The sequence below is a fragment of the Phyllobates terribilis genome, unplaced genomic scaffold, assembly GCF_046119375.1.
Source record: "Phyllobates terribilis strain yellow unplaced genomic scaffold, ASM4611937v1 Scaffold_2__4_contigs__length_985480577, whole genome shotgun sequence".
NCBI lineage: Eukaryota > Metazoa > Chordata > Amphibia > Anura > Dendrobatidae > Phyllobates > Phyllobates terribilis.
The window spans coordinates 928,416,340-928,560,518 of record NW_027362762.1 but is presented as its reverse complement, the minus strand read 5'-3'; the positions used below and the strand labels follow the sequence as shown (position 1 = coordinate 928,560,518).

At 43.0% G+C, this 144,179-nt stretch overlaps 1 protein-coding gene across 1 annotated transcript; it reads left to right on the top strand.

Moving 5' to 3' along the window:
- Positions 1–55,002: 55,002 nt before the first annotated feature.
- HUNK (hormonally up-regulated Neu-associated kinase) lies at positions 55,003–129,940 on the top strand. The gene is made up of 11 exons (XM_073668313.1): positions 55,003–55,270; positions 82,869–83,109; positions 105,696–105,988; positions 110,950–111,005; positions 111,995–112,130; positions 113,891–114,018; positions 115,295–115,424; positions 118,740–118,908; positions 119,081–119,164; positions 123,998–124,160; positions 125,757–129,940. Exons 1-11 carry the CDS (start codon positions 55,173–55,175, stop codon positions 126,422–126,424), a joined length of 2,166 nt encoding a protein of 721 aa, XP_073524414.1. The 5' UTR covers positions 55,003–55,172; the 3' UTR covers positions 126,425–129,940.
- The last annotated feature ends 14,239 nt before the right edge of the window (positions 129,941–144,179 follow it).

Genomic DNA, 144,179 nt, shown 5'->3' with positions numbered 1-144,179 from the left:
AAAGAACACAAGGAATGGACATTAGACCAGTGGAAATCTGTGCTTTGGTCTGATGAGTCCAAATTTGAGATCTTTGGTTCCAACCACCGTGTCTTTGTGCGATGCAGAAATGTGAACGGATGGACTCTACATGCCTGGTTCCCACCGTAAAGCATGGAGGGGGAGGTGTGATGGTATGGGGGTGCTTTGCTGGTGACACTGTTGGGGATTTATTCAAAATTGAAGGCATACTGAACCAGCATGGCTACCACAGCATCTTGCAGCGGCATGCTATTCCATCCGGTTTGCATTTAGTTGGACCATCATTTATTTTTCAACAGGACAATGACCCCAAACACGCCTACAGGGTGTTTAAGGGCTATTTGACCAAGAAAGAGAGTGATGGGGTGCTACGCCAGATGACCTGGCCTCCACAGTCACCAGACCTGAACCCAATCGAGATGGTTTGGGGTGAGCTGGACCGCAGAGTGAAGGCAAAAGGGCCAACAAGTGCTAAGCATCTCTGGGAACTCCTTCAAGATTGTTGGAAGACCATTTCCGGTGACTACCTCTTGAAGCTCATCAAGAGAATGCCAAGAGTGTGCAAAGCAGTCATCAAAGCAAAAGGTGGCTACTTTGAAGAACCTAGAATATAAGGCATATTTTCAGTTGTTTCACACTTTTTTGTTAAGTATATAATTCCACATGTGTTAATTCATAGTTTTGATGCCTTCAGTGTGAATGTACAATTTTCATAGTCATGAAAATACAGAAAAATATTTAAATGAGAAGGTGTGTCCAAACTTTTGGCCTGTACTGTGTGTGTGTGTGTGTGTATGTATGTATGTATGTATGTATATATATATATATATATATATATATATATATACAGTAGAGACCAAAAGTGGGGTCCTCTTTCTCCTGTAGAGTGTAAGCACTTATGATCAGTGAGGTCCTCCCCCTCTATCTCTCTATCTCTTTCTCTACTGTAGAGTGTAAGCGCTCATGATCAGCAATATCCTGTTTCTCTCTGTCCTGTAATGTGTAAGCTCTTGTGGTCAGTGAGGTCCTCTCTCTCTGTCCTTTCACCTATGTGTATTTCACGAGCACTTACAAGCTTTCCAGTATTGAGATTTACGCAAATGTATTTGCCGCAAATCAGATGTTTTGAAATTCAAATTCACCGACTTTGCCAAATTTGCTCATCTCTATTTAACCGAAATCTAGAGTCATCAGACCATGTGATTCTTAGGCTGTGTGCCTCTGTGCGTCTTTTAAGCGTTTCTGCAGCGGCAATTCCGCTGCGGAAGCACTTAAAAAACGCTTGCTAGAAGGACTGCCATGTTCCCCAATGATAATCCGCATGTGCTGTGCACATGCTGCAGAAATTTCCGCTGCGGATTATCATTGCGGAAAAATCCGCAGCGCTACCATTAATTTTGCGTAATTGCAGCATTTTCGCCGTCATTGACTTGCATTGAATCGCATAATATCCGCATCACTACATGTGCACATGCGGATATTAAGCGATTCATTGTGCTTATGGTACCCGGGTCTGGAGAAGAGGAGACTGTTCTCCAGACCCGGGTACCATAGTACCTGTAAAAAAAAAAAAAAAAAAATTGAAAATAAAAAATAAACTTTTTATACTCACCTTTCGATGGCCCCCAGTCTCCTTAGCGATGCGTCCTGGCTCCCCTTCGGCTCGCGATGGTCTAAAAGGAACTTTCATGACGTCATTTAGTAATGTGACCAGTCACGCGACCGCTGACGTCGGCAGTCGTGTGACCTGTCACATGAGTAAATTATGTCATGGAAGGTCCTTTTAGACCACCGCGAGCCGCCCAACGCATCGGGGGCCATCAGAAGGTGAGTATAATGTTTATTTTTTACCATTCTTTTTAACTATTAACTTGGTCACGCTATATAAATCCTTGCCGGTTGCATGGACTTATATAGTGTGACCAAGTTGTCAAGCACTTTTGCAAGTGATGCTAAAATCGCTTGGAAATGCGCTTGACAACCCGCATGCGAAATTGCATGTGAAAAAAGCGGGACATACGCTTGTCCCTGGCAGAAAAACGCATGTAAAATCCGCATGCGTTTTTTTTTTGCCAGGGAGATGCAGAAACGCTCAGGAAAAAATCCGGAGCATTTCTGCATTGTGGGCACATAGCCTAACGCTGCTTATTGATACAATTTTTGGATTCTTTTACGAACTTTGTCTTGTCTTTGCTTTGGACATGAATTGTTCATGAGCTGTTTGTCTGCTAGATGCAACATCTGAGTTGGGTTTGCTAACGGTTGGAGAATCTGCTTTGTACTCCGTGTAGCGCTTTCTGTCAGTGTACTATATGTAATTATGTATGATTAGGTGCCTAGACAAAACAAATGTGATTTGCCAATTAAAGAATTCGAAAACAGATTTCTAAATCCATTTTTTTAAATATATTAACTTTATTTTTGTCCATGGAGAACCCCTTTAAATCAATGTTCATATCTCGACAATAAAAGAGATTTGGCTACAAATGGATACTTTGTAAAACAGAAACCATTGCTGCAAGAGTAACTTTCTTGACAGATTAATCAAAATTGGTACTCCCTAAAATTTTCTAGAAGAAATCCACCTTTACAGATGTTGTTGGGTTATGTCGTGTTACCTCTGAGCCAGGACAACTTGCAATTATTTAAGGCATTATGAATGTTGCATTTTAACTTAAGCGTCTGTCCCATGAATAATACTACGTTTCTCTGTTTAATCGTACAAAACAGAACATTTTTCAGTTGGAAGAATGATTACTGTTACCTGCTTGTTATGGCACCCCCTGGTGTTCTTTTGATTCCTTCTCCATTCTTTAGAAATGGCTGGAAAGAATCCAAGACAGAGAATAACAAGATTTATTCAGTTTCCATATTTTGAAACCTTTTGAAGGGCATATAACACTGGCTTAGGATAAGTTTACATTTTAGGCATGTATTTAATTTATCATGCTTGAACTTACCTGTTAAAGGGAACCTGACAGGACCCCCATGCCCTCCAACCCACCAGCATTTGTGTATTTGTTGCTAAATACCCTGCCTAACCTGCCCTCTATAGTGTTTAATACTTAAATACATGTTTTAAAAAAGTGTTTATAGTCACGATTCCTTCACTCAGTGAGTGAATGTTTTGCTACCCTATGGAATCTGTGACGTGCTGAGCTGTCAGTACTTTGACAGCTCGGCTGTCCAATCTGCGGCTGGGAAGTGCTGGCCTTTCTCCAGGTGTTCTGTGTACCCATTTAATGAGTTGACAAACCCCCTTTAAGCATAATAATTGAGGACTTACAAGTACAACCGTTCTATGTACATGTTCAACTGCTCTTCAATTTATCATATGATGTGAGTATTTCTTGTGCATCTACAATATATACTGTGTACAGCATTACCTGCCTTCATAGTCTGAATGGAATTAACCTTTGAACTAGCATTTTGTCATATATCTAGCATAATTTTTAGCACTCCCGCCCCCAAAACCAGAAATATGAACTCAAAAAAGGAACACAACATTGGATAATGAAATGTAATTATTGATTTACTGTTCAGAGTGTGATAATTCTTCTTGCTTTCACCAGATGGATGACAAGTATTTATAAAAAAGCGGAGACTGTGTTCCTCTACAATAGGGAAAGACACCATCTGCTAGAAAGCACATCTTGTTGCCTAGAAAATAAAAAGTTAACACCATAATAACTGAAGTTTGGGCAGGAAAAAACATTTTAAACTGTCAGTAATTACATGTCTCACACTGGTAATGCCCCCTTAATTTAAAATGAGCTTTGGGAGCAAATAATCGGAGAGATCGATATCCAGCCCATAGATCTTAACAGCTCATTTACATATTAAGAAAAATGTGGTTTTCTCTGATCTCAGATATCTAATTTTCATTTTATTCAACTTTCTGTGATCTGTATAGTCTGTTTAGGAGAGTTGATCCTGCTGACATTCCTTTTAATAAACTCACCCCTAATGTGATGGCGGGAACTGCTTCTCTTTGGTGCGGCTGTGATGGTAGGTGATATTGTTGATGTTGCTACTCCCAATTGCTTTTCCAGATTTGGTTTGGTCTGCAGCAGTAAGTTGTTCTGAATCCAGATGCATATTTCACATACTGTATATACATCGCATAGGAGACACTGCGACTGCTGTATATGCACCACATAGGATGCACTAAGATTGTAGTATATACATTGCATAGGATATACTGAGGCAGCTGTATATATCACGTAGGAGATACTGAAGCTTCTGTATACATCGCATAGGATGCACTGAGACTGCTATATACATCCTAGGAAGGACTGGGACGGGAGTGCAGAGCATGTTAACTCTGCCCAGAAAGAACATTCTGACCTTGGCCACTAGCATCAGGCCACAATCCACCGTTGAGTGCACTGCAATGGTCAGTAGTTAATGCTGCACACAGTCTGGGGAAGAATTAAAGCATCAGCTGCCAGAAAAACAGTGTGGTCCACGGGAATCTGCCTAAGTGCTGGAGCAATAGGCACTGTTGGAACCCAACATGGACAATATCTATAGTACGTGTAATATTTATGACTGAACTCACAATTTGATCCACAATCTCTGTGTAGCACTACAGGTCATCAAAGGACTACATCAAAGAGATTAAACCAGGGGAGGAGTCCTGAGGAGATAATTTGCATATTCCCACTGCATTTTGGGGTAAGTGAAGAGTCTCCGCGAGCTCAAAGAACACTGGATTTTGGCTGTTGGAGCTGAAAAGAGGACATCGGTAAACCGCATTTTGAAGCTTTTTTTTAAGCTTTTTTCACTGTTTTCAGAACATTAACAATAAGAACATGGAAGAGTCCAGGAGCCATTTGGTGAGCTGCATGTCCTGCTACATGTTCACAGACTTGCCAGTGGAAAAGCCAAACTTCACATGCCAGAAATGCAAGCTTGTGTCCCTGTTGGAGGAAAAGTTGCGAAATCTAGAAGAGAGGTTAACTACCTTGAAAATCATTAAGGAAGGTGAAGAGTTCTTAGACCAGGGGTCTCAAACACGCGGCCCGCGGGCCGCATGCGGCCCCTGAGGCTGCTTTATGCGGCCCGCAGGCACAGACCCCTTGATGATCCCGACCAGGTCCAGGAGGAGCCGCCGACAGCAGCGCTGCATTGCCGCACAGAGACTGTCTCCCAGCACTGCATTTCCAATGCCAGCCGCCGGCCAATCAGAGGCCAGCAGCTGATATCTGCGTGTCGGCGCAGCGAGTATGACGTCATTGCCATATGCAGATGTCAGCTGCTGGCCTCTGATTGGCCGACGGCTAACATTGAAAATGCTGTGCTGGGAGACAGTCTCTGTGCGGCAATGCAGCGCTGCTGTCGGCGGCTCCTCCTGGACCAGGTCGGGATCGTCAAGGGGTCGGACTCTGTGGTGCCGGCGGGCCACATCTGCAGGAAGGCCGCCGAGGGAACGGAGGACAGGTGAGAATCATCTTTTTTTTTTTTTTATGTGTGTGAAGAACAGCACAGGGGGCACATAGCCACAACATGGGGACCGGGATGGGGCACATAGCCACAAGAGGGGACCTGGATGGGGCACATAGCCACAAGATGGGGACCTGGATGGGGCACATAGCCACAGGATGGGGACCTGGATGGGGCACATAGCCACAAGAGGGGACCTGGAAGGGGCACATAGCCACAAGATGGGGACCTGGATGGGGCACATAGCCACAAGATGGGGACCTGGATGGGGCACATAGCCACAGGATGGGGACCTGGATGGGGCACATTAGTACAAGATGGGGACTTGGATGGGGAACATTACTACAAGATGTTTGCCATTATTACTATATGATGCTAATTGTAAGACAATATTACTGAATGTGGCCAATTGGGGGAAACAAAATTGTAAAAATCAAAAAAATAAAAATAAAGCATGAAAAATATTGTGCACTAAAAATGCTGTTTTATATGTAAACTAAAGTAAACACAAAAAAGTGCACGTTTATTATCGCCACATCCATAACGACCCAAGCCATAAAAAAATAAACACGGAAAAAATGTTCAAAAGGTGTATACAAAAAAAAATGGTATCACTAAAAATGTCACATTGAACAAAGAATGCGGCCCCCCAAATTCAAATTTTTTCCATGTGCGGCCCATATACCCAGCCGAGTTTGAGACCCCTGTCTTAGACAGAGCAGAATTATCTCTTCATGATTCAGAAAGAGAAGAAATTCGAACTGCACCTGACGAAACAGAGGAATGGAAGCATGTGACCCACAGAAGCAGGAGGATCGAGAGGCAGTCAGCACCCATACTGCTCAGGAACCAGTACCAGGCTCTCACGCAGGAGAACCATGAAGAAATACAGCAAAATAAGACTTTGCCAGCAATGAATAACCTTGTAAGCCCTCAGAATCCTCCTGGATGGAGAAAGAAGAATGTTGTGAAGAAAAAACGGAGAGTGGTGGTCATGGGGGATTCCCTGTTAAGAGGAACAGAGGCCGCTATCTGCAGACCAGACATAACCTCAAGAGAAATGTGCTGTCTTCCAGGAGCAAAAATTAAAGATGTGTCTGACAGGATATCAAGACTCTTCAGACCTACAGATCACTACCCATTCCTGCTAATACATGTGGGGACAAATGACACCGCAAGAAAGGACCTGGAAACCATCTGCAGTGACTTTGAAGACTTAGGCAAGAAAGTGAAAGAATTGGGAGCGCAGGTGGTCTTCTCATCCATCCTCCCAGTGGATGGCCATGAAACAATGAGGTGGAATAAGATTCTACAGGTGAACAACTGGCTACGTCGATGCTGCCGTCAACAAGGATTTGGATTTCTGGATCACGGAATGAATTACCTATACGATGGACTACTTGCTAGAGATGGGGTGCACCTTACGAAGACTGGAAAACATGTATTTGGAAGTCGCCTTGCTACACTCATCAGAAGAGCTTTAAACTAGAACAATGTGGGAAGGGAAGCAAAAGGCCAGAAAAAGCCATACAGCTGACAAATACTATTGAGATCTCTGCTACTGGAAGTGGAAAAGAAGAACAAAGACAAAACAATTTAAATAATAAAAATATGGGAGGAAGAGAAACCAATCACAAACTAAAATGTTTTTATACAAATGCACAAAGCATGGGCAACAAAGAAGGAGAATTGGAACTACTAATGCAGGAAAAGGAATATGATGTCATTGGAATCACTGAAACTTGGTGGGACGATACACATGATTGGAATAAAAGGCTAAAAGGATACAACTTATTTGCAAGAAACAGACTTGATAAACGAGGAGGAGGTGTTGCATTGTATGTTAGAAAAGCGTATATCTGCACAGAGATTGAAGCTTCAGAGACTGGGAGTTCTGTGGAAACTGTTTGGGTAAGAATACAAGGAGAGAACAACGGAAAGGACACCATTGTAGGCATTTACTACAGGCCACCTGGGCAAGCTGAAGATATGGATGAACTCTTTATGTATCAAATGACCAAGTTCTCCAAAAAATATAACGTAGTGGTCATGGGAGATTTCAACTATCCAGACATTTGTTGGGAATCTCTCTCAAGTAAAACTAACAGGTCAAGCAAATTCTTATCCTCTCTTGCTGACAACTTTATCTTCCAAAAGGTAGGGGAGAAAACAAGGGGATCTGCTACTTTGGATCTAATCCTTATAAACAGGGAGGAAATGGTTGAGGAGGTAAAGGTGGCTGGGACCCTAGGAGGCAGCGATCATGCTATTATAGAATTTTGGATAACTAGAGGAGGAAGACATGTGAAGACTCAAACTTCAAGGTTAGATTTTAGAAAGGCAGATTTTAAGAGACTCAGAAAGAGAATAGGAGGGATCCAATGGCTGGATGTCCTTAAGGACAAAAATGTCCAGGAAGCATGGGAAATTTTTAAAAATGAGATTCTCAAAGCACAATCGTTAACAATCCCGAAAAGTAGGAAGAATGGGAAGCATTTAAGGAAACCAGGATGGATGAACACAGAACTTAAACACATGCTAAAAAGAAAGAAAGAAATGTTTATTAAATGGAAAGAGGGAGGCATATCTAAAGAAGATTATAATGCAGTCTACAGATCCTGCAGGGCACGTATCAGTTTAGCTAAAGCTGACAATGAATTAAGGCTTGCAAGAGATGTCAAAAGCAATAAAAAGGGATTTTGGGGGTATGTCAGAAGTAAAAGAAAAGTCAAAGATGCTATAGGATTTTTACAGGATGAAAATGGAGAAATGGTAAGAGAGGATGTTGAGAAGGCCGAACTTTTTAATTCCTATTTTGCATCTGTTTTCTCTCCGAAAGAAAATGTAACATCAACTGATCTTCACTGTCCTTTTAAAGGAATAGAGGAATCCAAGTTATCTGTAAACAGAAAGATTGTGAGGGAATATTTAGCTAACATAAATGAGTTCAAGTCTCCAGGTCCAGATGAATTACACCCCAGAGTACTGAAGGAGATCGTAGAAGAAATTTTAGAACCACTCTCCATAATCTTTGAAAATTCTTGGAGAACAGAAGAAGTCCCAGAAGACTGGAGAAGAGCAAATGTTGTTCCTATCTTCAAAAAGGGGAAGAAGGTGGACCCAGGGAACTATAGGCCGGTGAGTCTGACTTCTATACCAGGAAAGATCTTTGAACAAATTATTAAACAACATGTATGTAAGTACATGGATAAGAATGAAGTGATTAACCAGAGTCAGCATGGGTTTGTAACTAACAAGTCATGTCAGACTAACTTAATTTCCTTCTATGACAGAATCACTGACTGGGTGGATCAGGGAAATGCTGTAGATATAGTATATCTTGACTTCAGCAAAGCATTTGACAAAGTATCTCACACCATCCTTATTGAAAAAATGACCAAGTATGCAATGAACCAGGCAACTGTTAGGTGGATTCATAACTGGCTTAGTGATCGGACTCAAAGGGTGGTTGTAAATGGCTTCACATCCAGCTGGATGAATGTCTCAAGTGGGGTACCACAGGGCTCCGTCCTGGGACCTGTATTGTTCAACATCTTTATCAATGATTTAGATGAAGGAATTGAGGGTAAACTGATTAAATTTGCTGATGACACAAAGCTAGGAGGGATAGCTAATACTAGAGAAGAGAGAGAGAGGATTCAAAAAGACCTAAATAAACTGGAGCAGTGGGCAGCAACCAACAGAATGGTTTTTAACAGGGAAAAATGCAAAGTACTACATCTGGGCAATAAAAATGAAAAAAACATATACAGAATGGGAGAAATACAGCTAAGCAACAGTACATGTGAAAAAGACTTAGGTATACTAATAGATCATAGACTGAACATGAGTCAACAGTGTGATGCAGCAGCAAAAAAGGCAAATACAATTCTGGGATGTATTAACAGAAGCATACAGTCTAGATCACGTGAAGTCATTATCGGTCTTTACTCCTCTTTGGTCAGACCTCATCTGGAATACTGTGTACAGTTTTGGGCACCACATTTTAAAAAAGACATAGACAAACTGGAGCAAGTTCAGAGAAGAGCGACCAGAATGGTGACTGGTCTGCAAACTATGTCCTATGAGGAACGGTTTCAGGATTTGGGAATGTTTAGCTTGCAAAAAAGAAGACTGAGAGGAGACTTAATAGCTGTCTACAAATATGTCAAGGGCTGTCACATTGTAGAAGGATCATCTTTATTCTCATTTGCACAAGGAAAGACTAGAAGCAATGGGATGAAACTAAATGGGAGGAGACACAGATTAGATATTAGAAAAAACTTTTTGACAGTTAGGGTGATTAATGAGTGGAACAGGCTGCCACGAGAGGTGGTGAGTTCCCCTTCAATGGACGTCTTCAAACAGAGGCTGGACCGACATCTGTCTGAGATGATCTAGTGAATCCTGCTTTGAGCAGGGGGTTGGACCAGATGACCCAGGAGGTCCCTTCCAACTCTACCATTCTATGATTCTATGATTCTATGATTCTATGACCATGTGCTGTGGAGTCATAAAACCTGTGAGGTGGGAAGGCAATTGTGTGTCCTGTGGTGTGGTGCCTTTTGTTCTGTTGATAGAGTAAAGAGAGCACCTACATGGGAGATGGACATCTTGTCTGGCCTCTTGAAAGGTACATAACCCCTGTGGTGTTTGGATTACAAACCATTGTTCTTCAAATTGACTTCTTATCTCCAACCAAAATGCAGTTGAACCTGTCCTCAGGCCACTTGATAAAAATACTTTTTGGCTATATACCAGATGCCATCTGCAGGAAGATGAAGACCACTGCAATCACGTATTCCCCGACCCTCTTATCCATTCTGGAACTAAGAGTGCCACCTTCAGGAGAGTGTTTGCATCAGCAGCCATGTGCATGTACCTGGAGAACTCCAAAGACTGTGACCTGATTGGATGGTATCATTATGTGGAGGTGTTACAGGGATGGTCAATGTATGGGCCATGTCCGACTGTGTAACTGATATAAAGGTAGCCCATCAAACTATTTAGGCATTCTTCTTCTTCTCCCTTCCCATCTTCTACCACCCTCTCCTTTTCCCTTTTCCCTTACATTGTTCCCTTGTCCCTTAGTTAGGTTTCCCTTATGTATGTTATTGTAAATATCCTATTTGTAATAAATCCCCTTTTAAAGATCCAGTAGCTCTTGTTAATTAATATTAACTGGTACCCCAAAACTCAGCAGATTCTACAGGCACTAATGCAATTTCATACCATCAGAGATGCAGGCTTTTGAACGGTCTGCTGATAACAAACTGGGTGGCCCCTCTTCTTTTTAGTCTGTGGACACAAAGTCCATGGTTTTAATAAAAAAAAATCACATTGTGATTCATCTGACCACAGAACAGTGGGGAACCTCAGGCCTGCGAGCCATTTACGGCCCTCGATGACCTTTTATCTGGTCCCGGGCAGATTCCCGTGGACCACAGTGCTTGGGCCGGCAGCTGTATTTTGACAGCCGCCAGCCTATTAATTTCTTCTTGCTCCATGAGCATGCGCATGCAGTGTTCACTACAGAACACTGAGGCGCATGCAATGAAAGATTACGTCCTGACACCAGTGCCAGCATCAGGACATGCTTTGTGGGCGGAGTTGGCGCACAATTTGTATGGCCCCTGATGGATGGTATAAATATCCAAATGACCCTTGGCAGAAAAAAGATTCCCTACCCCTGCTATATGGCTTCCCCTTTGCATGATAGTGATGTAACTTGCTTTTGTGTTCACAGACAATGATTATTGGAAGTATTCCTGAGCCCATGCTGTGAATTTTTTATGTTATAATCATGCCTGTTTTTAATGCAGTCTGTAACGCTGCTGCTGGAGTCCCCGCATGGCTCTCCTTCCCCCACCACGTATTGCCCCGCCGCGAGGCATGGTTCCACGGTGTGCTCCCTACTTCCTCCCTCTTCCGAGTCCTGGCAGCACATCCGCTTCTCTACTCTTACCGAGGTAGCGCACATAGTAAAATGCCCTCAGCTATAGAATAAGTGTTCACCTGCAAGATGGCTCCCAGTCAACAGCTGGGAGGCATCTTGTTGAAAAGGCAGCATCGGTGATTGCCTAGGAGTGGTATCTGGCGGCTACCTGCAGCTCAAACCTGACTCCACCATCAGGAGCTCCAGTGAACATCAGGTAGCCGCTTAGCTACTCCCCTCCTAGCCAAGCCCGGCCCCATGGCACAGTGGGTCCACAAACCACGTGTGCCACCTGCGGGCGTGACAGTTTTGCTTGGCCAAGGGCTTCGCTGATCCCCAGTCCTCTCTGCGCTCGGAGCTGTGTTGGCTGTTAAGTTACCTGCGAGAAAGCCAGGAAAAAATTTGTTCCGTCTGGAAGCCCTGACATCAGTGGCGCCAGCCCAAGTCGCAGTACCTACGCAACCCGAAACTTATGCCTCTGGAGTGGAACCCATCATGTCTGATCCACCACATTACTTTGGGGATCTGAAGCAGTGCCTTGGTTCCTAGAGCAGTGCATGCGGCACTATGAATTTTCAGGCCATCAGTTTTCTTCTGATCAGGTCAAGGTGGGATTCCTAATGTCCTACCTAGCAGGAGATGCCCTAGCATGGTTGAACTCCCTATGGGAAAAAGGGGCTCCTATCACCTCGAACCTGGTGGCCTTCCAAAAGGTCTTCAATGAGCCGAATCTGGAATCTTCTGCAACATCTTCCCTTCCCAGCTTCCAGGAGCAGCCCAGAGTGGTGACATGTGTGTGGAAACCGTCACGTCTACCTCTGTCCTTCCCAAGCCTGTTGAGGCAGCTACCCGTGCAGAATCCATGAAGGTGGACTGTGTTTGGAAGGCTGAGAAGAAACTGGAACTCAGTCGTGAGAAGGGATTGCCTTATTGCTGTGGTTGTGTGGAACATCCTGATGATCTTTGTCCTGAGAAGTCTAAAAAACTCCAAAGCCTTGGGACAGTAGGCTGTCCTTGGCGGGAGTATTCCCTCTCCACCAATGACTGTGACTCTATCCGTGGCAAGTGGAGGCTTCAGTTCGGCGGGAAAGTTCGTGCTGCAAGCCGTGAAGAGTCTGTGTCAGATTCCTGTCCGACACCTCCAGAATCCGGGAAGGATGTTGTCAGGTGATGGACGAAGTTTACCAAAAGACATTCAAGTTGTTTCTGTTAGAACCCTCCTGTTTGTTTTTTCCATCTTGTGTTTTGCGGTCACGTGACCATCTGCCTTTATATTCCAGCTCCGCCTTTTTGGCTGTGCTGGACTTCAGTGTTGTTCGACTGTTTTGCTAGCCAGGTGCTTCGGTGCCTATCTCTCAGTTCGCTTGGTCCTTTGGGACCTCTAGTACCTTTTTGTCAGTTTGTCTTTTGTTTTCTGCAACAACTTTCTCTGTTCAGGAGGTGTCCCTTTTTGTTCCAATCCTTAGTTCTTTTAGGGATCCCTTCCCTTTACTCTATAAGTCTTCGTTCAGACTAGCCTAGGACTAAGGCGGGTATGTTCGCTAGGAACAGGCAGCCCGCTACATTGTAGGGATTCAGCTTAGTCTTACTGTAGGGAAAGCTTTCCCCTTCTTTCCTAAGTTCTTGTTGCAGATCATAACAGTAAGTCCAGCCCAAAAAAAAAGAAAATTAAGGAAATATTAATACGGGGATCAGTATGGCTTCCGTCCAGGATTTGGCTCAACGCTTGCAGGGGTTGACTCTGGAGGTGGCCGAGCTCCAGCAACACGTGAGTAGCTGTTCCAGAGTGCATTTTGTGGAACCCAAGGTAGGACTGCCGGATGTTTTTTTTATGGTAAACAGCAAGATTTATTTTCCTTTAAAAATGCTTGTTATATTTTCCTTTGAGACCAAGGTCCTCTGGGAATGGATCACAGCGCATTGGTTTTATTATGTCACTTTTGCGCAGTGAACCACAAGGGTGGGCCTTTTCTCTTCAACCTAATGATCCATGTTTGAAGTCGGTAGAAGAGTTTTTTTCTGCTATGGGTCTATTATATGACGATCCTGATCGAATCTCATCTGCTGAGACAGAACTCAGGCGATTGAATCAGGGGTCAGATGATGCTGAGATTTATTGCACACACTTTAGAAGGTGGGCTTCTGAAGTCAGATGGAATGATCCTGCTCTGAAATATCTATTTCTTGTTGGTCTGAGTGAAAGGGTTAAGGATTTGCTAATTGCATTCCCTGCACCTGAGACTCTGCAGGGTGCCATGCAATTAGCTGTTCCTGTGAATAGGAGGCTGAGATCTAGGCAGAATAAGGTAAAGACTCCTGTAATGCCAGGTCCTAATCCCCAGAAAATCTGCTCAGACGGCGGAGAACCGACGGAGGTTGGGGCGATGTCGCTCCGCTCTCAGGAAAGAGACCGGAGGTTCACCGAGGGATTGTGTCTTTATTGTGGTAAAGCTGACCATTTGATTAAGTATTGTGAGCTTCGTTTAAGTAAAGAAAAAAAAAAGTTAGGTACGCCCGTATAGCATGTTTACGCGCTGCAGGAGTATTTCTTTCAGGGAGTACTACTTTGCAGGAAAATTTGATTGAATTTCAGGTATTTGTGGATTGTGGTTCAACACTTAATGTGATTGATAAAGGGTTTTTGGAAAAACTTAAATTGAAATCCAACCCTTTGTCATCACCTATTTCTGTGATTGCAATTGAGAACACTCCCTTGAAATGTATTACTCACATGGTTGCTGCATTTCCCCTTACTATCAATGGTCTTCATCAAGAAATTTTCGACTTGGTTGTATTAGATAATTTACCCTCTCCGGTCGTTCTAGGATTGCCTTGGTTAAAACTGCACAATCCTTTGCTGGACTGGTCTACTAATATGATTAAGTCTTGGAGTCCGAAATGCTATGATATATGTTGTAATGGTTGCATTGTGGCTGTGGGAAAAGGGGAATTACCTGTACTTATTCAAGATTTTTGGAGTTTTCTTTCGGAGGAGTCGCCGCAAGTTTTACCTCCTCATAGAGATTATGATTGGAGCTATTGAGTTTATTCCGGGAGCTACTTTTCCCAAGAGTCGCTTGTTTAATCTAACTATCCTTGAAAGAAAGGCCTTGGAGGAGTACATACAGACTAGCCTGGTTGCTGGTCACATTAGACCTTCTAAGTCGCCTGTGGCAGTTGGATTTTTCTTTGTTAAAAAAAAAGGACGGGGATTTGCGCCCGTGTCTGGATTTTCATGAAATTAATAAGATTAGCATACGCAATTCCTACACATTGCCGTTAATTCCTGACTTGTTTAACCAGTTAGTGGGGGCCAAGTGGTTCTCTAAGATTGATCTCCGGGGGCATACAATTTGTTACAAGTGAAGGAGGGTGATGAGTGGAAAACTGCTTTTAACACTCCGGTAGGTCATTTTGAGAATCTGGTGATGCCTTTCGGTCTTACCAATGCACCTGCATTTTTCAGAACCTTATTAATGACATCTTGAGACCTTTGGTAAGAATGTGGTTGTGTATTTGGATGACATTTTGATTTATTTGCCAAATCTGGAGTCCCATTGGCAGAGTGTATGTGAAGTTTTGCAGTTATTGAGTGATAATTCACTCTTTGCTAAGCTGGAGAAATGTGAGTTCGCTGTGCCGAAAATTTGTTTTTTGGGCTACATTGTCTCCAGCGAGGGCTTTGAGATGGACCCGGTGAAGGTTCAGGCTGTGCAGGAATGGCCTAGGCCTATTGGTTTGAAATCTATACAGAGATTTTTGGGTTTTGTCAGTTATTACAGGAAATTCATTAAGAATTTTTCTGTAATTGTTAAGCCTCTAACCAATCTCGCCAGGAAAGGTGCGAATACGGTCCAATGGACTACTGAGGCCATTGAAGCGTTTAAGTATCTCAAAGAGAGGTTCAGTTCAGCCCCTATCCTTATGCAGCCTGATGAGACCAAGCCTTTTTTGGTCGAGGTCGATGCTTCATCGGTGGGGATCGGAGCAGTTTTGTCTCAGGAGAACAGGGATGGAGTACATCCTTGTGCCTTCTTCTTGAAAAAAAATTCGGAAACCGAATTGAATTATGATGTTGGAAATTGGGATTTGCTGGCTATTAAACTCGCATTTCAACATTGGCGTCATTTTTTGGAGGGTGCTAGATTTCATATTCAGGTTTTCACAGATCATAAGACTTTGATCTATCTGGACGCTGCCAAGTCCTTGAATGCCCGTCAAGCTAGGTGGGCACTTTTTTTTTCTCGGTTTCATTTTTCTGTTGCCTATAACCCTGGTACGAAGAATGTTAAAGCCGATGCTTTATCTCGCAGCTTCTCTCCTGCGGTTGGTGCCGAGGAGGAGGAGAACATTTTACAGAAAGGAGTTGTGGTGGCGGCATTGGACTCCGTTTTAGAGAATGGGATTCTAAAAGCTCAAGATGATGCTCCATCTAACACTCCCCATGGGAGGTTGTTCGTGCCTAGAACCTTTAGGAGAGACTTGTTTGTGGAGTGTCATGAGTCTCGGTTGGCAGATCATCCTGGAATTTCAGAGAGTAAGAGACTTATCAGTCTCAGTTTTTGGTAGCCTGGATGGCAGAAGGAAGTTATCAAGTGGGTGCGTCAATGTACGGTGTGTGCTAGGTCAAAGGCGTCACATACACCTGCTGCGGGGTTGCTTTCTTTGCCCTCTGGAGCTTCCTAGTGCGCCTTGGATGCATCTCACAATGGATTTTATTACTGATCTGCCCGTGTCTGAGGGTTTTACTGTCATCTGGGTGGTCGTGGACCGTTTTAGTAAGATGTGTCATTTGGTTCCATTCATTAAGTTGCCCTGCGCCAAGACACTTGCTAAGGCGTTTGTTAAGGAGATTGTCAAGCTTCATGGCGTTCCCACGGATATTGTCTCTGATAGAGGACCTCAGTTTGTGGCTCACTTTTGGCGTGCTTTTTGTGACAGGTTGGGAGTCCATTTGTCATTTTCGTCTGGGTATCGTCCTGAGTCTAATGGACAGACTGAAAGAAAGAAAGAAAGAGAACCAGGATGTAAAACAGTTTTTGCAATGTTTTGTGGCGGACAATCAAGAGGTGTGGTCTGAGTTTCTGCCTCTCGCAGAATTTGCTCTTAACAATCATACATCCTCCTCAGCTGGGTGTTCTCCTTTTTTTTGTTGTACTGGGAGACATCCGTCTTTTGGCTCGTTCTCCAAATTGGGGTCGGCGGTGCCGGAGGAGGAGAATTTTTCCGGTGATTTGGAGAGAGTTTGGACTAATGTACGTTGCAACCTTCATGAGGCTAATAAGAAGTCCAAGAAGTATTTTGACAGGAAACGAAAGGAGGTTTTTTTTACTGTGGGTGACATGGTTTGGTTGTCCTCAAGGAACCTGCGGTTGAGGATTCCCTCTAAAAAACTGGGTCCTAAGTTTGTGGGTCCATTTAAAGTGCTTCAGGTTGTTAAACCGTCTGCGGTTAGGTTGGATGTTCCTACTTCCTGGAAGATTAATCCTGTGTTTCATGTTTCCTTGTTGAAAAAGGCGGATGTATGTGATAGGGATGCCACTGTCTCAGTTCCTCCTGTGGTGGAAGACGGCGAATATGAGATGGCATAGAGGGAGAGTACAGTATCTCGTCTCCTGGAAGGGTTTCGGTCCCGAAGATAACTCCTGGGTGAGGGCGGATGATGTCTCTGCTCCTAGGCTTGTTAGAGCTTTCCACAAGAGGTTTCCGGATAGGCCTGGGCCTGGAGGATCCTCTTAAAAGAGAGGGTACTCTTAGAACCCTCCTGTTTGTTTTTTCCATCTTGTGTTTTGCGGTCACGTGACCATCTGCCTTTATATTCCAGCTCCGCCTTTTTGGCTGTGCTGGACTTCAGTGTTGTTCGACTGTTTTGCTAGCCAGGTGCTTCGGTGCCTATCTCTCAGTTCGCTTGGTCCTTTTGGGACCTCTAGTACCTTTTTGTCAGTTTGTCTTTTGTTTTCTGCAGCAACTTTCTCTGTTCAGAAGGTGTCCCTTTTTTGTTCCAGTCCTTAGTTCTTTTAGGGATCCCTTCCCTTTACTCTATAGGTCTTCGTTCAGACTAGCCTAAGACTAAGGCGGGTCTGTTCTCTAGGAACCGGCAGCCCGCTACATCGTAGGGATTCATCTTAGTCTTACTGTAGGGAAAGCTTTCCCCTTCTTTCCTTAGTTCTTGTTGCAGACCATAACAGTTTCCAAGCAACTAGAGCTCCTGATTGGAGCAGAGTATATGGAACAGATCGCTTTCCATGTGCTGTCTGGTTTTCCCATAGGTCGTCCAGAACTGAGAAGTCAAGTGCCCGTTCTCGTATGGAGACCCTGTGTGGTACTTCATTGGGGACAGTGGAGTCACAAGAGGTGTCTGGACCCTATACGGAAATTCCGCGGCAAAAATGCTTGAAAAACGCATAGTGGGCACGCAGCCTTAGAGTTATATTTTATTTTCTGCATCCCTTCAACAATTTGTGACAACTGATAATGATATCACAGAATGTCTAGGTCTTAAGATCCTCACTGATCTCCAGAAGCGCCTCCCTGAGCACTGAGCCCATTCGGTTATTGTCCCCCATTCCTGGGGGACGTGACGTGCTGTCACATGACCGCCTACTCCTAGAATCAGAGCACTGTGAGGATTCACAAGTCTGCAGTCACATAGAGTGAGCCCCAAGTTTGGACAACCCCTTTCTGACATAGTATGTAATAATAAGACGTCCCTGTGCTATAGGCCTTATGGACAAGGTACGTAATATTACATCTGTGCGATCGCACCCGCACAGAGGCTGTGCAGGCAAGATCGCCGCCGGATGTCAGCTGATTCTGACAGCTGACAACCGGCACTTTAACCTCCTAAATGCTGCGATTGTAGCATTTAGCGAGCGAGCACAGGGACAGAAGCCCCTCTGCTCTTGGATCGGAGACCCTGCGACGTCATTGAGGGGTTCCAATCATTGCCATGGTGACCTGATGTCATAATGAGTCATGACAACATCCGGGTCACCAGGCACTAGCAAGCTAGTTTGATCATGCGCTGTGCATGATCAAACTAGCTTGTGTCTGCATCACTGACAGTTATGACGTAAAGGAGTGATCCTGCACTGCTATACCTTATAGCTGCGATCAGACTGCAGAAAGTGAAAGTCCCATAGTGGGACTAAGTAAAAAAGTGAAAAAAAAACAAGTTGTAAAAATATGTTTTTAAACAAATAGTCCTACTGAATATTATGTATTATCAGCTGTGTATCCACCAGACTTCTGCACAACACAACTGATGGTCCCAACCCCATTTATAAGGCAAGAAATCCCACTTATTAAACCTGACAGGGCACACCTGTGAAGTGAAAACCATTTCCGGTGACTAGCTCTTGAAGCTCATCAAGAGAATGCCAAGAGTGTGCAAAGCAGTCATCAAAGCAAAAGGTGGCTACTTTGAAGAACCAAGAATAGAAGACATATTTTCAGATGTTTCACACTTTTTTGTTAAGTATATAATTCCACATGTGTTAATTCATAGTTTTGATGCGTTCAGTGTGAATGTACAATTTTCATAGTCATGAAAATACAGAAAAATCTTTAAATGAGAAGGTGTGTCCAAACTTTTCGTCTGTACTGTATATTGTACTCATAAATGAATATTATTATGAAAAAAAAAGAATAAAAGTACACATATTTGGTATCGCCGCATCCGGAATTACCTGACCTATAAAACGGTCCCACTAGTTAACCCCTTTAGTGAACACAGTAAAAAAGAAGAAGCAAAAAACGGTGTTTTAGCATCATACCGCCGAACAAAAAGTGGAATAACACCTGATCAAAAAGATGAATGTAAATAAAAATGGTACCGCTGAAAACGTCATCTTGTCCCGCAAAAAATCAAGCCACAATACAGCTCCATCAGCAGAAAAATAGTTATAGCTCTCAGAATAAAGTGATGCAAAAATTTTTTTTCTATAAAATCGTTTTTGTGTAAAAGCGCCAAAACATAAAAAAAACTATATAAATGTAGTATCGCTGTAAACGTACTGACCCGAAAAATAAAGCTGCCTTATCAATTTTACCACACGCTGAAGAAGAATACCCCAAAAAACAATTCTGCCTCCCAAAAATTGGAATTGAAATTTATCAAAATATGTCACGTGCCTGACATATTGTCAATGTCAACTTGTCCCGCAAAAAACAAGCCATTTGTCACGGGTGTGTCAGGGTTGACAAACCGTCATAGGGTGTCTGGCTCTAGAGGGTCACTGTGTTTGGCCTTACAAACAACTCCTTGATCTTTTTAAGATTCCTCTCCTTTCCCTTTATGACACTGAGGTGTCCTTTCTGCTGTTAATGAGCACTTCTTTCCTGTGTCCTTAAATACCCTCAGATAGAGATGAGCGGTGTTGGACTCAAACTGTTCGCCAATCTCAAATTCGAGTTGTTTTGGACGGTGTTCGAGCCGTTCGGCGAACACGAACAATTTGAAAAAAATTCGCCTGTTCGAGGTTATGTACATAGTTTTCCCTGTCCTGCATTTCTGTATAAAATGTCATGATGTGATGTAAGTACCCATGGCCTTTCCCAGATCTTTGTTCCTCAACCATAATTTAACTTGGGCTTGTGTCAACACCGCTAGAGGACTCCCCATTGTTCTCTTAAGCAGGGGGAGAACTCACAGTACACATCTTTATAGACACATCGGAGCCATGCCATGGACTAAACCATCGACTAGGAGGGGGGAAACCTCTCCTCCCCTACCCTTGGGCTGTTCCCGGTAGCCCAAGACAATGGACTTATGCGTGACCAGTGTTGTGTTGGGAGATCTCTGGAGGAAGAAGAGTGGGGGCTCTTAGCTGCGGCAAGACCTCACGCCCGTCGGTGATTGTGGACTTATTATGGACCTTAGGAATAACATGGATTTTTGATTTGGTATGCTGCCTGCCTTAATAAACCCCTTTGGATCGTTTTTAGTCCGGTGGTCTCTTCTTGCTCTGCCGCATACCCCGTCACAAACTGGTTGGCAGCGGTGGGATCAGAGCAGAAGGAATGGAGGACAACGGCCCATCAACTGCTGGAACCAGAGCCTCAGAGTACAAGAACTGGACTGTGGTGAGCTTACAAACAAAGGCCCGTGAACTGGGGGTCAGCTACAAGGGACTCTCAAAGGAGCAGCTAACTGAGGCTTTGGAAGGAGTTCGCCTGCAAGAGGACGCTGAGGAAGCACCTCCACGGCCAATGGAGGAAAGGCGACAGGCAGAGGTAAATACCCAAAAAAGTCAGTGGGCTGTGTGGTATGAGGAGGAGATGGCAATGATGGGAGAGGAAGTCTCCATAGACTATAAGATGGAGGTCATGCGAGGAGCTAAGGAGATGGCATTGCTGGAGAGGCAGATAGCTTTGGAAGCAGCTAGAAGCGCCAGACAGACTGTAACCCCAGCACCCACCATGAGGGAACTCCCCAGTGTGTCCCGCAAAGATTTCAAGCCGTTCCAGTAGGCTGCAGGTGACATTGAGGGCTTCTTCCAGGACTTTAAGCATCAGTGTCGATTAATGGAAGTCCCAGAAAGGGAGCGAATCCGACATCTGGTGGGGCTCTTAGAGGGTGGAGCTGCCGCAGCCTATAGAGCTATGAACCCATGGGGGGACTGTGAGTATGCAGACATTAAATGGACTATTCTGGAACACTACGCTGTGACCCCAGACACTTATAGGACCCAGTTTCGTACTTTGGCCTGTGATGAGGAGGTGTCCTTCAAGATGTATGCCCACAGACTCAAACAAATATGTCATCGCTGGCTGGAGGGAGAGGAGGCCTTAACTTGGGGGGCCTTCCTCCAGGTCATCCTGAAAGAGCAGTTTTACTTCAAGTGTCCCGCTGAGATCCAAGAATGGGTGCGTGAAAGGAGACCAGCCACTTTGGAGGAAGCTGCAGCTCTAGCGGATGAGGCTCTCACCATCAAGCCTCAATGGAAAAAACTACTACTCAGTGAGAAAAGAACTACCAGCCCCCCGACGATGGCGGCCCCTGGTCCTTCGGCCTCCCATACTCCCCATCCCAATAGACCATCCACTCATGGTGACCTTCGTGTGACTGTGCCTCGCATTACTCCTGCTCCGCCTTCGGGACTACGACGTGGAGGAAGAGTCCCAGAGCGCAGATGTTATAGATGTGGGCAGCCTGGGCATCTGCAATTCCAATGTCCAGGTGTTCGGAGGCAGGACAGCTACAGACTGCCTTTGCCGGTTCATTATCTACAGACACCCTCACCAGGAGAAGAGCTGGATTCAGTCCCTGACGACTTGCCAAGTGACTCCGATACCCTGGCTCCCATACCAGGAGTCTATGGGGTGCAAGCCCCAGCCACCTATTCTTCTGACCGTCGGCACAAACATCTACAGGAGGTCGTGCTGGATGGCCAAAAGGTTGTCGGCTTCCGTGACACTGGGGCTTTTCTCACCATAGCCGATCCCCGCGTACTTCAGCCAGAAGCAATTCAAAAGGGACCAGGAATTGACATTGAATTGGCTGGAGGCAACCAGAGATATATTCCAAGAGCGAGGGTGACCCTGGATTATGGCTTTGGGGCCAAACAATGCGTGGTCGGTGTGATGAGCGGCCTCCCCGCAGACGTTCTTTTAGGAAATGATGTGGGACATCTGCATTGCCACTTCATCGGTGCGGTAACCAGAAGTCAAGCCAAGAGAGCAGCAGATGGGGACACATACAACTCATCCATGGAAATGAGGCCACCAGAACCGCCGACACCGCCGGTGAGTGATTCTTCTTGTGGGGACAATGTGAGTGATACCTGGGATAGAGTTCAGTTTCGACAAGAGGTCGATACTGACCCCACCCTAGCTAGTTTTAGAGCACGAGCTGAGACAGGGCAGTTAGGGGAGAACAGGGAAAGGATTATCCGAGAAAATGGACTTTTGTATAGGGTTACCGATGCTGCCTCCCCAGATAAGCCCTGGACTTGTAACAAACAGATGATTGTTCCTCAGAAATACAGGATTCCCCTACTACACCTTGCTCATGATATCTCTACTGCTGGCCATCAAGGCAAAACCCGCACCGAGAGACGATTGACTCAAACCTTCTATTGGCCAGGGATTTCTCAGGCAGTGGCGCATTTCTGCCGAACTTGCGATATATGTCAGCATAAAGGGCGACCCGGAGATCACCCAAAGGCCCCTCTGCAACCACTCCCAATCATAGAAGAGCCATTTCAAAGAGTAGCTGTCGATATCATTGGGCCTCTAGTTAAGCCAAGTAGATCAGGAAAGCAGTACATTCTCACTGTTGTGGACTACGCCACCCGATATCTGGAAGCTGTGGCCTTGTCCAGTATTTCTGCAGCCAAGGTGGCCGAGGCCCTGGTTACCATTTTCACCAGAGTAGGATTTCCCAGTGAGATCTTGTCGGACCAAGGCTCCCAGTTCATGTCAGAACTAGTCCAGTGTCTGTGGCGCACCTGTGGAGTACGAGCGATTCGAACGACACCGTATCATCCACAAACAAATGGACTTTGTGAACGATTTAACGGCACTCTGAAGAATATGCTGAGGGCCTTCACGGACAGAGTTTCAGACTGGGAGAAGTACCTGCCCCATCTCTTGTTTGCCTATCGGGAAGTTCCTCAGGAGTCCACCGGGTTTTCCCCCTTTGAACTCCTCTATGGAAGAAAGGTCCGAAGACCCTTAACTCTGCTCAATGAATACTGGGCGGGGCAAGTTGAAGATACAGGAGCCCCTGTTGTCCCTTATGTCCTAAAGCTGCGAGAAACCCTGGCTCAACTTGCTAGTTTCGCCCAGAGTCATGTGCATATGGCTCAAACCCGACAGAAGACCTGGTATGACCGTAAAGCACGCTATAGGGAGTTTGTAGAAGGACAACCGGTCTTAATGATTATTCCCCATCCACAAAATAAACTGCAGACCACGTGGGAGGGTCCCTTCCGGGTTCTCAAGAAACTAAATGACACCAATTACCTTCTTGCTCTAGATGATCAGGGACTAAGACAAAAGACTGTCCATGTGAATATGATTAAGGAATACCACGACCGGAACCTTCCAATGATAGCAAGCTGTCGGCTAGCTTCAGAAGACGGTCCCGAGGAAGAGGACTCCCTACCGGATCTTGTGGAAGCCACAAGAGCCCCGTCCACTGTGGAACAGGTTCCTCTGGGAGATCACCTGGACCCCTTACAGAATGACCAGATGCTGGGAGTGCTTCAACAGAGACGGGCTGCTTTCTCATCTCAACTTGGTCGAACCACCGTCACCCAACATCATGTAGACACTCAGGGTATCCGTCCCATACAACAGGCTCCTTACCGGGTACCTGAATCAGTTCAAAACACCATGCAGCACGAACTAGAGGAGATGTTACAGCTGGGGGTAATCCAGGCCTCTCATAGCCCTTGGGCCTCTCCTGTGGTGTTAGTACCAAAGAAGGATGGGAGTACTCGATTTTGTGTGGACTACAGACGACTTAATGACCATACTGTCAGTGATCCTTACCCAATGCCCCATATTGACGAACTTCTAGACCGAATGGCTGGATCCCGATATGTCACTACCTTAGATCTCAGTAAGGGATACTGGCAAATTCCTCTGACGGAGGAAGGGAGAGGACGGTCCGCTTTTATAACCCCCTTTGGTCTGTATGAATTTCTAAGCATGCCTTTTGGAATGAAAAATGCCCCGGCAACCTTCCAGAGAATGGTAGATCAGATCCTACGGGGATGTGGGGACTTTGCTTGTGCCTACTTAGATGATAACGCCGTCTTCAGCCAGACGTGGGAGGAACATCTGAATCAAGTAGCCGTTATTCTTGACCTGATTCTTGCAGCCGGCCTAACCATTCGACCCGATAAATGTCAATTGGGGATGGGTGAAGTCCAGTAGCTAGGGCATAGAGTAGGGGGAGGGAAGCTCCGTCCAGAACCTGCAAAAATCCAAGCTATTAGAGACTGGCCTGTACCCCAAACTAAGAAACAAGTTATGGCTTTTTTGGGCACTGCTAGCTACTACCGAAAATTTGTTTCTCATTTTAGCACTGTGGCCAAGCCTCTTACCGACCTGACCAAGAAAATGATGCCCAGGCTGGTAATCTGGACTCCAGCCTGTGAGGAGGCTTTTAACCAGCTGAAGGACGCCCTGGTCTGTGACCCTGTTCTGGCTGCTCCGGACTACAAGAGGCGATTCATTGTGCAGACGGACTCTTCTGCTTATGGATTGGGAGCTGTACTCAGCCAGGTGAATGCAGCGGGGGACGAGCACCCCGTCTCCTACCTCAGCAGGAAACTGCTGGACCGAGAAGTGGCCTATGCAACTGTGGAAAAAGAATGTCTGGCTATAGTGTGGGCCCTCCGGAAACTAAAGCCGTATCTGTATGGACGAGAATTCACTGTGGTTACTGATCACAATCCCCTCACTTGGCTGAACAGAGCCTCTGGGGACAATGGACGCTTACTACGATGGAGCCTGGCTCTGCAGCCCTATAACTTTACAGTACAGTATAGAAGAGGCAGCCAACACCAAAATGCAGATGGACTGTCCAGGCAGGAGGAGCCCTGAGTCCGGTCAGCCCTGCCTGTGTGTACTTAACAAGCGACCTGTAGAGGTCCCTCGTACGTACACAAAATTGGAGGGGAAGGAATTGTCATGGTACATAGTTTTCCCTGTCCTGCATTTCTGTATAAAATGTCATGATGTGATGTAAGTATTTACATAGTTACATAGTTTATAAGGCCGAAAAAAGACAAGCGTCCATCCAGTTCAGCCTATTTCTTGTGCACTGCAGCTATTCCGCAGCGTTGATCCAGGGGAAGGCAACAAAAAACCATGCGGTATAGGCCAATTTACATCATTGAGGAAAAATTCACTTCTTGACACCAATCTGGCAGTCAGATTAAATCCCTGGATTAATTAACTAAGCATAAGATGTAATTTTATTGTTCTCAAGAAAGGCGTCCAGGCCTCTCTTGAACTCTAAGTGAGTTGGACATCACCACTTCCTCTCCCAGAGAGTTCCAGAGTCTCACGGCTCTGACCGTAAAGAATCCCCTTCTATGCTGGTGCAGGAACCTCCTTTCCTCCAGACGCATAGTGTGCCCCCTCGTCATTGTCACCATCCTTGGTATAAACAGGTCATGGGAGAGATCTCTGTACTGCCCCCTGATGTATTTATACATGTTTATGAGGTCTCCCCTAAGCCTTCTCTTTTCCAACGTAAATAGGCCTAATTTTGACAACCTCTCTGGGTATTCTAGTCCCTCCATTCCCTTTATTACCTTAGTCGCCCTCCTTTGTACCCTCTCTAGCTCCAATATGTCTTTCCTGAGCACCGGAGCCCATAACTGTGCACAATATTCTAAGTGCGGCCTTACCAGCGCTTTATACAGAGGAAGAACAATGTTCTCATCATATGCCCCTATTCCTCTTCTGATGCATGCCATGACTCTATTTGCCTTTGCAGCTGCTGCCTGACACTGGGCACTCCTCCAATTTAATTTGCTATTAACCAAGACGCCCAGGTCCTTCTCCATGTCAGATTTCCCCAACAGTTTCCCATTTAATATGTATGGGTGACTGCTGTTTTTCTTTCCCATGTGCATGACCTTACATTTATCGGCATTGAACCCCATTTGCCATTTTTTGGCCCAACTCCCCAATTTATCTAAATCCTCCTGTAGCTGTGCCCTATCCTCATCTGTATTAACTACTTTACAAAGTTTAGTATCATCTGCAAATATTGCTATTTTACTATGCAACCCTTCCACTAGATCATTAATAAATATATTAAATAATATAGGGCCCAAGACAGACCCTTGAGGCACCCGCTAGTAACCCTGACACACCCTGAGCTTACTCCATTGATAACCACCCTTTGCTTTCTATCACTCAGCCAGTTATTTACTCACTTGCACACATTGTCCCCCAGACCAAGCATTCTCATTTTATAGACCAACCTTTTGTGTGGCACGGTATCAAACGCTTTGGAGAAGTCAAGGTATACAACATCCACTGACTCTCCCCGGTCCAGCTGTGAGCTCACCTCCTCGTAGAAGGTGATCAGGTTTGTTTGGCAGGAGCGATCCCTCATGAATCCATGTTGATATGGAGTTAGTCAGTTATTATCATTAAGATATTCTACAATAGCATCTCTAAGAAATCCTTCAAACAATTTACCCACAACAGACGTTAAGCTGACTGGTCTATAGTTCCCAGGGTCACTTTTAGACCCCTTTTTGAATATTGGTACCACATTTGCTTGGCGCCAGTCTAGTGGGACAGTCCCTGTCCATAAAGAGTGCTTGAATATAAGATACAGTGGCCTGTCTATCACATTACTTAATTCTTTTAGTACCCGGGGGTGTATGTCATCTGGGCCTGGTGACTTGTCTATTTTGATATTATTTAGGCGTTTCTGAACTTCCTCCTGGGTTAGGTGGGTGATATTTAGCGAAGGGTTTACTTTATCACTCTGCATTTCCTCCGATAAATTGTTTTCTTTTGTGAAAACAGTGGAGAAGAAGCTATTGAGTAGGTTTGCTTTACCCTCATCGCCCTCTATGATTTTACCCAGGTTATTTTTCAATGGGCCAACTCCATCAGTTTTAATCCTTTTACTGTTTATATAGTTAAAGAACAGTTTGGGATTTGTTTTACTTTCCTTGGCAATTAGTCTCTCTGTCTCCTCTTTTGCTATTCTTATTTGTTTCTTACAGATTTTGTTTTTTTCCCTATAAGATATTAGCGTTTCCTCGCTGCCTTCTTGTTTAAGTTTACCGAAAGCCCTTTTTTTGTTTTACATTGCCCTCTTGACTTCCTTATTTAGCCACATTGGCTTCCTCCTATTCCTAGCCCTTTTATTCCCATAAGGTATGTACCTTCTACAGTGACTATGTAGGACTGTTTTGAAAATTTCCCATTTTCTATCCGTGCTCCTATTACTAAAGATACTATCCCAGTCTATAAGGTGAAGGGCATCTCTTAGCTGATCAAACTTTGCCCTCCTGAAGTTCAGTGTTTTTGTGACTCCCTTGCTGGGCACCCTACTGAATCACATGTGGAATTGTATAATGGCCTTTCCCAGATCTTTGTTCCTCAACCATAATTTAACTTGGGCTTGTGTCAACACCGCTAGAGGACTCCCCATTGTTCTCTTAAGCAGGGGGAGAACTCACAGTACACATCTTTATAGACACATCGGAGCCATGCCATGGACTAAACCATCGACTAGGAGGGGGAAACCTCTCCTCCCCTACCCTTGGGCTGTTCCCGGTAGCCCAAGACAATGGACTTATGCGTGACCAGTGTTGTGTTGGGAGATCTCTGGAGGAAGAAGAGTGGGGGCTCTTAGCTGTGGCAAGACCTCACGCCCGTCGGTGATTGTGGACTTATTATGGACCTTAGGAATAACATGGATTTTTGATTTGGTATGCTGCCTGCCTTAATAAACCCCGTTGGATCGTTTTTAATCCGGTGGTCTCTTCTTGCTCTGCCGCATACCGCGTCACACATCTCCTTGATCTTTTTATGATTCCTCTCTTTAGGACTCAGTGACGATCCTCACCTTGCTTGGGGATTATACCTTTCCCTTTATGACACTGAGGTGTCCTTTCTGCTGTTAATGAGCACTTCCTTCCTGCATCCTTAAATACCCTCAGATAGAGATGAGCGGTGTTGGACTCGAACTGTTCGCCAATCTCAAATTTGAGCTGTTTTGGGCGGTGTTCGAGCCGTTCGGCGAACACGAACAATTTGAAAAAAATTTGCCTGTTCAAGGTTATGTTTGATAACTGTTCGTGCACCAAAATCATAACTGGATTTTTTCTCAGTAATGCTGAAAATTAATGTTAATACGCAGTTTGAGTGTACAGGGGGGTGGGGGGAGGGGCAGGGGATGGATCTCTGCAAAAATAATGAAGATCTCCATTTTTTTTTCTCTTTCCCGCATTTACAGTGGGGAGGTGCAATCTGTCAGCCTATCAGCAGCGCACACACGGAGCGAACTGCTTTTTTCACACAAGCAAGGGCATGTGTCATTGGCAGTGTATGTCACATGTCCTTGCCCTATAAGACCCAGCCATTTTCCCCGTCGCCACCATTTTCTCACTGCTGCAGCTGCGTGTTAGACGGCACCGCTGTTGCTGTGTGCGCTATACTTTGTTAATTTCAAGTCAATTTTCGCACAAATCTACAGATAGCTTTGGAGTAGGGAATAGTTGTGATTGCAGTCCTTTTAAGGACTAGGTTACATCATTTCCTACGACTTTTATCAGGCAGGTCTGTGCTCTTAAATAGATAGGTTGGGAGTAAAGACTAATTGTAATTGCAGTCCTTTTGAGGGCTAGGTTACATCAGTTCCTATCACTTTTTGCCAGGCTGGTCTGTTTTAGTGCTGTGCAAGTTTTTTTCACACCATTTGGCTAAATCTAGCAAAGCAAATCATTTTTGGCCTCTTGCAGTGTGTGTTAGTCAGTGGAGTAGCCTATCTGTGTTGCAAGCTACACCACCTGTGTATAGAATACAATTTTTTTTACTGCACCCAGTGAAGTAAAACCTTTTGGGCATAGCATCATTCTATTAGTCCATCTATACTAACCTCCACCAGGTTGCAAATTCAATATAATTTTTATCTGCATCTAGCTCTGAAAAAATATTTCGGCTTGTAGCAGTGTGTGGGACTTGTTCTATTAGTCCATCTATACTAACCTCCACCAGGTTGCAAATTCAAAATAATTTTTATCTGCATCTAGCTCTGAAAAAATATTTGGGCTTCAGCTTGTAGCATTGTGTGGGACTTGTTCTATTAGTCCATCTATACTAACCTCCACCAGGTTGCAAATTCAATATAATTTTTATCTGCATCTTGCTCTGAAAAAATATTTGGGCTTCGGCTTGTAGCAGTGTGTGGGACTTGTTCTATTAGTCCATCTATACTAACCTCCACCAGGTTGCAAATTCAATATAATTTTTATCTGCATCTAGCTCTGAAAAAATATTTGGGCTTCGGCTTGTAGCATTGTGTGGGACTTGTTCTATTAGTCCATCTATACTAATCTCCACCAGGTTGCAAATTCAATATAATTTTTATCTGCATCTTGCTCTGAAAAAAATATTTGGGCTTCGGCTTGTAGCAGTGTGTGGGACTTGTTCTATTAGTCCATTTATACTAACCTCCACCAGGTTGCAAATTCAATATAATTTTTATCTGCATCTAGCTCTGAAAAAATATTTGGGCTTGGGGTTGTAGCAGTGTGTGGGACTTGTTCTATTAGTCCATCTATACTAACCTCCACCAGGTTGCAAATTCAATATAATTTTTATCTGCATCTAGCTCTGAAAAAATATTTGGGCTTCGGCTTGTAGCAGTGTGTGGGACTTGTTCTATTAGTCCATCTATACTAACCTCCACCAGGTTGCAAATTCAATATAATTTTTATCTGCATCTAGCTCTGAAAAAATATTTGAGCTTCGACTTGTAGCAGTGTGTGGGACTTGTTCTATTAGTCCATCTATACTAACCTCCTCCAGGTTGCAAATTCAATATAATTTTTATCTGCATCTAGCTCTGAAAAAATATTTGGGCTTCGGCTTGTAGCAGTGTGTGGGACTTGTTCTATTAGTCCATCTATACTAACCTCCACCAGGTTGCAAATTCAATATAATTTTTATCTGCATCTAGCTCTGAAAAAATATTTCGGCTTGTAGCAGTGTGTGGGACTTGTTCTATTAGTCCATCTATACTAACCTCCACCAGGTTGCAAATTCAAAATAATTTTTAGCTGCATCTAGCCCGGAAAATAATTTTGGGCTTAGTAGCAGTGTGTGGTACTCATTGTATTAGGCCATCTATACCAAGCTCCACCAGCTTTGAAATTTATAATAATTTTTAGCTGCATCTAGCCCGGAAATTTTTTTTTCTTCCCAATAGTGGTAGCAATAGAAATATGGGGCGCGCTCCTGGCTAACAAAAATATACGCTTCATAACGAAAAACACCAGCCTAGCGCACTGCATTAATAAGATGGCATCATCGTCTCTCCCGTCTACGCCGGCTAGCATTCCTGTGCCTAAAACACAATGCATGGGTCCGCGCTAGCCACGATGCTGAGGGGTCTAAAGCTGCTGCTGCTAACGCTTTATCACAATTCAATTGGCAGATTTTCACAGAGCTCCTCCCCAACGCCCACCCATCGGGCAACAGTTGCCCACCCTCCCTATGGGATCTAGTGGCGAATAGTTGATGCCATTAATCAGAGCGTCAGTTGCCCCGTCGATGTGGCAAGCATACGGTAAGGCATGGGAAGAGTGGACACGACTAGTAGCAGGCAGATGGGTTGACCAATGTGAACAAGCCAGATTACAAGTCACCATAGAATTTCTCCACAAGCTAATGATGAGGGGCATATCAGGGGCGTCAGCGCAGCGGTGTCTGATCGGAGTATCATTTCACTTCCAACTACTGAATTGGGGAGATGTGACAAAGAGATTCATCATCAGACAATCCATAAAAGGGTGGAAAAGGGGTCCGCCAAGTCAGGAGTGTAGACGTCCTGTCCCGTGTCACTAAAACTGATTTCTCACATCATATCCCTAACACCATTAACATGACACTCACAATTTGAAGCAACACTACTGTCTACTGCATTTGCGATCGCCTTCTTCGGGGCGCTATGCATAAGCGAATTAGTCCCTCAATCCAAAATTACCACCAGTGGAGGCTTATTACACCAGGACGTAGTCATAGCCAATAATGCAATACGTCTACGCATACGCCAATTGAAAACTTCTCCAGCGGGCAGGGGCACTTGGGTACTTCTACAACCCACAAACGGTACACTGAGTCGGGTAACAATAGTAAAAACATATATAACCATCAGATCACAAAGTAATTTCTTCATATCACACATTGATGGAACACCATTATCAAGATACCAGTTCCAAGCTATATTTAATAAATGCATAACATCGGCAGGGAACCACCCCAAAGATTATGGGACACACTCATTCCGCATAGGCGCGGCCACGGAAGCAGCAAGAGCAGGACTGTCAGAAACGGAAGTTCAGAGGATAGGGAGATGACGATCCACGTGTTTGGCGAGATACATAAGACCGGACTTGTTATCCTGGTTTGTTTCTTTTACAGGTGACGCTAAGCCAACAGTGTGGGTGATAGGCCACTTGTATATATATTGGGCAGAAAAAAGGGCGAAAGTCCGCCCAGGCGGGAGGAAATTAGAGTTTCATAACACATATTTCAACTAGAGAGGTATTAGAGGCCTGCTATGGCCACAGGTACTAATGGAGGTAATCAAGCTAGGGAGAGAGGCAAGAGGTCTGGTCATCTTAGTTATACAGGCCCGGGGAAATGACCTAGGTCATCACAAGAGCGCATAACTAATGGCAATAATGAAACTAGACACTGAGCGCTTCAGAGAATTTTTCACAAAACTAACTATAGTATGGTCAGAGATTGTGCCGATAGCGGTATGGCAAGGTGCGCGAGAAATCACGGCCATCGAACGGACAAGGCGGGTAATAAATATTCGGATGGCAAAATTTAGAAGAGACAGAGGCGGTGTAGTGATACAACACCGACAACTGGAAGGAGATAAAGCAGGCCTCATACGGCCCGACGGTGTTCACTTAATGGATATTGGACTGGACATATTCCTGTCAGGACTCCAGGACGGAGTGGAACAAGCGTTAAGAGTGATGGATGGGGGTCAGAGTCCTGCATACGAGTACGCAGGATCCTCCGTGGCCTGGAAATAGAAAGGACATGTTGGAGAGTTACACTGTTGGCCAACTTGCCGGTGTGGAGACCCAGGGCATGCTGAATTATTTTAGAAATAAAATGCCTTTCTAATGGAATGAGTATAAAGAGTTAATAAAGCTGTGACTGATCCTCACCCATCCAGTTGTAAGAGTTACATTATTGTATTGTCAAGGAAAGGGGGGCAGTAGGGGGGCTGAGCGTCTGGGTTTGGTTGGGGGTCCCCACAGTCTGCCTAGGCTAGATGCATTTAAAAATTCTTATTAGATACACAGGCGGTGCAGCTTGCTTCGCAGCTGGGCTACTACACCCAAAGTATTGCCTAGGCTAGATGCAGTTAAAAATTCTACGCTGACTAGCAGATACTGAAGCTTTGGAGCAGACCTCTGAGTAAACAGCTCTTCAGACTCAACCATCTGTGTTACCCCGAGCCATAGTGTATGTAGTTTCTTACAGTTAAAAGGGGGGGAGCGACCCAACCCACCTGGAATTGACGATGCCAACGTCACGTAAAACACAGCAAGGGGACTCCAAAAAGAGTCTCCATTTTTTCCAAAAATTGTGGCACAGACACCACTTAAGTGGCATCAATTGCCCCAGAGTTGCTTAAAACGCTTGGTGAGGTGATTTTACCAAATCCTCAAGCTTTTAGTCTCCCCAGGATGACACAGCGGTAGAAAAGTCGTTTCGGATCCATGATTTGTTCATCTTTATGAACGTGAGTCTGTCTACATTCTCAGTGGATAGCCGCGTGCTCTTATCTGTCAGCACACCACCAGCAGCGCTGAACACACGTTCAGAGAGAACGCTGGCTGCAGGGCATGACAAGATCTCCAAGGCGTGAGTGGCGAGCTCCGGCCATTTTTCCAGATTGGAAGCCCAAAATGAGCAAGGGTCCAGTGACAGTCATAGCTTCGATGTTCACTTGGAGATACTCCTGTACCATCCTCTCTAGGCGTTGACTAGGTGTCAGACTTCTTGTCTCCTGTGGCCTTGCAAAGGATGGTCTAAAAAAGTGGTGAAACGATTCGACAAAATTGCTGTTACCAGCAGATACTGTGTTACTGTTACGGTTTGAGTGATGAAGACTCGGCAGTCCCACGGTTAGCAAGTTAGAACTGTGAGATTCACTACGTGCACCACTGGTGTTTTGTGGAAAAGCACATGTAAGATTCTGCAACAGCCTCTGCTGATACTCCTGCATGCGTGAATCCCTTTCTATGGCAGGAATTATTTCGGAAAATTTACTTTTGTACCGGGGATCTAAGAGTGTGGCAACCCAGTAGTCAGGATTACTTCGAATTCTGACAATCCGAGGGTCATGTTGCAGGTAGTGCAGCAAGAAGGCACTCGTGTGTCTTGCGCATCCAGGAGGACCAAGTCCTTGTTGTGTTGGTAGCGAGGTAAGAATCTTGCTTCCTTCCTCTGCCCTCTCCCCCCAACCTCGCAGAACAGAAATGTGATCAAGGTCTCCCTCATCTGATGAGTCTTCCATGCCCATCGCCAGTTTGTCCTCCACTTCTTCCTCGGCTCCTGCACCTTCCTCAACAGTTTGGCTGCTACCATGCGCCCTGGTTAATCCCTCTCTCCCACCCTCCCATGCCTGCCGCCTTGGTGCTGCCGACCGTCTGGACCTTGGAGATGTTATCCCTTCTGCATACGACTCCTCCTCTACTTCCTCCACCTCCTCTTGTCCCACCACCTGACTCTGAATTCTGTTTAACGTGTGCTCCAGCATGTAAATCACCGGAATAGTCATGCTGATAATGGCATCGTCGTCAGCACTAAACATCTTCGTCGCCATTTCAAAACTGTGCAGAAGGGTGTGTGGCGCCCCTGAGGGTTCAGTCGCCACAGAGGTACTGCATCTCACCCAGAGGTGTGGTGTCTCACCCTCAGGTAAGGAAGGAGTATGGCTTGGGACCCTAACACCTGCATCCAACACATACCCGCAGTGGGGGTAGGACGAGATTGCTCCTAAGGGAGAGCACAGTCCCAGGTCCCTAGCTGGTGGGAGGGTCCTATGTATTGGGTGTGGGTGGAGAAAGCAGCTTAGGGGAGCACATGACAGGGAGAGTATAAATAGAAAGCCATCTTAGAAAGAGCAAGTCAGTCAGAGGATAAGAAGTGACAGGAGCAGAGGCTCTGCATGAGCTCTGCTCCGGAGGCGGGCCTAGCCTGGGAGGTCCAGGACTGAAGGAGAGAAGAGAAGAGTGGGAGCAGGAAGGCTCCAGGAACCGAAGGGACCCTAGGGGTACGGGCTGTGCAGGAGGTAGAGGGGTCAGGCCAGATAAGGGGAACCGGTCCCTCAACTAGCGGAGAAACAGCAAGGCTCAACTAGAAACCGGAGGCTGCAGCATTTCATGTATTGCAGGCCAAAGTCCACACCAGTCTCACTAAGAAGGTAGCCACATAAGACCCAGGGGACGGAACACACGTCGCCCGCCAAGGCCCGAGGATACCGGATAGAAGTGTCACTGGGTGTGAGGTGCAGGGAGAAGGCCAGAGAAAGGACACACAGAAGGGGGTCCTGCTAAGTACTCCGGAGCTATCTGGGGGTGGACTGAGCCCCTCACTGAGTACGCACAGCACGACGGGGGAGATTGCTCTGGTACCTGTAATCTGGACTGCAACAACTGTGAGTAAAGATCTTGGGACTGCATCACACGGACTCTGTGTTCATTACTGACTCCCTGCACTACAACCACCATCATCCACCCACACTGCCCTGAAGCTACACTCTTCCTGTGGGGAGTAATAATACCATTGCTGCAAAACCACCAGCTTCAGAGGACTGTTCCGCAGCGGCGGCCCCTTTGGCCGCACTCCACAGGTGGCATAGTCGGACATTATAAAACCCATATATACAAATTACCTTTGGATTGACCGCCCTGGGTCACGGACCGGGTCGCCGCCACAGTAACTACAACCCCCAGCGTCTACCGGCCCGGCTCCGGGTACCCCACGGCCCAGGGGGCGCGTCAACTTCATAGGTCCCTGATCTGAGACCACTCCTGCAGCGTGATTTGCCCCACCTCTGGATCTCGTTGGCCCAGGCTATACGTCAGAACGTATTGCACCAGGGCTTGTCGGTGCTGCCACAGTCGCTGCAATATGTGCAGAGTTGAATTCCACCATGTCGGCACATCGCATTTCAGCCAGTGAACTGGCAGGCCCAATGACTTCTGTAGAGATGTAAGTCGTTGAGCTGCGGGATGCGAATGGCGGAAGTGAGCACACAGCGACCGTGCCCTCTGCAGAAGGCCATCTAGTCTGGGATAGTGGGCTAAAAATTGCTGGACAACCAGGTTCAACACGTGAGCCATACAAGGCACGTGTGTGACATTGCCCCGGCTAAGGGCCGCACCCAGGTTTGCAGCATTGTCGCACATGGCCTTCCCTGGTTGCAGGTCCAGTGGAGACAACCATTCATGAAACTGGGTCTCCAGAGCTGACCACAACTTCTCAGCTGTGTGACTCACATTTCCCAGACATTTCAAAGTAAACACCGCCTGATGCCGTTGAGCCCTGCTGCCAGCATAGTAAGGAGGTGTGCAGGATTCCTTCTGCGCAGTTAGAAAGCAGGTGGCATTACCAGACAGGCTTTGGGTGCAGGTGGAGGACCGAGAGGAGGTTGAGGAGGCAGAAGCAGTGGAGGAACTTCTAGATAAAGAGGATTGACGTACAACTCGTGGGGACGGCAAGACTTGGACAGCAGCCCCTTGTCCTGCTGTCACCATAGTTAGCCAGTGCCCAGTCAGCGACATGTAACGCCCCTGTCCATGCCTACTCGCCCAAGTGTCTGTGGTGAAATGCACCCTGTCACACACAGAGTTTCTCAAAGAAGCGGTGATGTTGTGTGCGACATGCTGGTGTAGCGCAGGCACACCTTTCTTTGAGAAGTAGTGCCGGCTGGGCATCTGGTACTGGGGCACTGCGATGGACATAAGGTCTCGAAAATCCTCTGTGTCCACCAGGCGGAAAGGCAGCATTTCTGTAGCCAAGAGCTTGCAGATGGTGAAATTCAACCTCTTAGCTTTCTCATGGCTAGGAGGAAATGGTCTTTTACTTGTCCACATCTGAGGGACCGAGGGCTGGCTGTTATGCTTAGACGGGGTTGAGTAGGGTGTCCCCAGTAAAAACTTGCCGGTCTGTGAGGAAGATGCAGGCGGAAAAGTTAGGTTGCCTTGATCCAAAGGTGGTGCTCTCGATATCGGAGAGCGCTCAACACCAGCTGGTGTTTCCACTTCCAAATGAAATGATGACCTGCCAATCACACTGGCTGTTGCGGGTAAAGAGGTGGCAGGTCTGCGTCCAAAAACATGTGACTGCTGTCTCCCCAGTCACAGAGGATGAAGAGGCCGTGGATGCACAAGATGGGGCAGACGGTGGTTGGCCCGGCCCGCTAGGCCGCATTGTAGCACAGTGAGCTTCCCACTGCAACTTATGCTTCATATCCATGTGACGGTTCATGCATGAAGTACTCAAACTATGGATTTTTTGGCCTCTACTTAGCTTTTGGTGACAACTTTTGGTGATAACACGAGTTGGATCATCCTTATCGATCTGAAAAAATGCCCAGGCTATGCAAGGCTTAGAGCCCATGCGACCTGAAGAGCCACTACGACTTGTGGTCAGAGGCAGAGTTGTGGTTGAGGATTCAGTTGTTGACGTGCTTCCAGTACTCCGTCTCGGTCCAGGAAGGCGCAACCTAACCTCGTCGTCAATAGCATCTGTGACACCCAGCTGCGCTTGGCATCACAGATCCTAGAAGAGTGCATTGATGGAATTCTCCACAAGAGGCCCCCATAAACATTCACACATCTCCACCTTCCACCTCAGACCAGCAGAGGGAGCCCGTTAGGGATATAAATAGGGAAGGTGGAGCTAGGCAGTTCAGTTCCTCTGAAGAGTTCCTGCAGTAGAGAAGCCTAAGAGAGGTCAGTCTGCAGTGGAGCTCAGTCTAGTCTAGAGAATTCAGTTAATAGTTCAGCAGTGGAGCATGAGGCTCCTGTTAGCTAGATTCAGGGAGCCCAGTTAGAGCTTAAGGTGTGCCGGCGCCATAAGATCGGTGAAGCACGGCAAGTTGCCGTTAGTGTGTATAGCCTAGTGAGGGCCCGAGTAGGCCGAAGGCGAGTGGAGAGTTAGTACATAGGGGGAAGATGAGCTTAACCAGCTCACCCCGAAGCATTTACTGGACACCGGATCCGAGCTTACCGGGATCTCTATGACCCAGTAAGGCATAACCGGAATCCCTGGAGAACTACAAGTCCCAGGATCGCTAAGGTGCTGATACATAACACAGCCAGGAGATGCTTAGGCCCCGCATACTGGGAGCGTGAACTCCAAGACAAGGCCCTACCACAAGGTCAGCCAGCAGAGACAAAGTTAGGCCTAGCTCCAGGCAGGTCAGAAACTTACTACGCAGAGGCAAGAAACAGGAGGCCCCACACCTGCTCATTGGGGAGGATCCTGATATGCACCCTTCACCCTACAGTGCTCCGGGATGTGCCTGAATTTCCACCAGTAAAAGGTACTGAAGTGACTACCGTGTCCGTTCCCGTTCTTGCTCTGACCCAGCTGGGTCTCGCCTGTCCTGCATTCCCCCTGCATACGCTTTTCTGAGGTCTAGCTCCACCTGTGGGGAGCTATACCATCGAGCTGCCTTATCACCGGCCTCAGTGGACTACTGCAGCGCTGGTGCTTCTCACCAGATACCACAGGTGGCGTCACGAACTCTTATAAAATTAACAATTATCCACCCTTTTAAAGACTGACCCCAGGGTACAGGCCCGGGAGCCGACCACCGCGACCTCCCAAAGGCCAGGCAAAGGCCCGGGTACCGAGTCATCCCCATCCCCTGGGCTAGTCACATCCTCCTCCACCTCCTCTGCTGACCTCATCGACTGGCTGACTGTGGGTTGACAGTAAGTGGGATCTCCAACCTCGTCATCATCACCCTGTGTGTTCTCACACCCGTCGTCCTCAGAGCCAACCTCTTCCTGCCCTGACCGAAAAGTCAAGTTGTCGCTCCAATCGGGTATTTGAGTCTCATCATCGTCTTCATCATTGTCTCCACCAACAGGAGTTACAGTTTGGGAACAAGGGTCTACATTATGCTCAGAACCTTCTCATCTGGTCCTGGATTCGACTCATAAAGATTCTGGGCATCAGTGCAGATCATTTCCTCGTCTGGATTAACAGAAGCTCTGGAGCAGACCTCCGTTTCCCAGGCTATAGTATGAGTAAACAGCTGTGCAGACTCAACCATCTGTATTACCCCATACTCAGACGGGCAGCTGGAGACTTGGGAGCTGTGAGGAAGCAAGTGCGTTTGGGGTGACACCTCTGAGGACTGGAGTATTTGTGATGTTGAAGTTGAGGTGGAGGAGAGCCCACTTGAAGGAGCACTTGATATACTTTGAAGCACCTGCTGTTTTTGTGCCTCATCTGGAATTTGTAGCGATTGGCATGTCCGTAAGAAAGGGATCAAATCACATTGTCCACGAAAAGAAGTAGACATCTTAGTTTGGCTGGAAGATGGTCTTTCTTCTGCAGATGTTACTCCCCCCCCCCCCCCCCCCACCGCAGGCGGGCTCGACCCACCAGCGGACAGGCACCAGTATTGAGAGAGGGGGGCTGGCCGTCAGGGTCCACCGCAGCTCTGGCACAAACCTGGCGACACGGAGGTCGCACGGGCAGGGACGGACTGGCCGTGTCGGCTTCGCACTTTTTTGGTTTTTAGAAGGGCATGACATGCCTATATCTGTGTCTCCCCCTCCTTTTACTCCTCCACCTCTTTTCTTTTCGCATGACTATATGTACTTGTCACTTTTCCATGCATTAGTTGTGTCTTCTGAGCAGTTTGTCAGCTTTTGGACACCTTTCAAGGTGTTTTCTATGTGTTTCTATGTGTTTTAGTTTGCCTGCCATTTGGTTTTAACGGTGATCGAAGGTGTTCGACGAACAGTTCGGCGAACATACGGGTGTTTGACGAACCAAACTCGAACACTACGGGGGTGGCTCAACACTACCCTCAGATCCTCAGAGAGTTGCTGGTGATACAGTGTATACCTATTCAGGCCTGGGATTCTAGTAGTCAACTAGAATTACCTTGGAGTTCCTTCGTGGATTGTTGCTGTGCTTTCTCCGGTGTCATCTTGGAACTAAGTGTATTCCCCTGTTTGTTTCCCCTGTGTGTACTTTAGCTTGTAGTGGGGCTGACTTAGTGCTCACTCCTCCCGCTCCGTACCTAGGGCCTAGCCTTAGGTTTTGCACCTATCGCTGAGCAGGAAACTGGCCCTAGCTGACCCTATTTAGGGTCTATAGGGGAGTCGGGGCTTGCCGGAGAGGCAATGGGAGATTAGGGAGATAAATAACTGGCTCAAGAACTGGTGTAGGAAGGAGGGATTTGGGTTCCTGGAGAACCGGGCCGACTTCTCAGTTGGCTACAGACTCTACGCTAGGGACCGGCTGCACCTTAATGGGGAGGGTGCAGCTGTGCTGGGAGAGAAAATGGCTAGAAGGTTGGAGGAGTGTTTAAACTAGGGATTGGGGGGGAGGGTATTCATTTTATAGGTCGGGAAGATAGTGCAGATTGTGACCTGGGCACAAATAAAGAAATTGGGGGTGGGGTTAGAACAGTCAATAAAGTAAGAAGGAATAGAGGTACAGAGAGATACATAAAATGCATGTACACTAATGCCAGAAGCCTCACCAACAAAATGGAGGAATTAGAATTAATTTTGTTGGAAAATAATTATGACATGGTAGGGATATCTGAGACGTGGCTGGACGAGAGCCATGACTGGGCAGTTAATTTACAGGGCTATAGTCTGTTCAGTGTGTGTTTATATGTAAAATCATCCTTAAAACCTGTCTTGCGGGAGGATATATGTGAATCTAATGAAAATGTAGACTCCTTGTGGGTGGAGATAAGGGGAGGGGGAAAAAATAATAAATTACTGATAGGTGTTTGTTATAAGTCTCCAAAAATAATGGAAGTAGCGGAGAATATCCTCGTAAAGCAAATAGATGAAGCAGCGACTCAAGGAGAAGTCATTATTATGGGAGACTTCAACTACCCTGAAATACATTGGGGGACAGAAACATGTAGTTCAAGCAAAGGTAATAGGTTTTTGACAACTATGAGAGACAATTACCTTTCACAACTGGTTCAGGACCCAACAAGAAGGGGGACACTGCTAGACTTAATATTAACCAATAGGCCAGACCGCATATCAAATATACGAGTTGGGGGTCGCTTGGGTAATAGTAATCACAAAATAATACGTTTTCATGTAACCTTTGATAAGATGTGTAGTAGAGGGGTTACAAGGACACTAAACTTCAGGAAGGCTAATTTCCAACAGTTGAGAGATGATCTTAGTGCAATAAACTTGGACGATATCCTGAGAGATAAAGCTACACAAAGCAAATGGGAGACATTTATTAACATCCTGAATAGTACCTGTGCACAATATATACCCTTTGGGAATAAACATGCTAGAAATAGGAGGAAACCACTGTGGCTAAATAGAGCTGTAAGGGGCGCAATAAGTGACAAAAAGAAAGCATTTAGAGAACTAAAGCAAGTAGGTAGTGATGAGGCATTAAATAAATATAGAAAATTAAATAAATTATGTAAAAAACAAATCAAGGCAGCAAAGATTGAGGCAGAGAGAATCATTGCCAGAGAAAGTAAAAATAACCCCAAAATATTCTTTAACTACATAAATAGTAAAAAACTAAAAAAATGATAGTGTTGGCCCCCTTAAAAATAGTTTGGGTGAAATGGTGGATGAGGATGAGGAAAAAGCAAATATGCTAAATGATTTTTTTTCAACCGTATTTACACAAGAAAATCGCATGACAGAAAACATGATTAGTGATAACAAAAATGTCACTTGCTTAACCCAGCAGGAAGTACGGCGGCGTCTAAAAATCACTAAAGTTGACAAATCCCCGGGCCCAGATGGGATACACCCGCTAGTACTGCAGGAATTAAGTAACGTCATAGATAGACCATTATTTTTAATCTTTAAAGATTCCATAATAACAGGGTCTGTACCACAGGACTGGCGTATAGCAAATGTGGTGCCAATATTCAAAAAGGGGACAAAAACCGAACTTGGAAATTATAGGCCGGTAAGCTTAACCTCTACTGTGGGTAAAATCCTGGAGGGTTTCCTAACAGATGCTATACTAGAGTATCTGAAGAAGAATAACCTCATGACCCAATATCAACCTGGGTTTACGAGGGACCGTTCCTGTCAAACTAATCTGATCAGTTTTTCTGAGGAGGTAAGTTCGGGACTGGACCAAGGAAATGCAGTGGATGTTGTGTATATGGACTTTTCAAAAGCTTTTGATACGGTTCCACACAAAAGGTTAATACATAAAATGAGAACAATGGGGATAGGGGAAAATATATATATGTGGGTTAAGAATTGGCTCAGTGATAGGAAACAAAGGGTGGTTATTAATGGAAAACACTCAGACTGGGTCTCAGTTAACAGTGGGGTACCACAGGGGTCAGTATTGGGCCCCCTTCTTTTTAACATATTTATTAATGACCTTGTAGGGGGCATACCGAGTAATATTTCAATATTTGCAGATGACACTAAACTCTGCAGGGTAATCAATACAGAGGAGGACAAATTTTTATTACAGGAGGATCTATGTAAACTAGAAGCTTGGGCTGATAAATGGCAAATGAGCTTTAATGGGGATAAATGTAAGGTAATGCACTTGGGCAGAGGAAATAAAATGTATAATTATATGCTTAATTGTAAAACACTGGGCAAAACTGAAAAAGACCTGGGTGTATTGGTGGACGACAAGCTCACATTTAGTGGCCAGTGTCAGGCAGCTGCTGCAAAGGCAAATAAAATAATGGGATGCATTAAAAGAGGCATAGATGCTCATGATGAGAACATAATTTTACCTCTATACAAGTCATTAGTGCGACCTCACTTAGAATACTGTGTACAGTTCTGGTCTCCGGTGTATAAGAAAGACATAGCTGAACTAGAGCGGGTGCAGAGAAGAGCGACCAAGGTTATTAGAGGACTGGGGGGTCTGCAATACCAAGACAGGTTATTACACTTGTGGTTATTTACTTTGGAAAAAAAGAAGGCTTAGGGGTGATCTTATTACTATGTACAAGTATATGAGGGGACAGTACAAAGACTTTTCTACTGATCTTTTTACTCTGAGGCCTGAGACGTGGACAAGGGGGCATCTTCTGCGTCTGGAGGAAAGAAGATTTAATCATAATCACAGACGCGGATTCTTTACTGTAAGAGCAGTGAGACTATGGAACTCTCTGCCGCATGATGTTGTAATGAGTGATTCACTGTTAAAATTTAAGAAGGGCATGGATGCCTTTCTTGAAAAGTATAATATTACAGGTTATATATACTAGATTCCTTGATAGGGTGTTGATCCAGGGAACTAGTCTGATTGTCGTATGGAGTCGGGAAGGAGTTTTTTTCCCCAATGTGGAGCTTAGTGTTAGCCACATGGTTTTTTTTTGCCTTCCTCTGGATCAACATGTTAGGCTATGGGTTGAACTAGATGGACTTAGTCTTCCTTCAACCTTAAAAACTATGTTACTATGTTAGATCTGCTTAGGGGTCTCCACTCCCCTTTTCTCATCATTATACGTTGGGTTCTCTCCATACCTAGCATGACATTATCACCAGCCGTTAAAAACAAAATTGTTATTTTTTTTGTGGTGTTATGGCTCCCGTTTTGATGCTGGCGGAGCAGCTTCGGGGTTTGTCACTGGAGGTGGCTGACCTTCGATCAGCTGTTCATAGCAACAGCAGCGGCCGCAGACTCCTAATGTTGAGGACTCTGCGGGTAGACCGATCCAGCTTGAGCCCAAAATTGTCCTCCCAGACAGGATTTCAGGAGGTAGAGACAAGTTTTTTGTGTTTAAAGAAGCTTGTAAATTATACTTTAAGCTTCAACCCTACTCTTCTGGAGATGAGGAACAGCGAGTGGGAATTTTGATCTCACTGTTGCAAGGAGATCCTCATTCCTGGGCTTTCTTTGCCACAGGGCTCTGCTTGCCTTCGATTGGCTGTAGGATTTTTCAGGGCTCTGGCCCTCATCTATGATGATCCTGACCGAATCTCCTTGGCTGAATCCAGGCTGCGTCGCCTTCAGCAGGGGGATCGGTCAGCAGAGACTTATAGTTCTGAATTTCGTAGATGGTCAACTGATACCAAGTGGAATGACCCGGTTCTTAGAAGCCAATTTTGTGAGGGTCTTTCAGAAAGGTTGAAGGATGCCTTCGCAGTTTACTAAACCCCTGGGTCCTTGGAGGCTGCTATGTCAATGGCTATACGCATAGATAGACTCCTTCGGGATAGGAGGGCGAGACCACCTTCTCCTTTTTCGGGGCAACACTCCATTGCCGGAGGGATGGCATGGGGGTGAACCTGTACTCATGGATATGGAGGAGCCCATGCACTTAGGTGGAGCTCCTGCGTCGCATATTTCCCATGAAATCCGCAAGAGAAAGGGGGGGTGTTTTTATTCTGGTAAAAAGAGACATTTTATTGGGGTCTGTCCCTTGGTTCCAAAGCAAAAAGGAACATCTGGAACTCTATTGACCTTTGGCAGTGTGGGGTTGGATAATCGGGGGGTGTGTTTGTCTTCTATATGCAGCTTTTGGTTTGTCCTGACGGCAGAAGTGGTGCTAGAGAGCATGAGACTGAGAAAATCTCTGTGTTTTTGGACAGTTTAGATTTCCAGTAATTTTAATCAAATTACCGTTCGAGATCCTCTTCCTCTGATTCCGGATTTATTCAACCAGTTTGTGGGAGCTAAATTGTTCTCCAAATTGGATTTAAGGGGAGCCTACAATCTGGTTAGAATAAGAAAGGGGGATGAATGGAAAACGTCTTTCAATACCCCTGAGGGGCATTTCGAGAGTCTGGTTATGCCTTTTGGTCTCACCAATGCACCTGCGGTTTTCCGGCATTTCGTAAACTGTTTTCCACCATTTAGTGGGCAGGTTTGTGGTGGTCTATTTGGATGATATTTTGATTTACTGATTTAGAGACACATCAGGATCATGTTAAACAGGTACTGTACTATGGATTTTAAGAGATAACAAACTTTATGCCAAACTGGAGTAATGTGTTTTCGCTGTCCATGAGGTGAAATCTTTTGGGTATCTGTTGTCACCATCGGGTTTTCAGATGGATCCGGAGAATATCAGTGCTGTATTTGATTGGGATCGTCCTGAGAACTTGAAGGCATTGCATCGCTTTCTGGGGTTTACTAATTTTTACTGGGAATTTATCCAAAATTATTCAGTAATAGTGAAACCCCTCACTGACATGACAAGAAAGGGGTCAAATTTTTCTAATTGGTCAAATGTCGCCCAGCAGGCTTTTTCCTCTTTAAAGAGCTGTTTTACCACAGCACCTATACTCAATCAACACAATGTTTCTCAACCCTTCGTGGTTGAAGTTGATGCGTTGGGGGTGGCAGTTAGGGCTGTGTTATCTCAGGGTCCATCCCCTGGTAAATGGCGTCCATGCGCTTTCTTTTACAAGAAGCTGTATTCGGCCGAGAGAAATTATGATGTGGGTAATAGGGAGCTTTTGGCGATTAAATTAGCTTTCCAAGAATGGCGATATTGGTTGGAGGGGGCAGTCCATCCTGATACTGTTATCACGGAACATAAGAACCTGTCATATCTCCAGTCTGCTAAGCATCTCAATCCTAGGCAGTCTTGATGGTCTTTGTTTTTTACTAGGTTCAATTTTGTTGTCACTTTCCATCCAGGGGTTAAAAACATCAAGGCTGATGCGTTATCTCAGAACTTCCCTGGTGGTGGTGACCATGAGAACCCTGTACCTATTTTGCAGAAGGGTGTGGTCATTTCAGTCTTGTACCCTGACCTGAAAGGAGAGGTGTTGAAGGCTCAGGGGGATGCCCCTGTCTCCTGTCTTTCGGGGAGGTTGTTTATGCCATCTAATCTGCGCCGTAAAGTAATTAGGGAACATCACAATTCTGTGCTTGCTGGTCATCCAGATAGTAAGGCAACTGTGGACCTCCTTTCCCGTCGTTTTTGGTGGTCGGGATGGCGTCAGGATGTGGTTGACCTTGTGTCTGCGCGCATTCTAAAGTATCGCATACTCATCTGTCTGGTTCTCTTCTGCCGCTGCCTATTTCTAGTAGACCATGGACACACTTGTCCATGGATTTTATTACTGACCTACCGGTATCTGCAGGTAAGACTGTGGTTTTGGTGGTTGTGGAAAGGTTCAGTAAGATGGTACATTTCTAGAAATCCCATGTCCACTATGCGTCTCTGTGCACCTGTGGGTCACCCGCGGAAACTGACATGCGGCGCGTCTTTCAGACCTCCAGCATGTCAATTTCTCTAGCGGATCCGCATGTGGACTTTCCCCATAGACTAACATCAATGAGAAAAGTCTGCATTTGAAAAAAAAAAAAAAAATTGTGCCCCTCATTTGCATAAGTGAGGGCGGAAGCCGAACGACTGTTCTGCACCATCGGGACCACAAGCAGCTTCGGATCATGGGACTGTACCCTAAGGGGTACTAGCTGCAGAGTCTTCCCTTAGCTCTCATCTAGTCAAGCTGATAATCGGACAATTGTTTCCAACTATCAACCTGTCCAAACAACCACCTGACAAACCAGTAAAAGGCTCATTTGTCGGGTGCGATGATTTTTACCCTTGATTTAAAAGCATTGTTCTCAGCAGCAGATAATTTGTAGAAACAAAACAAGTGCTGCCGAGAACAATGATAGTCTATGCGCACAGAAAGATTGTATGAACTAGATACATGGTACATACACACCAGCCACACACTAGACACATGATACACACCAGTCACACACTAGACACATGATACATACACACCAGTCACACACTAGACGCATGGTACATACACACCAGTCACACACTAGACGCATGGTACATACACACCAGTCACACATTAGACGCATGGCACATACGCACCAGTCACACATTAGACGCATGGCACATACGCACCAGTCACACATTAGACACATGGCACATACGCACCAGTCACCCACTAGACGCATGGCACATACGCACCAGTCACCCACTAGACGCATGGCACATACGCACCAGTCACCCACTAGACACGTACACAATGACGGCAAGAACAGAATCCCCCATGACAGACTGGGGGCACTTACAGACAGTGTTAAGGCTGGTCTACTCATTTCACCTCTTATTACCTGAGGGCCCCCTGTCCCCAGTGTGCCATCTCTAATTTCTTGTGGGCCCTCTTCCCCACTGAAGGGCCCATAGGAAAGTAAAGGTGACACAGTGGGGGAAATCTTCTGTGGGACATCTCCCCCTGTGTCAGCTTTAAATTCCATGAGGGCCCCTTCCCCTAGCAGTGGCTGGAGAGCTAGTAAGGCATAAATTTATTTACTCAGATGCTGCAGCTCTCAGTGTTCCATCAATCTCCCACTGTTCCTCTGTACACTGTTCAGACTGTGCTGCTAGGGCAGGTGCTTGGCCAATAACAGCACAGCTCCTTGCAAGGAGCTGTGCTGTGAGGTCACACAAATAAAGCTAACACAGATTGGCTGCTCAGCAGCCAGTGTTAGGCTATACCACCACGGTCCAGGACTGTAAAACCCTGTGGAGAGGAGCTGGAGGTCTGTCTGAGACCAGGGCACAGGTGATGTCGAGTCAGCTGTGTGTGTTCAATCACACAGTCTGGTGTGGCTGTGGTGGCTGTGCGGTGCCTGTTATTCTATACCCTGCACCTGCGGTCCGGCTGCACTGCTCATCAAGTGACGTGAAGTGAGTGCCTCCTCATCACCTGCTGCTGCTGACGGCTTCTATTGATCTCATCACGGGCCCCGCAGCTGAGCGAGTGTGGCGCCCCTGAGGGTTCGATCGCCACAGGGATACTGCACCTCTTTAATGGGGTGTGGTATCTCTCCTTCGAGGTAAGGATGGTGCAACTGTCAGGACCACACCTCTACATCCAACACTACACTTCTCCCACCTGCAGAGGGGGCTAATAGGCACTAGAGTGCTGCCCCTTCCAGGATAAGTGGAGATGGGGGAACCAAAAGATAGAGGGAACCATGTAGTGGGTGAGGGTGGAGGACGCACATGTAGGTTACACTTAATAATTCATATTTAATAAACAGCCATCTTGGGCTTATGGTCTTTTGATTGTGATCTTCATCACTGAACGTGGCTTTCTGTGTGAACCTGCAGTTGATGGGGACACGGTCCTCGTACTCTGGCCTTGATTCGAGGAGCGGGCAAGAGTTAACGGTTGTCTCTACCCGGTCAAGGTCCCTACCCAAGAAGGCCTGGAGCAGAGGAGTCTAGCTCCACCGCAAAAGGATCCCAGGGGGATGCAGACGGAGCGGTATACGCCACCTGTCCTCGCTATTCTGGCCTAGTCAGAGGGATTCCTGCTGCAAGAGGGGTACCGGCCCCCGATATCTGACTTTGTTTCTCAGTCTCAGTCGGAGAAGCCCGGAGGCTCAGTGGATCCCACCGGGTAACGGAGCGGAGTCCCCACACGTGCCCTTGTTCTGTGCATAGTCCAGAGGGAGACCCGGCCTTTCTACACACACGGATAGGAGAGGACTTAGTTTGAAATCTAGGAACACTTTGGTGCTGGGTCCTGATTAAAGCACCTGAATTACTCGGAGGTTGTCGGACCCCCGGTCCTGGTGGCCGCAGAGCCCCGCGAGGAGCAGGGAGAAGCCTTGCAGCTGCATGCTCTACCGTGAGTAAAACCCCTGGAGGTCTACCCCTATGGCCTCCGGTTTCTTTATTTCTGCACCGCACAGCACCAGAATTCCTCCACTACAACTCCCTCCTTCTGTCTCTCTGCCCTGAGGCCCTGCTCCGCCTGTGGGGAGTAGCACCATCTCCTGCTGCCACTACATCCCGCCTCAGAGGACTGCCGTGGCACTGGTGGCCATCACCAGACACCACAGGTGGCGTAGTCAATTTCACCACTCGATGAACACTAACCCGGTCAGCCCATTACATCCTTTTAATGTGACGGCCCTGGGCACGGAATGGGTCCAGGCCACGGCTACAACCCACCAAACATCTGACCCGGCTCCGAGTATCCCCATCTCCCAGGGTAGGGCTGTGAGCGTCACACGAGCAGTGCGCACTATGAGATCAATTGGAGTCCGAAGCAGCAAGTGATGAGGAGGCACTCACTTCACGTCACTTGATGAGCAGTGCAGGCGCTGCATGCGCAGGGAGGCGCACCGCTAGGTGCAAGTGATCAGGATACAGGGCAGGCCAGACTAATTTGATGAAGGCAAGAGCTGCGGTGCTGGGCAGGGTGCGGGCCCACCGGAGGATTCTCTGATTTTCCCCTCACCCATGACAGCACACCTGGAGAGAGGGATCCGCCCCACCAAGGACAGGAAATCGTCTGAAATAAAAGGGCGGTATCTCTCCCTCACTTCAGTTGGTTTCCTGTCCTTGATGGGGAACCTGTCTGGAAGAAAGAAGACTTACCTGGGGCTGTTCCGGTGTGGAAGAGCGGGCACTAGCCTGTGCACCGGGTTCCAGTCTCCAGAAGCGCCATCCGCAGCTCCCCTGGAGTCCTGCGTCCGAGCGGGTGCACGCGGTGAGGCAGGCTCTGTCCTCCCGTAGACCGCTGCGCCGCCCTCCCCCTGCCGCTTCTGCCGGCCGCGCAGTAACTTCCGGGTATGACGCGCCTGACGTCACGGCGCGGGGCATGCTGGGAGAGGCGTGCCAGATGACGTCAGGAGGTGGCGCCCGATCCAAGATGGCGGCGCCCTGTGAAGCAATCCAGGCCGTTTTTTTTTCGATGGAGCTCTGGCCTGGGAAGGGGGGAGGGCCCATGAACCGGAGGAGGTGCTGGATGGCCCTATTTTAGGAGGGGGGGGATATCCTGAAAGCGTGGTACGCTTCTGAAGCATGGCTGACCAGGATAGCCAAGAGCAGCAGCTAACCCCCCCCCTTCCTCAGCAACGGAAAAAGCAGAGGGATGCCTCTCACACCGATAGCCGCTCGAGCAATCGTAGTGGCAGCCGCAGGAGCAAGGTGTCAAGCACCTCTGGTCCATCCAGAAAGGAATCATCGGTTCCGCTACAGCCTCCGAATCCGGTACCCGTTTGTGACTTCCAGGGGTGAGTGATCTTCGTGAATGTCACCTTTTAGTAATGGGAAGTCTCCTATGTGCTTCCTTTTATAGGAGCCTAAGAAGAGTAGCGCCAAGCAAAAGCACAGAATGTGTGCCCTATGCCAAACTTCCCTTCCCATAGATTGGCAAAAGCCGCTTTGGCCGAACTGCGTTGCTAAAACTATAGCGGAAAACTCCCTGGATTTCGCATCTAATTTAAAGTCTATAGTCCACGCAGAGGTTCAGGGCTCCCTGAAGGGGTTGCTTAGAGGGAAGAAAAGATCCCATAGAGATGTCTCCTCCAACTCTGATTCCTCCCAGTCTGAGGATCTGTGGCTGAGTGATTCATCATCCTCTTCCTCATCGGATAACGGTAGACTCTGTTTCGTCATTGAGCGTACGGACAGACTGGTTAGAGCAGTCAGATCAACCTTGGGTCTGGGGGAGGAGAAAGCATCCAAATCCCGGGAAGACGTTATGTTTGCGGGCCTTGGAGAAAAAAAGAGACGCTCCTTTCCGGTAAACACTAAAATTCAGTGCCTCATTGACCGAGAGTGGAAGAGACCAGAAAGATCAGGGACCTTACCCTCCTTCTCTAAAAGAAGGTACCCCTTCGAAGAGAAGGACTCTGAGCCTTGGGATAAGATCCCCAAAGTTGACGGGACTGTAGCCAGGTCGTCCAAAAAATCTTCCCTGCCCTTGGAGGACTCAGGCGTCCTAAAAGATGCCCTTGATAAAAAGGCTGACTCCTTTCTGCGTCATACTTGGGAAGCTGCAGCAGGAGGCCTGAAGCCAGCGGTAGCGGGCACCTGTGTGGCAAGATCCCTAATGGTGTGGCTCCAACAGTTGGAGGACTAGCTTAAGGATAAAAAGGTCTCTAGGGATAGAATCCTTTCAAATCTGCCCCTAATGCAGTCAGCATCGGCCTTCCTGGCGGACTCTTCAGCAGACTCTGTCAGGCTTTCGGCTAGAGCAGCAGGTCTATCTAATGCTGCCAGACGGCCCTTGTGGCTCAAAGGTTGCCCAGGCAACCTACAGTCAAAGCATAAATTGTGTTCCCTCCCGTGTGATGGTAGACTCCTGTTTGGCCAAAAGTTGGAAGACCTTTAGCAAAGGCGGGCGATAAAAACAAAGGGTTCCCAGGATTTTCAGGGGACTCAAAAAGGTTTGGTTTTCGGAGGAGGAAATTTAATCGGGGTCGCCCTCCAGGAGACAGGAGAAAATGGGAGACCAAGTCCAAAAAGGAGTCGGGCTATATGTTTGGGACCGTCCTCAAATACAAAGAGATCCTCCCAATGACGCCATGCCGGAGGTTGGGGGGAGGCTTTCCCACTTTTTTCCAGCTTGGAAAGCAATTACAGCAAACCCCTGGATTTTGAACATTATAAGTGGTGGCCTGAAGATACGGTTCAGCCAGATCCCTTGTCGGACCTTTGTGGTTACCCCCAAAAGGAAGTTCCAGGAAGAACAGATAACACTGGAAGCAGAGACATTGGAGCTCGTAAGGAAAAGAGTCCTTCTCGAAGTGCCGACACCACAAAGAGGGAAGGGATTCTATTCCCCTCTGTTCATGATAAAAAAAAAAACAACGGGTCCCTAAGGACCATCATCAACCTCAGGAGTCTGAACCAGTTAATAGAAAATCAGACCTTCAAGATGGAGTCAGTGAGTTCGGCAGTGAAGCTCTTACACCACAATTGCTTTATGGCAGTAATAGACTTGAAGGACGCATATTATCACGTCCCAATTCATCCAGACTACCAGAAGTATCTGAGAGTAGCCCTGTTCATTCAGGAAGAGCTGAGGCATTTTCAGTTTGCTGCCCTACCCTTCGGCCACTCCATAGCCCCGAGAATATTTACAAAACTAATAGCGGAAGTAACAGCCTTTCTACGAATAAAGAACGTAGTGATCGTGCCCTATTTAGACTATTTCTTAATAGTAGGGAAATCAGAAGTCCACTGCTCCAGTCAACTTCTAGAAGTCATGACAATATTGCATCAGCAAGGGTGGTTGGTAAATTCCCAAAGTCAAAACTAACCTCCTCAAGGATTCAGACCTTCCTAGGTCTAATCCTAGACTCTCGTCTCCAAGCCTGCTTCTTCCCAGAAGACAAGGTCCGCAAATTGCTCGTTTTAGTCTTGAAAGCCATGCGATCTCCAGTGATGTCCCTAAGAGAGGCAATGTCCCTCCTGGGCTCTAGGACGGCCTGTCTCCCAGCAGTCAAATGGGCTCAGGGGCATATGAGACTTCTTCAGTGGGAGGTCCTGTCAGCGAAGAGGTCCTTCAATGGGCATTTAGAAAGCAAGTTCTCTCTCTCCCCAGAAGCTGTAGATTCCCTTTCGTGGTGGACAGACAGGGGAAATCTGACCTCAGGCGTACAGTGGTCCAGACCAGTCGATCGGGTGATTATGTCCGATGCGAGCAGTTCCGGATGGGGGGGGGGTCATCTGGCAGAGATCTCAATACAGGGTCACTGGACATACCACGAGATGGGGGCATCCTCAAACATAAAGGAGCTTTGGGCAGTAGAAAGATGCCTCATAGGCTTCCTTCCTCACATTCAGGGTCACCACGTCCAGGTCAGGTCCGGCAACCGGACATCAGTAGCCTATGTGAATCATCAGGGGGGAACAAGATCACGCTTTCTGATGGCTGTGGCAGACAGAATCCTTCATCTGGCAGAGCGACACCTCCCATCCCTCAGTGCCCTTCACATAAAGGGGGTAGAAAACATAAAGGCAGATTTTCTCAGCCGCCATACCCTAAGACAGGGGGAATGGAGTTTAAACCCGGAGGTCTTCCAACAGATTGTCCAGTTATGGGGGCAGCCAGGCATAGACCTGTTCGCCACAAGAGCAAACAGGAAGGTAGACAGATTCTGTTCCTTAAATCCCGCAGAAAGTCCCTATGCCGTGGATGCCCTCCAGATCCCTTGGAAGTTCAGGAAGGCCTATGCCTTTCCCCGTTAGTAATGGTTCCAGTAGTGGTGAGGAAGACTCGGGAGGAAGGCGCAAGGGTAACTCTTATAGCCCCTTTTTGGCCCAAGAGGCCTTGGTTTTCCCTGCTCCGACTAATGTCGGTTTCAGATCCCTGGGTTCTACCAGAGAGGCCGGACCTTCTCATTCAGGGACCAGAATTCCACGCCCAAGCCAGAGGTTTCCATCTTGTGGCATGGAATTTGAGAGGTCACTACTAAGTAGCAAGGGGTTTTCACCAGGGTTAGTCTCTACCTTGCTGGGTAGTAGGAAACCAATAACGACAATAATTTATAACCGAGTCTGGAGTAAATTCCTAGAATTTATAGATACCCCATTATCAGACAAGCCTCCAATCAGGGGAATCCTGGAGTTTCTGCAAAAGGGGCGCGACCTAGGTCTAGCCACGGGGACTGTTAAAGTTCAGGTGTCGGCATTGGGGGCGCTCTATAATTGTAACTTGGCGGGGAACAGGTGGGTCTCTAGGTTTATCAAGTCCTGTGCCAGAGCCAGACCAGTTCGGTCCCTAAGAGTTCCTTCCTGGGACCTGAATTTGGTCTTGAACGCACTTACCAGTGACCCGTTTGAACCCCTACAGGATGTCTCGCCAAAGAAGTTAGATTCCATAACCTAGATGTTAGAAGATCACTACTACAGTACATTAACATGACTAGTGTATGGAGCAAGGACCATTCCTTGTTCCTGGTCACGGGGTGTCCAAGGGTACCATTTCTAGGTGGCTTAGGGAGGCCATTTGTCTAGCATATACGTCCACAGGACTTCCGGCCCCGGACAATGTCAGGGCTCATTCCACCAGAGCCGTCGCAACCCCCTGGGCGGAAAGGGCAGACGTCTCAATCGATCAGATATGTAGAGCTGCTACTTGGTCTACACCATCCACCTTCTTTAAACACGATCGGTTGGATCTGTCCTCCTCTGACCTTACCTTTGGGAGAAGGGTACTTCAGGCTGTGGTCCCTCCCTAGGGTGCTCATAATTCTCCAAAATTCTCTCCAGGTGTGCTGTCATGGGTGAGGGGAAAACACCAAGGTTACTTACCGGTAGCCGTTTTTTCCTGAGCCCATGACAGCACCCGTAGTTTTCCCTCCCTATTTTTATGTTTCTCACACCCTGGTGTGCACTGTTTTGGGTGTTATATATATGTATATATATTGTAGTTGTTGGTTATATGCCTAACCTCTTTGGGAGGTCCTCTCAATGCTCTGTAAACAACTGAAGCGAGGGAGAGGTACCGCCCTTTTATTTCAGACGGTTTCCTGTCCTTGGTGGGGCGGATCCCTCTCTCCAGGTGTGCTGTCATGGGCTCAGGAAAAACCGGCTACCGGTAAGTAACCTTGGTGTTTCCCGGTGGGCCAGTCCGACACTGGATGCAGCTGTAGGAAATGCAAAGCATTCGCAACTAGGTCCTTCTAAAACAGTGCTCCCCAACTCCAGTCCTCAAGAGCCACCAACAGATCATGTTTTCAGGATCTCCTTAGTATCAGCCATGTGATAATTCCATCACCTTTGCAATACTAAGGAAATAATGGAAACATGATCTGTTGGTGGCTCTTGAGGACTGGAGTTGGGGAACACTGTTCTAAGGGGTCTGTAGCACTAGAGGAGGAGTGGAAACACAATAGAGAAGATTTGTCAAAACTGTATTAAAGGATTTATGCAAATTATATAAGTTTTCCTCTATCTCTGATTGTTGGCACCCCCTCTGATCCCAAGTACGGGGCTCTGAATATCCTTGTTTGTCTAAATGGAACTATGGTCGATCATGTGGTCCTCCCTTCTATTCATTCTCTACAGGACTGATGGACATAGCCGAGCACTGTGCTTGGCTATCTTTGGCAGCCCCTTAGAGACCCCTGTTCTCAGGATCAGAAAAGTTCCCAGCAGTTGGACCACCAGCAATCAGGAAGTTATCCCCTATCCTATCGATTGGGAGTAACCCATCAAAGGACCAATCACAGAGCATCTTTTATTTTACCAGAACAGTTTAAGAAATGAAAGCTGCGCTCTCATTGCTTGCTATGGACAACAAAGACAGTTTTTCTTTTTGGACACTTTTGATAAATGAAGCCCTCACCCCCTTCTGCTTGCACAGTGATGTGATCCCACTTGTCAATGTTCATGGATCTTGTGCATCAGAATCTGAAGCTGCAGCACCCCGATAATCTATTTGTGTCAGTAGATGAGATCCTCACGCTCCATTTCTGCCACTTATCATGTGAAATCAGCGTCTTCTGTGCTTCAGTGCACAAACTCTCAGCTATCGTAGACCCTTTGGTCCTGTTGCGGGCAAACAAAACACAAGATATCCATTTTTTTTTACATACTTCTGCAATGCTTTGTGCAAAATGTAATATAGGAATCTCTTAAGACACAATGGTTTTGTGTCTGATACATATTATTGCATTAAATCAAAGCACCCCTTGTCTGCTGGGAGCCATTATGACATTCAGACCAATATCCCCCCCCCAATTTAATGAACAGTCAAGCCGTTATATTTTATCGTGACGGGCTTTGTGTTTGCTCGGAGCTTTTATTGTCCCCGGCTGTGCATGATCACGATGTACATCATCTCGCCACTATTTTGTTGTCTGCGTCCTGTGTTCCTATTCAGCCGTCGCTAAGCAACAAGAAACCGATGTCTGTTTCCCTGATCTATAACATGGTCCGTGTTAATCGTGCAAGTCTATGTAGATAATGTGACTGTTCTTAACCAACCAGAAGCCGATCAGCGGTTGTGTGTATCGCTGGCTAGATCTGATTTTCTTATATCTGAAGCAGCCTGGATACAGGGGCTGAGCAGTATCTGATGCAGCTCGGCTTAGACACATCGGAGAAACCATGGTTGTATTAACTACCCTGAGATCACCCTGTATCAATGAGAATAATGGGAAAGAACACGAGGAATGGAGCTTCAAAGAGGATGATCATGGCAACAAGTAAAGTTTTGTTATATCTACGCTACACTTTGCAAAATCCAATTTTGAGATATATATATATATATATATATATATATATATATATTTGCACACAAATATACAAGTACATAAATATACTGTATGCAATATATTACACATTGCAATTATCATTTTTTATATATATATTTACACACATACTTGCAAATGTAATTGCAAGCCTGCGAACACATACATGTCATACTGTAACTTACAATATACTGTACCTACCCAGCTACACATACATATACATGTTTATGCTTATATATATATATATATATTACACACATGCATGCATTATATGCACTACTTATCTAGCACTTCAGTGTGTGTGTGTGTGTATATATATATATATATATATATATATATATATATATATATATATATATATATATATATATATATATATATATACTTACATATTGCAAATGTAACAAGATAACTTGCAGATGTTTCTGCAAACAACCCTGTGAATGCATTGCATGTTATACGGTAAATCACAATATACTGTATCTAGCTACATACATATACATGATTATGATACATTTCTGTTACATTATATATGCACATGGGTGTATTATGTGCATATATATATATATATATATATATATATATATATATATATATATCACACTTGTAAGTGCTTTTGCAAACAACTCCGTGAATACACAGCTACACTGTACCACCGTGTATATATATTTTTCTCTATTTATCTACACATATACTCACAAATATACATGCATTATGCAGTCGCATATATACATACATAAACTGTATATACATACATACATGCAATTTTAATGTCTATACATTCATTCTATCTTCAAATCTTTGCAACAACTCTGACTACACAATGTCATGCTATATGGTAACATATATATGTTACCATACAACATGCCATTGTGTAGTGTATATGTGTGTGTGTGTGGGTGTGTGTGTGTATATATATATATATATATATATATATATATATATATATATATATATAATGTATGCACGCACACATACAGTATGTTGAGTTGTTGCATTGTTTGCAAAAACATTTACATTTGCAAGATTTCATCGTTTTCCCACTGATGAAGATTTCTTATACTGTACCCTCCTGATGTTATTGCTTTGCATAGTAAACTATTACTGTTATCACTGCACATAATCACTTACTATTGTTCTCTGTTTTCATTTAACTTGCTTCTTTTAAGAACATATTTGCATTAAAATGTTTGAAAATTTGCAAAACAATGTTATAATTATCTTTTTTTTTTTTTTGGACACCAATAAATGATCACTTTACATTCATCTAATATCCAGTTTGTCAATTAGATCGTGTAAAGAAAGGGAACAGTAGCATCTGTTTACTAGACAAAGGGATTGGCCTGAGCCTGTAGCTTTACTACAGTGTGATAGTACTATGGCCTCAATGTGCCACGTTGCCAGCCTTGTGTTAGGAATGTTTATCATTGTGACAGCTTGGCATGATCCCCTGTGTACTGAATGAGACACTGTGCTTCATCCTTTAAGACACTATGACCTGATTTGTATTCTCGCTGCTTTTTTTTTTCCTTCTATTTCAAAAGTGATAATTATCAACCATTATAGTAATAATGGAAGCAGCAAGAAATGTGAGCTGTGCAGACACCGCTGTAATTTCAGCTGGCTTTACTGTTAGCTGGCAGAACTCTATTGTATGTATGTATACGATATATAGGTATATATGTTATGCTTATATTTGCATCTTATGCATAATGACAAAATATGCTTTAATTAACGGAGGAATAACTCTAATATGAGCATGGAAACTAAGCTTCTTTGCACTGGAGATATGAGATAAAGTAGAGATCATGGGGGCAGGGATTACACTAGACTTACCTTTAGCTATACCACTTACCGGCCTGAGAGGGATGATACCAGGAATCAATAAATTGAATAAATAGACTAAACCTGTTTCATCTTTATTTCATAAAAGGACTATTTTTATTTATTTAAACTATATCGTTAGGGATTGTTTAAAAAAAAAAATAATATATATCTTATAGTAAAAGACTATGTACATTATTGCTTAATTGCTCATTGCAAAATAATCAATCATGCAAGTGATCAGTGAAGGTATATAGGTAATCGTGTTCATTCTGTTGGCTGCTATGATCATTACCACTTCTGCATTTTATAAGCTGTGGTCTTTGAGGTTAGTTCTCTTACTACAGAGTCAGCCGGCCATAGATATTCATTGTATGTCAGCAGACTTCACGATATTGGATGGGATCTGTTGCTGATGTCTCTAGCTGCCATCAGGGGGCAGCATAGAGCCTACAGGACTGGCTCATTCTGTCCGTTTCCCTTTGTGTTGTCCCCCTGCTTTGGCGAATGTTAGAGGAGAGGAGGATCAGGCTCATGAACAAAAGTCGGACAAGCAATATTCGCATGTACTATTTTAATATGCATTTGTTGTCGATAAGATAGAAGTTGGACCGAACACTGGTCCGCTAAAGTCAGGGGCAGACATACAGTATCATTGGTGCAACCTGGCCCAAATGGTTAGGGGGCTCATTTCCACCTCGAAAGCAGGTGTCATTGTATACTATGATGAGCTACTGTGCTGTAAAGGGCCCATATATTGTGCTTGCACAGCGGCCTCATCTGTCTGTGTCCACCATTTGCTAAAGTCAATGAGACAATTCACATGAGCGATTTTCTGCAGAGAACCTCAGGAGAGAAAATGTACTGCTTTGCCTTGGATACAGTATCAGAAAATTCTCTGAAGCTCCAAGTCCAAGGGTCATTGAAAAAGGATAGGGCAAGACAGATTACTGATTCATCTCAGATGTAAAATTCATTGATTAAACACTGATGGGTCTGAATTCTGCCTTAGCTTTAGGGTTAAGTGAACCCTTTGCTATGAGATAGTTGTGAGAGCTATCTGCCCGCATTATGTTATTTTTATGGTAGGTGATAAGTAGGAAATGGACTCTCCTTAGGAGGAAAAAAGGTGCAAAATTATTAGTGGATCCCACAAAAAGTGACCAGATTTGTTATTAATAATCCCATATCGACCAACCGTGAACAGAAGAGGAACAGCAAGAGCATTGAGAGCACATTTTGCTTTTGCGCAGCTTTGTCCTGACTTTCCGCGGTTCCAGACACGTTGCAGTGCACGGCAGTACAGCTATCTCCTATAAGACTTGCTACATGCCTGCGGCTGTTACTAAAGCAACAAGCTTCTGTACTCCCTCTATGTGGTGTATGGAATAAACCTAATGACTCCAGCAATAAGTGATTATGTAACATACAGTAATCAGAGCGCACCAGCTTAGCCCGGTTTCACACGTCTGATATTCACGCTTCGGTCACGTTCACACGTTCAGTATTTCACATCAGTACTTGTAAGCCAAAACCAGGAGAGGGTGATAAATACAGAAGTGGTGCACCTTTCTATTATACTTTTGCTCTGATTGTTCCACTCCTGGTTTTTGGCCTCCAAATACTGAATGTGTAAACGGGATCTTCAAGTGAGGACTATGATTTCTCGACTGGCTGCAGTTCCCTTGACCTGAAACTCAATAGCCCACGTTCCGTGGTCCAGTCGGGGCTTACGCCCAAACCCCCAGCAAAATGGAATTCTGGCATACGCGCCGACGAGGCCATAAACTATAATGGTGCAGACAGTCAACGTGTTCTCTGCTGTGCATCATTTTAGGCGCATACGCCTACTGGAGGTGGACACCCAGATTCAGTCTACTACATCCAAGTGTCCGCTTCCAGTAGGCGTATACGCCGAAAATGAAATGGGTCAGGACACGTTGACTCTGCCGGCAACATTATAGTTTATGTCCCTGTCGGAGCAGATGCCCGAATCCCGTTTTGCGAGGGCGTTTGGACTTAAGCCCCGACTAGACCACTGAACGTGGGCAAGAACGCAATGTGAAAGAGGCCTAAATAATGTTATTAAATGATGGAAAGACTATTTTAAGGGAGAGTAAATGATTTAAAAAACATGTATTTTTTTCTAACTAAAGCAGCTCCTCTCCTGTCTACAGTTTGTGTAGTTTACATGTTAGCCCACGGCCCCACTGTCAGTATTTGGTCAGTATTTTTTCTCAGGAGTGGGTGATAAGTTCAGAATTGGTGACTTGTTTCTATTATACCTTTTCTCTGATTGTTCCTCACCTGGTTCTGGCTCCCACTCCTGAGAAAAAATACTGACTGAATACTGATCAAATACTGATAGTGGGGCCGTGGCCTTACATGTAGTATTGCAGCTCAACCCCACTCACTTCAATAGGGCTTTTACTTAAAGACATCAGCCATCTTTTTCTGAACTAGAACAATCCCTTTAATGTGTACGAGAATTTGAAACAACCTTGGTTCTTTGGTGACTTTTATATTGGTCATTTTTATTGCAAAAAGTAACCATATGGCCCCATAACAAAACATGGAAAACACTCCAAAATATAAACCATTACCAAGTAGTGAGTCCGGGTCTTCATTCTGACCTTACTTCTTTTTCAACTTGCGATCTACAAATAGTTTCCTTCTGGCCTGTTTTATGCTTCTCTTCCACTATCCATAGTGATCACTGCCTGCACTTCACCTCTGAGCAGAGAGGGGCGCCCTACTCTGCTGCATAACAGCTTCTATACCCAACACCCCAGTATTTATACCCATAATTACAGCTCTTACTAAGCATGACCGAAGCATTGTCAGCCATAACCATTCCTTGGCAAAATGTCCATTGGGAGATCAATGCAGGTCAAAGAAATTGGCAGCAAATTCCCATTTCCATGTCCAACTTGTGTCAGACAACGTGTGAACCATTCTTTGTAAGCCACAACCTCTTCATCTTGAGCCCTTTTGTCCCTTTTACCAGTTTATTATAATCTGCATGGTGCCATATGTCTAATAATAGTAATTATTTTGCTTTTTTTTAGGGAACGAGTGGCATTAAAATCTCATTAGATTTTGTTGTTATGTTACTAGCAGGAAATACATTTTTCTCAATAAATAATTTTTATTCCTCGTGCAAGACAAATGTAATCTGTTGCATTACTCAAAATTGCTATATTTTTCAAAAGCATAAAAATGTACAATATAATATATAACGACCACTAGGTGGCGCAATAAAAAAAAAAGTGAGAACAGGTGCTCCAAGAGTGCGGGCATTGCATTCTAAGAAGTAGAAGAACACAATGGCAAGGAAACAACCAGAAGGATTAGAAAGATTGTTCCTCACTCTGCCAGGATGTCTTGGAAATCAATCTGTTGCATTTTTTATCCAGATTTTCTGATAATGGAACTGCGTGAAAATAACATATTTTCCTGCAAACACATATCAGGGCTCATGAGCATTATACTTCTGTGAATATCTCTATATGATATAATGTCAAGGAGATATTTGAGTTTTCCTTATAAGTGAGGAACAATTCTTAATCTATCCTTAGAAGTATGAGAACAGATAATGACTTGTTCTCCAGGGTTCATAGAAGTTGGTGATAATGCCCAACAGGATGAAGAAAACAGCACCACACCTGTCCACAGGTTGTCTATGGTATTGCAGCTCAGCTCCATTCATAACAATGGTCGATCGAACCTTGAGAAACCTTAATTGTTCCTTTATGGAACATAATTCTTGGATCCAATTTGTCCTAAACTTCAATGGAAAGAAAAATTCAGGTCTACAAGAAGTGACACTTGTCATTTACCAGTTTTCCAGTGATATCCAGGCACGGAGTCCAGAGACATAGCTTTACAGTATACATATCGGCACCATGTAAATGTTGCAGTGGGCCCACTGTTCAGTCCAAAATTACAATAAAAGATTGTGGTTGCACATATCCAGCGTTTGTTTTTTCTTTTGTTCCCATGCCTCTCAATTCCTGAGCTATGGCCTCCTCTTCCCCATACAGAAAGCTAGTCTTTTTATCAAAATGGGCATGGTCATAAATTATATTATATGTCAGTCTTCTTTTGAACCACACCCAGTTGGTCAAAAAAGACTAGAATATAGGGAATAGAGGGGCATATCTCAGGAAGAGAACTGGGCCCAAAGGCCCAATTCCTTATTACCTTTGCAAATTTTTTTTGGGCTAGTTTTTCATGTTTTGATTTTCACCAATTTCTTTTCATTTTTTTTATTCTATATGTCTTCACGTGTGATTTTTTTTTTTATGTTTGCCAATGTAGTCATACTTTTTTGTGTTCCAGATGTTTGCGGCCGATTCATCAATTACATCTTTTTAAAAAGTTGTGAAATTTTTGAGCATAACGTACCCCAGTCCTCTTCTTGGAGTGATTTTCTGAATGTTTGAAATTAATTTTGTGACACTTTAGCAGAACATGTGACCTTTTGATCTAGAAAGGTGCAAAAAAAACGGTAAATGACAAAAAAAAAAAGTTTAACTTTTCCTCAAAATTTGTGAACCGCATGCACCATTTTGGAAAATTTGGCACAAACAACATCAACTATTGCAACAAGACTAAAGAAAAGGGACCCTTACATGATAAATCAGACCCTATGTGTGCAGACTCATGCTAATTGCTGCTGTGGAGTACCCTAAACCTCTGATTTTCACATACAAGTGCTATCCGTTTTTTTCACGGATAGCACTCATACCTGTGACAGTCTATTGGGCCATTCACATGTCCATGATTTTTCAGTGGTCAATGAGTTTGTGAAAAAAATCAGACCGCACTCAGGTGATATCCAACTTCGGTCCAATTTTCACGGACTGTCAGAATAGAGAAGGTGGAGACATTTTTTTTATTTGTCCTCGTACGAGAAAAACAGACACTTACACCAGACTCTGATCAAACACTGATCAGAGTCTGATGAAAATAATAGGTCAGTTTTTCTCATAGGTGGAAAAATTGGCCATGTGAATGTGCCCTTACCATGCAGACCTATATAATTCTACAAATGATACTAATATAGATAGTTTTTGTATAGCTAGAGACCATTCCAGAATACAAAACTTTCAGGTAGAACCTTTGACATATTTGGTTAATAAGGCATGTCCCTGTACCTTGCAGACCCTACTAAGGAGGTGACGCATAGTAGACGACCCTTGTTATTTCAGAATCAGTTGGATCAATGGCTGATCAGCTCACATGTGATGTCAGGGTGCAGGTTTGATGATGTCATTAGTTTTAAATATGCATCCCAGAGCACCCATACTCTACATGTGCCTACAGCTGGAGATCTAGCTATTTATCACAAATACCCACAATTTTGGATAAACTATAGTCAGAAGTGGGCAAAGTTAATTTTTTACCACCCAAAATAATCTAATAACTCAAAGATTAATTTCTACAGACTTCTGGCAGCCAGCTAGGTTATCTGCAGACATTTGATCAGTTCTGTTCTTAATACTTCATGTGAGTCATCCACATTGGTACAGCTCGTTCCAGAACACCGGCTATCTCAATATATGCGGCAGAATATTTTTTAGACATGAAAGGGCCATTGTCTTCAGCAATTCAACCACTTTCCCAGGGATTCCCTCCTCTCATAATCACCGGTGGGTGACTCACCATGTACACTACCATTTCGGAGTAGAAATACGTCAAGGGTTGGACAAAATACCCACAATAGCCATGTAATTTAACGTTGCCCAGTACGAAAGTGACTATAATTTGCGCACGGTACGCCCAGTAATACTAACTTACATTTTCCAAACTCCATTTCGGCGCTCCGTGCGCATACAGCTGTGTATTATTCATCTGCTGTAAATAGGAAATCATTGCACTCTGGGTAGCAGAACATAAACAGATCCCCTTTGTGTCTTCTGTATTGTACGTGCTCCTGTGTTCTTTACTTAACAGGCTTTTTATTCTTCTCCTAAAATGCTCTAGGATTTGAAGCGACAAGAGGCTTGCCTGCAGTTTTCTACTGAAATTAACAAACATAACAGATTTGCTGTGTTTGTAAGAACATAAAAAGCAAGAAGAACAAAGGATATTCTTTTTTCACAGATTATCTGTAGTGCACTCATTGCACCTCTAGATGGCAGTGTAGTTGAAGAGCGGTGTAAAGGCTTCTAAAATAATCAACCTCTGCAAGGAAATCAGCCCTACCTCCGAAACCTTTCACTGGATTGTCATGGTTCCTTGTCTGAGTAACTAATGTACAAAAAAACAATGTACAGTAGAAAACTATAAGGATTTCTTCAACCCACCAATGAATTGATTACTAGCCAGCAATTATGACAGCATGGTTTTTAAAGAAGACCTCTCACTTGCCATAATATATTTTTTTTTAATGCTGCTGTTCTCCTGAATCCGGAGATGTTTTTCTTTTGTTCCTGTGCCTCTCTATTCCTGAGATATGGCCTCCTCTTCCCCTTACAGAAATCTAGTCTTTATCAAAATTGGGCGTAGTCATCAATTCTTTTATGTGGGAGTCTTCTTTTGAACCACACCCAGTTAGTAAAAAAAAAAAGACAAAATTTACATATAGGGAAAAGGGGGGCATATCTCAGGAATAGAGAGGCCTAGCAACAAAAGAAAAGCAATATCCGATTCAAGAGAACAGCGCCATTTGCACATTTTTAATGCAAGTGATGAATCTTCTTTAAAGGTGAACAGTTTAAATAATTTGTGTATTTCCCATCAATATAACAAAATTTGAATTTTAGCATTAAAGCAACCTGTGACATTGCACTAGCTGGCTAATCTGTAGACGTCATGGTATATAGAACAGAAGGAGCTAAGCAAAAAATATATATATTTCGGGGAAAATTCAGTATAACTTGTATTTTATTAAGTTATATCCCTGGTCAGTCTGGGCTTAGGAGTCCAATGGGCAGTCTCAACCATCTAAATAAGTGATTTCGGAGATTTCTGATAATAAATGTGTGGCGCCGTTCATTATACTTTTGAGTCTAGAATTAGCAAGGATTTAAGTCTATAGAATATCAGTTATACTGAAAGGGGTTGTCCAGGACATTAACAGTGATGACCTATCCTTAGGATAGGTCATCAATGTCTGATTTGTCGGAGTGCGACACCCTGTTCCCGGTGTTGGCGGTAGCCGGAACTACAATAACAAGAGAAAAGAAGTAGCTATATATAGCCCATGACCATTGTTTAAATGTAAAAATATATAAATCTTTATTAAATATATCTGTTAAAAACCAATTACATAACATAAGGAGTATGAAACACAAATGACCATGTGCAGAAGAGAGAAAAAGACGGACGTATCACACATCCAGTCCTACTGGCCAAACAGTCTTAGATATTGCACAAGTATTAGGCTCCAATTCAATTATCGTTCAAATTTCCCCATCCATCAATGATGGCCTGTAAGTCATGACTCAATGTATAAACAAAGTGTGTAGCTACCTTATATACAGGAGGCCAGGAGCGTACCAGCGGCTGGATGGTGTGCGTCCACCCCAACGCGTGTTTCGGCGAACCTTCATCAGGGAGTAGCTGGAACTGCTAAGTTACAGAGCTGCACAGCATAGTGGACGCGGCCGGGTACTGCACATCCGCCTCCTATTCAAATCAATAGGGGGCAGATGTGCAGTACCCAGCCGCGGCCACTAGTTCATTGACAGAGCAGCTCTGTAACTGAGTACTTCCCACCGCCGCTGACACTGGGAACAGCTGATTGGCAAGGCTGCTGGGTGTCACACCATGACAGACCAGACATTGAGGACCTATCCTAAGGATGAGCCATAAATGTTAACGTCCCGGACAACCCCTTGAATCATTGCCCATAAAACTATATATCAATCTGACCAGCTTCACCTGCTCTACAGCGTGCTGCTGGAAAATCAGACTTCATGCACAATGTTCCCTTTGTATAACAGCACCTCTGTGCCCAAATAATAAAATTAATAATAAACAAATTGAAAACATGAAGGTTTCAGTTTTTTTTTATTTAGTGTGAATGTGGTTGTATTATTGCTCAGCAACAGTTCATCAGAAACAGATGATGTCAAGGGGAGATAAGGTTACGGCATGTCTGATTTTGGACTTTTGTTCTTGGCAAGATAAGCCGCCGCCAAAGGAGTCTGGCAGCGGCTCTCTCGTAGAGAACACAGGAGTGCCTTGTTATTTAGTGCTGGGATTTATGATCTTTTACAGTTGGGCGTGATTCACACAATTCTGCATTATTATCCTGTGAGCTTCCACCCCCTTGGAAATTACCATAATAATTTGCACTGAATAAAAAGTCCCATATCTCTGGCACCATATGGTGAATTTAAAAAGAAAAACAACAAAAGACAGAATAGTCAAGAGAGAAAATACTGAACACTTTTGACCTAATGACAGTTCTTATAACTGAAAGTCTCATAAGATGTACCCTCTGCTTGCCGGCGTCCCTAGTTGTAACAGCTGGTAACAGTTCAGTAATGATCCTGAATCAGATTACAGCCGTCCACCGCAGGTTATTATGGTTTGCTTCCTGAAATTAGCTTATAAGTGTAATTAAGACGGCTTCGCTTTCCACTTTTAGAAACTGACAAATAAACTTAAATTAAGAACTCATCCACGTTCATTAGTCTTTTTCACATAGATAGGCAATTAAGAAATGCAGGAAAGTATGGGCTGCCCATCACCCTCATACATACAGACAGTGGGCTGCGAGCTCCACGCAGCTGTAATACTGCGCCCATACAACTTTGTAGGACCGGACTGTACCTCCTCATGCCTCTGGGTTTGTAGAAGTCTTTTTTTTTTCGGTGGATATTGTATTAATCTAATGGAGTATATGCCCATAAAGTGGTGCTACGGAGAGGCACAGTTAACAGTGATTACACATTGCGTTTACCCATTGCATTTCCAACGCGTTTTTGGACATGATTTTCCAAAAATGTGTTACCTTGTTTTGGAAAATCGTCACAAAGAAAAAGCATCAGAAATAAACTTAAGGGTATTCTCCTGGGCTACAATGCTGATGACCTACCCTTAGGGCTCGTACAGACGACCATATTTTCGGTCCGAGTGCGATCCAACAAAACATCGGATCGCACTCGGACCAATGTTAGTCTATGGGGCCGTGCACATGTCCAATATTTTCCTCAGACAGAGCCGGTCCGAGGAAAAAAAAATGTCCAAGTTTGATCCAATTATAAGATCACACTCAGTCATACAAGTCATTGAGTTGGTGGAAATCATCGAACTGCTCTTGGTAGACAAATGAGTGCAGTCCAATTTTCACGGACTGGCAGAATGGAAAAGATGGAGAATTTTTTTTTTCTATCGTCTCCTCATTCGAGAAAATCAGCAAACTATGATCAGAATATAATTAGTATTATCGGCTCGATTCTCTCGAATGAAAGAAGATACTATGTTGTGACTCTCGGCTTAAGATAGACCATCAATATAAACTCTTGGCACCCCCCACTAGTCACCTGAGCCCTTTCATTTGCACTCGGCACCAGTCTGTATTTTCAAAACTACTATTGCTATGGGCAGCAGCTCTTTTTTTGGGGCACCATTTTGATTTCCTCCTTTGACTGATGCAGCCATAGAGGAGATACTTGCCCTTAGCAACCATTCTGATACCCAGCTTTGAGGTTAAAAAGTGAATATAATGGTTGCGCCGGGCAACTGCTCTACTCTAGTTTTAATACAAGTCCTTCTAGCATAAAAACTGTCTTTGTAATTCATGGTAACCAATCAGAGCTCAGCTTTCATCTTTCAAACAGCTCTGCTAATATGAAAGCTGCACTGTGATTGGTTGCTGTGGACAACAGAGACAGTTTTGATAAATCTTGTGTAGACATGTTGTTTACGACACTAGTAAAATTCTCCTTATATTCACGGGGGATTTCAGTGTAATAATCCCATTGAGCCATCGTGTCATCCCATTGAGCACGTTAAAGAGTTTATATCGTCTCAGGATTTATAATTTAGATTACTTTTGTGTGAGATGTGGGGGAGTATTTTTATGAAATGTTGTGTAATCCTTTGCGCTTCAGGATATGTCTTGGCACTTAATGTAGGATTATTGTGTCATAAGGAACGAATTGGTTTATGAAGTAAAAGCTAGGGAGGGGCAGACGAGATACGACCATGGTCTTTTGAGCCGAGACTGGTGATACTGATAACACATGATTTTGGGTGCAAAAACCCATCATGCACACGACTCTAAGGAGTTGTACTCAGGGCCCTGGAGGCCCAAAATGATCCCTTTGACCCATATGGGAAGACCAATACTATTAAAGACTAATCATAAATGAGCCCATGAGCTGGTGGAGGTGGTCTCCTGATGCCGGTGTCCTCATAGATGTCAAAAGGTCCACCACACGTACACACGACACCAGAAAGACCATTGGACAGTACCTAAACTCGACATTATATACTCCCCTCGAAGCAGAGGTGCAACTTCAAGCTCCTGGGCCCCAATGTTAAATCTGTAACAGGATCCCTTATCTAAAGGGACGTCACTATAGTGGATGCATGGGTTGCAGTTGTTTTTGGGGCCCTGAAGCTCCGGAGGCCAAAAATGATCCCTTTGCCCTATATGTCAAGACCAATATTATTAAAGACCAATCATAGTTGGACCCCTGAGCTTCAAGTTACACCACTGCCTGCCTACCTACCATAAGATAAGATAAGATATACTTTATTTATCCCGGAGGAAATTGCGGTATCACAGCAGCAGAACACAGATCTCGAACATGACACATATGATAACATAACATTTGGAATGCTTTAGACATTGCTTTTCAGACATTTGTTAAACACCCCCATAGCTGTTGGAACAAACGATCTCCTGTATTTTTCCTTTTTACACCTTAGTTGTATTAGGCGATTGCTGAATGTGCTCTTCTGTTTCGCAAACAGTTCATAAAGCGGGTGTGTGTTGTTGCCCATTATAGCTCTGCACTTCTTCTTAATCCTATCCTCTACCACCTCTTCAAAAGTCCCAAGCTGTAGGCCCACCGTCGCGCTAGCCTTCTTTATAAGTTTGTTGAGCTTGTTGGCGTCAGCAACACGCACACTGTTACCCCAGCAAATTATTGCCGCAAAGGTGGCACTAGCCACAATGGATTGGTAGAACACCTCAAGCATTTTGCCACACACATTAAAAGACCTTAACTTCCTTAGGAAGTACAATCTACTCATCCCCTTCTTGTAGACCTCCTCCATGTGGCACTTCCAGTCTAGCTTGCTATCCAGGTAAACCCCCAAATATTTGAAACTGTCCACCATCTCCACATCCTGACCGTCAATGGTAACAGGTAGGCATACCTTCTTGCACCTACCATGTGAGGTGGTCTCCTAAAACCGGTGTCCTCATAGGTGTGAGAAGGTCCACCACGCTCTTTTACATCAAATAGTACAGTATGAACCCATATATGTACAAGCTGTAATAGTTTCACCATGGGGTGTATTTGACCTACGAGTCATTTCAGCGGTTGGGCCACAGTCGGATTGCCCAGTTGCACATGACTGAAAATGTAAGTATATGGAGAAACTCCGTGGACATTTCCTCAGTCCTCCATTTTAAGAATACCAGGTCAAAATGGCCAGTTTTGCTATTATTTTCTTCCCATTGCTCCCCTGAATATTCCATTTTTTTTTTTTTTTTTAAATTCACCATATGGTTCCAGAAATATAGCCCTTTTTATTTGGTGCTCTTTATTGTTTTTTTTAACAAGGGTGTGTGGCTCATAGGTTAATAATAAAGAGCAGCCTAAAGACCCCCCCCCCCCCAAGGAATCATGAGAGCCACGCCCCTTTGGTAAGGACCATAAAGCTTGGCACTAAATAAAAAGGCCCATATCTCTGGAACTGAACAGCGGATTTAGAAAAAAAACAAAACAAATCTGCAGACTCTGGAGCAGTAATAATAAAATAAGAGCAAAAACTGGGCAATTTTGACTTTGTGACAAGGATAATACTTTTCGCTCTGAATTGTAAAGTGCTTCGGATTATGTTTTTGTATAAATTCCTAACAGGTTTCAATCTCTGCTTGCAGTCATTCAAGAAACTTACAGTTTTTACTCCCAGAGAATAAAAATATTCTCTGATCATGTGACAGACACAAAGGTGTTTTGGCTCGTTACTATATGTAGGCGTATTAGAGCTGTACACATGACCAGATTGACGGATTTTCATTCTACTGGAAGTAAACGATAAAGTTTCCTATTGAGTAAGCAAGCAGACATCTTGAAGCTAATTGATGCAAAAAGTAGAGGATTGAACAGTAAAGAATTACTATTATTCCAGTGGTGGACACAGACAGGCGAGGGTCCCTGTGAAAGAACAATATAAGGGCCCTTTGCAGTCCAATAGCTCATCATAATGCACAATTCCACCTGCTTTAGAGGTAGATGTGGCCCCATTACCTCCTGGGCCCCTGTGAAGCTGCACAGGTTGCACCAATGTTATGTCCGCCCCTGCAGTGTAATGTCTACCTTTGTGTTTTTCTCTGGATTGTTTGCTGAAAACCTTTTACTCTACGGTATTTGATCAGTATTTTTTCTCAGGAGTCGGAGCCAAAACCAGGTGAGGAACAATCAGAGAAAAGGTATAATAGAAACAAGTCACCAATTCTGCATTTATCACCCACTCCTGGTGTTGGCTCCCACTCCTGAGAAAAAATACTGACTGAATACTGACCAAATGCTGATAGTGGGGCTATGGCCTAACCGTGACCTAACTAATAATTTTACATGCATCCCATTTAATAATGACCTTATGTTTGGAAATTACTTACTTTGTATATAATTCCCATAAATAGAAAATTGAAGTGTAACGGAGCAAGGCGGTAGCCATGGCCAAGGTACTCTCCTTCCACATCCCAGCGCGCTACATGAAAACAGGGGTCCTGACTGGGTGTGTGGGCTTTTTCTACGGGGGCGCTACGCCCTTGCAGGCCGAATGATGCCTGTGACTTCGGCTGGCTTAGGACCAGATGTTGTAAGGTTCAGTGAGGGAGACTACCACTGAAAAATAAACTGTCTTTTACTGAACATCAACATAGAGAGGGTTATGTACAGTGGATAGTGGTTACAAAACTTTATGGATGTTTCTCCTAACACAAGGAATATCTTCATACACATTCTCTCTTTCCTAAACTCACTCGATTCGGCCTCAGTTATTTCCTCTGCCTTCACCACAAACCAGCACAGTTCTTCGGGTGCTTCCTCAATAATGGCACTACAGTCGAGTTAGTGAGAGTCTTGTACTTCAACCCGCAGTTTCGCATCCTTTTCCCCTTAGGTGAGCTACTATGGCCTTTACTTGTCTTCTCTGTCGACACCTTGGGACTACCACCCAGAACCCTGTCTTCATCTCGGGCTTGGGAACGTCCTGCTAGGCCTCCTGCACCAGATCCTGTCTCCAGTAAATCACTCACTTCGACTATCACTTTGCCTCATCTCTTCTGTGGATCTCGCTATCTGTTGCCTCAGTCTCCTCTCACTTCTGGGACACCCAATTTATGCGGCTCTGTTCACTGATTAGACCATATGTCTGCTTCCACTGCGTACTGGGTCCTATCTGCCTTCCTAACAGGAAACTTTCACTGTCACATCAATTTAGCCCCTTTCACTCTAGACTAGTTGCAACCATTAATCCTAACTGTCCCTAGTAACTAGCTGTGGCTGGGCAGACTACCACCCAATTACTAATAACATACCATATATCACTAAGCACATTGCACATTCAAATGCATTATAACAATACACTTGTCTTCAAGGGTGAACATGGGCAACACTTCCATCTTCTTACATTTCTCCCTTCTTTAACGATGGCCGTCCTTGGCCATCTGGAACCTAAAAGACACCAAGCATCTTACTACACACAATGGGTATCAAACAACGCGGGGTACTTTTCCTTAAGTAGAGCACGTCGACTCAGTCCTTATCGATAAGGACCCTGGAACAACAACTGACCAAATCCTTCCAACCCAGCACTAGTCCATCGAGTTGATCCGGCCCTTCTTGGCACGGGCCCTGGAACAAACAAACGTCAAAGTTTGCCTCTTTACTGGTAGCCCACACAGCAGGGGCACAATCCAAGGAATGTGGGCAAAACTTCCATCTTCTTACAGAAGCATACACCAGTAGCGAACACAATTACTACTATACCTTTAAGAACTAGAAAGGGATGTTGTATATAACACATTGCACGATAATCAGAATTCTCACCCACCAGCCATTGTGTTGTTGTATGTGTGATCACATTCTTGTAGGTGCAAGCGAAGTGTCTGTAATGAGGCTGAGCTGTAATCGTACACACGTGGCATTTTACCTTTTTTATTTTTTTGTCCAATACTTAAAATGTATTAATGCTTGAAACCTGTCTCAAAGTTTCATTCTGATGGTTCATATTTCCAACCAAAATATATCTTAAGGTACTCATAAGGATAAGTCCACAGATTTTTGGAGATTTGTTTCTTAGCAGATGATGTCCAAAAACCATTTCAAAACCACTTGTAAAACTCTTCCTAATATTTTCTATTGGAAAAAAATCCGCTTTGCTGTTCATATGAATAGTTTTTAAGCTTTATTTTTCCTTCTGATGAAGAATTTTTGAAAAACGCCTAGTGGAAAAAAAAAGTTCATGTCACATTGAAGCAAAGGCTGAAGGAATCCGATTTAGACTAAGCACCAACCAATTAAAAAGATACAAAATCTCTTCAGCATGTTTTTCATCCAATTTTTGTCAGCGTTTTATCAGTGTCCGCTTTTACTCTGTGTTTTATCAGTGATTTTCACATACAGTGCTGGCCAAAAGTATTGGCACCCCTGCAATTCTGTCAGATAATACTCAGTTTCTTCCTGAAAATGATTGCAATCACAAATTCTTTGGTATTATTCTCTTCATTTAATTTGTCTTCAATGAAAAAAACACAAAAAGAATTGTCCTAAAGCCAAATTGGATATAATTCCACACCAAACCTAAAAAAGGGGTGGACAAAAGTATTGGCACCCTTTGAAAAATCATGTGATGCTTCTCTAATTCGTGTAATTAACAGCACCTGTAATTTACCTGTGGCACCTAACAGGTGTTGGCAATAACTAAATCACACTTGCAGCCAGTTAACATGGATTAAAGTTGACTCAACCTCTGTCCTGTGTCCTTGTATGTACCACATTGAGCATGGAGAAAAGAAAGAAGACCAAAGAACTGTCTAAGGACTTGAGAAACCAAATTGTGAGGAAGCATGAGCAATCTCAAGGCTACAAGTCCATCTCCAAAGACCTGAATGTTCCTGTGTCTTCCGTGCGCAGTGTCATCAAGAAGTTTAAAGCCCATGGCACTGTGGCTAACCTCCCTAGATGTGGACGGAAAAGAAAAATTGACAAGAGATTTTAACGCAAGATTGTGCGGATGGTGGATAAAGAACCTCGACTAACATCCAAACAAGTTCAAGCTGCCCTGCAGTCCGAGGGTACAACAGTGTCAACCCGTACTATCCGTCGGCGTCTGAATGAAAAGGGACTGTATGGTAGGATTCCCAGGAAGACCCCACTTCTTACCCCGAGACATAAAAAAGCCAGCCTGGAGTTTGCCAAAACTTACCTGAGAAAGCTTAAAACGTTTTGGAAGAATGTTCTCTGGTCAGATGAGACAAAAGTAGAGGTTTTTGGGAAAAAGCATCAACATAGAGTGTACAGGAAAAAAAAGAGGCATTCAAAGAAAAGAACATGGTCCCTACAGTCAAACATGGCGGAGGTTCCCTGATGGTTTGGGGTTGCTTTGCTGCCTCTGGCACTGGACTGCTTGACCGTGTGCATGGCATTATGAAGTCTGAAGACTACCAACAAATTTTGGAGCATAATGTAGGGCCCAGTGTGAGAAAGCTGGGTCTCCCTCAGAGGTCATGGGTCTTCCAGCAGGACAATGACCCAAAACACACTTCCAAAAGCACTATAAAATGGTTTTATAGAAAGCACTGGAGACTTCTAAGGTGGCCAGCAATGAGTCCAGACCTGAATCCCATAGAACACCTGTGGAGAGATCTCAAAATGGCGCCCTTCAAATATCAGGGACCTGGAGCAGTTTGCCAAAGAAGAATGGTCTACAATTCCAGCAGAGCATTGTAAGAAACTCATTGATGGTTACTGGAAGCGGTTGTTCGCAGTTATTTTGGCAAAAGGTTGTGCAACCAAGTATTAGGCTGAGGGTGCCAATACTTTTGTCTGGCCGTTTTTTGGAGTTTTGTGTGAAATTATCAATGATTTGATTTTTGCTTCATTCTCTTTTGTGTTTTTTCCTTGCAAGCAAATTAAATGAAGATAATAATACCAAAGAATTTGTGATTGCAATCATTTTCAGGAAGAAACTGAGTATTATCTGACAGAATTGCAGGGGTGCCAATACTTTTGGCCAGCACTGTATGGATTTATGGATTTTGCGCTTATGCCATCCATGTGCTGTCTGATTTTCACAGACCCATAGACTTGTCCAATCAAAAGCAGACATGTCTCCAAGATTTTTTTTGCAGACGGTCTGCAAGAAAACATGGACATGTGTATACCACCATATATTTGAATGGGTACGTGTTGTATCTGTGAAAACCACGGATAGAATACGTACGTTAAAAACTGACTTCTGAATGAAGCCTAAGGGTATGTGCACATGACGTCTTTTTCAGGCACATTCATCATGGAACCCACCTGAAAAAGCACCCAAAAGAGAAACAACAAAAATATTGAAAATATGCACAGCAACATCAAAACAACTTGCTGTGCACATGTTCCGTCTCTTGTCATTTCTTTTACCCGCTTCAGGCTTTGAAAACCTTGCAGTGGCTAAAAGATGTGTGACCTGTCCATTCTTCAGGTGGGTTCCAAGCCGACTCTTTGTTAAATATGAAATAAAAAAAACTGCAGCGAAAGACGACGCTCCAGGAAAAAACACCGCTGACTTTTCCCGAAAGAATCCTCCTATAGCAAAAAACGATGCTGGTATGCCTGGGTGTAAAAGGCGTCTTGTGCACATACCCTTAGGCTGCTGCCCATTCCCGGCCTCCGGTCAGATAATGCATATCTGATTGACTTTTCTGATGACAGTCAGACCTGATGAACAGTATAAAGGCTTCCTCTATAGGGTGCAATGTCAGTCACTGCCAATGGAACATGCGGCTTTTTCATTTTTGTTGTAATTAGGTGGGTTAGATGCATTTTCATGCTCTTTTAAAGTTCTGTGGGAAGGAAAAGTTGACACTCGTCTTACTCTCTGGAAGATTTATTTAATAGCTTTGCATGCTTCTGCTGCCATTAACTGCAATTAATATCATCAGAGAGCAGTAAGATAACATCCATGTACGTGCTCGTACCTGAGATGAGGAAATCCATATGCATTATATAAAGTAACCAGTTGGCTGACCTTCTTGGAATGATTCCACCTCCGGCCCCAACCTTCCAGGCTTGTAACACATTAACGAGCCGTCCCTTGATGGGATTGCTTCTAGAGGAGGAAAGCTAGCTGAGCTTTGCTGCAGCTCGGAATGTAATGCTTCATCTGTTATGACATTTTCTATAGACGATAGTAACTCATACCATTTATATGCATTGTGCATAGAGCATTCAATGGCACCTGAACTAACAATAAAATGTTATTTTTTTTTCTATTGGCCATATTGTCCTGGTGTATCAGCCCTTTACTTGTCTGTAAGTAAACGGATAGGCTGTTTAAATCACCGAGTAATGATAGCAATTATGTCTTTCTATATGGCTTGAGCATTAGAATGGGCAACATATTGGTCCAGGGGTGGACATACCATTGGGGCAACTTGGGCTCCAAGAGGTAAGGGGGCCACTTCTACCTCTCTAGCAGGTGGAATTGTGCATTATGATGAGCTATTGGACTGCAAAGGGTCCATATACTGTTCTTGCACAGGGGCCCTCTTCTGTCTGTATCCGCCAGTGTATTGGACCACGCACGACCAGCTCGAATTTAATGTTCCTGCAAAAAAAGAAGAAAAAAAACGCCACCATTCGTTACTCACACAGTCAGAAGGGATAACGGCACACACATTGCGATTATTCAGTAACTCCGGGTGCTTCGCCACATGCAGAATTTAATGAAGCTTCGAAGGAAAAGTGGCACTCTCTATCCCATAAAAACTTATTTTATTGCAAAAATCTTAAAACATGGATACAGGAGAATGCATAAGACGGACAACAGCGGTTTCACACCCAATACTGCTTCAATGGGTCCAAACACCTGTTGAAGCACCATTGTGTGCGAAACGGCCGTCGTCCGTCTTATGCACCTGCATTCTCCTGCATCCATGTTTTAAGATTTTTGCAATAAAATATGTTTTTATGGAACAGAGTGCCGCCTTTCCTGTCTTTGAAGCTTCATCAAATGTAATGTTTCATAATTTAATAACATATCTTCATTTTCTGATACAAAACTCTAAATTTCAAGTTTCACCTGTCATTAGGTAAGGTAAAAAGTGAACAGTTTTTGCTCTTCTACAATTTTTTTTTAAATCCGCCATATGGCTCCAGAGATATGGGTCTTTTCATTTAGTGCTAATTGTTATGGGCTTTGCCAGTTGGGGATGCTTTGTGAGTGCAATGCAGTGCAGCCTAAAGACATGTCCCCAGATATTCTTGTAAGCCACACCCCCTTGTAAAGAGCATACATATTAGCACTAAATAAAAAAAATCCCATATCCCTGGAACTGTATGGCAGATTTAAAAAAAACAACAACAAAAAAAAAAAAACGGGTGCAGCGGGAATGAAGTAAGAGCAAAATCTGGGTACTTTTGATCTGGTAACAGGTCCTCTTTAAATTTTACAGTTCTGGCAGCCACCACTAGGTGGAGCTTAGGAGTTTACTGTAAACTGTTTTACTATTGAGATCAATGGATGAAAAGTATAAAGGGAGCTCCCCCTTGTGGTAGCTGCAGACAGGCAGAATTTATAGCTTTGTATAAAAAAAGCTGAACTCAAACTCACTTTGTTATTTTATTGCTGATTATAAAACCCTTAAAAAGACTGAGGAGGAGAAAGTGAGTATGAGGTAATACAAGGAAAACTAGAAGCACATTAAGAACAGTCCTTTAATTAGGGCGTTGTATAGCGCCCTCCCTTACTACGCACACATAAGGCAAGTTCAAAGGAACTAAACCTAAATGATGGGTTCCGAGTCCCTTTAAAAGAGCAGTGATGCAAATCAGGGAAACTTGCATGTTGCATCCAGATGCCCTGTTTTCCATCGTGTTTTCTTATGTGGATTCTCGGTTGTTCGACATCTGCATCGCGACCATACATCAAAACCCTGATGACCTTACGTGGTAACAGTCATGTGCGCTGCTTTTCACTTCTTGCAAACCAGATGTTTATCTGCTCCCTCACTAACCGTACGGGGAACCTAGAAGGTCCCAATACAGGGCTATACATTAGCGCATATGTTCTCGATTTATGATGGGTGTGTTTTTTTGGAGTTTCTTGCCAGCGTGAAACTCCACTCCCTTCCAGCGATTCACTCAACATGTCCCCGCGTCCTACTGTTTTTACAAGGCAGCTTTTTTTTTTGGTAATCATCATATCCTTTAATTGTTAAGTGATGCCTGTATGAGCTCGGGAGGAGGACATGGTGCAGGGAACGGGCAGCCTGGAGGTATATCTTTTAACGGGACCCTTTATATAATCTGAAATTGAATTACTTATTGCAATGTTCAGTTCTTAATGAAGGAATAGCTTATATCTATGTCCTCTACTTCAAACACCCTGCGGAGTGTATATGACACCATTCGTAATGGGGCCAAATAGTGTATAAGGAATTCTTTAAATGGCTGAGGTATGAGGCATTGATGCCTTACTAATGCTGTTACTCCTTAGCGTTCAGTTAATGTGACACTTCACATTTGGATCTGCTCCAACAGTAATTTCCTATTAATTTACTAAAATAATATTTTATTATATTAACTAGAATTGCTCCCATTAAAGGATATGACATTTTTTTTTTAACTTAAAGGGGTATTCCCATCTCCAACATCCTATCCCAATATGTAATAGGTGTAATAATAATAATATTAGCAAATGCCTCCAATTAGAAATGTAGTATAGTTCTTCTAATTCGCTATGTCGCTTACCCCATGTGCAAGGCATTGAAGTAGCTTAGGTATCCATGGTTATGCCCACTCATAATGACAGTTAGTTGTTAGTGGTCGTAACCATGGATATCTAAGCTACTGCAATGCCCTGCACATGGGGTAAGCGACATAGCGAATCAGGAGAACTATAAAACATATCTAATAGCTAATATTATTATTATTACACCTACTATATATTGGGATAGGATCTTGGAGATGAACTGTATTCAGGGCTAAAAATAATTTTTGCGCTTGTGTTTCATTAAAAAAAAATATATATATGGACTGTTTGCCTTCTATAGCCTTTATGTATGTTGCACTGTACAATGATGATTGCAGAATGAGTTCACTAAGAATCCCTCAGTGAGTTGTAATTCTGAGAGGAGAGAGTGGAACTGTTTTATTTATCTCTCAGCTGATTTATGATGACAAAAAAGTTCAGCTTTCCTTTGATGTGGTCATAAATCAGTAAAAGGAGCTTAGTAAAGGACAATAAAAAAAACGTTTCATACTCCTCATCAGACTAAGCTCCCTGAAGGATTTTAGTAAATTTCACCTGCAATGAGGGGGAAAGCACAGAGCTGGTAAAAACAAAATTGTTCAAAACTTGCAATGAAATTGAAATCTAGAGATCAGGGCTAAGTCAAGTATATTAATAAGCTGTATATATTTCCATTATAAACACATGTAAAGATATTTTTTTCTCAAGATGGACAACCACTTTAAAGGGTCATCTGCACTAAAGGCCCCGTCACACTTAGCGACGCTGCAACGATCCCGACAACGATACGACCTGTCAGGGATCGTTGCTGCGTCGCTATGTGGTCGCTGGTGAGCTGTGAAACAGGCAGGCTCACCAACGATCAGGGGAGCAGCTACATCGTGGAAAGAATCTTTCCACGATGTCCTGCTCCTGGTTACCATCCTGCTGAAGCAGGAGCAGGCTGGTAACTATGGTAAACATCGGGTTACTAGGGGCACACGCGCTCCTAGTAACCCGTTGTTTATCATGGTTACCACTCTGCTACAGTGAGCGGGAGGTTACCGCTCACTTTAGCAGGCTCGTAACCATGATAAACAGCGGGTTACTAAGTGCGCGTGTGCCCCTAGTAACCCGATGTTTATCATGGTTACCAGCCTGATCGCTGCTCCCGCTGGTCACACACAGCGATGTATGCTGACCAGCGGGAGGGCAACGACCAAAAAATGGTCCAGGACACTTTGCAGCGATCAGCGACCTCACAGCAGGGACCTGATCGCTGCAAAGTGTCACACATAGCGACATAGCTGGTGAGGTCGCTGTTGCGTCACCAAAACCGTGACACAGCAGCGATCTCGCTAGCGATCTCGCTATGTGAGACGGGGGCTTTAGTTTTGACAGAAGTGTCAATAAACAGATTGCAGGGCGTCCTTGACCCCCCCGACTGATCAGCTGTAATCTAATGCAACCCACGGGGGAAGGGAAATCAATGGGCTGTCAATGTACGCAGGACAGGTCCAACAAAGTAAAACTTTCTACTACGACTGTAATTGAGCTAACGCGCTCCTTTTGACTTCCGGGCATCTGTGCAGACCTGGCGTTACTTTCACATGACTATAGCTCCATGCCACTTCTTAGTTTTTCTACCTTATCCTTATGGCTAAGGCTGGCCACAGATGAGATAGTGGTCAGCCAAGCAGCTGCCCATTTGACAGCTCTGTAGTAATCTCATATTTGTTTATGGATTGGAGAGGTCAAAATCCAAGCTCTGCATCCAGGTGATTGTTCCCAACACCAGACATTAGAGGATTGTAATGAAAATTGGCTATAATATACAGTCTACATCCAAAAAAGGCTCAAAGTTCATAGTAACATAACAAAACTAGTGGCTGTGCAGCTTTGTTATGTTAATCAAGGGTCAAGCACCCATATGTATTGTCTTAATTATCATCCAAGTAAAAGGCGATGACCTCCAGCCATTGTGTAGGACACCATCCAGGTATTGTATAGGGCACTATCCAGCCATTGTGTAAGGCACGTTATCAGCATAATGCAAAGTCATGTAAATCACCAAATGGATGAGACTAAAATGCAAGAAATGTCAGAGATAGAAGGTAAGCTCTTACAATTTTGGACTGTAGGGAGCAGCAGACTCCTTGCACACACCGTCTATCACTTGGGCATTTGCACTCTTATAGAGGAGCCGTGTCATGAATTTCAGGTGTCTCGCTGCACCTTTCAGTCTTCATCTTTGTCTCTTCTTTCTTTCCTGCTGTAAATTGGTCATAAATTTTTCTCAGAAAGCAAGGTGACAACCAATAGAGGTTTATCATTGGTCGTCACCCAGTTTTGTCCGACACCCTTAATATGGCAAATTTGCCTGAAGATGGGGTCACTGTAGGCTGATTTAAGCTACCCATACGCTAATGTATGGCCATATCTAATGATAGCGGTTGGCCAGTGGCTAGTCATTCGGCTGATGGCTATCTCTCTTAACTCCACCATACACAGAAACTCTCAGCTTGACCAAGCGCTCCTGAGTTCTCGGTCAGTGAGCCGCTGCCAGGAATATCTGGTTATGCCTTATCTCCCTACCGAATAAAAGGTTTGGGTGATTATATTCCAACCCTATGTTCCCCGACATGTTCTGTCAGGGGACAGTAGGGAGTCCCCCATATACAATATATAGTTGGACGCTCCTGTCGAAATATTTGTGACTCATCCCAACCTACCATGTGCCATTTATAAGACTAGTGTCTTCTTACATGGCCGACTGGCCTTTAGGCTCCTTCAAGCACCAAGGCTCTGCATGTCCTACCCCTACATCACCTATATAGATGAATGCATGGATAATGCTAGTAAACCATTAACAGGAGTCATCTTCATAATTAGCATAATGTATTACTATCCTCTCTAAATGGAATCAATTTTTTGGACAAGCACTATTTAGCCTCATATAAGAGGCTACACATATTTGAACAGAATAGTCCGAAGTTCCCAAGAGATGGAAAGCATTCAGGGCACTCCAGATCACCCTACTGCAGATCTATGCGTTTGCCTTATATTGACCAGATCAGAATTAATTCAAGAACATGTTTGTGGGGATTACGCAGTGCCTCTTATGAGAGGGAGGGTTATGATAACTACCTGTAAAAACACCCAACATGGACACCTATAGACCTAGAATGTGTTGCAGTCAAAGGTCACTTGCCACCAGAACAGGACCCTCTTTTTTTTTTTCTAAAGAACCCAGTTTGGAGCCTCCATTTCAGATTTTTTTTAAGAAAATGTCAAGACTCCATGATGGGGGAAAAAAAAGTTGCCTTTAGTTGGCCACACACATTAAAAACTGTCAGTTAAACAGTTATGTTCTCCACTGGCCCCCCCTTAAAAAACATGTATGTTTAACTTGTCTAACGGGGAGAGAGGACAAAGGACCGGCCATCTTAAAATCCAACTTGCCAATACCTTCTTTACCCTAACTTCTACCACTGGAAGGACACTCGAGAGGCTCTCACGCATGACGTCATCATCCGATTCAACCCAAAAATTGACAGGCTCGGAAAACCGATTAAATGCGTTTGGATAACGTAACTCAACTTTTAATAGGGACAACCCAGGTTCATATGTCCTATAGAGCTATACAGTGATACAATAAAGAGGATCCTTACTTTGACAAAGGTGCCCAATTTACAGTGAACGCTAAAGTAGCTCCAATCTGAAAGAGATTTTCCGTAATGAGATGACCACCTTAACATCCCCCAAAAATGCTAATTAAGGGGCTAAAATATAGATTGTTCTTCATAGCGGTCCATTGTTGTGTTGACCAATTAGCAGAGAATTTAATCTTGCAACACTGTTAAGGCCCCCATGTACGTTGGATGACCAACCGATCATCTGATGTGTATAGGGGCCACCCAATTGTCCACTGGTGGATGATGTTGGGAGAGAGAGAAAGACCAGGCAGTTGGAATTTTAATGCGTGATCCTTTTATTTCCAGTGGTGATACGTCGCCACCAGACACCTCTTTCTTCTCTCTCCCGGTTGGCCGAGTTGAGCTCTCGAGCGAATGTGGAAATCAGGAGAGACAGCTGTATGTCAAATGGACACTCTGCTGACCGCTATCTCATGTCTATGGCCAGCTTAAGTTACCGCTCGACTTCTAAGAACCAGAAAACGTCTTGAGTCAGAGTGTGTGTGTGTGTGTGTGTGGGGGGGGGGGATTGCGACTCAATCTTCACGGCCCACTGATTAGTTTCTTAAATGGTCCCTAATTCTGGTAGATTCACACTTGACCTATGGTGATGGCCAAAGAACTGGCATAGATATAATTTTATATGTCCTCAAAGGAGTGTCCGTAAATAAAAAGACAGATACTTTTGCCAACTTTAAGTCTAGAAGGTGTTAGATTTGAATCCATCTGAAACGTAGATGCTGATCTTTAAAAAAAAAAAAAAAAACTCCCAAAGAATAAAAATATTTTATAGTTGATTTTTTTTAATCCTTTGTAATTCTGTATATATATGGATATTTATTTATACATCTGTTCAGGATTTAATGGCTTTTAATGCAGCCCTCATTACTCGCTCCCACGTTGCGGACACGGCCATAAAACTATCACACAGCCAGTGGTAGATATTTGTAGACAGGGGCCTATAAAAATAAGCCTGTGTACAATTAGCTGGTAAATCACACCATCGCCCAGCAGCCGCAGCCCTACAAGTGGTTGGAATTTGTGGGAACACTTTATTTTATTTATCCACCGAAATGACTACCACTTCTATTACAATCCGTTTACTTTTTTTTTTTTGTCCTCTTGGAACATTAGGTTTATTCCAAGAGGGGAAACATTGTGTCATTTTAACTCATCTCCATGGAATTCTAGTAAAAAAAAAAAAAATAGATTCTTTTTTGGTTCTTTTATTAAAGTCATATCTGTCTTCAAGGTTTCCAGTTGTCGGTTTGGTTTTTAAGGCTGTGATTGACCCGCTGGGTTTTATTTATAGGAGTCCAAGATTCGCACCACCCTCCCCCTTAAAAAATAAAGAAGTGACTAAAAGGAGTGTGTGAAGGAAACAGAGGCTTTTGGCTGGCTGCAGTCACTGCAGGAGGAGGGGGATAGGATTTGAAAGGGGTTTGTTCAGAGTTGCTGAGTTTAGATCACATCTGCTCCTGCCGCCTGTGATGGGATTAAATTACTGCACATTCTGAGTGAATGAGGCTCTTTAGACAGGGAGCCCTCAGTCACTGCACCTCTGTCCTGCCTCTCTGCCTCCCTTCCCCTTACTCCAGAGCTGTGCATTCATTACCAGAGCTGCTGTGACTATCAGGCAAGGATCATGTGCAACCACCCACTCTGATTGTGGATTTTTTTTTTTTTTACACTCCATTGATAAAACATAGAGCAGTGCCAGCTGCTACTACCTGGGCACACTCATCTATCCAATGCACAACAGACCTTACATGAACACATGGTGGATCTACTAGGACTTTCGACCCTATTGACCACTACTCTATAGCAGGATTGCTGATTTTACTTTATTTTTGGATCTGATCTGACCTGTGGACCCATCTCTTTCCTTCCAGGATGCCAGCTGCAGCTGGGGATGGCATCAGTGACTCTCCTCCAAGGTTCTTGCTTGGGGAAAAGCCCCCAGTCCAACTTGAAGACTCCTTCCTACCAGCCTGTGTGAGCAACGTGTCCAGGGACACCCTGCGCAATTTCCAGCACACCAAGAGAGTGGGCAACTACCTGATCGGGAGAAAACTGGGAGAGGGGTCTTTTGCCAAAGTCAGAGAAGGGTTACATGTGGTCACTGGAGAAAGGGTAAGTGAGAGACGGATGTATGGGCTGGGGGTTACGAAGAAGGAGACCGTTTTTTTTTACTATATTAGTTACCTTTTTATTATTATTTTCAATTGTATCTATTTTAGTTGTTTATTGTATATATTAAATTGTATTGTTTCCACGCTGCGTAGGAAAATGTATGTGTGTATATATAAAATATAAAATAACTTGTAAAACTAAAGTTATTGTAGCCCATGCGGTGCATGTATGTATCAACATACTCTGGGCTGCAAGAATATTTATTTATTTTGCATTATTTACTTTGTTCTACAATTACGGTATATATCAGTGTGAGTGCTCTGCATATGGTATACATTGTATAATATATAACATATACAGAGTACTCACGCCAATATTTGTGTTCTACTTAAACTGTATGTAGTTATTATCCATATTCTATATGAATGTATACATCTATTAGTGTTTGGAAATTATTGTATCCCCCCCCCCCCCCATGCCATCTTCTATTTTATATGATTAAAGGCTCGTTTAGACATCCCGATTTTTACATATAAAACTTGTATGTAATATAGTTAGTCTATAGGGCTGTTCACATGTCGGTGTATTTTCGCAGACGGAGCTGTCCACACAAAATCACGGAGACGTATCCAATTTTGATCCAAACCTCGCATCAGTGAAAGTCCTATGAAAAAATCCTGTTCAATATGAGAAGGGCGCATTCAGATGTCTGTGTAAATCAGTCCGAAATCGGACCGCGGTGCACGGACTGACCGCGGCTCCCCCGACCCGACTGATAGTCCCATAAAAATACATTATGCTGTCATGCTTGGGTCAGGAGAGCTGCAACCAGTCCGTGCATTAGTGGTCTGATCTCGGCGTCTGATCGTGCCCATTGATTGAGAAACCGTCATTTTTTATTTTTTTTTTCATTTGAGAACAACTAATAAAACTCTGACACTCTCTGATAAAACAAAATACACTGATCGGACCGTTTTTGCATAGGAGAAAATGTACTGATGTCTGATTAAGCCCTTTAGGCTTAATTCAGAAGTCCGCTTTTTTTCTCATATTTGATGGATTTTCATCAGTGTTTGGTCCATGTATCCGTTTTTACCATCAGGGTTTCATCAGTTTTTCTCATATGCAAAAAAACTGATTGTTTCTCAAGCTTCTCCTAGCAAAAAAAAGTTTGATTCATGACTCTGATATGTCTCCGTCTTTTTGCCAACTCTCGGTGAACAGTTGGACATGCGAATAACCCCATAAAATAAAACCGGGACGTGTTCTATTCATAGAATATACTGATAGACCACTAACGTCCAAATGAGGTTTGAGACCCTCAGTTGAAAAACTTTTATGGTACTTCTGGAGATATTTATAAATATTTTCCTATCTTTCTTTCTTATTTTACAAGGTGCTATATTCTTGACTACATAGTTGGGCACATTTATCCACCATGCTAAATAACTTATGAGACAAGCGCTCCACAACACCAACTTTTCGAAAAAGTCCTTATTTTCCAGAAAATCCTCCACTTTTTTGCACTGTCTGCTTCCCTGTATCATCCAATGGGGCCTTGTACAGTAAGAGCTGAGTCCAACATTTGCAAGTTATTTTCCTCCTCACTGTGAATTGTGTGAAATGTCAATCACTGTTCTCCATATTAGTGTCATTCAGGGTTAAGAAAAGTACAGTGTAGATGACCGAGTGTATAGGGGGGGGGGGGGGTTATTTCCTTAAGCCCATGTTCACACGTTCAGTTTTTTGTCAGTATTTTACATCAGTATTTATAAGCCAAAACCAGGAGTGGGTGAAGAATGCAGAAGTGGTGACGTGTTTCTGTTATACTTTTCCTCCTGGTTTTGGCTTACAAATACTGACTGAATGTGTGAACGTGGCCTTAGGCTCAGGATTTATCCTCAGTTTGGTGTCAGCTTATTGAAATAACAAGCAAGTTTAATATTGAGGGAATGATGTAGCGTTGACAGAAAATGGTTGACTGATTGGCAGCATTAATTATTGTGCATGTGAAATGACCCGTGTGTTATATACTATGGTGTCAACATATACCACAGTACTGTACAGAGACCACACTCCTCATCCAAATAGATTCTCTATCTGCCTGTACAGTAAGGACCTCTGTCCTATTTGGCTTTTTTTCCAGCATGTTCACGCAAGGGTTATTGCATATGAATCAAAATTAGTCCTTTACATTAAAATCCAAGCATTGGATGACCTGGTTTAAAAAGTGCTTTATCATCAAATCACCCTGATTGCTCCGTGTGTTCCCGTATAGCTCATAGGCTTTAATGGAGAATGACTGAGCATGCACAGGAAACCTTCCACCAAGAATGTGGACCGCGTTCCCATCTGTCTCCTGATGGATTAAGTGTTAAAAAAAAACCATTGGCTAAAGACTTGGCAAACTTTGGCTAAATTATTATCATTATGCATTCCTTATATAGCGCCATTAATTCCACAGCGCTTTACAGACATTACCATCGCTGTCCCCATTAGGGCTCACAGTCTATATTCCCTATCAGTGTGTCTTCGGAGTGTAGGAGGAAACTGGAGAACATGGAGGAAACCCACGCAAACACTGGGAGAACATATAAACTCCTTGCAGATGTTGTCCTTGGTGGGATTTGAACCCAGGACCCCAGTGCAGCAGAGCAACATTGCTGCCCCTAAATAAATAAATAAGGTGGACAGATCAATGGACAAATTCTGCCATTAGTACTCTCCTACCCTTCAGCCATTACTGGATGGTGACGCCTGGTTGTACTTTACGGGCAGTTTTAGGTGGTCCCCTTGGAAAGGAAGTGCCCCCAGCTGTCATAGCAGATCTTGTGGGACCTTTTCCACCACACACCTGGTATAACAAAAGATGGTAAAACAGTGCAAGTGTGTAATTAAGTAGTTTAGTTAAAAAGGAAAAAAAAAATCCAAATAAGCCAGGGATCCACCATATCCAGTGTTTGCGGACACTGCCTTTATTCTTATTTGCCCCTCCATCTTCCATTGGGTGTGTCCCAACCATCATTTGCAACCATTAGCAATTCTATGTTGGAGTTAAAGTCAGAACTTCGTCACCTTTTGTGAACTCTTCCATTGAATATTTGATAATTGTTATTACTAATAATTCCCTAATGATATTATTTAAATTTGAGTTCTTTATGAGGACATATGAGGGATAGCAGGTGTAAGAAATTATAATTTTCTTTGGCTCTTGGATATGCCACCTGTATTTGTCAGCGCAGAACAGAGTTGTTTGGCTTCCTTTTTCTTTCCATGGAGTAGATGGCTACAATGGCAAATCTATTCTGGTAATGGTACTAGGGAGTGGTGCTCTTCCTCCAGTATAGGGATGCACAGAGGAGTCTCAATATTTAGTAAAATCTCAACACCGTTGACTTTCCGGTTTTGGAATGTTCTCTTCATTTTTTGCACATTTAGATCCGGGCATCGGAGACCTGGGTTTTTACGCTCTGTGCCCCTCGCTGTCCCGTAGCAATCACCTCTTTCAAATGCCCTCCCTTTTATACATGTTGCCTGTGACTTATGAAAGCTATTTGTGCTCATACATATTTAATACCACATTTATGTGAAAAAATATTCAAATAAGAAACAAACAAAAAAATGCCTCCAACTGTTTTTATGCATAAGGCAACTAAATAGGGCAACACTTTTTTCCCACCAGTAATTCTTCTTAAACTTGACCCCAGAAAAAAAAACTGCAAAACGTAGGTAATACAAACCTCCCCGTTGCTTTCATTATTACTAAAAGCACAAGAATGAGTGCTAGCAATACCTGCTATTGCAGCTCAGGTTTCTAGCCTCGGGGGGATTTTTGGGATCACGGAAAGGCTGCAGATTCAGGTTATATGAGAGTTGTGTGCTGTTCTGGGGTCTTGATCTTTTTGTGAGTTCATTCCATTGTTTCTGTGCTTACTATGAATTGAATGATGGGGCACATCAGGAAATGTTTGTGAGGTCTGTGCAGATGTTGGAAAGGAAAAAAAAAAAAGAGAAGAAAAGATATCACTTGAAAATTAGTAGGGATCCAACCACTTGGACCCCACCAATCCCGAGAATGGGGCTGTGAAACGACTTAGTCGAATGGAGCATGCTCACCACCACTCTGCTCACTCTGTATGGGACTCTCAGAGATAAAATAGTACAGAGCTCAGCTTTTTTAAGTAGTCCCATAGAGAATGAGTGCTCCACCATTCATTTCCTTCGGGCATTTCAGAGCCCTATTCTCAGGATTGGTGGGTGGCCCAATGGTTGGACCTCCACCGATCTTCCATGCAGATAGGTGATAACTTTTAATGTTCAGAATAAAACTTTCTAATTGGGATCTCCAGAAAGATTTAATTGTGACTAAATGTCTTTGATATGCTCTTACTTCGGATATAGTCATATGTATATTGTGAAAAAATTAGGTCCTTAAGTTCAGACCGATCCTAGACTGTCACGGCCTTTTCCAGTCCTTCAACAGATGTGATGTATTTTCACAGGCCGGATACATTGGGGAAAATTTACTGAGATATTTTTATAAAAAAAAAAATGGTTTACATCCCTTGCTAAAGAGTTACTGTATGTTTTAGACACTTCCTGAGCCTCACTAGACAGTACTGTGTCGTGGAATGGGTGCATGACTTCGAATGTACCAAAATTGAACCTAAGTTGTGATTCAAATTATTGGTCTTTAGTAAAGTCCCCATGCACATTAGATAGCTGCTCGGCCAACAGCTATCTATCCAAAATCCCACATATAAAGAAATTCTCTGATCAACTGAGTGCTCATGTGATCTCTAGGAGAGACTTCTGTAGCAGAATATCTTCCGGAAAACAAAAGGATCATCCATTGGAAATCCAACGTGCAGGATTCTTCCCTCAGGAGGCCCCCATACACAATAGACTGCCGAACAATCGTGCCAATATTGCCTGACTTTAGTCTGTGTACGGGGGCCTTAAGCCAACCAATAGGGTGTATAAGAAAGAGAAAAGTGTATAAGAAAGAGAAAAGTGTCTATCAAGTTTTGCCCAATCTATCATATCATGAGCCATTGTGGTTAATTTGGCGCTAAATTTAGGTTTGTATTTAAGAGGTTTGTCCACCATAACCACGTATCTCATATCCACGAGGTTAATGGGGTTGTCCAGGCTTGGGGTTCAAGTCTCCAGTCACTCTGTATGACTGCATGACTGCAGGCTTGTGAATCCTCACATCACACGCACTGCACGCTGTCAGGATTCTCCCCCCGGGATTGGGCGGGCGCATGACCGCAAGTATTTGGAGAATCCCGACAGCAATCACAGTGTGAGCTATGAGAATTCACAAGTCTGCAGTCACATAGAATGACTTCAGACTTGAATCCCAGCCTGGGACAGCCCCTTCATTTCCTTTGGAGTCTGATTGCTGAGACCTCCACCAATCCCAATAATAGGGTTTTGGAGTGACCCAGTTTAATAGAGTGATGGTCCTAACACTCCATTCATTGTCTTTGGGACTGATAAAGATCTGGCAGTCCCACAGACAATGAATGGAGCAGTTGTATGCATAATGGACCTTGCTCTATTAAACTGGGACACTCTAAAGCCCTGTTATTGGGATTGGTGGGGGTTTCATCGGTTGGACCCTCCGTGTTCACCAAGTTATTACATATCCACAAGATAAATGATAACTTGCATTCTTGGCATGATCCCTTTAACCTTATAGAGGATGCTTCTAAATAAAACATCGAAATGAGACCCTAATGTACTAAAATCCACTAAAACAAACCCCCATCTTGAGCACGCCATTACGTGAAGGTTGTTTTCGGTTGCCTCCAGGTGTATATACTTTCGACCTTCACATCCCTTCTGCTGCACCGATCATCCAATTTTACTGATACATTTTAAAATACCAAGAATCCAATGTAATATATTATATAAGATTACCCCTCAAAGATCCGCTTTTATAGGCCTTCTTTCCATCGTTTTACAAGGTTCTTGCCTTTGTCAAGCTTCCTTATGTAAAGTGTGTGAGCATCCTATGGCCGGGCTCCAACATGTCGCTCTCAAGCCCAAATGCCTTTAAACCTTTCAGCCTTTGTTATTTGCTGAAGTATTACAGATCCTCTGGCTGCCACAGTCACCTTGCAAGTAATCCTGCACCTGGGAAGACTTAAATCTGGTGCGTGCTCTAGTCTGCCCATTATTTCCTTTAAAAAAGCCCGGGATAATGCTTTAATATGGGTCACAAGTTGAAGAACCCATAGGATGAAGAGCAAGATGTAATTATCACCCTGTTAACATTTCAAAGCAACGCGGTGACTAGAAGATATGGAACTGTACTGGGTTTGGCCAGAGGTTTACTGACAATTTTTGTCTATACATTTTGTACCTTTCTATATAGTCCATAGACACATAATAAATAAATGGTCAATATGATAATTTGGACTAAATGATTATTTACAAATGATAGATGTTTTAGAACACAACTATCCACCATGCTTTTGTTTTTTTTCTTTGGTAGACCTTTTCATTTTAGGTAATGGATACATGCAATTGTTGGATTTTTCATGGAAGAATGGTGCCCACCATAGCTAAAATATCTCTACAAATACTCTACGACTTTAGGGTGGTTTCATATGTGTGTTTTTGTTGCAATTCTTTCTGCAGAAAGAAAGGAAGGTTGTAGGTTAGAAAACAAATATTAAACTCACTACAGTTTTTTTTTTTTTTTCTTATTCAATTTTTTGGTGCACTTTTTTGGGGGGTCATTGCCATTTTTTTTCCAAGTTCTAGGATTTGGTATTGGTTTTTTATTTCAGGCATTTTCCCATTGACTTAAAAAAATATATATAAAAAAAAACAATGTCACCCAAAAGTGCCTTCTATAAGGCCCATAATTGTAAACTTAAAGAAAATAATGTGAAGGTAGCACATAGGCTTCCATACACCTTAGATGAAAGGCAAATGAAACTGCTGATTTTGATGGGGACTGGCTGAATATCTGAGGTGTATGGGGGCCTCCCGACTCTCTCCTGATAGATGATGTCGGGGGAGAGAAGGATCAAGCCTCTTTGAAAAGACATGAACGCTTGGGCGAGTGCTCATATTTATGGGGGGTTTCAAGAGTAGTGATGAGCGCTATTGCTCGTTACTCGAATTTGCCTAGGGTGCTCGGGTATGCACCGAGCATCTCAGGTGTTCGAGTCCTCGCAGCCGCATGTTTTGCAGCTGTTAGTCAGCCACAAAACATGCGAGGATTGCCTGTGTTTGTCACAGGGACTCGAACATCTCACTTGAGCACCCGCGATACTCGGTGCATACCCGAGCACCCTAGGCAAACTCGAATAACGAGCAGTTGCACTCATCACTATTCGAGAGTAATACCCGTATGCCATTCAGATTTAGATATGTAATGCTACTCTTAGATTTTGCCTAATTTGTCTCAGTGAGATGCTTCACTCCATGTGACGGACTTCAGAATCGTCGTGCACCACGCGATGTCAGGATTTTCCGGTGCAAACGGCGAGAGAGGGTGGTCATGTGACTGTAAGTGTGTGATATGCTTACTTCTGGCACATTCCAACTAGATGTGCGCGGCCTCGCTGAATTCAAGTGAGTTGAACAAAGTTGGTTAAGTCTAGTTGAAATGTGTCTGGTAATAAGCATATTTCACACTTGCGGTCAGTCACCACCAGAGAATCCTGCGCAGATTTTCATGACATACCTGGACAACCCCTTCCAATTAATGAAGTATGTGTCTCATGAGTATAGGCTAACGTGCAGAGGTTTGAGGCTCCCATTAATACGAGTGTAAAGTGACTTCAGAGAGAACCATCTGATGTATTTGGGAGCCTCCCAAAACACCGATCCTTTTGTTCTGCTGAGAGAAGCTGCTGCCAGAGATGCTTGTCAGCAGCTTTCTCTATTTTTTCCAACTGACTTCATATGCACGCTCAGTGGAGCGGAGCATTCATGTATATGGGGCAATCGGGAGAGATAGTTGTCTGCCTATTGAGCTCGGCCATCAACTAAAAGGTGTATGAGCCCTTTTATACCTTCTCCCATATATAGGGTTCATTGGTGTCTTATCTGGGTCTTGCAGCCATTATACAGACTTTGTCAATGTCAGCTTTTGCATACATTCAGTGAATCAGTCAGGAAGACTGAATCTCTATTTGCCCTCCTTTACCCTTTCCAGGAGGAGGTATGGGGCACACCTGAATTATCATGACAGATGATGATCCCGCCGTTCCAATATATTTTGTCCTATTCTCTTCCTGCCAATGTTCTTTCTATGTCCCAGGTTGCAGGAATCTGTGCTGAATGCTCTTTTGGGCACCTTTTTATTTTAATGATTTCTATAAATAGTCTCTATATCGGAGTTTCATTGGGTGAGTAATAATAGACTCCAACCTGGGGAATTTTACATTCTTCTGTAAGGGCCATATTCCTTATTAACTGTTAGTTCTAGACAACTTGTCTCATACCCATCATCATAGATGGAGAACGTCTCATCCTCTCCTGGAAGAAATGATGATCAATAAGCCGCTACATCTCTCATAATCTCCTCTGAATTCTCAAAATATGGAGTGGGATGTGCGGATAATACAGAGAGAATATTCTGTTTGATTTGTAGCTAAATATAAATGTTCTCTGCCTTTTGTCTATGAGCGTTACATTGTTCCTTCTAGCAAGAGTTACTCCCAGCGATACTAAGGCAAGCAAGGTGCTTCAGTACTGCTTCCTTCTTAAAGGGGACTTAATTCAAACCCACCCATTTGGCAAGTAAAATGAAATTCATTTGAATGGAGAGGAGTCCCTTTACTAGTTGCATTCATCTGAAAAGTTAATCTTTACAAGCACATCTTGAAAGGAGCGAGGAAGTCATATTGGTAGCTTGCAAGTAGGATGTTGGGCCGTTAAAAACTTATCAATATCATATGTAAAAAGGTTCGACATTACGATGGTACTCCATGGCTGCCAGGCCTAGGTATTACAAACTTCCTTGGCTGGTGCTCGAATGCCGACATCCTGGGCATCTCTTGTAATTTAGGCTCCCGAGGCATAATGACTAGGGATGAGCGGAACCGTGGAAGTTCGGGTTCTGGTACCCGACCTGAACTTCACTCCAAAGTTCCGTTTGGGTACCAGAACTGAACCTGAACCACATTGAAAACCATTGGGACCTGAACTTTGGAACTGTAAAATTCTCTATTTCTCTCCACATACTTCCCCCAGAACTCCAAACATTTATCTTTTATCTGTAGCAAAATAGACGAGACAATTAACTACTGTCTTGCAAAAAACACATTGGTTACAAAACCATCCTTGATGGTCAGCCACAGTTTGTTCTCTAGTTTTTATTGCAAAATTTTATAGAGGATAACCTCCTGTAAAAAAAATTCTTAATGCCAAGATTTCTTCCTCAAGCATAATATTCGTTATGTTTATGGTTGTACACCAGGAGCACTGAAGAGTTAAAATCCATATATTCGTATACTTGGAAGGGTGGTAATTTATTCCACACTGTGGAAGGTATTTGTGGGTTGACATGTTATTTTTGATAATGCGGACTGTGAAAGCTAGTGACATGTCGGAGGTATGAGGTCTTGCATGCCTCTCTGCCTCTGCTCTCATTACGTCTAGGACTCGCCCAAATAATGACCCCATGTTGGAATTTTATGCATCCACTGGAAGGGTTATGTAACGGCTCATCATGAGAGCACTCTGCTAGCACTTGGCATGAGGTCCCGGTAGCTGACACGTTGCATATACGTATACCTGGAGATCTGTAATCTGCTTATGTAACGCGAGGCAGGTAACCGTCATAGGAAAAGATTTATTCATAAGCCTCTCAATAAATTGCTTCCTCATCATCTTCTACATGATTATTTCCATCATTCTCAACCGTCTGGCTGCAGCTCATGTTTACTCTGGCCGGGCATGTAGACATCTCCAGCCTTTCCTTGGCAGATTCTTATTTTTCTCCCCAAGAGATTGAAGAAACGCGCTTTTTCGACCACAAACTTAAACATTGATTCAAGGATTTGAGACTTTAAAACGTGGAAAAATTGAGTTTTGCCTTTCTGTCTTTAATATACTTTAGGTAGCCCTTCTAGGATCATATTCCCTTTTTGGTTTCTTCTAACTTACAACTTCATGATCTACAGTTCATACCTTTCCCAGACTGATGTGGTGATAAAATAAGCTAAAGACTGCATTAAAAAAAAGTGGAGAAGTATGTCATGCTCTCCCTCCTTTTTTTTTCTTTTTTTAATAAACTGCGCCTCTGCTGTACATGGGCTGTGTCTGGTATTGCAGTTCAGCCCATTCAGTACTGCAATACTAGATGCCACCATTGGAGAAACATGGTGACGTTTCTGGAGGGAAAAAAAGCAGCCCTCAGGCAATTAGGTTTTTGCAACCTCATTAACATACAACATAATTCTGTTGTGCAGACCACTGATGGGGGAAATTATGTGTACTTATATAGCACCATCATACTTCGTAGCACTTTACAAATATGGTTATCACTGTCCCAGTTGGGGCTCACAGTCTACATTCCCTATCAGTATGTCTTTGGAGTGTGGGAAGAAACCCAAGTACCCAGAGGAAACCCACACAAACGCAGGGAGAACATACAAACTCTTTGCAGATGTTGTCCTTGGATTTGAACCCAGCGCTGCAAAGCTACAGTCTTAACCATTGAGCCATGATAAAAAGCCATCTCAGAAATGGGTAGCCTGCTACTTACTAATAAAAGTAATTATTGGATTTTCCCATGCGGAATCATCCAAAAACAACCTTGAAGCCAATTGTCTTGCAAATCTTAAACTGTTCAAACTGCGAAACTACGGCAGAAGTTCAGATGATCAGCCAAATATTTTCAGATTGGCTAAGGTGGATGCTGTTTCTTTGCTGGTTGTTCTTTAAAAGGTTATACCCAACGTTAAAAGTTATCGCCTACCCAAAAAAATGTGTGATATCTTGAGGAACGGAGACGGTCCACTGATTTCTGACACTTGCTCTGAAATCAAATTGAGGGGGTCCTTTCCTTTCTCATGGGGGGTACAAAGAGACTTTTGGTAACATAATTTTCCCTGGCACCATAATATTGGACAACCACTGACAGAGAAAACCTCACGATCGTTTATTTTTTTTCGAGAGTCGATTGGTGCCAAACAAGTATCGGACTTGGTTTTTGGTTGGGTTATCCAGTATCACAAGAGACTTAAAAGGAGATGTGATCAGGTGATCGACTTATATCCAAGCTATTAAATCAGGACACTTAGAAGCAAGAACTATTTGTTCAGCCCAAGGTCCCGTTATAAATAGTACACAGAGGAACTGAACGCACATGACGCTCGGCTCTTCATTCTTATTAGAGAGCTTCATTTATATGTTCAATTAGAAGTCCACAAAGACAAGCCGCCCACTCACACTGCTCTCTACACTCCTCGGCATAATGAGTGTTTATAATGCAGATTATGCAGAATTGGACCTTTTTATAATGGATTTCTAAAAATAACCTAGTGATTATATGAGATTAATACACGGCTAAGAATACATTCTGAATACCCGCAGCTCATTTATTCGGGGCCCCTTTTCCCAGTGCACTGGAAAAAAAAATTAAAGAACGTTGCACGGCAGTTTTGTAAATCTTGCAGACACTGAAATGACATTACTGAGCCTTTCTGTACCAGACACGCTAGGGATTACCGAAGGCTCGAAAGTGACCAAATCCTGCTGCTGGGAAGGTTGTAGTCAGGTCAGGAGTCGCACGTGCCTGTGTATTATCGTAGATCCTTTACTTCTCAACTGTCCATCTGGCGGTTGTATGCTCGTGATCCAATATTCCCCAAATAGTAGGATTCACATTACACACAGAATGTTTAATATAGAAAATGTAATAGTGTGTTTGTGGATAATCCCATAAAGAGTAGACCCGAGTGACAAATGGGGTTGTCTTCTGCTGGATTTTTTGGGGCTCATTACAGTGTCAAAGCCAAGGCCCAACAGAAAATCCTTTCATAGCCAGTTTCAGTACTCCAGATATCCTTATTCATTACGCCTCATTTAAAGGGAACCTGTCATGTCCAGAAACACTATCTACATCTACCTGCAATTATAAGGGTAATCTGTGATCACTCCCCCGGCACATGGATTTGACAGCCTGATCTGCACACATACCCTGAAGAGCACGCTGTTAATCACTGTTCTGGGGAGTGACTACAGTGCACTCATTACATAGTGAGCGGTGGCTCCCTGCACCGCCCCAATAACTGGAAGCAAGCGGCTGCAGGTAGAATAAAGATTCCTGTTCTCCTTGTAGCCGCTCCTCCAGCAAGCTGGCTAAATAGGATTTTAACTTTATTTACCTGCAAATTGTCCGTATATTTGCAGGTATATAGCGTCTTTGGAGGTGACCAGTCCCCTTTAGGCTACGTTCCCAAGATGAGTATTCGGTGAGTTTTTGATATTGCAGAAAAGCACTAAAAACAAATGTGTTTTTTTTTTTTTTTTTTACTTGCGGATTTTTTGCATCTAATGCAAATCTAAGGGGAAAATACACACACAAAACTCAGCGTATCCGAAAGAGAAATTGATATGTTGCGGATTTTCAACATGCACGGAGGGTCAGTTTATGCTATGTAAAAAAAAGCAAAATACGCAGCATCAAAAACTCATCGTGAAAACATAGCCTTAGGGCAGAGATTGACTGCCGTATTTCGCGTGGGAGGATCGGATCGTAAACCTCATACTGGCTGTCTGCTCTCCTGACCTGAGCTGGCAAACATGTTGCTGGTCGGCTGTCATTTGCACAGTGTGAATGGACCCCTTAGAAGTGCTTCACCTGTCATGTTGTCTTCCTCCATCTGTCAGCTATCTATGTTACATCTATATGAAAAGCTGAACAAGGTTTCAAGTCCTGACAAGTCTTGAATTAATTTCTAGTATTTTTTTCCTTCTTCTTTCACACTATTTGATATATTATGAGTGACTGTCACTTAGGCTAAAGTTCATATGAGGGCTGAACTCTGCGCACGCACACAAATTTTGGATTTCACTGTCTCTTTATGCAACTAATGTCAGTCCGTGTATGGTACGTTGTACACACGGACTGAAAATATGATTGTGAATTTCCCCTTAGCCTAAGATCAGAGTAGTCCTGAACTTATTGGACCAGTCACGTATGCAGCTTAGAGACGTGACTGGCTCCCGGTGATCACGCACGTAGCCGATGCGTGTAAGATCTGACTGCACTTCACCTGCACCGGTCTGGTCCATAAACCGATCCAAAGTATTGTATACCACAATTGTTTTTTCCTAGTAGGCCCCAAAGAAAATTGCCTATGTGCACTATCACATAGATTACATTTTTGGGCACATGGACCTAGTTGTCTCTTCGTTACTGACCAATTTATTTTTCTTTTTCAAGAAAGTTGACCAGATCTTAATGCTAACTTTTAGCTTTAGCCTCACACCACTACAGTAGCTGTATACATTTAGTTTTATAGTATTATTATCTAATGGTATTACCATTGTAGGGTATTTGCAGCATGTGTTCCATCTGCCATACCATTGACTGCCTCTTTATGCCGCACAGACTTGCATTAGGTCTGACTTGTATTTTTTCTTAGAATTTAGAATGATCGTTCATGATGAAAAGACATGAAGTGTAAGATGCCCATTAAAAGTGAATGTCAAGGGATTTTTGAACACAGATGCTACACTTTGTACGTAAAAACCCATTATCAATTTATTGCCAGCGTCAAGAAATACAACTAGCGGTCACTAAGAATCTATGTATATTCCAATGCCTACCCATATCGGGCATAAGTAAATTACCTGAATAGTGTGGGTACCGCACACTATTCAGGTAATTTACTTGTGCCTGATATGGGTAGGCACTGGAATATACATAGATTCTTAGTGATCGCTAGTTGTATTTCTTGACGCTGGCATATACGAGGCCTCTAGACCAGATTAGGTCCCTATGATAATTACTACCCGATCTCTTCTATATACCGTTGTACATAATACTTTGGCCGTGTGCTCCAGGGATGTTCACTTGTGTATCCCCTAGTATGTTATCCATTCACCTCACTTGTATGTCCTTTTTAATTAATAAAATATTTTTGTATATTCATAATCATGTTGTCTTGGTTCATCTGTTTGGGGGCTGCTCGCTTCCCCTCCCCTTTTGAACTCTTATACTATGGTAGCCCATCCACTTCTTTTTATGGTGGTTTATCCAAAAAGTTGGTATAAAGAGATGGATAATGGTCCCATGTGTTCTTATTGTAGGCCTTTAAATAAATACAAATTTTTGTATTTATCGAAAGAGCATTGTTACGGTACTTGCCATCGTGCCATCTGGTTGGAAGGATGTTTGGGATCCTTAAATTTGTATAACTTTACTGATTTTCTGTTTGGGATCAGATATCAAAAATCCACCCTCAATAAAGTTTACATCATTTTTCTATTAGAATCCCTCCCTGCTATTTTAATCTGAAAAATACATTTCAATGTGTGAGGAAACCAGACTATTCCAAATTGCTAACAGAGGGAAATAACTCGGTAAACTCTTGGCGGTTTGTTTTTCTTTCGGATTGAGTTTCCCTCGTAGCTGAAACCCTCTCATTATTAGGGGCTATCAGGTTGCTGCTTTCCGTTCCATACAAAAGACAGATTTTTCATGGACTGTATCTGACTGCACGGGAATGAATGGAAAATCTCCAAAAAACGAAATGTAATATTACAGATTGGCGAGATACAGTTTTTACTCGTAAAGTATTTATTTCAATTTTTTTATAACCCAAAATGGCGAGATATTAGGATTATTTATTTTTGATGCCAAGGAAGGGGGAATATTAGTGGCCTAGAATTGAAATACCTTAGCTGGTAACACAAAATGTTCTCCTGTTGCTTTCCTCCAATGGTCCACCAAGTCTTCCATCAAGAGAAAGTGAATTAATTTGGATTTCAACTTGGCCTACTCTGTAACGGTCCCTCATTGACATCCCTAGAATGCTCATATAAGTCAGTTGAACATGTTTATCTATGGTGTGGATTGTCTCTAGCTGGTCATTTGGGCCGGGAAGAAAAGGCACTAGCTCAGGAGACAGAGGAACCGATCATGGAGCAACAGGTCAGCGGATCGACTCCCCACACCGAGCCATGACACGAACACAGTGAATGTCATATCATGTGCCATGTGCAGTCATAGTCTGCCACACGTACACTGTCCCAGACGTAAAACTGTGATCCTCTTGTCATTAATCTGCTTTTAGTCTTGTCTGTTGTGTCATTTTCTAGGTAATTTCTTAATCTACTTAAGTATGCGGTGATACTTCCTGATCACTAGGTAGGTTAACTATATCTTTGGGAGTGAGAACCCTTGTGGCAGAAATCATATTGGCTGAGTTTCCAAAAGAGCTGAGGATCATGTGAATAGAATATCTGTCAAAAGAAAATGCTAGATAGTTTTTGCTTTTAGAGGAAAGAGCTCATTATGAACTATTTCATGATCTAGTCAACCCATAAGTCACAGTACTGGCTCCTCCATGTTGTCCATCAGACCTCATGCATTGAGCATGTATCACAAGAAGCCTTCCCGGTAGAGCTCCATGATCATATGGTACCTTCATCCAGAAATACTTCTAGAGCTGCTTCTTCATAATACGGCATCTAATGTAACCTGGCATATCCAAAATTTACCAAAATGATGAAATTGGAGGCATATTAAGGTACAGAAAAAATATGGGTGGTTTATTACGTCTTCATACAAAGCAGTAATGCAACCATGTGTATGAGGCCTCCTTAGTCTGCTGTTCTGTGGACTTTGCAATATTGGAAACATCCCAGATGTATATTTCTCTGATCCAGTAGTCTCCATGTAATTTCCTTGGTATTCGCTTTCTTTACCCTGAGGGAAACAACTTTCTCTATAAATATTATTACAAGATTTGCAAACTTTGCAACTTATGACCGTTCAGTTCTAGGTTGGCACGCCGCATTCTGCTGGATGTCACGGCATGGTAGAAGGAACGCAGTGCTGCTTGCTCCCTGCAGAGCGTCTCACTGTTAGAGCCTCGCGCATATGTTTTTTTTTTCTGCAGAACTTTACAGCAGGATAATACTTCACACCACACCAGGCGATGCATATGTGATGTGACAGCCTTAGATATATAAGTGTGGTCCTCACCTCATCCGCTCAGTGTTTCATTGGAGCTGGCTGCTATGTGCTTCCAGATCTTTCAGCGAATATGCTGTGTGACCAGTTTTTCTCTGCACCCCGTGATCGTAAAGTTCAGTTTTAATTGAAGTCAGCATTTAACAGCCAGCTGGTTTCTCAGGTTTTGCTTCAGTACGATTTTATATAATTGGGCTTGGATTACTTTATCTATTTTGGAAAGAACCTCAGAATAGATCAATGGAAATTATACATAGACGAGAATGAGATTACAATAATGGGAATCGGTGCCTATAGTTGTGATAAGTTGGTCATACACATAAGATTGGCTGAATCCACCTATTTCTGGCAGCTAATGATCTATTGTCTAGGGTCCTTCTGGCTTCACTACTACTGATTTTGTTGTGTCTGGGAGTGAAATGTTCTCCCAAAGAGGTAAAAATGCAAATTTTTCAAACCGTGACCCTTTTATTCATGGACTATGACAGGTATTATAGATCAGTCACAGCTCATGGACATCACAATGCTTGTTCCATTGCAGACAGCTGGTAAGATCCATGTTTTGTTTTTTGTTTTATAGAATTATATATTGTAGCAAAGCTAGCTAGGACAGAGTTAAATCCTAGTTCTGCAGGTCTTTATTATATGCACCTGGCTAGCCTTGACCAAAAATCAGAGCCCGTGTTCACTAGTTTTCAATCTGCTGGATTTTGGGCAGAGTTGAGGGTGCTGCTGGTGAGTGACCAGCCAAAATGTGAGCTATAGCTGGAACTAGGAGCGAGACATAACAGAATCTCTCTCTGAATGGAGACTGCATGGGTCAGCTAGAAAATCTGAGCAGTTTGTGTGTTTGAGCTGCAGAGAACCGTGTGGATGTTGCAGCCTGTTCAGTATGAACTGTGCACGAAGTTGAACATTCCTGTTTGGCGCTGGAAGCTGCTGGAGCTCGGGCTGAAGGGGATACCGAGACTGGTGGGACCATACTTCTTCTGTGTATATAAAGTTTGCTCCAGGAGAGAGGACTGTAATCTGTTTTAGTGATCCTTCACTGACATATGTGCCTGCTAAATGAACTGTTTATTTGCTGTGATACCTTTGTGCCCAGAAGAGGCTGTTTTTGGTTTTGAATCCCTTGGAGTTTTATAAAAGCAATAAAACTGTATATATTTGGACTACATAATAATAATAATATGTATATTACATCTCAGTTAGTTGTTAGTTATTTATTGACCCTTTTTATATTCTGAATGCAATTTTCATTCCATCTGTTAAAGGGAACCTGAGACCGGGTTTTCCCAATATAAAGTAACACCACCACCTTTAAAGCCTCTTTTACAGCATTCTAGCATGCTGTATGTATGTATGTCCCCACTCCCCTCTGCAAGGCATAAAAAAGACCTTTTTATTTTACTCCCTGACCATGCTGATGAGCGTCTCTGGTCTTGATCCAGTGCTTCCTCTCTTCCCACCATCGCCGTTCTCCTACCCTGAGCAGGTGCACTTTTCTCTACCCTGCCAAGGTCAGAGCACAGAATTGTAGCACACGTGCATCGGGAAAGGCCAAAGAGCGCCAATGACCCATTGGTACAGCTGGCACATGCACACTGCACGGCTTTGCTCTGACCGCGGCAGGGCATAGAGATGTATGTCTGCGCAAGAGAGCGATTGTGGGACACTGTGCAGATAACGTAGGACGCGTCATCCACATGAAGCAGGGAAGGAAGAAGGCTATCGTAAAAAGAGAGGAGGCAAAGGATCAAGACCAGTGACTTCCATCGGACTGGACCTGCCATCTGAGTATAATAAAAGGTCTTTTTGGTGCCTTGCAGAGTTGATTGCGGACAGATATAGTATGCTGTGAAAGAAGGTTTAATGGAGGTGGCCGTGGTTCATATTGGTAAAACCTCATGACAGGTTCCCTCTAGTGAAAAACATAGCTTTTTGTGAAAACTAGCTGCTATGTGGGAAAGTAATGGTTTCGGACAGCTAACCTACTTATCACCCCCTCACCTGTTCCTGAGATGTGATTGAATGTAGCAGTTTGGAAGTCAGTCCTTTTACTGAAGAGCTGTGATTTTCCTATACATCTTATCTAGGTTGGCAGAACATCACTTATGAGACAGTGAACACTAAAAACTCGTGTTTTCACATCCCATGCCTTTTACTAGATGCGATACATAGACGACATCCTTCAAAAAAATATTTAGAGAAATATTTATATGATCATATATGAGTAAATCAAAGGTTGCAGTGATAGTCAGAGGTTTCTTTTTAGCATACTTATCTCCGGGAATAGATTTTTGATGCTTTTATTCTTTTTGCATACTTTTATATGTTGCACGTAGTGTTGTGTTATAAATCTGATGTCCTTGTCAATCATTGTCAAACCTTTAAACTTACTTCTGTGATACAAATCTTAACCTTGATTTGGACCCTGATCTTGTTTGAACTTGGTATCCAAAAATGAGGCCTATAGCTATTTTGAAACCTGTTTAACAGCATGAATTATGTGTAATGCACATGATAACTTATTCCACTTATCTAACCGGCCCAGGTTCAAAGCCATAACACAGTAATGTTCTCTCCTTCCAGGAACACACATGCGATATATTTAGTATTGTGACTTTCTTGGAAGGTTTAAAAGCTCATTAATCTTAATAAATCTTTTTAAACAGAGTTTTTTTTGACCGTTTAATAAGATTGCTTTTGTGTATATGAAGAGCAATTTGTAGGAATTAGAATAAAAAGGCTTTAAGATATCTTATACTGATCCTAAATTACACTCCACAGCTGCACTGATTCTGCTGGTGCAGTCACCGTCTACATACAGTACAGTACAGTACATTACATTACTGATCCTGAGTTACATACTGTGCTATACTCCAGAGCTGCATTCACTATTCTTCAGGCATCAAAGCTGAAATCTACCAAAAATCCCTACATGCTCCATAGCTATACTCACTGGTAATTCTAGAAATAATTATGGAAGCTCAGCGGAGCTGTTAATGATGTGTCTGTTAACCAGCCTACTGATTGTTTTGAATATCAGCTAGCAGAATTATAAATGCAGCTCTGGACTATGATACAGGCTATAACTGAGTGCATGTGAAAGATCTTTCCTCAGCTTTATTTAAACTATTTCTGTAAATCGTAAAATGATATAAAATCTGTTTTTAAAGTGATAATAATCCGTAGACCAGGGCATCACAATTTAGGTTTGTGTACCTCCTTGTCCCCCATTTCCTCCCTCTCTAATATACTTATAAAATGGGTGGACGCTGTTTATGGGTTCAGGGGTAAAACCTATTCAGCAGAAGACCTTATATCTCATCCGTTAGTAGGTGATGACTCTACCATTAGCGATTATGTTTCATTTGCCAGATTTTAGCATGTCTTCCCAAAATTTGCACTTTCACTTCCTGAACATTCGCATCGAGGGTCATTGAGAGGCTAAAAGCAAATACCGATAAATTATTAAAAATCTGTTCACAGTGAAGTAATAACTCTGCTGGATTCATATCTTTTGACCGACTCAGTTCATTTAACACAAACACTAAATTATTAATAAAACCCACATGACGCCTTGGAGGATATGGAGGACTTGCTGATTTATAGGAGCCCCGTGTAATTTGCCATCATTGCCTCCACGATAAAATAATATTATCACCTGCTGCTGCCGTATTGTTAATTAAAACAATCAGCATTTTATGTATCGCTGGTGGTCTCTAATGCCTTTGGGCTCAAATAGAGCACAGATTAAGGGGAGGGGAGCAGAACACCATTATCTTTTCATCTGACACACAGAAAGTAAATAATTCTGTCAGTCAAATGTCCCGGTCGGGCACGAGATCAATACGCTCCTGCACACAAAAGGCAGTGAAATAATATTTTCAAATAATAAGGATTTTTATTAAATTAAGGGCCACTTTCTGCTGCTTTATTTTTATATCTGAGCAACAAATTCTACAGAATAGAAAATCTCAATTGTTTTTACAGCAGTTTGGACCTAAAAGTAACCTACGGCCATACAGATGAACTCGGCCAAACATAGTGTTTTTAGTGGGAAGAGGGAAGAAATCGCCACTCAACGTTTGTCAGTGGCTTATCTCCTCTTGCCTGAGCGTTCTTGTGCTTTCAGTGGAGAGAAGGGGGAAAGCCACTGCCAGGCACCTCCTGGCCGTGACTTTACAGTCCCATAGAAACAAAAGGATCAGGATGTCCCGATATCAGAGTTAGGGAAAAAGATCTGCAGGATCCTGGTGCAGTGGCCATGTCTGTAGTCCATTGCTGCCAGACCAGAGAACTGCGAACTTCCTACTGCTCGCACCTCTCCTGATTATTTGACCCCATGATGTCGTTATATTGTGGCGCGATGAACGCATGACATCGCGTAGGCATACTAATCAGAAAAAGCACCAGAGCTGTTGCAGGTAGTAAGAGGTTTGCAGTACTCTGTTCTAGGGTCCTGAAATATCTTTTTGCTCAACTCTACCCTATACACATCAGATAGTTGTCCATTTCTCGTAATATCAGTGTTTTTGACTGACTTCAACCTCATGCATATGAGCAAATGATCCTACATGGCTGGTCTACATGTAGTAGACGTGCTTTGTCTTCGAATGATCCAATAGAGATAAATTTATTTGGAGTGATTCTATGTCAGGACTTCCAGCAATCAGCTGTAATTTCTGTAGAACCCCAGAGATGACCTCCAGCAACCAGCTGTAATCTCTGGAGGAACCCGGAGATGATCTCCAGCAACCAGCTGTAATCTCTGGAGGAACCCGGAGATGATCTCCAGCAACCAGCTGTAATCTCTGGAGGAACCCAGAGATGGACCTCCAGCAACCAGCTGTAATCTCTGGAGGAACCCGGAGATGATCTCCAGCAACCAGCTGTAATCTCTGGATGAACCCAGAGATGATCTCCAGCAGCCAGCTGTAATCTCTGGAGGAACCCAGAGATGGACCTCCAGCAACCAGCTGTAATCTCTGAATGAACCCAGAGATGATCTCCAGCAGCCAGCTGTAATCTCTGGAGGAACCCAGAGATGGACCTCCAGCAACCAGCTGTAATCTCTGGATGAGCCCAGAGATGACCTCCAACAACCAGCAACCCAGTGGCACATGTTCAAATCTGTGTGCAAGGAACCTATATGGTGTCACTTAGTGCCCTTACAGTCTCTATGGAGTGAGTGCACTTAGTGTGTCGCTATATAGTGACAATGTATTCCACCAATACGTTCACAATCTGATATGTGATGGAATATTTCACAATGATTTTAATGGACTGTGTCTTGACCAGAACCTTATCTCTACAACAATGGAGCAACCTACCTATCTTTCAGGTTGTATCACAGGCAGTATCACATTTTTGTAACCCTGCACAGGATCCAGTGTTTTCATCAATGGAGCCATTTTATGGGAGCCATTGTGATCATAGCACTAGTTTGCCCTATACCTGGTGGCACAGTACATCATGGGATATGATGTAGGTACTTTGCTAGAATTTGGCCAACCCTATCATATATAATGCAGCAAATGTAGAAAGAGTTTATTTATTAAGAATAAAGTTATGACTGCAAAATTCCATAACCAACGAAGAAAAGCGAGATTTCTTTTCTCACTGTCTATAGCTTTCTTTTTCTCTCCCCTCCCCCCTCTCTCTCTTTGTCTTGTCATTACCCCATTTTACTTGACTGATGATAGATAGGCTTTAAATATTTTTACTCGCAGGCTTCACGCTTGCATCCCTGAGCATTTCAGTCCTTTTAAGTGCTCCAGTAAAGAATCAAAAAGAAGTAAGTTGCTTTGTAATAGCATCTTAGGAAAAAAACGTTGGTAGGAAACTTGTGTAACATCTCTGGGGATTTTATACCTGCAGATGAAACAGACGCTCAGAATAAGCCATTAAAGCAACAACTGGATATCTTTGTAGTTTTGATATAAACTGTGTTTGTAATGATCTGGTTTAAGAGGCTAAAATAATGTGCCTATTTGTACATGATCTAGCCTGTTTGAACAACCTCTTTACTTCTTGGAAGTCCTCAAGATCAACCATTATTGACAAGGGAACCTGCTCAGTGCTCGCTTCCCCATGACATCCACATTGGACATCCTCATGAAGTCAGTAGACCATCCACTGCTTTCAGTGGACTTGTTCAGACTTCCAGAATGAGAGCTGTTCTTTTCATCTCTACTACACCCTAGCCGTAAAGATTTCGAAAATAAGGTTTGCTCTATTACCTGAATGTGCACCAACAGGACAAAAATTTAAAGAGACCTCTCCAAATCACAAGATCATTTTGATTACAGACGCTAACAAATAGTCTTGGTTGTAGAACTTTTTTTGAATTTTTGAAATGTGTAAATCCCACCGTTAATAAACCAATGTTTTTATTGTCCAGGTGGCCGTGAAAGTTATTGATAAGAAGAAAGCCAAGAAGGATACTTATGTTACCAAGAATTTGCGTCGAGAAGGTCAGATCCAACAGATGATTCGACACCCCAACATCACGCAGCTTCTCGATATTTTGGAGACGGAGAACAGTTATTATTTGGTTATGGAGCTTTGTTGTGGAGGAAACCTCATGCATAAAATTTATGAAAAGAAAAGACTGGAAGAGCATGAAGCAAGAAAATACATCCGGCAGCTGATTCAAGCTGTTGAACATCTGCATCGTGCTGGAGTTGTTCACAGGTGAATATAAGTTTTGATGACATCCATGTTGTATTCTTGCTCCCAACAGTAAAATAACTGAGGTTGAAGATTAAACCGTAAATGTTGCCATATTGTAGGCTTAGACAGCTTCTTGTGTATCATTGTCTTTTTTGCTCTGGCAGTGGAAATTTAAGTCCCGGCTTTACCTTTATAGGCCTTTACCATATATCAGCCTAGGCTTCTATGAATTCAAAATGGCTTCTCTCATTTATCAGGTTAATTAAATTACCTAAAGGCAGTGGTGTACCACCAATGGTGGCAGATCATGCAGCTGCTATGGTGCTCGAAGACTGGTTGGTTCTGGTGCCAAACAGCCCTACTCTCTGTATGACACCCACCGACATCCACTGTGTATGTATGGCAAAAGATGGAAGGACCACTCATTGAGTCAGCTCCATACCTAGTCGGTGCCAACTCTTTTACACAGCAGACACCCACTGGAGTCATGTCTGATCATACCAGCTTAACCCTTTAGATGTCATGGTAAAGAGCCACCAAGGCATCTAAGTGGATGAAAGGGCCTTTGTCATCCCCATTGGGCTCCTGCAATGTAGTCCAATTCGGACCTTTGTTGTGAAGTCCACAACCCTAGATTTCTAAGTTATGTATGACCTTGCTCAAAGGCAACCTGATGGGATAATTTTATGAAATGTTTTAATTTTAAAAATGTTACTGAAAGTAGTATGGCTATATAGGTCATTGAATATATCAATGAAAATGATACCTGTCTTGTAGTAATCTGATGTATTAATGCTAAAAAATCAAACTCTGAAAGCACATGCTAAGTATCCAGTAAGTGCATTGAAGGCTTATTGGGGGTATTTTTTTCTACGGTCTAGAAAATGATAGACAGTGTACCTTTAGCATGATGTCTATCTTATATGCCTAATTTTCACACCTTTTATATATGATATTGTCAGGTCTCTGTTTTCCTAGAAATCAAACGGTCTTGGGTTTTTTAGATTTAAAAGGGGCTGCACAAGATTTGAAAAAAATAGCTGTATTCTTTTTCCAAAATCCATTCCATCACAAAAGCACTCCCTGGACTAATGTGGCAGTGTTTCAGGGGAAAGGAAATCTCTTAATTTAGGACTTGGTGATACAAATAATTTAGTTTTATAGGAAATTATTCCCACTCTCCATAGAAATAGACACTTGTACCACGTAATTAATTCCAAAGTCACCTCAAAATAGTATTGCCTTCTGATGGAGATTTGTGGCCTACAAGTGGATACTCTGGTTCTCCGGAGGGCCAGTCATAAGGAGCATAAACATATACGTTTTTAAAGTTGATGAAAATGAAAAATTTAAACCAAATGACCATTCATCGGGTAAAAACTAAAGAACAAGCGATCATTTTAGCCAACTAATAAGACAGTCATAGTTTGAAATGAAGTCGGCCGTATTTTTATTTTTTCGTCCGAAAAGGCAGCCTGAAGATCTTTAGTTCAAAGGAAGATCGATCATCCTTAAACTAATCTTTCTTTTGAAAGAATATACAATACCCAGAAAGATCGATCGTTCGTTGCCTGGTATAATCGAGCATGTATGGCCAAGTTGAGCGACTAAATGTTTATTCGTTGGCATTACCAATGTTCATTAAGTTGAACTCATTTGACTGCCATCAACTAAAATCTGATGTGTACGGGGGGTCTTTACTTTAAATATGAAGCTGATTTGTGCCTTTGACTGTAGATTACATTATTACATGGTAGCCATAGCTTTCCAATTCTATTCATTACAGGTCAGAGTGTCTTCATTAATAACAATATGAGTGGTTAGGACTTGAAGGTCAGAAGATTTACATGAAGACTGCTGGTGGATTGACTCTTTAACTCTCCATTAAAGCTCATCTCTATTTATAGATGGACACAAAGGAAGATAATTGCTCTGAGATTAGAACCCATTTGATATGTTTCTCTTCTTGTTTACGCCATCATTTATCATGATAAAAGGAGATCGCTCCCAGAAAACAGGCCATTTATTTACGACAGGACAATTTTAGTTGTCGGAAACGTTTGCCGGCTTCACCATACGGAATTCTCTGAATGAATGAGTCACCAGTATTGTTAGCAGAAAGATCACAACTTTGTGTGAAGTTTCCATTATTCATAAATTTTTCTGCTGGAAGAAATACATGAAAGACAGGCGGGAAGAAATAAATACAATGAGAGAGCAGTCACGACAAGACAAGGATTTACCTGGCTCCTTTTGTGTAGAGGAGAGAAGTTATAAATAGGTCACGCAGACGGGGTTTTGTGACATTATATTCTGGGGGGACAGGAAATGCTCCGCTCGTTCTCAACGCATCTCTGAATTCAAAAGGAGGCGTAGAAAGGAAAGTTCATGGACCGCAATTTTCTGAGCCGCTTTCTATTTTACTAAATAGCTTAACTCTCTAAAATAAGAACCGCCAGTAAATTCAGTAAATGCACCTCCTTCAGTCGTCCTTTTGTGAAAAATCATATTCAAGTGTGTATTAAAGAAGCACTCCCATCAACCATTGTATCCTCTTAATATATTGCATCCTAATATAGAACACTCTGTACTTACAATTGCTCATTTTGCCTTTCTACCCAGCTAATTCTTCTCTTTTCCATTAGGTCTGTGACATCTCGTGATTAAAAACTGACTAGCTGAATCCTTCTAAGATCTATGTAGAAACAGGAGGTCAATTTTCTCTGCACAAGTTATAAGTTACTGCAAAAGTCTATGGCAGGGGGTAGGAGGGAGCAGCTGGGTCAGAAGTTGTAGAGGAGAATGACAAATGCAGGGACAAGAGACTTCCTGTATCTATATAGAGCAGAGAAAAGAGGAGAACTTGGTAGAAAGGCAAAGCGAGCAATTGTAAGTGCACAGTGCCATATGATATGATGATTTCAATATAGTAAGAGGATACAAACTTTGATGGGAGTGCTTTTTTAAAGGGAATGTATAGTCAGAAAATTAGCTCTTGTGTAAATCAGGTTTTTGTATTACATGCAGTTTTTATATATTTTTTTAAACATTCTTTGCATTATTTTCTTTTTCATATCCCGATCTTTAGTTAAAAAAAAAATAGTAATCTTGCAATTTACACACTGACACTTCCTGTACTTTCATGAGGAGTTTACAGCTGTTTCCTTATCAAAGGCAGGGTTATAATGACGGGTAACAACTCTAGTCGCATCTAATAACGCAGGATACACCAATCGCAGTAGTCGATGTCAAAACTGACGGCTCCCCCTCCATTCACAATGGTATTTTCACACACTCATTAGATGCTTTAGTACAGAAAAACGGGGTCAGAATCTGTTCATTGCTGCTAATGTACATGTGAATTTCCTGATACCACAGGAAGTTAGTGTTTAAAAACTAGTGGCCAATGTGAAAATTGCAAGATCTCCATTTTAATACAAATTGTGATATGCAAAAAAAAAAACACATAAATGTATTTTTGCTAGCACAAAAACTTGAATAATTGGGTCATTTCCTGATGATGAAACACATTTTTTTTAGGGGAAGCTAAGGGTGTATCCTGTGAAGAGAACCCCAGTTTAATCTGGTCCCTTAAACCAGGGTTCCCCAACTCCAGTCCTCAAGGCCCACCAACAGGTCATGTTTTCAGGATTTCCTTAGTATTGCACAGGTGATAATTCCATCATCAGCACAGGCAATAGTTACATCACCTGTTCAATACTAAGGAAATCCTGAAAACATGACCTGTTGGTGGGCCTTGAGGACTGGAGTTGGGGAACCCTGCCTTAAACCCTTTAACATAGTTGGCTAAAGGTTAAAAATTTCGACGCAAAGGAACAAAAATTGTAGAGAAGGGGGTAATTTTATTTATTTTTTAAGTTTTGCTATGCAGTTCAGACTTTAGTAATCTAAGGGGGCACTTTCACATTCATGCCCTAGAATAAAGTCTTCTATTGCTACCCACCCTGTGTAATACACTTCACTGAAAGTGAACAGCGCTCGTTGGCCGCTTGTGCTACAGAGGAGAAGCTTCTGCAATCAGACAGTAATTGCACAGAATAAAATGCATTTGTCAGTTCCTATTATATGTGATGCTGCCTGTGGGCCGCAGATCATCACGTGTACGGGGTTTACGTGCCCCTGTGGCTCCTTGTGGAAACGCTCTACAAAACCATCTTTTATTCATAGACCATCAACAATGCACTTTTTTTTTCTCCCTTTCCTCATATTTATGGATTTACTTTTATATTTAATCCATACTTTTCTTGTGTACAATAATTTGCAATTAGGCATTCATGGTTTTTCTACGGAATATGTCTGATAGATGCAACCCCCCCAATCGAGAAACCATGAAAACCCTAGACCCCAAAGTTCTCCTTGTCCATGCAGCAAGTTAATGGAAAGATGGCAGATACTTTGCGCTTCAATTTCTCACTCATTTTAAAATCTCTGCTTGCTGTCAGTGAATGATTGCATTCACAGACACACAATACATACCTGTGTGTCAGCTTCAAAACGCGTCAATAATAATACCGCATTTATATAGTTCATGTATCCCGGATCTCATTACCAATCCATCGGCAGCTCGGAAAATCCACATGTTTTCCTATATTCAAATTAGTAAAGAAGGATCCTCAATTTGGGACATTCACAAATCTTTCTCTCTGAAGGACCCAGCAATGAACGGTTATATTTATTTTAATGGGCACCATGCAATGCTTAATTTCTCCTGTGGGGGCACTGCAGAGAAATCGAACACTTGCTGTTGTGTTGACAGTTTGCGATAATCAACTGATCCAAAGCAGACAATCCAGTGATCTTGCCTTTTCTCTGTGGGATATCAGGGCTGGCTGCCGTGATAATGGCCAACTATTTTTCCCTTGACCTAGAGAAGAATTTCTGCCTTGATGATAATGACTTGTAATCTGATATTAACCCCTGCGTGACTCTGCACACTCATTAATTATCGTCTTTCCCTGCAGAGACTTGAAGATTGAAAATCTGTTACTAGACGAGAACAATGACATCAAGCTCATCGGTATGTACATTTTTTTTAATGAGTCTCCCATTAACATTGTATTCCTCCATTTACTCTTCATCTGTCCAAGCAGAGAGGTTGTCCCAATGGAGCCTCTGTGCTCCTATTGTTTTCCACTTCCTCCCTGTCCTGCCAAACTTCGCTGCTGACTCTGCAGTATGCTGCCTGTTAAGTTCTACGTCCGACACATTAGCACTTGGGATATTTTTTCCTGAAATTGTTGAATTTTTCCAAATGAAAAGCGCTTAAGAAATTTGGTTTATAGTAAACTTCCCTTTATCCAGAACGTCCCACAATCCAGCTCCTGACATGAGTTTCATATACTTTTCTGAGTGGTCCATAATTTAGAGTATCTGTAGCGACATAACTACAATATGTGCATGGGTTGCAGTCGCACCCAGGCACTGGAGTCCAAAGGTCCCCAAAAGTCCCTTTGGCCTGTATGAAAAGACCAATACTATTAAAATAATTGGGGGCCCCATTAGAGCTTTTCCATTGAGGCCAATGATCTTCAAATTACATCCTTGTGTGTCTGGTAATCCGGCAATAATCAGATATTGATACTGATTTCAAGTAATTCTAATGTAAAAGTAGGACAAATCCAAGAACGAGGTGGCCAAAAAGTACAGCATTTTGAATATTTTTTTCTTGAAGTTCCTGGCTACTAAAAACAAACAAACAAGCAAACTGGATTTTAAAGGGCACCCCTGTAAAATGCACATGCTATAGAATAACATTCAAGTAACCGATCTATTGTAGGCAAAAATTATGAAAAATTAAGAATTTTTGGAACATCTTGAAAAATTTTGACCAAATAAATTTGGGATATCAAAGCTAGCGAGAATTCAAAGAGAACTTATATAGCTACAGCTGATATTGGCCTCAACTGTATAGTTATATAGTGCTGAAGGAAAAAAAAAACAATAGACGTAGTCTAAAATTTCTCTTCCATCAATCACGCCTACTTATTTGTACATGTGTCATTGCAGATTTTGGATTGAGCAACTGTGCTGGGATCCTGGGTTACACAGACCCATTCAGTACACAGTGTGGAAGTCCTGCCTATGCTGCACCAGAACTCTTGGCAAGGAAGAAATATGGACCCAAGGTGGATGTCTGGTCAATGTAAGTAGTTTAAAAAAAAAAAAAAAAAAAAAAAACTACTATGATTCTAATTTAAGTAAAGTTTGGAATACAACGCTATTCTTGATTTCCTATGAAATGTAGATTTCTCATGTTTGGTTTCTGATTTATGTAGCAACTATAGTTGGTACAAAGTCTGTGCATACCTTAAATGGTACTTTGCTGCCCCTGAGACATGATAAGGAGACCCGCCTTACAACATTACCATTTCTGACTCCCCTCTTAACACACTTTGGAATGCTGATAAACAGTCCTTTGCCGGTGCGGTTCACCTTTTTTCTGGTATCCATGACCTTCACCAGAAGTTAGCCCTCCATTACTACATGCAAAGCTCGATGACGTTAATGAGTTACCAGCCGTCCAGCTCCAGCTGCCCCACGAATAACCAGCAATAATACGAAATGTCTACTTTGTTTTTGGGGTTTTCTGTTTGAGGAGAGAGCATACAAAACAGACACACGTGGCCACCAAATGGGGGAATGGTTGTACTGTGACTGTTACCACCAGGCAATTAGACAGTTCTGTATGTTATTACTTTTAAAGTGGAGCCTTAATACATCCAGGTGTCTTGATTGTCCTTCTACATGGTTAAAATACCCACCTTCTCTATATTTACAATACAGAAGAACAGGGGAAATGTCCAATGTGCCTCTTGAGTGATTTCTGCAGCTTTTAAGAGCTGTCTAAAGAAATAAAAGTATATTAGGACTGGTATTCTCAATGTTCTTTTTAGATGTCCTTTTTCTTGAAGGATCAACATTTTGATTGCTTGGTCTTAAAGGGGCTGTCCAGTGAAAAAAAAAGTTGTCACCTTTCCACATGATAGGTGATAACTTGCTGATCGGTGCGTGTCTGATTTCTGGAACAGGCACCAATCAACAGATCAGGGAACTTTTATCCTTGTTACGAAATGGTACCTCATGTTGGACACCCAACCATTGTCCCATCCATTGTCTATGGGACTGCTGGAAAAAGCTGAGTGCAGCACTCATTAGCCCCATAGGAAATGAATGGAGCGCAGGTGGGGCATGCGCACTGCCACTCCCAAGTTTTCTGTTCTGCCTATCGGTCGGACCCCCATCGATCAACAAGTTATCACCTACCCTGTTGATAGAAGATAAATTGTTTTACCCGGACAACCCCTTTAACGTTATACTTTGCCATCATTTAAAAATGTCTGGCTTATTTTAACCGTAAAGGTTGGACATCTTTCCGTGAATACACCTTACTAACATTCACACATTCCATTTACAATTTATCCTATTCTAAGAAACTCCCATTTTAAGTTTATAGCTTCTGTGCAGACCTATGTGTCTCCATGGTGACAGACTACAAACAAATGTTATGTAGTCTGGTCCGACAGTTACAATTCCTTCTTTTGTTCATTACCTTTTTGATAACCTATTGCATGGATGTTATGAAGAAGTGGGTAAAAGATGAAATTGATTAAGAGTGCAGGATCAGACTACATGCTTTGTCGTCTGTTACTATTAATACACCGTTTTTTGTATACAGCTCCAATGCTAACCTATGTGTGACCATTTTCTTATGAATTCAGTCTTGAGATGCATTGTTTTTGTGTACAAAGGCCAAAGTTATAAGTACATAATAGCATTTATTTCAAACAGTTTCTGCTATTTTAGTATTGGTCCCAAAGTTGGCTCATAAATGACGTACTGTGTATATAGTTTACTTCTCTACCCAGTATTCACCTTTCTTGCACCATTTTTGTTTTTTTCAAGTGGAGTTAACATGTATGCCATGCTGACGGGCACGTTGCCATTCACCGTTGAACCATTTAGCTTGCGAGCTTTGTATCAGAAGATGGTAGACAAAGCCATGAATCCATTGCCCTCCCACCTCTCCTCTGGTAAGTAGTCTCCACATTTCCGAGATGATTCATAGCACCGCGAAGCGCTCACATGTTGCTTCTCATTTTCTGTGGCTAAAGATGGCTTTTTAGGCCAATCGCAATAGCATTTTTCCATAACTGCAAGAAGGGAAAAATTAGTCTGCAATTGCACCGTATTTTGTCTACAAAAAATGCCTGTAGTGCCTTCTCTGTAAAGCTGCTGAACACTGAGCCAAGCCTTTTGGGATGGATTTTCAAATTAACACTTTCCCTTTCTCAATATGTCACTATTCGGTTTTCTAATTCATGTTGAACGGCCAAATATCACAATTATTATTTGAAATAAAAAAAGGAATTAATTTACGTATTTTATTAACATTTTGGCATAAGCCTTTGTAGATCAAAAATTAAAACCATGTTTTGCATGTTAAGATTTGTTTCCTATTCCAGATAACTCATTTTTTAGAGATGATGTGGTGATTATCTGATTGCTACAATACAGCATATGTTAACTGTTCATTTTCACTGCAGTGGCCACTACAGGAAAAATGTAGTATTACATGTAGTTATTTAAAGGGGACCTGTCATGAGGTCAAAAGTGGCTAGTTTTTGCTTTTTATTTTCACTGCTCCCCTGTGGAATACATTTTTTATCTGCTATACATGTCCAGAGATATAGGCTTTTATATTTAGTGCTAATTTTTATGGCCATTACTAAGGGGGCATGGCTCACATCATTCTCTGGGGGCGTGGCTCACGTCATTCTCTGGGGGCGTGGCTCACATTCTCTGTGGGTGTGTCTTTAGGCTGCTTTTCACACTTGACAAATAAGCACCGCCATAAAAATTAGCACTAAATATAAATGCCCATAACTCCAGAACCATATGTCAAATTTAAAAAAAACAAAAACGGCAATGCTCGGTGGAGCAGTGGGAATAGAATGATATAAAAAACCTGCCCACTTTTGACCGGCTGACTTGTCGCCTTTAAATGAAAAGCAGTCCATGTAACTTTTCAGTGGAATGGTTCTACTTTTTGTCCTGAGTTAAGGACCACATCTCTGACCTAATAAGGCCCTTCGAGAAGGAATTGTTCAGATGAAACCACTCCTTTAAATACATTTTAAAAGATGTTTGGAATGGCAAGTTTCTTTGAAAGATGGAGAATACCCTTTTAATTATGTCTTATTAAAGTTTTTACAGTGACTAGAAAATAATCTGTAGGATCATTCGATTATAGGGAGTAGATGCTGTATTTCTGGAGTAGCCCGTGTAACATAATTGTTTGTTTTTCAGCTGCTATTAATTTCCTTCGGTCCCTGCTGGAACCAGATCCTTTAAAGAGACCAAACATCCAGCAAGCTCTGGCGAATCGATGGCTTAATGACAACTATCATGGAAAAGGAGTTAACACATACCCAAACAGGTAGATTCACAAAATTATTAATCAAAATGGATCTAAAATTCTGTGCTGGTAGATTTTATGACTATATTTATGAGAAAACAGTATGCTGTAAGCTCCTAAATTCCCCTTTTGATCCAAAATTATCTGAAAAAAAAAAAAACAATCAGAAAATTAATCCAGATAAATGATTGGAGGTCGGAATACTATGGAGGACTGACATATAAGAGATTTACCAACAATCTGGCTGTTAGGGGCATCCAGGTTGAAGTAAGTTGGATTTTTTTCTTTCCATATTTTTGTAGCCCCTGATAAATGGCGTTCAAGTTGTCTGGCATCCGCTTACCTTCCCGGCATGACGCGATGGGCAAGTAGCTCTAGCTCTATCTTAATTTCTAAATTGTTTCATACAAGTAAACCTGGAAGGACGTAAGCTTCATGAATTGCTGTGGTGTAATCTAAAGCTAGGCACGTCTGCACAGACAATGGTTCCAACGTTCTACATCTCGCTGGTCAATGAGGCAAATCGGGAAAAGGCTAATTTAGCTCAAGAAGCAATCATTAGAAACACTTCTTCTAAACACATGAAATCTTTGGACGTACGGAAAACTTCAATTATGTAATGAGGGGGCTGTGGCTAAAGATGAAGGAGAAGTCAACTCAACTATTTGGGCATCATATCTGAAGATGATACTGTAGCTTTACCACCGGTCCTACATATAACACTGTAATATCCACAAGAAACTGAAACTGAAAGGCAGAAGATACAGATTAGATATTAGAATAAACTTTTTGACAGTGAGGGTGATCAATGAGTGGAACAGGCGGCCACGAGAGGTGGTGAGTTCTCCTTGAATGGAAGTCTTCACATAGAGGCTGGACAGACATCCGTCTGAGATGAGTTAGTGAGTCCTGCATTGAGCAGGAGGTTGGACACGATGACCCTGGAGGTCCCTTCCAACTCTAACATTATATGATTCTATGTGGGACGAATCTATCATAAGATCAGTTCTGGAACATGTGTAATAAGAGTGATTGCCAAGGTCAACAATTCCTAATCATTCATCTATGTTAGGCCTCCAAACTCTACCCCCACTAGATGATGTCAGGGGAAGGGAAGAATTGGAATTTCAATGACTGACTTTTTTGATGGACTGGGAGATAAAACAATGACAGGAGTCCAGTAGTGACTATGTTGGGAGAGAGGGAGCTGTCAGGTGGGGGGGGAGCTAATTTGTATGGCCAGCTGACAACTCCAAATGGGTTCACACCTTACTAGTGGGAAATGTAACAGCTCCTGTGTCTTGAGACAATAGTCAAATCCTCCACCCTGATCCATTGCTGTCATCAGCAGATCTGGTAATTCTATTTACATGCAAACAAGGCTGTAACAATGAGCAATGGCTAATTCTCCTCTACAAAGGTTTCCTTCACCACAGCATGTTTACACTGTGTGTAATGGGGAAAGTCAGGGGCGAGTCTGCTACTCCTTTAATTGTGGCTTAAAAGGGATTAGCAGAAGTCCTTAATGCCTCAAAGATTTTTTTTTCCAGTGAAAGCAATGTTTTATAATATTGAAGCTTATTAAACACTTAAGACCCTTCCAGTGCCATTTATAAGTCAATTAATAGTAACAGTTACATTCATTTATTTTTGAGGGGGTGATAACTGGGCTTCACTGAAAATACTGAGACAGCATTTAATCTTAAAACCAAGACCCCACCAGTGAATTGAGGAGCAGGCGCCATATATATTGAAACTCTAAGGGTGCGTTTACAATCGCCAACTAGCGGCGTTAAACAATCAGCTACATATTTGCTGATCATCGGCTTTCATTTAATGACCTGTTTAGAAAGGCCGACCTCTCTTCCCATGTGCACAGAGCAATTGGATAAAAAAATCAATCTGTGCGCATAGGCTGTCATTGTTCTTGGCCGCACACATCCTGTTTACAGGGGACAAAGTGCTGCTGAGAAACGATGATTTTTAACACATTGAGGGAGGTCCCAAGCAAGAAGGATCTCCTCTCCATGATGTCCATGTGCCCCATTAGGACATTTAGAAAAGGGTTTTGGTCTTCTGGCCACCTTTTATTAGAAAAGGACGTAATTTACTGGGGATTTTGCAATTTGGACATTTTCTTTAACATGGATAACCCATGTAAAGTTCAGTACGGAGAAGTGTTGAAAAACACACCTGGTATCAGTAAGGAAAACATCTGCTACTTCAGGAGATTATTAGCCTAATGAGGGAGCAGTAGGTCATGAGAAGTCCTACAAACCCCCTGAAGCAGTTAACAAGGAGACATCATTATCATTCAAGTCTCCTGTTAAAAATGACTATACTTCAGACCACAACCACATGAAGGTCCCTTTAATTATTCAATGGTCCTATGGCTACATATGCCAGGGGGGATGTTTTCACAAGGATCCCTTCATATCAATTGTGGCATCTGGAGAGAGCGGCTGACTGGCTGGATGCATTGGGTCGTTGGGTTAAAACCTGCCTAGGGCACCATCTACATGGGTGTTCTCTCAGAGTTGCATTACATTCCACATATTCTAATAAATTAATTGATTATACAATTAATCAGTCTGGGTGGGTGTTCCACTGAAATCAATATGTGATGAGCAGTCTGCCTGTCCTCAACTCTTTTAGGCTATGTTCACATGTCCAGTAATAATCAGTTAGAACAGATCCAGCAGCAATCGGTTAACAAAAAAGTTGTGCAGACACAACTTTTTTGTCCGGCTACAAAAAACTGATTTCAACTGGATCTGTGTTTTTAACACTGAGGTTATGGAACATATCTCACAACTTTGAAGCCCTTACAAAATAATTTTGCTCCCATTGAAATCCTTTCGTGTTACCACACACTAAAATGCCCCTTTCATGAAGTTTGATGCCAACAAAAGTGATCCCAACACAGTATGATGGCCCCCACAGTTCCCCACACACGGCAGGGTAGCCCCGACACAGCCCCACACAGCCCTTCCACAGCCTCACACAATAGGACATCCCTCTACACAGTATGATGGACCCCACTCAACCCAACCTTCCACACTGTATAATGACCCCCACACAGCCCTAAAAAAAACTGATTTCAACTGTATCTGTTTTCTTTTTTTTTAACACCGAGTCTATGGAAAACGGATCCGTTAAATAAAGGATGTTTTTTTGTTTACTGGAGCCATTTCAAATGGAAGAAAATGGATGGTTATCTAATGGATCCGTAGATATAACCAGTGAAAATATTAACGCATACCAACAAAAATTGTTAATTCTGCAAGCAGCTTCATAAATTCATCCACTAATGACCAGTGTCTTTCTACCCTCCAGGATCCATCTTGAAGACTTGAGTCAGTGCGTGATCCGTCACATGTCGGAGAAGCTCGGTTATAAGCACAGTGATGTCATCAACGTCATCCTCTCCAATCGCGCTTGTCATACCCTTGCCGTTTACTTCCTGCTAAACCGGAAATTGGAGCGCTACTTGATCACCATGAGGGTAAGCTTGACTTGCTATCTGTCGCCATGTTCTAAGGGAGGGCAGGGGGTTTCTCTCGAGGATATGGGGGATTACAGAGTGGATGATTTACAAGCCATGATTATCACAATGGTCCTGTTATCTTCAGAATGCGCAGAGCTCTGTAATTAACAGCTGTTCTTTCTCATGCTAGAAACCTGACATTAATGACAACGTTTGCCACAAGAACCAGATGCATCCACTGGAGAAATACAAGTCAAATAAAAACTCCTACGAGGTGAGAATCCTCTTTGCCTTTTCTTCTCGATAATGCAAAGTAAATCACAATAAATAAGCCGTGTCTATAAAGAGACAGCCTACAAAATATTTTATTATCTTACTGAATGCCATCACTGGGCCTCATGCAGTATCTCTCAGAAAGGACTATGCTGCTCATATCAGCCAATTAGCATTCAGCTTTCATTGTAGAAACTGCATCAGACAAATGAAACATTCACTCTGATTGGATGATTTATGACATCCACCTTCCTGTTTTAAAAAGCTTGCGAAAACTAGATAATTCCCTTTCAGAAAGCAGCAAGGCCGGTGATAGGTCAAGCTTCCAAAATTCGTGACTGAGGAAAGATAGGGAAATAAATGGCTATTGTGTGGTGCCATGCTAGATTATAGAGGGGGTCCCAAATGGGAACAATCCATTTGACCCTATTTGGTCATTTGTTTCTCTTACAATTTGACTAATTACTGAAGACAATGTAGAATTTTGAAGTTTATGACTAAATCTAATCTGCATGGTGTCTTAGAAGTAGGGAATGGAGATAAGTGTCTAGACACATCAGGCACCCAATGCTTACAGGGTTAAACAAGATCTGTGCGGGATCAAACCTAAACTGCTGATGCTGGGTTACTTTCTTCTATGCCTCATAGATTAGGTGTACCTGCAGGGGCATACATAGAAATCATGGAGCCCCATAGACATTCTAATTCCCCATCTCCTCAAAAACAAAGAAAAGTTACATATTCGGGGGGGTCACAAAAGAACATATCTCAAGACTTTGCAGCCGTTACAAAATCATTTTGCTTCTATTGAAACCCTTTAGTGTTACTACACACTAATATACCCCTTTCATGACCTCCATGAAGTATGATGCCAACAAAAGTGCCCCCCAAACCAAACACCGTATGATACCTCCAACAGAGAATTCATGCAAATTATGATACCTCCAAAGTGGCCCCAACACAGCTCTCCGATACAGAATGAGGCCCCCACACAATAGGACATCCCTCCACACAGTATTATGGACCCCACACAGCCCTCCAAACAGCATAATAGCCCCCACATAGTCTAACGAATAGTATAGTGGCACTGGGCTCCCCACCTGACTTGTAGAGCAAACCCATAACGGCTGCGTGGTCTGGCACTATTAGCGGTACGCCTTTTTGTAGGTGCCAATACATCAAAAATGGTTTCCCGACAAATTCTTGTTTAGCCCACGCTCTTTTTTTTAGATATTTTTTTTTTATCATAATTGGGATAGGAGAGTCTTTTAAGAAAGCTAAAGGATCGGGCATGTTGAAACCCAACATGCCTGATCAATATCTCCAAAAGCATCTGCAGTTGAAGGCGAGTGACACCATCTCCATACACATCCCTGTGAACACTACACAGGTCCTACCAAAATCACAAGGTTTGGCTGACATAATATATATATGTCCAGCCTCAAAAGTAAGGATAATTACTCCATATAAATAAAATATATTATTGCTACAGAGAAATGCACTTAGGAAAACAAAATGAAAGTCCCAGAAGATGTAAGGATGTATCTGTCCGTTGATTGTGTTGTATCTTTTGGGAACCGATAAGGAAACGCCTTTTGTAGAGGTCTAGTATTACCGCCATAGAAAGAGTAGACCCCTCCCAACAAGATGCGGTTCAGTGGTTTCCATGCAGGCTCAGGATGTAATACAATAGGGAAGTGATGCTTTGTGTCCCAGGCCCTGCCAGATGGAGCGTGTCTCAGCAATGGTCAGGGAAGTCACTTCCTGCTCGTTGAAAAGGGAAAGAGGGATCGGAAACTCCTCCTAGGGCTCAGCTTTCTAAAGGAATGAAAGTGGAGGATGTGGCTGCTTCATGTGATACAAGGAAACTGCACATCCCGGCCTTCCTCAGTCTGCAGAGCATTAACCCCTGCACTCAGGGGAACAGTCTACCCATTTCAGGAAAATTACATTAGCACAGATTGTCAGATTCACAACTTTTAGGTGCCCATACAGATATAAATAATTAATACAGCACCGACATATTCCTCTACCCTTTAAAATTTACAGGGCACGTGCATTAAAATAGTCTTAGGCCCCATGCATATGGCAGAATGATAGAGTAAAGTGCAGTGAGCCTGTACACACAGAGTCTTGATAGCTACACTCTGGTGCCATAGGTACTCTGCCGCCATGTGGTACCTCCATACTGTGCCATATATAAAGAAAGTCTGCCCTGGGTACAATGCATGTTGGGCAGAATATGTATTAATGATATGGCGCACTGAGGGTCATATCTGTTGGATTCACATGTAATTTTGTACAATGAAAGGTTCTGTAGGGCCCTACGTACCTATATGTGCTTTTATCTAAAGTTATAACCTGAGGGATAACTAAACCTTGAAAATTGTTTTCTTTATGTAATGTTGATTGTTGAGGGTCTGTGGTCTAAGCAGGGCTGTGGAGTCGGAGTCATGGAGAAAGAGTTGATGTCCATTTTGGTGGAGTCTGAGTCGGTATAAAATGCTCCGGCTCCTAAAATCTAAAATATATAATACATTGGATACAGTAGTTCAGTGCTGTAAATTTTTTCATAAAAATTTGGGAAAGTTCTGAAATGTCCTATAAACGACTATTCTGTTCCTGATCTATGGATCTCCGCTTTTAGTTGAGATGAATCTGTGCTTCACTTTATGTACATGCTCAGTAGTGAGGCAGTGTTGTGGAGTCGGTGTTGGAATCAGTCTTGAGTCGGGGAAATTGAGGAGTCTGAGTCTGGAGTTTTGGCTTACAGATTCCACAGCCCTGGTCCTGAGACCCCATTGACTTCTCAAACCCAGGAGTAGAAGTGCTCAGCTTATTCTCCAGACTGAGCAAATCGATTCATAATGAATCTGATTTCTTACAAATTTCCACCAAATTTTGGATTTTGGCAAATCCAACATTTTTGGGATTTGATTTGCAAGAATCCAACAAAATATAGGGCAGCTTGCTTCCATTTTGCTGGATTATTTTTGAGTTTCGTGAAGGGGTTATTAAATTAATACTTCCCAAACTACTGACAGCATGAATCAGAATCTGGCTACGCTACTGCGTTTCACAGTGATTATACTTAGTCCCCTGCCAGCTTTTCAACGTGTCTCCGGGCACTGTGTGTCTCCGTTGACTAGTTGATTGCGGTTCATGTGTGGCTTATCACAGCCATAATGCCTTTGACTAAGAAGTCTCTATGTACTCCCTATTATACTCGCTTGTCCAAGGCCCGGCACACTCCTATCCTGCTGCCACAGCTCTCTGACCGGTCCGGCATGGGACATAGACAGCGCCAGAAGATCAAAAGACCAGAGAGAGTGGTGAGAGCAGGACCGGGGAGGAGCAGGCCTAGGGCTGGTGAGCATAATATTTTATTATTTTTTTAACCTCCTCTTTCGCCTTCTTTTATTGTGCTTTGTGATCTGGAGAGATCTCAGAGCTTAAAAGTTTTTTCGGTAATCAGACTGAATCAAATCTACTGGCCCGAATCTGCCTGAAACCAATACTGAATTTCTATTGAATCTCTACCCCACTCTGCTCACTCCTGCCCCTTGGTTTTCACATTCGATAGAAGACTCTGCTTTTGGGCAGATGTAAAATCTTAAAAGGGGTTTCTGCTTACTCGGTATCATATACAATTCTCATGGCTTATGTCCTAGAGGTTCCTTGAAGTCCCTCAGGCATCAGAAACTGCTACCTCTACACCCCCTATAGCTACACCTGTTTGTATAAGGACTAAGAATGGCAGCAGCCCATGAAAATGAAGCGATTTCCAGTTCTACTAGTCTCTTCTAATGGGGCATTGTCTAGAGTTCTTTGAACTTTAAGTTCAATGGAATAAACAACTAACACATGAAAAGGCAGATTTCTAAGAAAGGCGCACAAATGTAAAGATTCTTGACGTTTCATATCATTATTAAAAGCTTTTTGGTGAGTGCATCCGGACAAAGTCAGATCTCCGAAGCAGAGAAATTCCAGGTAGCTGTCAAAATAGAGGTGTTATGTGCTTAGTTATGTTAGGATTTGCAAGATCGCCTTACCCAAAGAATGTGCATCCTGCGTAGAAAATAGAAAAAATTATCAGTAATTACAAGTCGCTGAGTCACCGTCTTCGGTCACTTTGTTAAATATTCTCTTCTGTGAGTGATGCTACAATTGTACAGTGTACTCTTTCTTCCAAACTCATCAAAAACATTAAAAAAAACACATAAAACACAATAAAAAAATTATATTCAGCTCTGTATTCACTAACTATATATATATATATATATATATATATTCTCATACCTCAAAGTGTGTGTGTGTGTATGTATGAATATATATATATATATATATATATATAATATAATATATATATATATATATATATATATATATATATATATATATATATATATATATATATATCTCTCTCTCTCTCTCTCTCTATATATATATATATATATATATATATATATATATATATATATATATATATATATATATATATATATATATATATATATATATATATATATATATATATATATATATATATATATATATATATATATATCTCTATATATCTCTATATATCTCTATCTATCTCTATCTATCTATCTCCACACTTGCGTTCAGATCTTTAGGAAACCTATGGTACAATCTCTATGGAACTCTAGTGGCAGCCATTTTGTTCCCCCCATACCAATTACAAAGTAAAATGCTGGTAATTATAATAAATGTCTAACTTCCTGATCTATAATGTGAGAATATCTGAAGGTTTTTTGCTTCTTTTATGAAGACTTATCTTTTAACAATGGTATGTTCTTTTTGTTATTTCCAGGAAAGAAAACCTAAAGATTCAGAAAAGCGATCAGAACAGCGTTGTGGCCAAAAGAAAATGGAAAAATGCTCCCCATCCCACAGGCAGGCTCCAAGTGTCATGACTCAGGGCCATAACTCCAAGCCTCCTCTCAAGGAGAGAAAGTCCTCAAAGTCTGAACGGGGTAAGTGATGAGTTTTAAAGTGCTAAATTGATGTCTCTGTCTGGGGCACGCAGCATATACATACATTACATTGCCAGCTCATACATATTATTAGAAACTGTGTAATGCGCCAAGTCCTCTGTGGTTTTACTGCTGGAGAACTGAAGATTGGGGACCCTAACTGAAAAATACTCTATTGGGTGTCCCCTGTAGACAAAAAAAGTGACTTTTTAAGACAAGCTACTGCTTTAAGGGTACCTTTTACTAGACTTTTTTTTAAATTTAAATTGACTACCTTATCCAATTGCCACTGCTCATCTGATTCTGGAACACTTTTTGTTTTTCTTCTATGCTCCTCCATTCCAAAGTTATGGCCCCTTGGAGACAAAAGTGCAAATTTTCTCTTCAACTAACTGGGCGTGTACCATAGAACTTCTCTGTGGGCGTTTTGTATTTTCTTCTCTGATACCGGCCAATCAGAACACGGCCACGCCCCCAGAAAAAATTCTATGCTATACACCCAGTTGATGGAAGAGAAAAATTGCTCATATAATCCACAGGGCATAACTTTGGAACGGAGGGTCATAGAAGAAAAAAAAGCACTGTTTCAAAATCAGTTCAATTGCGCCAATTGCGGGAAGGTACTCCAGTTTAAATAAAAAAAAAAAAAAAAAAAAAAAAGATAGGTCCTCTTTAAGGGGTTCTTCTTTCCCGCCATTTACTGAATGCTGATTTTTTTTTTTTACTATTGATTTAAGTGCATAAACAGTATGAAGTAAACTCGTAACACTCCACTGGTGGCTTCAGACAAATTTTTATCATATGGCTAGATGTAATTGCCTTTGTTTTGGTGTCCTGTATCCAAAATATGGGGCACCCATCACAGATATATTAAAAACTAGCTTTGATACCGGAACATAATTTTTTTATTAAAATAGTTTGCTTTTTGGAAACCATTTTGGAATGAAAACTTTTTTTAATTTTTATTTTTTTTTTTTGGTTTTCTTTTTTTTACATTGCATTATAAAGTCAGAATAATTTTTAAATTATTATGGAATTGGAGATATGAATGTTAAAATGATACCCGGATGGATCTCTAGAACCGATTAACCAATAACCTTGTCGATTTGAGTATAAATGTTATTATTTGCATAGAGTAAAGGCTCGGTGCCCTTTAAAGCAAATGTTTCCTAAGCAACACCTACGGCATTGCTGAGATGAAGGTCTTTTTTGCATCGTGTGGACACATTAATGCTAGGTTTTATCCATAAATAAACAACATCGTGTCACATATGTAGTAAATTAACACATCAGTGATCACCATACATTTGTATCTAATGGTGAGAACGATGTGGTTATTAAGAACATGGATAGGAGAAAAGCGATTAGTGGTCATAATTCTTGGAAGTGAAGCGTTATTAAATGGCCACCACTCTACGGTATTCACAAAGTGGTTGCTTTTTGCAAGCAAGTTATATTTTTACCTTTTTTTTTTTTTTTACTTTCCTCATTACTCATTTTAGGAGATTGTAGTTGGGGAGAATATATGTCTAGCTCTTATGTCTAGCAGTTAGTCATTGCAGATTGAAACAATTGATGTTCATTTCCCTTTTGCAGAATCCGTCGGTGGGTTAAGTCCCTTTCATGAAGTCAGGTTAAACAAGCCGGTCTGTGTCACCTCCTGTTCTTTGGAATATTTGGAATTGCAAAGTCCTGATCCAAGAACGCCTAAGATCATGAGACGTCAAGACTCCCACTCACAAGAGACTGTGAACATGAACATGGGCGTCCGCATGAGGGAACCTCATCTGAACGTTGTACGTTCCTTTGAATCTGTGAACAGAGAAGACCAAATCGAGTTGTCTCCATCTCACCAGTATCGAGTCATTGGTTCCCCGGTGTCCTTCTCTCCTCGTCATTCCAGTGAAAGAACTCTGTCACCCATCTTTCAGTTTGACAACACAACCCCAGTAAAGGCTCATTCCACCCTTTCATCCTTCACGTACGAAGACAAAAGTAGCCCGTCTAGCTCTGAATCCATGTCCCCAACTTCTCCCCATTCCCCATCGTGTAACAATAACATTTCCGGCAACTTGGGAAGCCCAAATTGCGTTAGGAGCCGAGGTCGATTTCCTATGATGGGCATTGGACAAATGTTAAGAAAGAGGAGTCAGGTAACCTCTCCTAAACCTGAAAACTCCTTGGAATCTCGAATGCCGGCTTTGCAACAGATGAGCCCAGGTTATACCAGTTTCAATTCCAGCGATATGAATGGATTTTGCTGATTGGACATGTTCTTGAGAACTATGGTTTACTTGGTGGTTTATGCCCCAACCGTTACTGAAAGAGGAGAACTTGAATTATATCTGTAAATGTGAATTCTGCTATTTTCCTCATTGCATCAAGAGCATTTACCGTGAATGTTTTATGTTATGCATTGAGAAATTCATCACTTCTGTGAATTGCACTTCTGCGGCAGTGATGCCAGGGAAACTACAAGATCTCTGTCTGGTACAGCACTAAAATATTGACAGTTTTCTTGCAAACTTTACTAATGGATATTTCTGTGGACATGCAAAAGTGCAGAAATCTGCTGTAACTAATTTGCTAACGCAACTTGCCATGGACCAAACGTGATTCCTCAGCTGGTGGTCTCCTGCACTGACCTTGACTCACCAGAAAACTCTACGGAGCTGGATCAAATTGCATTGAAAACGGCTGTTGTAAACGTTAAGGACTTTTTTTCCTCAAAGTGTTAGGCTGTGTGCCCACGTAGCATTTTTCAAGCGTATATGCTGCGGAATTTCCGCAGCGTAAACGCTTGAAAAACGCATGTATATCCGCACCCCATGGTCCCCAATGGGATTCCGCAAGTTCTATGCACATGTTGCGGATTTTTCCGCAGTGTTTATGCCGCGTTCAAAAATCCGCAGCATGTCATTTAATTTTGCGTTTCCGCAAGCGGAATTGCCTTAGTCCAATGCATAAAAAACGCAAGGCAATTCCGCATGTGGAAAACGCGCGAAAAATGCGCGATAAACGCGTGCGGAATTCCGCATGCGTTTTTCCGGGAGAGGACTTGCATTTATGCAGCAGAAATTTTCTGCTTCATAAATGCAACGTGGGCACATAGCCTTATGATGTTAATATTCGATCGGCACTGTGTCACCATTTTCCTCAGGCTCATTGTTTTAGGTCACACTTTTCTTTGTTTTTTTTCGTCATAAAACTTTTACGCTTCTCTTTGAAGACTGATGAAGAAAAGCTGGGCATTTTATGGTTGATTCACATCTCATGTGGACTTATAGTTCAAGATTTCTGTAATGTGAGCGTTGGGAAACAATATAAAACATGCTTTGAAATAAATATTATCTTTGTTTTGGTACATTTTAAAGGGTTGCTCCACTTGAAAAAAAGAAGTTAAAGGGAATCTGTCATCAGGAATTGGGCCACCATATTGCCACTAACCTTTTATCCATGCCAATGATGTTCTTTTAGTCTGTAGCAGATGTGGCATCATGTAAAACGAGACTGTATTCCCAAGTCTATATACAGTCAAGGGGGTGGGGCTATTCTCGGGACAAGTCATGCTGGCTGGCCCTAGTTTGATTGACATCCAGCCTGTCCTGTATTACACTGATAGGACGTCATGTTGACTTTTTCACATCTAAAACTATTGTTTGCTTTGACCCAAAAATGTTGGGTATGCCTATCTTTAGTGATGGAATAGGCTCAGGTAGAGGTACAAACCAACTGCACTAAGAGGTTCTCCACGTTAAACAATCCCTACTGATTAGAAGTATCTCTAATCGTAAAGTGTTTCCTTGGGATGCCCAGCAATTAGCTGTAATCAGTAGGTTTTCCTGCAGTGCCCCTGAAGGGAAAATTAGGCATGGCAGGACAAGGTCCTCCAAAAACACTTTGTAACTGAAAATAAGTTTTCTAAACTGGACAGTCCCTTTAAGTTCCTCCATAGTATTGCTCAACATATTTTATGTAAAGAACCCGAGAGTGGAGCCAGACATTTGTGTGCTGAAGAATCACTACTATATCTTCACTGTTTCATTGAAGTGAAGCAACTGATTAACTGATTATAGGTCCTGCTCATAAAACTCATTCTAAGTCTAAATACACAGATGTGATGTTAACAGGAAGATAATGTAAAATGGAAAGAGACCACATTTTTTAAAAAAAATGTTTTCATAACATTTTGTACAAAAGCGTTCAGGCTCTCAGGATCTCTGCATGATGTGGGTTACAATCCTTTTAGGTAAACTAAGTTTATCCCTCTGGAATTTTGGAATTTTTTTCTTTTAAGCAAAAAAAAAAAACAAAAAAAACCACCTACTCCAACATTTTTTGGAATGAACGTTCTGGTTAACTTATACTGAAGAAACAAAGGTCTCTGAAGACCCTTTATGTCTCTGCTTACATTGCCACAGCCCAGTGAGAATGAATACAAAGGCATGTCTTTGTATATCTGTCTTTCAGGCACCTGTATTGTTCTGACAATTTAGTAAGATCAAAGTCTTTTTTTTTTTTTTCTTTTTGTTTTTCCATTTTTTTTGTTAACCATTAGACATGGAGGGTTCATTTCTCATTTTTTTACAAGGTGTTTTTCGGATGGTAACAGATGATTAGGCCTAACATTTTTTTTTATCTATACATTTTTCCAATTTTATCCAATCTGAAAAGAGAAGGAAATGTCCTAAATTGTCTTCTGTTTGCCTCCTTTCTGTCCGCTATCTGTTTTTTTTTTTTTTTTCTTTTTAAGCTGGATCAATAAACTCCATTAACTTTTTTTTATACTGGATCCGTTACAAACGGATGACAACTTGACATGTGAACTGAGGCTTAGGTTTTTTTTTTTTTCCGATTTTGTGACCTCTTTTGAACGACAACCTTTGTTGCCAAGTAGGTGAGCGTGCTCATTATTGCCGAGGGTATTTCTAAAAGTAGTCTGTGCCAATAGTTTTGGACATTTTTTTTTTCTTTTTATATCAGTTCTTCATTTTGTCTCATAGAGTAGGTTACCATCCATCTCCGTGACATCCATATGTCTTAAAACGGCATGTGGACTTCATAGAAGAGGCTACCATGCGTAAACCCCCCACTTTTATGTCTGAATGTCAAAAATGGCAGACAACCCTGTTAATCTGGTCATAGACATTTGTTGACTCTGAGATTAACTCATCTAATCTCTCCCTTCCAATGGATTTATCTTCCAGTGTCTATGGTCCTAGAAGATAAGCGGTAGCTCTATGCATCCTGAGTCAATTCCAAAAAAAAAACATTGTAAAAGCTGTTTTGTAGCTGGTAATATTCTTGAACAAAAGGCTTGAATCTCTATTGCTTACAGGCTTCACGCCGTCTGTTTCTTTACAACTCGCTGCCTTTTCTAAGTATCTTGTAAAATTCAGCTGGAATCTGTCCTAATAACGTGTAGAGGGACAAGTGATGCCCGATGTTGACTCCACCAGATCAGATCTGTCATCTGCCAAATTCTTGCTCTCAGATTGTACCAAAGAATGTTTTTGAAGAAGACGTTAATTTGAGCAGAAACCCGTGAACATATTACATGAATATGTAATTAGTGCTTATTGTTCAAAGTCGCTCAAGATGTAGCAAAAAGGCAAACATTCCTCTTCCTTCTCCTCACCATGTGTAACATAAACCATCATCAGATGCAGATTGTTTTTTTGGCATGTGTATGGAAATTTCATTGTACCTAATATTTAAATCGCATTTTTCTTTTTTAATTGTAATTGAAACGTTTTCATAAAATCACATTTCTCGAAAAACATTGTCTTATATCGTCTTTATATGAACTTGATTGCTAGATATACATTTTTTGTATTAAAAAAACACTTCACTTTGGAACAAAATGTCACAGTATGAATTTTGATATTGTCCACGTCTGTTCAAGGCCACATGCTCAAAGGCTACCTCGGACAGACTTGGCACAAGCCACTCCGTCTGACAGATTCCAAAGGAACCCCCATCTTCATTCTTTAACCCCTGTACAGGGATCTGGTCCTAAAACGAGGTCCCCCTGGATTGCTTCCATGGAAAGGCTGCTGTCTGGTGGAGCAAACCAGAGGCAGGAAGGGTCGCCAAGTAGGGTCAAAGCCAAGAGGTCACGTCAGGAACAGAATTGTAAAACAAGAGGATGGTCAAAATACACCCCGCGATCAGGAAAACAACACAAGCAAGAACTAGAACAAGCCAGGTAGCAGAACTATATACCTGGCAGTGGAAGTCAGAGACCCAGGGGTTTAAATAACGGGCAACCCCACCCAGGGCTCTCAGAAAGGAGTAATTAAAGCCAGACAATTAACTTCATAGCTCCCTGATCTAGCGACACCAAAAGTACCAGGAATAAAACAATTGATGCCGTCGTTCATTACCCGTAACAAAGGCACGGTGCCGTCTAGCGGCCGAAGCATGACCTAAAGGGACCGGAACTATCACAGATGTTACAGATACACAATTTCTGTCTGATTTTTAGTTGCATGGTTTCTTCTCTGTCAGTTGTATAGCAGCTGCCGGCACAAGTTTATTAGTAAGGTTTTCTCAGCTTCACATAACATGTTGCCTGTATTCCCAGTTTTTTCATGGTGGATATTTATCAAAACTAATGCATAGAAAAGGTGGAGGTGCCAGTCAGGGTTTAGATCTCTGTTTACAGTGACCATTTTGAACATCCAATAAGCCATCCAGTTGGTCACGATGGTCCGGAAGTCCCACATAAATGGTTCTTCCCAAACTGAAAAATATTGGCTACTTTGTAACGTTCCTCTTTTTTCATGGTAAGGCCTTATTCAGCTTTTTGCGTATGTGTGTTATCCGTGGTTTTCACGGATCGTACTCGTACCTGTGATAGTTTATGGGACAACTCGCAACTTGAAAAACTTGTTTTTTCCTGGACCGGGTGATCCTCGGTAAATAGGGGAGACATATCCGATTTTGATCTGAGGGTCGGATCAAAATCCGCAATACAATTCTATGGATCCATGAAAAAATTGGACCACACTCCGATGCCATCTGATTTTTACTGATTGACAGAAAGGAGAAGGCGGAGAAAGTTTTTTTTTTTTTCTTCCACGTACGAGAAAAACTGATGACGCTTGGACCAAACTCCGATCAAAGTCTGATCAAAAAAATCGGTCAGTTTTTCTCGTACGTGAGAAAAACTGACATCTGAATAAGGCCTTATGGTCATCTTTTCTTAATCTCATATAATGGAAAATTGGGCATGCACAATTGTCAACTTAATTACCAGGTGGTCTGTAAGATACCACAGATCAGTTACAAGGGACAACAATGTAGCCTTTTACTTGGTGGTTTGACCAAAGCCGGCAGTACATCAGTGATCTCAGATTTGTTATTTTTGAAGGACTTGTCGGTGATGGTTCCTCATTGACTTTACAGATCACAATGATGTAAGTTAAAATGACAATTTGCAAATCGGTTTCTATTATGATCTTTCATCTGGTCTGGACTCCTATAGATGAATGCAGATTTGGTGTGAACAACTTTCCAACTACAGCACCCGATAATGACTATACAGCTCTGTTGAGGAGACAAAATCGTTGCAGCCAATCGACAAAGATAGTAGGAGTGGCAAGAAGCAGTGCTAGACCCGGGTAAGATGAGTTCCAGCTCAGTTTATGCTTTTTTTTGGCAATGAATCAAGACGTAGGGAACAATCGTTTTTTTTTTCTGCGCTGCCAAGTGTATGTATCAATGATAGTTCTAGAGAAAAGAGCAGGTCCCAGGATAAAGGACGCGTTTCAAAGTAAAACAAACTTTCTCCTCAGGACAAACCACAAGTTTGTTTTACTTGTTTTACGCGTCGACAATAAACCGCATTCTGTTATCCTAGTTTCTGCTCCTTTCTTTGGAATTATCATTGGTACACTTGGCAGAACAGAAAAAAAAATCCTTTCTTCCCCACTTCTGGTATTGTTGACTATTTTCAGGTCTGCACCAGCCTCTTCCAGTGCATTGTATGTTGTGGCTCACAACCTGACCATGTGAGCAATTCCCTGTACACAAGCGTTCTTGTCACTTGTTTAAGACACTATAGTGGCTTTGTGTTTTTCCAGCTCTTCTACATAGGTTTTTTTTTGGGGGGGGTCTCTTTTGATGGACTAATTTTTGAAACGGAAAAACCCATCTAAATGCTCATACACACCGCAGAGGCATGTGCCAAAATTGCCAGAACATACTCAAATTTTTGGAAACAGTGTCAAGATATCTATGGTTTAAAATGGGCAAAATTTATGGAGAATAGTGCCTAAAGGTGGGACTGTGGATGTAGCTTAGATGGGTTGTCTGGCCTTGGTTTACAAGTCTGCAGTCATTCTATGTGACTGCAGACTTGAGCATCAAGCCTGGACAACCCCTTTAAACACTCAACGTTTCCAATGTTGTTAAGTATGGTCAAGGTTAATTTTCATATGAATCGGCGAGACAGACACAATAGTGACTTCATTTATCCCATCTTTTCATGTGCAGGGGCCCAAACCGAATCTGGCCACGAGCCTTCTCCTGCCCTAGAGGAACTAATATCCCTCACAAACTGCTGCATTAAAACCCCAGATAGCAAACATATGGCTGCAGAGCTGTCACTAGTTGCTCTCCAGGGTCATATATCTATGAATAATTTAGTGACATAGATGCTTATACAAAAGACGTTTTTTGCATTCCATTATAAGGCGATGAAGCTTCTCTTTCAATTATTAAATACACTTACATAACATCAACCATTACATTTTTTTCCCTTGTCTGTGTCTTACTCTTTAGGGTGCAGTTTCCTTTAATAATAAAAGAAAAAAAAACTAAATCTGAGCAACAGTTACCATGGTAACGGGTCTGCAACTTCTTTCCAGAAACGAATAAGTGGATGTGGCCATGAGATTGCTCTGTGTCTTGATTAGCTACAAAAATAGAAACTATTTCTAGGGAATATTGGTTGAGGGTATTTTTGGCAAGAAAGGTGAGCGCGGGGCAATATATTAACTCTTCTCGTACCAGGTGGCTGCGAACAAGACTGTATATAGAAAGGATACGTGGTCAGCGGCGTAAAAAAAACTAATCATTTAGCATCCAAAAACTGAAACAATACCTATCGCAATTATATCTAACAACATTAATAATTTCAGTGTAGACAAAGATCAAAAAAGGATTTCAATGCATGTTTCGCATATTGCTTCTTCAGGGGGTACTGAGTTAATTCCAACCAGCATTATTTATAATACACACTCACTACTGGTTCATGCCAGGCAATCGTCAGTACTTTCCCCGCCACCTCCAGCATCCCGGATATCACACTGCGCCTGCGCGGGCAGCCTGATGTCGCCACTAACAACAGAGATGTGGTCAGGAGGAGGTGATATCCCGCCATGCTTAAATAATGGCTATATTTATTGTGATGGACCCTATAAAATGATCACTCTGCCCCATCTGGGATTTTGAATGGGGTGTTTTAAAAAAATTTTGACAGTTTTTTTTTGCATAATATTTGTTTTAATATGGTGTGAAATGTTATAATTATGGAGGTTCAGTTGTTGATAATGTAATATAATTTGTGGTTTAAAAGTAATTTAGAGGTTACTAAAATCTAGTCATGTTGGTGGCCACATGAATGACATGGTTGACAGTTGTCGGATTTTTCCTTCTGGCTACATTGAAGGGAACTGTGCCAGGACTAGGCGGCTAACGTTCACGACTGCCCTTGGTCACAGTCTTAGGGCCTCCTTATTCTGTAAAGTCCTCCATCCACCCTGTACACGCAAAAACAATGACGTCTGTGATATTTTCTGTCATGGTTTTTACTCTGTAGTTTTTTTTTCCTGTTGTGTCGTTTAATGAACATGACATAAATATATTTTCCTGTGAATTTTTGATCCAAAAAGCCCCCAAAACCTTTGTGGGAAAATGTATGCTTCCAAAGAGGGAGGGAGGAAACTGGATGCTGCAAAGTTAACTATTTTATATCCAGCAAATGAGGGTGTTGCATTTTATTTTTTGCTTCTGCTTTCCAGCATTTATAGCCAGAACTTTTTTTAATTTACGATATGTCCCTATAACCGTAAATAATGTTTACTGCATTGTATAGATTGTTAAGTTTACAGGGCTTGCATATACCGTAAGTCTGCTACTTACTTTTTGTCATGATTAATAATATTTTTTTAAATAAAGTTTTTAGTACATTTAAAGGGCACCTGTCAGCAGGATTGTGCTCAGTAAACTACATACACTGTCAAGCGGGCGACATTACACTGATAAAATGATACCTTGGTTAATGAAATCCGTCCTGTGGTTCTTGTATAATCTTTACTTTCAGTTTGGAGATAATGATATGCTCGTGTTTCGGGGCGAACCTGTGGGGGGCGCTCTATCTGGTGCTCTGCTTACATATTCATCTGTATGCTCTTATGACAGCTCACTAATCCTTCACTAACCTGCCTACAAAAGAGGGATATGCTTTTTTATGGTTTGATCAATGCCCTGCACAACTGAAACATTGTGATTTTTCTGTAGTAATAAATTTACCAAAATGAGGACGTCTGGTGCCCTGGTTCCTGGATTTATCTAAGTTGCTGCAACCATGCGGAGGGTTGCACATAGTATGCATGGACAACAGAGTGGTGCACTGGACTCTTCTATTGCAAGTATAAGGTGCTAGATATGAGTTCTAGCATAGACCTATTGATAAAATAAAGATTTAGTAAAAGTTGAATGCATAGAGGCATCTCCCCCAACACTGTCAGCATGCTGGGAGAGCACAGGAGCACTATTGCAGTAATTTTCGAAGATTAAACTGAAAAGATTTACCATTAGTCCAAGTACTCATTTCTGTAGATAATAGCTATAATTTTGATTAGATTAAGTCCGAGACCCTAAATAATATTTTCAAAGTAACACAACTCTCTTATATCTTGCAATTTCTCTTGATTGCGGCGAGGTGAGCTTGTAGAAACATTGCGGCCACCGTCAGGAGTCGGTAGGCACAAATTGTCCAGCACTGCAGTATTAGAATAATTGGCCCATGCCTCAACCACTATCGGACTCCAAACTGACTACTTCGCAGTCCTTTTTTTTTGCATTGTGAACTGCTCTCTTGAACTGCTTCTTCCAAGTGCACTTCCAGACTCATTTGCATATTGCTTATACTCTAGATTTCTTATAACATTTTTATTGGAGGACAAGCACCTATACAACCATACCACTACTTTCATATGTAAAAATGTGCTATCGGGATCCCTTTAAGAACCAATAATCATTCAATGTGTCAGATATGCAGTAATAGGAAGGGGGCATATATGTAGATAGCTACAGTGGTGAAATTTGATAAACTGTGAATTGCATAGAAATATCCCAGTGATGTATAGCGGTGGACTGGGTAACATTACTTCTCTGTGTACAGTGTAACACAGTCCGTGCTGCTGAAAGATGACCAGACTTTTCTCATCTGCTCTTAGTTTTTCAGAGTTGAGCCATCGCACGCAGGTTTCTAACTTTCATATTTTATTTGTATAGTCAGTCAATGTTTTCCTTTAGACGTGACAGACTCCAGAGGATCGGTTATATCACCAGTGGTCAGAGATGATGAATTCAAGGTATTTGGAGGACATTTTTCATCCGTCAGGATGTGATGCTGTTTTTTGGGTCATCATTTCCTAAACCAAATTCCCATAAGATACTTTTTTTGTTATAGCAGGAATAAGGATTTTTTTTTTAAAGGAAAAGCACTATGGTTGCATGCCTTTGTCCACATTTCTTCACCAAACTGGATCCTCATGAATATTCAAGGTTCCACCCCCGCCTAACTCTTATAGAATAGAATAGAATTTTTAGGCTTCATGCAGACATCAGTTTTTCTCACATATGAGAAAAACGGACTGATTATTTTGATCAGACTTTGAGCATAGTGTAGTCCGAGTGTCATCCAGTTTTCTTGTACGTTGAGAAATAAAAAAAAGTTACTCCACCTCTTCGTTTATGACAGTCCGTGAAAATCGGAGCACACTCGGATGAGATCCGAGTACGGTCCGATTTCTTCACTGATCCATTGACTTGAATTGCAGATTTTGATCCAACTCTTGGATCAAAATCGGACATGTCTCCACGACATGTGAATGGCCCCATAGACTTTCACAGGTAGGAGAGCTATCCGTGAAAAATACAAAGCACTCGTATGTGAAAATCTGACTAAGACCTCCCTGTTTCTTCTACCCATCGACAGCTGATTCGCCACTTAACGACACAGCCAATTTTTATTTTTTTGTAGTTTTGTTTTTTACCTACACGTCTTCCAAGAGCCATAACTTCTTTTACTTTTATTGAATCTTAAAAAAAGTTGAACTTTGTAAAAAAAAAAAAGGAACTTTTTTTGTCTGCCCAGTTGTAGTTTTTAATGGTACCGTTTTGATATTATATGTGATGTTTTGATTGCTTTTATTGAATTGTATTTTATTGCGGCTAAAAACTGGCAATGCTGGCATTACGTTTTTTTTTTGTGTTTACCTTACGGGTTAAATAATTTAGTATTTTGATACTCTCCCCCCCCACCTCTTCTCACCTCCATATACAGTGGGTACGGAAAGTATTCAGACCCCTTTAAATTTTTCACTCTTTGTTTCATTGCAGCCATTTGGTAAATTCTAAAAAGTTCATTTTTTTTCTCATTAAAGTTCACTCTGCACCCCATCTTGACTGAAAAAAAACAGAAATGTAGACATTTTTGCAAATTTATTAAAAAAGAAAAACTGAAATATCACATGGTCTTAAGTATTCAGACCCTTTGCTCAGTATTGAGTAGAAGCCCCCTTTTGAGCTAGTACAGCCATGAGTCGTCTTGGGAAAGATGCAGCAAGTTTTTCACACCTGACTTTGGGCATCCTCTGCCATTCTTCCTTGCAGACCCTCTCCAGTTCCATCAGGTTGGATGGTGAACGTTGGTGGACAGCCATTTTCAGGTCTCTCCAAAGATGCTCAATTGGGTTTAGGTCAGGGCTCTGGCTGGGCCAGTCAAGAATGGTCACAGAGTTGTTCTGAAGCCACTCCTTTGTTATTTTAGCTGTGTGCTTAGGGTCATTGTCTTGTTGGAAGGTGAACCTTCGGCCAAGTCTGAGGTCCAGAGCACTCTGGAAGAAGTTTTCATCCAGGATATCTCTGTACTTGGCCGCATCCATGTTTCCTTCAATTGCAATCAGTCGTCCTGTCCCTGCAGCTGAAAAACACCCCCATAGCATGGTGCTGCCACCACCATGTTTCACTGTTGGGATTGTATTGGGCATGTGATGAGCAGTGCCTGTTTTTTTTTCTCCACACATACCGATTAGAATTATCACCAAAAAGTTCTATCTTCATCTCATCAGACCAGAGAATCTTATTTCTCATAGTCTGGGAGTCCTTCATGTGTTTTTGAGCAAACTCTATGCAGGCTTTGATATGTCTTGCACTGAGGAGGGGCTTCCGTCGGGCCACTCTGCCATAAAGGCCCGACTGGTGGAGGGCTGCAGTGATTATTGACTTTGTGGAACTTTCTCCCATCGCCCTACTGCATCTCTGGAGCTCAGCCACAGTGATCTTGGGGTTCTTCTTTACCTCTCTCACCAAGGCTCTTCTCCCATGATTGCTCAGTTTGGCTGGACGGCCAGGTCTAGGAAGACTTCTGGTGGTCCAAAACTTCTTCCATTTAAGGATTATGGAGGCCACTTTGCTCTTAGGAACCTTGAGTAATGCAGAATTTTTTTTTATAACCTTTGCCAGATCTGTGCCTTGCCACAATTCTGTCTCAGAGCTCCTTGGGCAGTTCCTTTGAGCTCATGATTCTCATTTGGTCTGACATGCACTGTGAGCTGTGAGGTCTTATATAAACAGGTGTGTGACTTTCCAAATCAAGTCCTATCAGTTTAATTAAACACAGCTGGACTCCACTGAAGGAGTAGAACCATCTCAAGGAGAATCACAAGGACATGGACAGCATGTGGCTTAAATATGAGTGTCTGAGCAAAGGGTCTGAATACTTATGACCATGTGATATTTCAGTTTTTCTTTTTTAATAAATTTGCAAAAATTTCTACATTTCTGTTTTTTTAGTCAAGATGGGGTGCAGGTTGTACTTTAATGAGAAAAAAAAAACTTTTTAGAATCTACCAAATGGCTGCAATGAAACAAATAGTAAAAAAATTAAAGGGGTCTGAATACTTTCCATACCCACTGTACTTCTATAGGCAGCTGTAAGCTGACTCCTAAGTGAGCTGGCAGTCCATCTTGTTTTGGCTAAGACCTTAGAGAATGATGAGTTCAGAAGATAAAGGGGGAAGAAAATCCATCTGTTTTGCATAAAAAAAACTATATGTATAGGGAAAGAATTTTACTGACCATTGGTCACTATGCATTTAAAAAAACGTGAGGGTGCAATGTGTGCCCTAACAAGTTGCGGGGAGGGAACAATAGTAGTTTGATGGTGTTAAAAGTTAAAGAACTTTGCATTTGTCCTCAAAATCTATTTTCCACAAACATTATTTAAATTCTATATTAAGACCCTGACGACTACTCAAAGTTCCTAAATTTATCTGCCGAGCAAAATAGTGCGTAAATCTGCGAAGTTGTTATGGCTACGGTGGTAAGTGGTTCTCAGCTTCTCTCTGACTCAGTTTTACATGTACTTTCTACTTTCTTTCCTCTTGTTTGTATCAAAACTATGGAGACATATTGTTCGTCTCTGTGAGTTCAGCATTTTCATCGTCTTGTCAGCACCGGAGGGCATTTGCCGGTTCTGCTGCTTCTGTCAGAGAGAATTTAGCGTGTGTGCAACTTACATGACTAAACGGGACATATGTTACCTGTTATAATGCAAATTTGGATTCATTAGGGCTCTAAAATTTTTTTTTTTCACACATTGCTCGCTGAAAAGTTGCAAAATTGTGCACAGCAGTCACAAACAATTTATTTTCATGTTTATATAATTTTTCATTAAGGCTGCGCCACTGTTTTGCTGGATAATATTTCCTGAAACATGGGGGGATTACAGCCAGTTAGAGATAATTTAAAGCAGGAAGGGGGGGAATTCTACTTTTCTGGTAAAAAATCTTAAAGGGGTTTTCCAATGAAAACAAGTTATCACCAATCTATATCGTATATCAGAGGGGTAAAATCACCCGCACTGATAGGCAGAACAAGGAACCTGTAGCGCCACTACAGTGGCAGTGCGTATGGCCATCTGTTGCTCCAGGGGCATATATACAAATCATGGGGCCCCATAGCAAAAGTCTAAATGGGCACCCTCCCAGAAAAAAACAACTAAAATAAATAAATAATAGCAATAAAATAACTTGTATTAAGTGAGGCCTCACCCATCTAGCCGGCTGGTGACGGCATGTATGCAAATAACTTACTTGCAGTCACGTGCCCGTCCACTCCCGGAGAATCCTCACAGCACGCAGTGCACATGATTTGAGGATTCACAAGTCTGCAGTCGCACACAGTTACTGCAGACTTCTAGCTTAAGAACGGACAACCCCTTTAATTTCAGAGTGCTGTACATGTGAAGAGGGTTTACAGACATATATAAAATACAGCTATAGCTGGATGTATCTGTGCTCATTATCCACACATCTCGTAAATAGCTGGACGCACATTTTACACATTATTGCACCCCTTAATAGTTGGGTGTACGTTGTCCCCCCTTGTAAATAGCTGGATGCCCTTTTTGCACTTTATCCTCCTCCAGCTATTTACAGAGGTGTGTGTAGAAAGAGGGGGTGAAATACCTAAATGCACAGTTTGCACATTACAGGGGGGAGGGGGATAATATTCTAGATGCACAATTTGCACATTACAGGGGGAGGGGGATAAATATCTGGATGTACAATTTGCACATTACAGGGGCAACGGGGTTAATGTGCACAAATTGCATCCAGATATTTATCCCCCTCTCCCCTATAATGTGCAAATTGTTCATCCAAATATTTATCCCCCTGCTCCCTGTAATGTCAGTAAAAGCACACTAGATATTACATGATTACTAGAGATGAGCAGATCAATCCGCGGAGTTTGAGAGGAATTTCCTGAAATCCGCAGTTTCAGGCTAATGTCATTTTGCGTTGCCATGTGGGGCTCCCTACAATGACCTGCATCTATGACATCTAGCGGATTATCACACCTGAGACCCTGAACTGCACTGCACGGACTCTGAGTCATTTTTGCTGCGCCCACGCACCACAACCCTCACCATCTACCGACGCTGCCCTGAGGCTATACTCCTCCCGTGGGGAGTTGTACTACCCTCTGCTGCGCACACATCAGCCTCAGCGGTCTGCCCCGCAGCGGCGGTTCTCAGTGACCGCAATCCACGGGAGGCACAGTCAGACATTTAAATATTACAAAACCAAAGAAACAGATCCGCCACTGGTTTGACCACCCTGAGCCTCGGGATCGGGTCGCCGCCACGGAGACTACAACCCCCAGTATTACACAGAGACCCGGCTCCGGGTATTCCCCTACACACACGGCCCAGGGGGCGTGTCAACTTTGGCGTAGTCGGCAGGATTTTGTGCCCACAACCACCGGGTACTGCGTGCCTGAACAAAGACTGTGATACATACCGTGGTGAAGCTTCCCGCCATCCGCAGCCGTTTTCCCGCCATCCGCAGCCATTTTCCCGCCATTGGGCGCCATTTTTGGGACGCCGCGCGGGAAGAAGAGGGGCGTGGACGCCAAAAGCGCGCGAGAGCCAAAGCCCCGCCTTACGTACTGACGCTGCGCAAGGTCCTGGAAGGAGCCCAGCGGACGCCGACGTCACCAGTGCGCGACACAAGGTCCTCGACCCCGACGATCGCCTGCGGAGCCGCGGCTTACGGAGAAGAAGCAACGGAAGGTAAGCCACGGTTAACGAGGGGGGAGGAAGACACCAGGAATGGAGGAAGCTCCCACCGCCAGCGCGGCTGCTGCCGCAGTGATGCCGTTCACGATGCCGTATATCCCCGGAGCGGCATGGTTGCCCCAGTACTCAGGGGAGTCGCATACCCTGAGCGACTTTAAAGAAAGACTGTATAACCTATTCAAATTATACCCCCTGTCCGAGGAACAAAAAGTGAGCATCCTGACAGGCCAGTTAATCGGAGCTGCCCAAAGAGAAGTGAAGTCCTGGTCAGCCAGGGAAAAGGGGACTGTAAAGGAAATACTGGCCCATCTAAAGGACACTTTTGATACCCGCACCTCAGCAGAGATCAAACTAAAATATTATGGATGCAAACAGCGGGCACAAGACAGTATACGGGACTATGCTTTGAATTTGCAGGATGCCCTGAGAGCCATTAAGCAGGCAGACCCTGACAGCGTGCGGAATGAGGATAAGCTGTTGACTGAACAGTTCATTGAGGGTCTACAGTCCAGCGCCCACCGAACCCAGTTGCGGGTAATGGCCTTGCAGAACCCTGAATTGGACTTTGCGCAGTTCAAAGACAGGGCCATCCAGGTGCTCCGAGAACCGGCACCAGGTGGTGCTGTAACCCACAGGCGCCCTGCTATCACCTATCACCAGGAGGCGGCGCCCTTGTCTGCAGAGCATGTGGGAGCTGATGCACAGGCTTTGGACAAAGCCCCGGCTGCAGCCCTGCACCATCAGGTCCAAGAGTTGACCAAAAGCGTTGCCGCGCTAACCAGAACTGTGCAGTCTTTACAGGTGTCCCCTCCAGGAAAGATCCAGCTGGCTTCCAGTCCGGAGGACGTCCCTTGGCGCCAACAGAGGAGGATCCCATCGTCCAGAGGAAGACCCAGCAACCGCTACGACGAGGACGGACAACCCATCTGCCGCCGCTGCAACCAACCAGGACATATGGCAAGGTACTGTTATTTAAACGGGCCCAACCTGGGGCAGAGGGCCAACCCCCCAGGCATAAGACCATCAGGCCCATCGAGCTGGCGTGATAAGTACGTAGGGGGCGACTGGTCTTGGCTGTGGTGCTGGATGGCATTCCTATGAGTGCACTACTGGACACCGGGTCACAGGTAACCACCATCCCCTATGTGCTTTTTAAGCGGTACTGGAATGACTCGGATATTACCCACTACCCAGACGACGATTTTAGCATCATCGCAAGCAATGGTCAGCCCGTACCGCAGGTAGGATTCAAGGAGGTGACCATCAAATTTGGTAAAGTTGAACTACCAGCGCAAGGACTGATTATTGTGGACATTGACCGTCGTGAAAGCCACCCTAAGATAACCTTGGGTACTAATGTTAATGAAAATTGTCTTGCAGAGATAATTCTCATATTACAGCAGGTTGCGGTGAACGCCAGCTCCAGCCAGCAGCGTGTCCTACTAAAAGAGATCAGAGCCCTGATGAAAAGGCAACAGGTAGAACTGTCTGGTGGTGAGATTGGTAGCGTTAGGATGAGTTACCCGTTCCCTATCGCCATGCCCCCAAAAAGTGAGATGATGATCTGGTGCCAGACTGCAATCGGGTTAAGAGGAAGGGACTACCAAGCCATGGTAGAACCCATCTACTCAGACAGTAGGCCCACCATTTTGACAGCACGGGGGGTGGTCGATGTACGCCATGGGAGGGTGCCCGTCCGCATCCTAAATATTGGGGAAAGAGAAGTATACTTGCCCCGGTATGCCACTCTAGCCAAATTGTTCACCGTTAACCAAAATTCTATAAAGGCCGTGGAACCCTTGCCTCCATCTCAACCAGAGGAGGGTTACGGCTCCAAGAAACAAATGGAGAACTGATGTCAGAAACTGCATGTGGGCACCGACTCCACTCCCCCACACCACAAACAGGGAGTCTACCGGGTGATTCAGGAGTACGAAAGAGTTTTTAGCAAACACCCGCTAGACTTTGGGCAAGTAAAGTGGGTAGAACACCACATCCCCACGGGAGACCATCCACCCATAAAGGAAAGATACCGACCTGTACCCCCTGCACACTATCAGAATGCCAAGGGAATGTTGCGAGAAATGAAGGAGGCTGGGGTGATCAGGGACAGCGGTAGCCCCTGGGCAGCTCCACTAGTTCTTGTGAAAAAGAAAGATGGCACCATGAGAATGTGTGTAGACTACAGGAAGGTCAACCGTATCACACACAAAGATGCGTCCCGTTACCTAGGATAGAGGAATCTTTAGCTGCATTAAAGTCTGCTAACTTCTTCTCCACTTTGGATCTTACTAGCGGGTACTGGCAGGTTCCTGTAGCAGAGGCCGACAAGAAGAAGACCGCGTTCACCACCCCGATGGGTCTCAGCGAATTCAACTGTATGCCGTTCGGGCTCTGCAACGCGCCAGGAACCTTCCAGCGGTTGATGGAGTGCTGCCTGGGGCACTGGAATTTCGAGACGGTCCTGCTATACCTGGACGATGTCATTGTGTATTCCAAAACATACGAGGACCATCTGAGACATCTGGCAGAAGTGTTTGACGCCCTGGCAGGCTACGGCCTAAAGGTGAAACCCTCCAAGTGTCATCTACTGAAGCCGAAGGTACAGTACCTGGGACACGTGGTGAGTGCTGACGGAGTAGCTCCAGATCCTGATAAGATCACAGTGATTAAGGACTGGCCAAGACCCTCCATCATAAAGGAAGTGCGGCAGTTCCTCGGGTTGGTAGGCTACTACCGAAGATTCATCTCCGGGTTCACCAAAATGGCCGCTCCTATGCAGGATCTCCTGATAGGCCAGTCCAGGAAGGCCAAAAACCAGAAGCCACCCTTCAAATGGGACCAGCTGGAGAATGAGTCTTTCCGCCGGCTGAAGATGGCCCTCACAGGGGATGAAATCCTGGCGTACCCTGATTACGGCCAGCCTTTTATTCTCCACACAGACGCGAGCAACATCGGGCTAGGGGCGGTGCTGTTCCAGATCCAACAGGGCAGAGAACGGGTAATCGCTTATGCCAGCAGGAAGCTCCAGCCCACAGAAAGGAATCCTGAAAATTACAGCTCCTTCAAGCTAGAGTTCCTCGCGGTGGTATGGGCAGTGACAGAGCGCTTTAAACATTACCTTGCCTCTTCCAAGTTCA

What these genes read in the sequence shown, in the direction of transcription:
- HUNK (XM_073668313.1), top strand. Translation starts at nt 55,173, where the DNA reads ATGGTTGTATTAACTACCCTGAGATCACCCTGTATCAATGAGAATAAT. An exon ending in CAATGACATCAAGCTCATCG is followed by an intron (nt 111,006 to 111,994) that starts GTATGTACATTT and finishes GTGTCATTGCAG; the next exon opens with ATTTTGGATTGAGCAACTGT. An exon ending in GCCCTCCCACCTCTCCTCTG is followed by an intron (nt 114,019 to 115,294) that starts GTAAGTAGTCTC and finishes TTTGTTTTTCAG; the next exon opens with CTGCTATTAATTTCCTTCGG.